Raw genomic sequence first — 144179 nt, forward strand, 5'->3', positions numbered from 1 at the left:
CCTTGCTGCAACTTAATTTTTCCCGGATGCGTTTCGCCTTTTTCTTACTCAAAGGCACATTCAGCGGGATCTACAACGATACAGTTTTGTTATTTTTAGATTATCAAACAGTTGTCTTGTTTTTTTAAAATTAATAAGTAATTACTTGCAGTTAGTTACCATTTATGTTCAAAGCCTCACCTCAGCCGTTAAAGTCATGCCGACGGTCTTCTGAAGGGGCTGTTCTGTCTGATGTCATCCCTCATGGTGCAACGTACAACTCTGAACTGTATTGTGTTGCCCTCGTGAAATTGAAGAAACGACTTCAGCGTGTTCGTCAGCACAAAAATGCAAAACCATTTTCTCTGTGTACATGCCAACGCAAGGCTTCACACAAGTCTGCCCACCTGAGTGGCACTCTTAAAACTTCATAGCACTTTTCTTTCACTTCCAGCCCAACCCGAATCTCCTACCTTCCGACTTCCATCGGTTTGGCCCAATGAAGGAGGCACTCCACGGGAAGCAGTACGTGGATGATGCGGACGTTATTCATGCAGCGGGACGTCTGCTCCGACGTTGACCAGCAGAGTGCTACCATGCTGGCATACAGGCCCAACGAGCCAAGACAACCGTTAGGTTTCAATTGGAGTATTACCGGTTAACATTCAGAGACGCTAACAACAGTAAAATCCTATGATCTGGAGTGACTTAAAGTGAAATCAGCACATGAAACAACCTATAGGGAAAGCAGATCCCAAGCTGAGATCCAATGGAAGAATCTTAATGATTTTATTAGCAAAATAAACGGCATAGAAAGCATTCCTTTGAGTGATTGAGTATCACTCAATAGTCTGCGTCGCCTATTCAACTGGGTTAGTAGGAGAATAACATAATATCAAAATTTATCGATTAATGGGCGTGGTAGCGTAATGCAGACGATCAACAAGCTACATTGGCAGACGCTACGAGAGAGGCGTTACGCCTTACTGAGATGTTAACACTGAGGTGAAAAAACTCATAGGATACCTATTGATATCATGGAGGACCTCCTTTTGTCAGATGCAGTGCAGAAACTCGACTAGGCATTGACACATCAGTTCGTCGGAAGGCCCCTGAGAAAATATTGAGCCATGCTGGCTTTAAAGACGTCCATAATTGCGAAAATGTTTTCGATGCAGGATTTTGTGCACGAACTGATCTCTCGAGTACGTACAATATTTGTTCGATGAAATTCATGTCGAATAATCTCGAATCGCTAGCAACTGTGGCCCAGTGACATGGTGCATTATAATACATAAAAATTCCATCTTTGTTTGGGAACATGAAGCACGTGAATGGATACAAATTGTCTGCAAATAGAGGATCATAACCATTTCCGGTAGTGATTGGTTTACTTGCACCAAAAGTCCCAGCCCATCCAATCTAAACACAGCTCACAACACTAAGGAGCCATCACCAGTGTACACAGTGCCTTCTGGACAATTTGGGTCCACGGCTTCGTGGGGTCTCCGCCACAATTGAGCCCTACCATCAGCTATTATCAACTGAAGACAGGACTCATCTGAGCAGCGCACATTGTTTCAGTCCTCTAGGATCAAACCAATATCGTCACGAACCCAGCAGAGGCTCTGCAGGCAATGTCGCCCTGTTAGCAAAGGCACTAACGTCGATCGTCTGCTGCTGTAGCCTGTTAACGCCAAATATCTATTATCCTAATGGATATGTCCGCCGTACGTCCCACCTTGATTTCTGCGCTTATTTCAGGAGTGTTGTTTGTCTGATAGCTCTGACAACTCTGCGCAAACGCTGCTGCTCTCGGTCGTTAAGGGAAGGCAGTCGGCCATTACATTGTCCGTGAGGAGAAGTAATGCCCGACATTTCATATTCTCGATTCACTCTTGACGCTGTAGATCTCGAGACATTGGATTCCCTAAGGATTTCCGAAATGCAATATCCCATGCGTCCAGCTCCAAACAACATTCCGCACCCAAAGACTGTTAATCACCATCGTGTGGCCGTAATCACGTCGGAAACCTTTTCACATGAATCACCTGATTAAAAATGACAAATTCGCCAATACACTGCCCTTTTATACCTAGTCTATGCGATACTACCGCCATCTGTAAATGTGCATGTTGCTATCCTATAACCTCTCAGTGTATCGTAGAAATTCCAAGAACTTACGTTCCAAGAATAGTCGGTCAGCATATTACATCATCTCAAACGCTTCTCGCGATATGGCCAAGACGAGAAAACGGAGAAATTATGTTTCACACGGAGGACTACAGCCTCTTGCTCCTCCTGCTCACCATTCACTAATTTGTTACGCAGGGGTTGAAAACGGTAATGGTATCAGAATTACCCTCTGTCACATACCAAAGTGTAGATTTTTGTTTATGGATGTTAACGTAGATCAAGATGCCTTGGACTACAGAATAGTAATACTGGGAGTATGCGTGCGGAACGATTTGAAGTGGAATGATCATATAAAATTAATTATTGGTAAGGCGGGTACCAGGTTGAGATTCATTGGGAGAGTCCTTAGAAAATGTAGTCCATCAACTAAGGAGGCGGCTTACAAAACACTCGTTCGACCTATACTTGAGTATTGCTCATCAGTGTGGGATCCGTACCAGATCGGTTTGACGGAGGAGATAGAGAAGATCCAAAGAAGAGCGGCGCGTTTCGTCACAGGGTTATTTGGTAACCGTGATAGCGTTACGGAGATGTTTAATAAACTGAAGTGGCAGACTCTGCAAGAGAGGCGCTCTGCACCGCGGTGTAGCTTGCTCGCCAGGTTTCGAGAGGGTGCGTTTCTGGATGAGGTATCGAATATATTGCTTCCCCCTACTTATACCTCCCGAGGAGATCACGAATGTGAAATTAGAGAGATTCGAGCGAGCACGGAGGCTTTCAGACAGTCGTTCTTCCCGCGAACCATACGCGACAGGAACAGAAAAGGGAGGTAATGACAGTGGCACGTAAAGTGCCCTCCGCCACCGTTGGGTGGCTTGCGGAGTATAAATGTAGATGTAGATATGTAAATAACGTGGGCCCATATAGTTGCTGTTACTGTCATCACATCACGCCTCCCGAGCCAGGCGACCTCTGTTTATAAGGTTGACGTTCCACAACTATTTCAACCTGTTACAGTGACTCCTGCTGCCTCTTCTGTCTTTCATATTTCCAATAACTACGTCACGTCACTCTAGCGCAGTGATCATCAGACTGCGGCCCGCTGTCCGCATGTGGTCCTAGTATTCCTGCAACCCGCAGTTCTCAGCAAATTTTTTGATAATAATAATAATAATAATAATTTTATAAAACTGTACTTGTAGCAAGTAACAGCCGAATCGAAAAAGATCAGCTGTCATTAAGAGCTTTTCCTTCTCAATAACAAAAAAAAAAAAAAAATACTTACAGAGATAGTAATATGATAGGAGGTGTTTTATTTTAATTGACGTTGGTGAAATCATCCGTAAGCTAAGCTAAATTAGCTGCTTACAGCAAGGACAGATTGGAAAGCATCGCGGGGTTAGAGGCTGTGTGAGGAGAAAGATTTTAGTTTTATTTTCGTGTGCTGACAACTAATGGGCGTGACTGTTTCGAAGCGATCAGCAATCCTATGGTATGACTTCCAAACAGAAGGAATATGGACTCTTGAATGCGCATTAAAGAGTAGAAAATCATCAAATCCGGTACACGTTTGTATTAAGGAAATGCTGTTTTAATGCAATGCAAGGAGTAGAGGAAAAATGACACTCAATACACTTACTAAGCATACGTGATCATGTCTCGTACTGCATAATACATTTGAAGGTAAGTACTATTGCTGTTATTGTCCGATTAATCATCTGCTAACACAGAAAGTACAAAAATACTTCGCCGGGCTATTACAGTGTCACAACTTTGGCGTCGCTGAGGGTGCCAGCAATGAGAAACGGAGATCAATCGACGCGAACGGTACTGAACGCTGACGTCTTTTAGCAGTTGGCCAGCGGCCAACCTATCGTCTCCTCATTTCTGGAGACCTCTAACATTTAATTTATGTACGCTATGAGTTATTAATAAGATCGGAGATATGAGGTTCAAGGTGCCACCTTGCTATTGCGCAGACAAGATTGATGACCACCGCTCTGCTGCTTGTATTCCACGTCACACGAATATAATTCACTGTTCTCATGGTCCCTTCCATTAAGTCACTTCCCAAATTCTTTCACTCACTGCGTTTAAACTTTCTTCTCGCTAAAATTAAATCACCACTTGCAACGCCAGGAGCACTTACTTAAGGCGTGAAGTTTCAGCTAAATTCACCATAAGGGACTCCACACCCTTTCGTAAACGGGAAAATAGCTATATTAGGCCAGAGCTTTGTAATTCTTACTGTGGTTGTCATAAGAGAGATAACTGTATATTTGGAACGACCTAACGCACGTCTTGATTCGTCTTTGTAACTTCCTCTCGGAGTTTTATGAGTAAATTGCTGCGCCTCTTCGCTACGGTGTAAAGCACTGAATAGGAGCACTTCAGTGACGCTGATTGAACAGACCGGTTCCTGTCAGCAAAATTCTTCTAGATATGAGACCAAATTTTCAGTGCGTAAAATTCTCAGACTTTACGGCCTTTAAAATTGGCTTTCCTCAGGGTGTTTTTCCTAACTGACAATTGTAAAAGTGCCCGGACGAGCACCATTTGCAACAGTGGGCGAAACGTTGGAGAATTTTAGCCGCTGACAATGCGGTCACATACGCACAAGAATTTTATTGACTATGACAACGGACACAGAAACCTGCTCTTTCATCAAACCTATGGCTGTTCGCGCAACTCTCCTCTCATTATTTTATTGATATTATCAGTGTACTATCTTCATTTTTAGTAATTAAAAGAAACACGTAAACATTCTTTCAGACTAACATTTTGAAACTAATTGCACATTTTTATGGATGTTCTCAGCAGAGATGGACAAAATGGTTCAAATGGCTCTGAGCACTATGGGACTCAACTGCTGTGGTCATAAGTCCCCTAGAACTTAGAACTAATTAAACCTAACTAATCTAAGGACCTAAGGACAGCACACAACACCCAGCCATGACGAGGCAGAGAAAATCCCTGACCCCGCCGGGAATCGAACCCGGGAACCCGGGCGTGGGAAGCGAGAACGCTACCGCACGACCACGAGATGCGGGCAGAGATGGACACTGCACCGCTGCCATCTCAACCTACCCCTGACAGACAACAGCAACACTTAACGATAAAACAAATTTTAAAATTTGCGTATTTTTGTGCTTGAGATGCATCATCAAAGGAAAGAGACCGAGGTACTAGCCTTCTTTAAAGCGCATTTCATGTATTTGCGTTATGAGGTTGTGGAGAAACAGAAAATATTAATCTGGGTAGCAGCTGGGAAATAGGTGGCTGCCCCTACAGAACATATAACTCACAAGCGGTTACATTATTTTGTGAGCTATAATGGAGGTTACCGTGTACTTGTCTCATCCCGGCGGATTTGTCTCTTAGTTGCTGTTGAATCTTCGGACTGTATGGATGGAGACTTTGAAACATGAGAGGCGAACGACTTCGACACATGCCAGTTCGTTTCTTAAGGTTTACATTTGACAAAGATTATCTTTGAATATCACGCCTTCTTTTCACGCTGTCATTCGCAACGTTCGACCTGTCGGCAGGACTCCGTGTAACCAGGGTCACATACAAAGACGACCAACGTATCTCTGGACTTAACATTATCAGAGAAAACGTTCCATAGGCCAAGACGATACATCTGAACAGATTCAGCAGTGACTAACACAAGCGGGAGAGATATCCTTCACTTCATGTCTTTCATCATAATCGTACTTCAGTATCTTACGTACCTGAGGATTCATTGTTGACTTTCTATGCACCACAGGACATCTTTGCACATTTTCTAGTCATTTTTGAGCCCGACAGATTTCTCCACGGCCGATTACCTCTTGATTTTCAGATTCGCCATGAGCATCTCGAGCTGTGAGTAGAACCGCTGAGGCCAACAGCTGGCAGTCGAGGATAACGTTGTCCTACCCCGACAGAAGACCCTACAGCACTGGTGGGCGTTGGACATTTCGCAGCAGCGGTCGCTGCCGTTGGCATATCAGTCGTGCTGGACCAAGGGCAGGCATCGGCAGCCAGAGTCACACCTCCACCAGCAACAGGAGGAAGCCGGTCAGCGAGAAGCGCGCTGCGTATGTGAATAAGGACTCTCTCCGTTGGAAGGTCCTTACCGCAGTGCTAGCCCTGAGAGGACACCAGCGCGTCCAGACGAAGGGCGCAGTAGAGCTCGCGGCAACGTACGGAGAGGCAGATGTTTATGACGCCGCTGTCGATTGTGAATGTGTTGGTCAAGACAAGAGTCGTGTCCTCCATCCACCGTCGCGCGAAACACACCGCCAGTGCGCCCTCCACACAGGTCGCCAGGCCCATCGAGAAGACCAGGACGCCATCGTCTCGGAAGAGCCATGAGCCGTTGAAGGTCCACACCCCTCCCAGGAACAGCAACCGAATGCTCATCTACAGAACCGATCACCCACTGTCTTGCCAGGAAAGCTGCTGCTCCCAGGCGTTCCCGTTCGTTCTTCGGTCATTTCACTTACCGCCGAACACGAATGACACCAACACACCTGCTGCTGTCTTTTTGAATGGAGTTGCGAAAGTGACTGCACGGGAAGGCAAAGGTATTGGCGAGAGAGACGGTGAAAGGCCACCGAATTCACTTAAGAAATCAATGTAGAACATGGCGTGAATATAAATATGAAAACCGCGGTTTAAATTTTCATTTGAAATTGCAGCTGTCGTCGCGAGATGTGAATTATGCAGTGGCACTGCAGGTGACGAACTCACATATTTACTTCTTCATTACATAGTATAAACAATCTTAAGACATAAACAAAACTAAATGTTCGAGACTGTATAGTAGGTCAATGGTACATTCAACTCTGTTGCTGCATGCGATATTTAAAAATGATGACACTTCAGTTTACGTAACTGCGTAGTTTTCCACTAGAGTATCCCTTCTCAAGATGCCCGGAAGTTGCAAAACTGAGTGCCGGAACAGGACTCGAATCCATGCCTGGGCAATTCAGTCCATAGACCACTTCGCATGCGATTCTTCTCCAGGAGAAAAGAAATCCATAATCCCAGAAAACGTATTCAGCAACTTTTAAATTGTGTGTTGAGTGAAATATCGTTGCGAGTAGCGAAATAAAATATTTTTATTTAATACCAGTAGGGGCACACATTTATATAGATAAAGTGTAATTTAACATCCTTCATCTCTTCAATGGAGGGTCTACAATAGTTGCCAAACAACTGTTCGGTCAGTAAGTCAATCACTTAACAGCGTGTGTGGTGCCGTGTTCACGACCCTGGAGGCGCATTCAGGAGAAAGATTATTTTAATCGCGATTTGGGTTTACTATTATTTACCTAAATCGCATAGGCTAATTATCTGCCGGTTTCTTCGTAAGAGAACACAGCCGATTTCGTCACGCGCTCTTCCCCGACGAGAACTTTCTCTCAGATTTCAACGACCGCATCATCAATGATATGTTAATTATTAATATTTCTTTCTACATTCCCGTCATTTACGCAAAAATTCGTATCAGTGACTTTTAAAAGATAAACGGACGAAGATGTTAACAAGCTTACAAAGAGTTTTAGATGTTGCAAAATCGAACGTGACTACTTCTTTTTATCACTGTGAACTGCCAAGTACAGAAGAGTACACGCTTTCTATTTTCGTCATATTTCTCACCCACCATTCGGTATCCTCTCTGTCTCTATCTCTCTCTCCCACTCCCTCCTTCCCTCCCACCCTCCCCCCCCTTCTCTCTCTCTCTCTCTCTCTCTCTCTCTCTCTTCCTCTTTCTCACTTAAACATTCACACACACATACACGCAAAAATGGACACACACACAAGCGTGCAATCATTCACGCACTCACGTTCCCCCGCCGTTAAACTCGTTAGGCTTCTATTTGCCTACTCTTCTGTTTCCTCCACAACGTTACCTTCTTTACGTGCTCCGGGTACAGACTCGCTCCGCGTACAGACTCTAGCGTGCACCTATTCGTCATGTAAAATTGTTTTAAAAATCATAAAATAATATTTCAATAGGACATTACCCATACCTGAACTTATATCCCGAAGTATATTTTCTTAACGTTCCCGCGACACCTCCCGGATGACCGGTAACACAATGTGAAGCATAACGAATTGAAAGCGTAGTGTTCGAGATAAACCGTCCATAGGCTATGCACCCTCACTGTTTTGAAACATAATGTATTCTAGAACATTCGAGAAATCTGATACTATTCTCCATTTGAATATGCCCGAGGCAGCATCGGCGAATTCTAATTCTACCTCTTTCTGTGAGGCAGACTCGCTTTTCGGAAAAATTCAAATGGCTCTAAGCACTATGGGACTTAACATCTGAGGTAATCTGTACCCTAGACTTAGAACCACTTAAACCTAACTAACCTAAGGACATCACACACATCCATGCCTGAGGCAGGATTCGAAGCTGCGATCATAGCAGCAAACGCGGTTCCAGACTGGAGCTCCTAGAACTGCTCTTCCACAGTGGCCGGCGCTTGTTTTTCGTTTTTAATTACATTTTATTATGCATACATGTTACTTTATCTACTTGAATCGTGGAACGATCATACAAACATCCCACTTCTCGCGACAGATCTTGCCAAACACATTTCTAGAAATCTAGAAGTCTGCTAGTAATTTAATCTTATCATGCACCGTTTAGGAAAGGATGAGACGTTAAGTTTGCTTCTGTAAACCCCTGTATTATACAGTGTTTCTCACCAAATTACATCTTGATTATTGTGAAGGGAAAGTACTGCAAAGTTTAGACCGATTGCTTCACAGTTTTATTGATCACCAGTCAGTGATATTTCTTCCAGCGTATGACGCAAGTTATGTTTCACCGCCGCTCGCGGTAGCCGCGTGGTCTCCGTGCGCCTTGTCACGGTCTCTGCGGCTCCACACGTCGGAGGTTCGAGTCCTCCCTCGGGTATGGGTGTGTGTGTTGTCCATAGCGTAAGTTAGTTTAAGTTAGATTAAGTAGTGTGTAGGATTAAGGACCGATGGCCTCAGCACCCTGGTCCCATAAGACCTTACCACAAATTTCAAAACAAAAAAAAAAAAAACGTCTTTCATCACGGCTGTTCTCAATACAAAATCAAAGCAAGTGAAGTTTCATTAACTCTGAGCCGTGTCACTCACTGAAGAAGGCTAAGATATAAATTTTCAGCCGCACTCCCCTTCAGGATCCATATTTTTCGCCAACCATCAGTACAGTAGAAAAAATCGAGACCGACTTTCGAATACAAAAGTATCACAAACTATGGCGACGAAAGTACAATTAGGATTTAGTTCTTAACGATCACAGTTCTAGTACACACACGTTCGATTTCTTTTTAACAAGCGAGGATGAGTATTAAATATATGTAATGGCATTGTAATTAATACTAGCGATTATCGAGGATAGAATTCCAATCACTATGTCATTCTGAATTCATAATAATGAATTGTTGCCATCTAAATTTTATGTCTATACTCTATCGGATCCCTGTACACAAAAAATTTTCTAATATAATCCGGCTAATTTTCTTTGTCGTAAATCCGTTCACAGTCATCAGTCCCTCGATTGGTCCAGTAGCATAACCTTAGTAAATTATTTTGTTCGTGGTCCCTATGCAGTTAACTATTCCACCTTCTCTACTGTACACTCTATATCGGATCTTAAAGATACCAAACTCTGGCATTCGAGTGTTTCTGATACTGTTTCTCAGATCAGATCGCTTTGTTATGAAATCAATGAGTAGTTCATACATGGACACTAACACGTCTTTCCTTCTGCTAAGATTCTTCGGTGCTTTGCCCACGCGCCACTAGCATTGGCGTCCTGGATTTAAAACTCCACTTACCATTCGTCCTTTGTCTACAATGATTCACCTCTCATTATTATGTCGAATTTCGTGATGGTTGTGTTTTAGTATCTAGAAAGTTTCTATCGAATCTGTATATGCTAAAAAAAGTGAGTTAAAATGACACTTTTGTTTAGAGACAGTGAAAAGTTTGTGTCTAAAAATTTGACTGCGCAGATTGTTTTATGAGACTTACAGAAGTTTTATTCTTATGTCTTTCACGATTGGATCGGACGCCCTCGTGGTCTCGCGGTAGCGTTCTCGCTTCCCGAGCACGGGGTCCCGGTTCGATTCCCGGCGCGGTCAGGGATTTTTCCTGCCTCGAGATGACTGGGTGTGGTCTTTCGTCTTCATCATCATCATTCATCCCCATTACGGTCGGAGGAAGGCAACGGCAAACCACCTCCATTAGGACCTTGCCTAGTAAGGCGGTGCGGGTCTCCCGCATCGTTCCCCTACGCTCTGTAAAGAAGCATGGGACTTCATTTCCATATTTTCAATGATTGGATCATACACACATATAGACAGTGCACAAACTTACATGTGTAGTGTCATTACGCGCTGTACGAAGAGCTGCCGATACAGTTTATCTTGTTTATAGCTGATGTCAGGCTCTCTCATTAACAGTTGAATGGCTTATTACACTGTTATAATATGTGTAGCCCTACAAATTATCTTTCTTATACTACGTTCTCAGTGAACCGTTGTTCGATCGATTGCTCGCGTTCCTGGAACACAATCAAAACTGTTCCAATGTGTGTGAGTTCTTAAGGGACCAAACTGCAGAGGTCATCGGTCCCTAAGCTTACACACTACTTAAACTAACTTAAACTAACCTGTGTTAAGAACAACAAACACACCCATGTCCGAGGGAGGACTCGAACCTCCGGCGGGAGGGGCCGCGCAGTCAGTGACATGGCGCCTCTAACTGGGCGGCCACTACGCGTTGCGGAACAAAATCATTTACGTGAAAGGGGCGTGGCACGTTTGCCGCGAAGGGAGTGGACACATTATTAATTTGGACGACCAGGTCTGGAGGTGAGCGGTGGGTCGTCGCCATCCATACTTCTTTTGGGGGATCCAAATTTTTCACTGTTCGTCATCGCACAGCGTTTTTTTATGCCCACTGAGCTACGTTTAGCTCGTTGCTTCGGGGTCGAGACCATGCTGCATTCGTAAAGACTGACCTTGCTCTGCGATGTGAGAGTTATAATTGTGGCTCGTTCGCTTCCTGCGCGTGTTTGTGTCCTGCTGCTTTTACATCGGATTCCGTTCAGCGTTCTGTTGTTGTTGTTCTCTGTTCCTGCGTCTGGCCAGGTAATTTGAAGAGCGTGTCCCTCGTATCAAAACATTTGGTAATTGTTATAGTAATCCCTTTTCTTTTTTTTCCTCCTCCCCCCCCCCCCCCCAAACTCCTCCAACTTACATGCAATGCCATACATTAGTGATTTGACGGTGATCTGTGAATGACGTCGGTGTTTAATGCGTCATTATTTACGATATTAAAAATATATTTCTAGTCTGGTATACGTTGTGCACTAAATCGCCAAGTCGCTTTCTTTAGTAATTTCAAGCCCGCAAGCTTATCCGCCTTGCCGGGACAAAGCTGGTTGCATGTCCTTTGGTGGGTATTCTTGCAAGCCATGCTTATCTTGGTGAGGTTCATCAGCCAACCGTTCGCGTCTTTCTGCCACCTATGTTTTCCTTCCGCGGGGCGGTTAAGTTTTAACCGTTTCCACCCCGTGGCGTGATTTGAAGCTGAAGATCGGTTGGCCGCTGAACTTCTTCACTGTCACGGGCAACTACGGGAGTCATTGCCTTCGCCAGTTACCTTACTACCTTTGTAGTAATTTTTGACAACTCTTTTGTCCGCAATGTCCCCGTGTAATCTGAAGGTTTACGTTTTTACTTGTTTTACTTAGCAATGTTTTCTCTGTTCACTAGGCTACCTTTCTATGTTTGTGCCTTGGGGCTTGTTCCCACAGGTTGCTTACAAAAGGAATGTAGTGAGCAACGTATCGTGCCTCTCTTAAGTAATTTCGCGTCTGTTCGTCCCCATAATATTGCCCGACGTATGGTGGTTTCATATCAAGGAGCTTTCTTTTTTATTCCCTTTTAATGAACATCTTTTTAGGTTTTGTTGTATTTTTGTCAAATGCATTAAATAAATGTCTGTGGACCACCTATTTGAACACTGTTCACTCAGAACCTTTCAAGTAACTTTAAGTGTTGAAGTGTTATCTTTCTTCTCTTATTAAAATTTGCTGTAAATATTTCAACAATAGTAACCAGTGGCTCACAAGATTTTTGGGAAGACAATAACATTTATTGTAAATTTAAATTTTCATATTTAATGTTCACATGAATGACTTTCGGAGAGTTGGGAGAAAGCTTTAATTAACACTATAACTTATTATATGGTCTCACTGAAAATTCCATAAATTGTTGACCGGTTGTCAGTAACTGTTTTAAAGTAATTTTATTTAAATTGACAGTTTTGTCTTAATATGTGAAAGTACTGTTAGGCTAATTAATAAAATTATTTGGCTGTCATATGTTAGTAAAAATCTTCATACGAATGATGTTCAACCCTTATTTTGCCCTTCCTTCCACTCCCAGGTAACCATATTGCAGTATGGTGTACCACTCTCGTAGCTTGATCGTGGTTATTTCTGGCAGCTGAAGGATTGTTGTTATATTGAACATCCACATTTAATTGTTTAATTACCTCATAATACCTGTATTCCGTCTTAGACAGAATCGACTGTTTTTTTGCATTGGGTTTCAGGTGCATTCGTCTATTACGCAGCCTCGAGTCGTGATGACAGTTGGCTGCCTTCGCGTGAACCAGTTGAGATACGAGAATAAAATTCGAGGATTGGCAGAGAATGGGGGCTTGGAAGAGCTATCGGCCCATCTTCACGGAGCTGGCCCGCAGATCGTGGTCTAGTGGCTAGCGTTGCTGCCTCTGATCATTGGGTCCCGGGTTCGATTCCTGACCGAGTTGGGGATCTTCTCTGCCGGGGGACTGGGTGTTTGTGTTGTCTTCATCAGGTCATCTTCCTCATCATTCGTGACAGTACCTAGATTGGATTGTGTAAAAATTTGGACTTTATATTGGCGCTGATGACCGCGCAGTTGAGCACCCCACAAACGAAACATCATCATCATCATCATCATCATCTACACAGTTGTGGGGGCTCGGTTGCTGGGGATTGCGGAGCGTATTGGTCAGGTGAGCGTGGTCATCGACCACTGTGCCGCTTCCCAGTCAGACATAGAGCAGACCTTCAAGTTTCTTCGGTTCAGTGCCCCATAGCGCGTTCATCTGTACTGCATGCAGGTGCAAATTATTCACTGGTTGCGTAGAGCTAAAGACCTGACGTCAGTAGTCACGGATTCCCAGTTCAAATCCGCGGTTCATCCACTACGTAACAGAGTGATAAATTCGCAAACTAGTTTGAGTGACTTGGAGAGTGATAAGGGGTTTACTTAACCACAGAATCCGGTGGTTACCGGAAATTAAGCCGTTCCTCTGGGGCACAGAAGTGGCGTTATAGAAAACCCATAGTCCAGTTTCACTTGTTACCTAATCCCTTTTTGAACACTGTGGGCGGGATAGAATGCCTTGCTGTCGGTACTCAGCAGGGATTGGTTAAATTTTTGTCGGTTACTGTTTTCTTAGAGGAACAAGTTAACGTTATTAAAGTGAAGTGGGAAACTGTTTTCCAGTTGATGTATCCTTTGTGTCAATGGTGCTTGGGTGAAACGATCAGTGAGGTTTTAGCGAGGAAAGGGAGTTTAAGGGAAGTGCACACCCTCGTGCTGTGGGAACGCCTGTCAGGTAGGGTTAGGAGCTACTTTGTTAATCAATATTTTTTCGTGTTGAACATGATTACCAGAACCTAGTTGAGTATATTCGTGGGACAGCCTTGGCCATTGATCTAGAGTGGGCTGAGCATGAGACTGTAGCCACCATTTTGCAAGCGATTGATCCGGAGGATCGTTCCATGCTCATGTTTGCCGAGAGGCAGACTACCTGTCGTAACTTCGATAACTTAGTCACTCTTGTGGAAGGGGTTAACCATGGCAATCAAAGGAGAGACTGGGAAAAGGCGCTCTCAATCTTATGCCAAACCCACCTCGGGTGCCGTTCCTGCTAGTAAGATGAGGTTCTCCCAAGGTAGCTGTTATCACTTGGGGTCGGCAGTGGCACTTTGCTCGCCAGTTCGAGGTCAGCCGAAAAAGGCGCTTCGACAGCTGGCGCCATAGGCAGGAACGGCGTGACATCTTTTCCACGTTTCCGAGTGCACGTAATAAAGCAAAAGGGGTGAACCATAATGCTCTTCCATTTTTGTGGGCGTATGTCAATCATGAGCCGCTATTAGATTCCGGCAGCAGCCTTCCTTGATAAGTCGTGAGTGGTACTTCCGATACCGGATCACTTGTAAGTTTCCTAATTTAAAGCCCGTTTATAAAATTTGTAGAACGGTTAATGGTCAAGCTCTTCCTTTGATCTGTGCTCATTACTTGTCGCATCGGTGAATTTTCTTGACCGAAAGAGGGTTGGTGGCGCAGGATTTAGGGACCGATCTTCTCTTAGTGTGTGATTTTGTAAATAAAACGGGGTTAGTTTTGGATTATGCCCTTGATAAATTCTATTTCGGCTTACGGTCTGAGATGAAGACTCGCTTGTGCCGCAATCCTAGCAGGGCAGGTCTCTGTATTACTGACGTCAGTGGAGCGGAGTTCAGTACTGCTAACTTACCTCTTGATCAGGCTGAGGCTCTCCTTCAGATACTGCGTGGTTTCTCGAAAGCGTTGACAGATAAATTAGGTGTGAGTAATAGTGATGAATACCGGATTTACTTTCCGACCATCTTCCTGTCAAGCGATCCCTCTACCTGATATCTTCACCTAGGATGAGCGTATTGCGTGAGCTGTAGATAAAAGGCTCGCTGAGAGGGTCATAAGAACGTTCACCTCGCCGTACGCATCTCCGATATTTCGGGTGTCCAAGAATAATGGGAGGGAGGGGCTTCACACCCATTGTGAACTAAGGCTGACATCTGGTTTCGCAGGACAGAGCGAATCAGGTTGTGGAAAGGGGTGAAGGTCAATTAGTTATACAAGAACAGACACAACTTTATTCCTCAAAGCAATGCACAATTTTCTCTTTAAAACAACAAAGATCAATACACGGTTGAGGCCCCAAGTAACTTCTCCAGAATAAGTTTAAATGATTGCTTTTAAAACACCAGGATTTAAAGTAAAGGCTGAAAGCCTTACCTAAACAAAATTACAATATGAGATTTTCACTCTGCAGAGGAGTGTGCGCTGATATGAAACTTCCTGGCAGATTAAAACTGTGTGCCGGACCAAGACTCGATCTCGGGACCTTTGCCTTTTGCGGGCAAGTGCTCTACCAACTGAGCTACCCAAGCACGACTCACGCCCCCTCCTCGCAGTTTTAAGCTGCCAGGAAGTTTCAAAATTACAATATCTTCTCGGCTAAAGGCCGAAATAATATTTCAGATCAACTAAGGAATTCTTTAAAAGTCAAGCATTTACAATTTCTGTCTAAAGGCCATATTAAGGAAAATTCCAGATAATTTTTCGGCTGAAGGCCCAGTAAAAAAGAATTTTTTTTACGTAATAAAAGAGAGGCTTTAAAGATAAGCTTTTACACAGTACAATAGAAAAACATCCTAAAAAAAGATCAAAAATGGCTCTGAGCACTATGGAACTTAACCGATGTGATCATCGTTCCCCTAGAACTTAAAACTACTTAAACCTAACTAACTTAAGGACATCACACACATCCATGCCCGAGGCAGGATTCGTACCTGCGACCGTAGTGGTCGCGCGGTTCCAGACTGTAGCGCCTAGAACCGCTCGGCCACTCCGGCCGGCTCCGAAAAAAACTTGAAGTATCTTGTCGGCTGAAGGCTCCATATACTAAACATAAAACAGACAATATTAACACTACCTGCTATCAAATAAAATGACAATCACAAACAGACAACATCAGTGCTGCTCAGAAGTGTTCCAATGGTCGGCCTGAGAAGGTCCCTCACGGGTGTAGTGATGTGGGACAGGCAGCCAAGGTTGAAGGTCAGATAAGAGAAGGTAGCACAACCTAGGGACGTTCACGACCGACCGACAATCTTACTGATTTCCAACCGTCAGATCCAACTTCAAAAATAATAGAAAATATCGGCCGATGACGAGTAAACCAAAATACCTATACTTCAGACACGGCCTCTCCAAGATCAAAGCATCACACACCACTCGCGATAAGTTTAAAAGAATGCAGAAAGCACAAGTCACAACTGTCAAATTACTACGGAAGAAGGCTATTGGTTCTGGGCAGCAACACACACCAATTGCTGTCACACGTGTCAACGGCTGAGGAAAGAACGATCCACCAAAACGAAGAAATCGTAACGGTCGAGTATTAAGAACAGGCAACTAATCACTCATCTCGAGGATCCTGCCTCGGTGGAAAGCGAAAAGTTGCTCACATAGTCGGTGATGAACGTGTGGGTGCTATTCTGCCATTCTGCGCAATGGATTAATCTGAGATGTACCCTTTACCCTGTGTCTCCTGCAAGATGCAGTTTCCACCCCCACACTACTACAGAATTCAGACAGACGCTCTTAACGTTCTAAAGAGAAATGCCTGAAAAATTTTCAGCAGTAGATATCTTCTGGAGTCGTCCGCTGTAAGGAAATGACACAAAAATTCACAATATTTATTACGTAACTAGTGGGATACTTGGGTGCTGGAGTAGTGCTAGTTAGTGTAAGAAAAACATGAAACTAACGAAAATTATTATTTTTTTTATGCAAAAATTCCGAGAAAATCACAATGGCACTTTTAATTATGAACCGAACACGTTATTTCCGGGTTCTTTTCGGAATGTGAAGTTACCTCTTAAGGACAGGATTCGCTAATGAAATTTCTATACAAAGTTTAAGATTGTTATTGACTTGGCAGGATGGCTGAGAGCCGCGCCTACTCAACTTGAATAATTATCCGTTAGAGTGTTGCTAGGTACGGTGAAGGCTGTTGCGTGTGAAATGCAGTGAAGTGTACTGTTGTGGAAGGAAATACGGGGTTCGCAAAAACTGTAGCGCACAATACCATAAGCTACGATGACTACTGCCTGCGCCGCTCGCTGCTGACAAATAAGATAACCCTCGTTCTATCTGGATTGACCTTCGCCAATCAAACTCTCCCTATGCCTTGATGAAGCCAAGGACTCCTATTCGCCCCTAGTCTAACTATTGGCGTAGTACACCGGTCAGATAACCAGTCCACTGTGATGCCACTCAAAAATTCGCTCGCAGGCATTTAACTATAACTCTGTCTGTGCACACTGCACAATAAGTGTAGTGGCCAACACAGTGAACAACGTTTAATCGCTAGGACTCAATATACAGTCGCACTCGACAGAGGTGCTCTCCCAGTGAAGTACTGAGGAGAGACTTGTTCCTCACTCTTTGAGTACACGTAAGAGCACACACGCTCTTGTTACGTGTTCTCGCTCCAAGAGCGACAACGGAACGGCCCCTCTCCACGCCAGACTTGAAGGGGTATGTCTTTTGGCCTCTTCCATTACTCCTTCAGCTCAAGGCATCAGAAATATCGTCTGCCAATCAGCATTGCTCTTCTAAAACGGGAGAATGACGTTTTGTTTAAGGTGACCAATCAAGAAATCTGTAGCATCGGCATTTGGCGTTTGCTGTCTCCCTGTGAAAACCTCTGAAACTGCGTGCTATGTTTGTAAAGAATGTGTAGGCTGGGCGCTCCCCCACAATGTATCGGAATTTGTTTTTAAGCCGAACACGGGGTCGTTCCCCCTTTCACTCAGGCAAATGCTGTCTGCTCTACGGGTGGTCACCGGCCGACGTAGATAGGTTGACTCGTCCTCTGAAGGGACCGGCCTCCTGGCGTGTGGTTTGCCTCTCCCGAACTAAAAGCTTTTCTGACTGTCGTGTCTTGAATGTGTGTGTGTACACCAGCCTCAAGTATTTCAACCCTGGTTCGCATTTGCAATTTACTTGTTATTTGCATATTGTTTACATGAATTCATACAACATTGACTTTATCTCGTCGAGTTTGGGTTCGAATGAAGCGTCTCGATGTGCAGAATATGATTGTGAGGACGGAATATGTAAGCAATGAAGGTCAGAAGATCACAACATCTTACATACCTCCCTCCTTCTGACAAAATTTTTGTCTGCGGTTTGTCAATGCCTAGAAAAACACTGACAAAGTCAGGCAAAAATTGTTCTTCTAGATTTTCTAATAAACTTTTCTCAGCCATCCTTAACAATTTTTTCTAATGATTTCTTTATAGCTATTGTTTCTATTTTTTAATTCTACGATTTATGTTTTGTTGTTAGGCAAATATATACTTTACAAACGTTGTTATTCTTTGTTGTTGCAGTACATGTCACTGTTTTTCTTTTTCATTTCCAAAAATTGTTTTTACAATATCAATTTTTCTAAACTCGTTAGTGTACAGTGTATCATGTTTTAGTGTGGTTATATCTTTTCTTTAGTTAAGCTTCACGTGAACGTTCGCAAAAGCTCTGTTGTGTGACTTTGTTTTATTTATTTAGGCATTATTTTTGCGTCACTGTTTTAAGATTGAAGAAGTGTTCTTTCTTTATTCTATCCTCTTTCAACCTATGATTAACCAAAACCTTTTTTATATAAAAAACTAACTTGGCTTTACAGGGATTTTTGAGATTATCTATTTATACTAATTAATTTTCTTTACATAATATTTTAAGGTCTCTACCACATTATGGGCTTTACATATATGATAAAATAATTACTTTTACAAAAAAGGAAAAGAAATATTTTTACAAATATATCATTTTCTTAACTCTACATTTGTATTTTATCAGTTTCTGTGCTTGACGATCCCCACTGAAATACTGGAAGGCGTCGACTCATTTGTATTGGTGTCAAAAATTATGAGAGAAACACTCTAGCATGTGATGCCGGGTCTTACTTGTTGACATTGTCATCATGGAGAGGTACTTTTAACCCATGATGACGACTGTGGTTTACTGCATTAATGGTCTTGGTACTGCTTTGCTGTCACACCTGGGGCGGTATGGCAGTTCGATGATTGTAGTTGACTACCAACAACCGTCACCCAATATTGTGCTGTGACGCCTTGGTACTTCACACCTGGTTCGGAATGGCAATTTGATGATGTGGTAGGGAGAATACTGTTCATTTTGCTGAATCTATTTCTAGATAATGTTGGTTGGTACTTCCTAATATTCCGTTTGCCGTTCGCTTGTATTTGTTTGACGATTCAAGGTTTATTTTTGGAGAGGTTGTTGTAGTAGTTGCCATGCCTCAAAGTTCATGGAAAGACGTTTGTAGCAATTTGTTTTGTAGGATAGGACAGAAAGGTATCTTGCTGTCTCTGCCCTTCTTCATCTTGCTTCTTCTGTTCTTCTCTTCTTTCTTGCATTCTTCTTTTCTTCTTGGGCTAGGAATTTGTGAATTTTAGTGTAGGAGTGATATAGGATTTGTGGGATCTGACTACCTTTACAAATGTTACTTGATGAGTTTGTAGATCTTAGTAATTTTTTGTACCTTCATTGTCGTCTCGTCATATTATGATTCTCCTCACGCTCTTCTGTTTTGTAGCAGTGTCGTGACATATGAAATGTCCATGCAACGCGTTGTCCTTCTGAAGTCCAACCTGGTTGCAACCTGCATTCCCAGTGTGGCGTTGGTCTTCATGTTGTTGTTATTGCCCTAAGTGCTTCCTCAACATGCCTTACCCTCCCCATCGCTATCTCGAAGCATCTGGTGTTAAGGGAACTGGCGATTGGTGTTGGTGGCGATGTCCCTTTTTTCGCGTAGAGAAATTTTTTACAATGTTTTGTTTTATACAAACAACAAGAGATTTTGACTGTATACAATACAATGTTTATAAAAATGAAGAAAATTAATATTTATATCTCATATGATAATTTAATTAAAGCATACATCTATCATATTTATAGCCTACCACTTCTTCATTCTTTTGATTGTTGTGGACCATTTATTGTTTGTGGGCATGTTGTAGTGTACTTGATACTACAACAGATTGTTAGTGTGTATTGTGTCTCTTTTCTTTTAATAAATGTCTTGTTCTGTTGATCTATTAATTTAACTTTTATTTAGTGGTTAGTATAAGATAGGGAGGACGTTAGTTTGCCTAACCTCTTCCGCATTTTTCAATTCAATATTTACGTTTTACAGTATTCGGTGGCCTAACTTCTACATCTGGTTTCTATTTGCTGTGTTGTTCTGGTCTCTGTGGACCATAATTTCCTCGGTAATTATTCGCGCCCTGGTCTCGCCCGTTGCTGTTTCTGACATCGTGACCTCTTTCAAAGTACCCTTGACCGTTGGCATTTTGATTCCTAAACCCATATCCACCACTGTATGAGTGTCCATTACCGTTCCTATTTCGGTACCAATTATTCTGGTTATCGCTTCTATGCCAATTGTCTCCATTGTGCCACTGTCCTTGTCTGTTAAATTGTCTGAAATTATTGGTATTAGGATTACGATTACTATTATTGGAATATTCGTTCCTAGTCCTCTCGATTTGCTGTTCCCTTTCCTTTCTTTTTTCTTTCACCTCGTCTTGGCTCTGAGCACTATGGGACTCAACCGCTGAGGTCATTAGTCCCCTAGAACTTAGAACTAGTTAAACCTAACTAACCTAAGGACATCACAAACATCCATGCCCGAGGCAGGATTCGAACCTGCGACCGTAGCGGTCTTGCGGTTCCAGACTGCAGCGCCTTTAACCGCACGGCCACTTCGGCCGGCGCCTCGTCTTCTTTAAACATAAATTCAAGTTCCCTTAAAACCTCTTTGAATTCTTCGGTATTTTCATTTTTTCCTACTGTCGCCTGTTGATACTTTACCGGTATTTTCATTCTGAATAGACGTATCAGCTCTCCGTTACCGTATGGTTTGTCTAGGCATTGATTCTTTTTGCCCATTGAATCAAAGAATTTTATCACGCTTTTCTCTCCTGAGTTTTCATATGGTGTCATCTGAAGTAAGTCGTATTTAATTTTGTTTTGCTCCTCCTTAGACCAATACCTTTCGAGAAGTGCTGTTCTGAACTGTAGGTAACACGTACAGGTAGCCGCGATCTTTTGTATCTGCTACTGTCCCTGACATGTGTACACAAATGAAGTCACGTTTGTAGGCTACGCTCCAGTGGTTTGGTAAGCCTACTTGAAACTGATCGATGAATGTGCGTGCATGCAAGCTACCGCCTTCTTTCTTCAAATGTTGAAATTTTCTAACTGTAAGGAAGTGGTCTGTATCATACCTACTCATAAATCCGGTTTGTGGCTGATTCACGGACTCAAATAATCTGTCACTTCTTGTGTCATCGTGTTTATTCTCTGTTAATCTACTGCCTGACTGCCTATTCTCAATTTCCTGACTCATATCAGCGTCATGTCGTATCATTGGTGAACAAGAGTGTTGTTCGTGAGTTTCTACTCTCGTCGTTCGCGGTATAGTACCTGTGCTGCTATTACGTTGTGTCATTCAATTTACTGATTTAGTTGCCTGTCTTTTGATTGATATCGGCTGAATGTATGTGTTTCGTTTTTCTAGATATTGTGCCTGGTCCTGTGGCATGTCACGTATTACTTTAATCGTGGTTTTCTGTTTCGATTTCTGAGCGAGATTTACGTCTAGCCTTGGTTCTACTTGAACTTTCTTAGACGGTGCGTGTTCGTGTACTGAATTAATGCTTGACGTGTCAGTTATTTCGCTATAGGTGTAATCGGTCTCGATCTTTTCTTCGATAGTTTGTATGAACTCTGTTCGAAGCTTTTCGAACTGATTTTTGTTTTTTAGTTCTATTTTATTGATCCGCTGATCATAGTTTTTCGCTGCAACCTTTGCGACCTTGCCTCTCTTTGTATTGCTGTTCAAGTGGCTTTTTTCGTAAAACGTTCCACCTTTTTGTCAACGTTTGAGATGTCCAATTGGACCTTGTCCATTTCAGTGCGTAATTGCTGCTGACCTTGTGTTAGTACCTGAATTCTTTCTCTAGAGTCTTTCGCGTCTTTGTTTATCTGAGTGATCTGACTATCAATTCTGGCGATCCCTTCTTCCATCTGGATTTTAACCTGTTGGATCTGTGTCTTAGTAGCCTGATTATCCTGTTTCAATTCCTGATTATCCTGTTTCAATTCCTGATACTGTTTTGTCAACTGTGTATTCTGTTTCGTTATCTGTGTATTAATATCCTGATTCTGTTTCATCATACTAGCCCTCATTTTTTGTAACATCTCCATGATCGCGTCCTGTCCTGTAACACTACCTTCTGCTGAACTATGTATTCTCGATCTATTGTTTTCTACTCGCTCAGTTACGTCGTTTGCTGCCCTATGCTGTGGCGATTCTAAGTTTGATAACTGCAGTAACCCGTGCTGTCTGTGTTGAGGACCAGTTGTCTTTGTCATTGAACCATTACGTGGCGCAAACAACTCCGCATTCTGCTCTCTCTGTTGTGTATGCCTCGTGTTTGCAAGTACAGTTGCGTCTGTTACCGAACCTTTTCTTGGCGATCGTAACCCCCCAAAATTCTGTGTCTGTTGTTGGGGCATATTTAGAATCTGTACGATAGGTTCGACGTATTCTAAATGTTCCCCCTCTTCCTCACTGTCTACTTCTCTTTGAACGTTAGCTAACAGCCGGTTCATTGACTGTATTGACATCTATTCTGTCCCTGAATATGCGGCAAACAAACGCGTTTCCTGTGCTCGTTTCGCTTCTAATCTTTGCCATTTCCTACGTGGGCTGTCTATTTCTGGCTCAGAATGTGCCCTACCTGGAATTTCATATTCTGGAAATTCGATGTTCTCGTCCCTTCGATTCCCATCTGTCTGATCTGTCTCAATTTTATCCCAGTATAACTGAGCCTGCTGATTCTGCAGCTCCCCGACTGTCCTATTCTCTGATTCACAGTCTGTCCTATTCTCAGGTTCACCTTCTTTCCTATTCTCAATAAGCTCGTTTACTTGCTGTCTATCTGGTTGATTCTCCCCCATCTTGTCTACCTGCTGTCTCTCACGTAACCTTGTGGCTTGTGCTCTCGTTAACATGGAAATTCTTTCAACACACCACAACCCTATCTACAAAACTGTAAAAACACTTACCAGTTGGTTGAACCAACAACAACAACAAAGTCGTGACTTCTCGGCTAATGTTCTGTCTGCTCTGCTACAGTCTCCAATCTCCACCTGTGCGCTTGCAAAGGGAGAAAAATATTGTTTCTTAATTCTAACTTATATGGTGCTGAGTCACGCTGCGTCTCTGCGTCAGTCTGCGTCTGTGGCTTAGACCTGAAAATCCTATGCCCTAACAGCTACACAAAAATCGTAAAAAAATGCAAAATTTTCCAACACAATAACACACGCCCTTTTCCCTACAGTTCTGCTTTCTTCACTACCTGTATCTATCCTGATCCCAATCTTTGCAAATAGCTATTTAATACATGAAAGGAAGTTCTTCAAAGGGCTACTGCTGCCACCTGCCGTACCTAACTATCCTGACACTTTCCTATCCTGGTAGCTTACCTATTTTACCTATCCTGACAGGGTCGCCATTTTGTGTGATGTACGTTAGGGTTAGGATTAATCTGAGATGTACCCTTTACCATGTGGCTCCTGCAAGATGCAATTTCCACCCCCACACTAATACAGAAGTCAGACAGACGCTCCTAACGTTCTAAAGAGAAATGCCTGAAAAACTTTCAGCAATAAATATCTTCTGGAGTTGTCCGCTGTAAGAAAATGACACAAAAATTCACAAAATTTCTTATGTAACTAGTGGGATACTTGGGTACTGGAGTAGTGCTAGTTAGTGTAAGAAAACCAGAAACTAACTAAAATTAGTATTTATTTTGCAGAAATTCTGAGAAATCACAATGGCACTTTTAGTTATGTGGACTCAGCAACAGCACTTTTAGTTATGCGGAATCAGCAACAGCATCGTCAAATACATATAAATCACATCTCATGCACGAGCCATGTTGTCAGTAAAACTACGGACATGACTAGTGCATGTGATGTGATTTATATGTATTTGACGATTCTGGTGCTGATTCCGCATTTAGCACTTGACGATGCCACTATGGCTGCAGTACATTAGGACTTTGTTTTTATGAAACATATCTGATGATGGTCATTAAAGACCGAAATCGGTAATCTGTTAAACAAAGAAGATTATGAACATAGACGTAAATTAAAGGAAACTTATTACACATACTGGTCACTGTGTTTTTTCGCGACGATTTCGCTGGGCTTTCGATAGAATTTACGATAGAATGAAGAGGAACGATATTCTTATGTCGCTATGGTTGAGCTCTAAGTCTTGGAGCCTTGGGATTCATAACGATATATTCTCTGCTCTCTTTATCAGACAGTATGAAGTTGCATCGTTTTTAGTGGGATCACAAGTCAGTTAAGCGATGCTAAGAATTCCTCTACTTTCTTATTATAATTCTCTTTGACTTGTGATTTGAATTAATCAACAAATGTTTCGCTGGAGAGAAAACCAGCGAACACTGATATTGAGGGGGCTATCAATAAGTATTAGTCATTACTAAGGCAAATTGATGTTTCGCCTGCTGTCATGTGTTAGATGACATGGAAAGCGAAATAGCTTTATTTCAGCAACAAATCAAGTGCGATGTTCTACAATCGCTGTAAGGGAGTAATGACAAATCTAATTTTTCCCGAAAGTCTCGTTTACTTAGTTGAGTGACATTTCTTGAAGTATTCAGTTGATCCATGATTTTCACATAGCCACAATTTTCATACAAAAACATCACACTGATGTGAGTTAGAACTTAACTTTAATCGTAATAAACATTAAGCACCAAGTGTTTCAATAAATGGAAATGTGTGTAATTATAATCCTGATTCAGAATTATGTACTAATATAAACACCCACAGGGTACATATGGTGATATTTTTATGATACTGTGCTTATACATAGAGAACGCTTCTGTCTGCTTACATTCTTGACATGAGTAAATTCTGTTGCCAATAATTACTTTTCAGACCTCAGTGCAGCAATTGCAGGCTATTAAAAACTTTGACTTGCCATAGAAAATTTGTAGGAGTGTTAATGCATCTTTCTATGTATGTTTTGACTTTATTGCTGAAATATAAAACACCTGTAGTTGCTAGAAGATCTGTGTAACAAAGACTGCATAGATTTTAGTGGGCCCTGCAAAAAATGTGTTCAAATGTGTGTGAAATCCTATGGGACTTAACTGCTAAGGTCATCAGTCCCTAAGCTTACACACTAATTGACCTAAATTATCCTAAGGAGAAACATACACACCCATGCCCAAGGGAGGACTCGGACCTCCGCCAGGACGAGCCGCACAGTCCATGACTGTAGCACCTTAGACCGCTCGACTACATGGGCACTGCTCAGGATAATGTAACTGGTGTATTGGGCTGATGAAAAACAAGGCTACCAACTACAAGGTGGTTGCAGAAGCAGCTAGAGCTACGATTACGAGAAAAGAGAAGAAAAAATAATTTCCCCTCTAGGTAACAGTGTATAAGACACAATAGAGGCATAAAAATTCAATTTTTCTAGCATACATTTTGCAGCACCACATGAGAAATAAAAGCAACTCACCTCCCCCCCCCCCCCTGGTCCATTCCTTCTACCACATACGCAGATACTCATATGTTTATACATCCTAATCTCACCACTGGTCATTCATTGTTACAATATCCTAATTGATAAAGACATATTTCACTGTTTCAATCAAGAATTTGTGTACTTGCTACAAACAACAAAAAATAATCATCTTGGCAACACATTTCCAAGGTTAGTTTATCGTGACAGTACCACAATTAATCTCAAGATGTAATCAAATTTCTAAATTATTTTATTGTGCAAATCACGTAATCTGAAACATATTAGATGACAGCTCTGTTAATAAGAATGAGCTAGTAGCATAGGCATAATAAAAGATTGTAGTTTTCTTATTAATACACATATTTTCCAAAAATTATGGAAGTGAATACTTGAATATCAGTTGGATTAGTGCTTTCACTACACAGCATTAACAAATAACATGGATCGATAGAATAGCGGAATGTTTCATTGTGCCTTTTAACTAATACACTCCTGGAAATTGAAATAAGAACACCGTGAATTCATTGTCCCAGGAAGGGGAAACTTTATTGACACATTCCTGGGGTCAGATACATCACATGATCACATTGACAGAACCACAGGCACATAGACACAGGCAACAGAGCATGCACAATGTCGGCACTAGTACAGTGTATATCCACCTTTCGCAGCAATGCAGGCTGCTATTCTCCCATGGAGACGATCGTAGAGATGCTGGATGTAGTCCTGTGGAACGGCTTGCCATGCCATTTCCACCTGGCGCCTCAGTTGGACCAGCGTTCGTGCTGGACGTGCAGACCGCGTGAGACGACGCTTCATCCAGTCCCAAACATGCTCAATGGGGGACAGATCCGGAGATCTTGCTGGCCAGGGTAGTTGACTTACACCTTCTAGAGCACGTTGGGTGGCACGGGATACATGCGGACGTGCATTGTCCTGTTGGAACAGCAAGTTCCCTTGCCGGTCTAGGAATGGTAGAACGATGGGTTCGCTGACGGTTTGGATGTACCGTGCACTATTCAGTGTCCCCTCGACGATCACCAGTGGTGTACGGCCAGTGTAGGAGATCGCTCCCCACACCATGATGCCGGGTGTTGGCCCTGTGTGCCTCGGTCGTATGCAGTCCTGATTGTGGCGCTCACCTGCACGGCGCCAAACACGCATACGACCATCATTGGCACCAAGGCAGAAGCGACTCTCATCGCTGAAGACGACACGTCTCCATTCGTCCCTCCATTCACGCCTGTCGCGACACCACTGGAGGCGGGCTGCACGATGTTGGGGCGTGAGCGGAAGACGGCCTAACGGTGTGCGGGACCGTAGCCCAGCTTCATGGAGACGGTTGCGAATGGTCCTCGCCGATACCCCAGGAGCAACAGTGTCCCTAATTTGCTGGGAAGTGGCGGTGCGGTCCCCTACGGCACTGCGTAGGATCCTACGGTCTTGGCGTGCATCCGTGCGTCGCTGCGGTCCGGTCCCAGGTCGACGGGCACGTGCACCTTCCGCCGACCACTGGCGACAACATCGATGTACTGTGGAGACCTCACGCCCCACGTGTTGAGCAATTCGGCGGTACGTCCACCCGGCCTCCCGCATGCCCACTATACGCCCTCGCTCAAAGTCCGTCAACTGCACATACGGTTCACGTCCACGCTGTCGCGGCATGCTACCAGTGTTAAAGACTGCGATGGAGCTCCGTATGCCACGGCAAACTGGCTGACACTGACGGCGGTGGTGCACAAATGCTGCGCAGCTAGCGCCATTCGACGGCCAACACCGCGGTTCCTGGTGTGTCCGCTGCGCCGTGCATGTGATCATTGCTTGTACAGCCCTCTCGCAGTGTCCGGAGCAAGTATGGTGGGTCTGACACACCGGTGTCAATGTGTTCTTTTTTCCATTTCCAGGAGTGTAAGTTAATCTATATAAGCTTTCTAAGTAAATTATTTTAAATTTCTTAGACCTATATCTTCTTTTATGCAGCCTGCCACCAATTCCTCTCCTGTGCTACTCTCTGAGTAGCCTGATGTCCTCAATTATTTATTGGATGTGTTTAGTCACTGTCTTCTTCTACGGATTCTACCCTCTCTAGGTCTCTCTAGTACCATTGAAGTCATTCCCTGATGTATTAAAAATTGTCCTTTCGTCCTGTCCCTTCTTCTTTGGCAGTTTTTTCCACCTCCTTCCTTATCATGTCAGTTCACCTAATTTTAGACATTCTTCTGTAGCACCCCATCTCAAATGTCTCGATTCTCTCCTTTTCCGACTGTCCCACTGTCTGCGTTTCACTACCATACAATGCTGTGCTCCAAACGTACAGTCTCAAATTTCTACCTCAAATTAATGCTTATGTTTGACACTAGCAGACTTCTCTTGGCCAGGAATACCCTCTTTGTCAGTGTTAGTCTGCTTTTTTTGTCCTCCTTGCTCCTTCCATCATAGGTTATTTTCCTGACTAAGTAGAAGAAATCCTTAACTTTGTTTCCTTTCTTGATCACCAATCCTGATGTTAACTTTCTCGCTGTTCTCATTTGTGCTGCTTCCCATTAATTACGCCTTTCTTCGATTTACTCTCAATTTGCAGTCTGCACTTATTAGACTGTTTATCCCGTTCAACATATCCTACAATACCACTACACTTTTACTAAGGACGGCAATGTTATTAGCGAATCTTATTACTGCTATCCTTTCATCCTGAATTTTAATTTCACTCTGAAACCTTTGTTATATTTCTGTCATTGCTTCTTCGATTACAGCTTAAACAGTATGGGTGAAAGAATACATTCCTGTCTTACACCTTTCCTTAACCCTAGTACTACATTCTGTATGTTCCACTATTACTATACCCTCTTGCTTCTTGAACATATTGTATACAGAAATGTAGAATATTGTAAGTATTGTCATGTTCTATAGGTGCTCTTTGATATTATGATTTGTCTGTAAAAGATAACTTGATATCGCAATCATATACCTTCTGTTATGGTTAGATAGTATTATAAATTTGCTCCAAAGTGCCTGTTCAAAAACAATAATTTTGTGAGTGAAAGTAATGTGATTCCATAAATGCTATACTTCAGCGTAAAGTGCAAATTAATTCATATGAATATGACACAAAGGATTTACAGCTGCGAGCGGGTGATGATTGAAATCAATGGTGAAAGTTGAAAATTTGATCTTGACTGGGATTCATACCCAGTGTCTGTGCAACTCCGAAGACTACCCCAGCATGTCTCTAATCAGACTCAGACCACACACTAAAAATGTAGTGCCACTCGCTCATTACCCTCGTTATTCGCGGCATTTCACCGACTATCGTAAGAGTTAGAGCCTGGAGTATATATATATATACCTGTTACTGTAAATATTCTACTTAATTTATAGGTGCTGTAGAGGTTGATCCACGAAGATACACAAATATTTTAATATGTTATTCTACAAGTAAAACTAAAGAAAAGAAGTTGACATAAACATAGGTCCGTAAATGTTTAGTTTCAGAGTTACGCCTAAGAAGAGATTTTGTCTAAAATTTAGTAACTTCGCTAATATGAAACCATCACAGAACTGTACGAGGTTAAAGTAAAGCACGATATCCATTTATCCTGTTGTTATTGATCTGGTAAATCTGGCAAAACATGTCCCAGATGTGTATCTGCAGAGGTTTTCCAGAACATTCAGAGAAACAAAGAAGTAATTTCGTAAAATTTTTAGTTTATTAGCTACACATATCAAAAAAAGTTTTGTATCACCCAGGTTCCCAGAACTCCTGAAGATAGACATTGACTGTGGATATTGTAACACAGACACAGTCCCTTTTTCTATTCAGAGATGTCACTAAACCCGCATAAAGATGTAAACAACCATGCATGAGCAGTGCCTGTTAGAAGGAGGGGGTCCGACAGCCGATCAGTTCCAGTCATTCCACCAGGAAGGAGGTACACCGCTCGTGTTGTCTGTAGTTCAACCTTGGCTAGACGGCCAATACCGCGGTTCGATCGCGTCCGCATTGTTACTTTGTGCCAGGAAGGGATCATAACAAGGGTAGTGTCCAGGCGTCTCGGAGTCATCAAAAGCGTTGTTGTTCGGACATGAAGGTGATACAGAGAGACAGGAACTGTCGATGGCATGCCTCGCCCACGCCACCCAAGGGCTACTACTGCAGAGGATTATCATTACCTACGGATTATGGGTTGGAGAAACCCTGACAGCAATTCCACCATGTTGAATAATGCTTTTCGTGCAGCCACAGGATGTTGTATTACGACTCAGACAGTGCGCAATAGGCTACATGATGCGCAACTTCAACAACGACGTCCATGGCAAGGTCCATCTTCGCAACCACGACACCATGTAGCGCGGTAGAGATGGGCCCAACATCATGCCGCATGGACCGCTCAGGATTGCCATGACGTTCTCCTCACAATGAGTGTCGCATATGTCTTCAGCCAGACAATCGTCGGTGTTTGGAGGCAACCCGATTAGGCTGAACGCCTTAGACACATTCTCCAGCAGGTGCAGCAAGGTGGAGGTTCCGTGCTAATTAGGGGTGGCTTTATGTGGGGCCGACGTACGCCGTTGGTGTTCATGGAAGGCGCCGTAACGACTGTACGATACGTGAATGCCATCCTCCGACCGATAGTGCAACCATATCGGCCGCTTATAGCCGACGCATTCATGGACGACAATTCGTGCCCCCATCGTGCACATCTTATGAATGACTTCCATCAGGATAACGACATCGCTCGACTAGAGTGGCTAGCATATTCTCCAGATATGAACCCTGCCGAACATGCCTGGGATAGACTGAAAAGGTCCTTTTATGGACGACATGATCGACGAAACACTTTGAGGGATCTAGGCCGAATCGCAGTCGAGAAGTGGGACATACTGGACCAACAGTGCCTTGATGAATTTGTGGATAGTATGCCACTGACGAATACAGGCATGCATCAAGAGGAAGTGATACTGGATATTAGAGGTACCGGTGTGTACAGGAATCTGGACCACCACCTCTGAAGGTCTCGCTGTATGCTGGTACAACATGCAATGTGTGGTTTTCATGAGCAGTAAAAAGGTTGTAAATGATATTTACGTTGATCTCTATTCAAATTTCCTGTACAGATTCCGGAACTCACCGAACCGATCTGATGCAAAACTTTTTTTAATGTGTGTACTTATCCCAATTTGTTTCTTAAATTCCAGACAGCTCCACAAAGTTTTCCACAGAAGTTGTAGAGAATTTTATTTAGGAAAAATTATGGTAATAACGTTAACTGGAGCTGTATGAATGTGTCAGATAACCTGCTTTTATTGACACTTAAGCACACGTGAAAACGTTTTAAACCGGAAAAAACAAAACTCAGTGTTAAGGAAGTTGTACATAGTACATAAAACGTAACAATAAAAGTTCAGAAATGTCTCTACCAAGTTCAGCGCGTTTAGCTGCGCGTGTGTGAACAGATTTCGTTGCTCGTTTCAGTTTCGCGGGCTTGTTCTTAATTTCGTCTATTCCATTCATAATGCGAGCAAATAATGCCTCACGTGTATTGACTTTGTTCCTATGTTTTATTGGATTCACCAGACCAGTAACAACAAAATAATTGGAAATCGTGCTTTACTTTAACTTCGTACAGTTTTGCAATGGCTTCGTGTTAGCGGAGTTGGTTAATTTCAGGCAAAATCTTTTGTTAGCCGTAACTTCGCAACTAAACATTTGTCGACCTATGTTTATATGAACATTTTTCTTTAGTTTTACTTGCACAATGACATACTAAAGTATTTGCATATATTCGTGAATCACCCTGTATAGTTGCAATATAACTGTAATTGTTGAATGAACTATGCATTATTTACTGTGTCATTTGTTTGTTGGATCTACATCTACATACAGATTCGGCAAACCACCATATGGTGTATGACGGAAGGTAGCTTGCACCATTGCTACTTATTCTCTTTCTTGTTCCGCTTGCAAATGGGGCGACGGAAAGTGGTCTGTGATGTACCTCTTTAAGAGCCCAAGCTTGTCTTATTCTACGATATCGTTATCCTAAAACTAGTGATAAACAAACTGTACATGGTTCATAAGTGTAGCCCTAACAATATAATATTTTTATTCAATCATCATTCTTAATTATTTCCATATCTTTGTATTAATTCTGTGAGCTTGTATGTGTTTCACAGCAAATGAAACAGGTCTCACTCTGAAACAATTTCTGGTGAACAGATTGTCAATTTGCGTAATATTATGGTTATGAAAGGCCAATTTTCTTGGGACAAAAATGGCTCTGAGCCCTATGGGACTCAACATCTGTGGTCATAAGTCCCCTAGAACTTAGAACTACTTAAACCTAACTAACCTAAGGACATCACACACATCCATGCCCGAGGCAGGATTCGAACCTGCGACCGTAGCGGTCGCGCGGTTCCGGACTGAGCGCCTAGAACCGCTAGACCACCGCGGCCGGCTTACTTGGGACACAAAGTAGCTTAAAATGTGAATGTCACAAAAACGATTAGCTCGAATTACACCATGTCCTATGTAGCCTGTAGATTCAGTTTACTCTGTAGCGGTTCTTCCTCCAATATTTTCACTGTACCTTGATAAACATAGAGCCAGCTCCAGTTTTGTAGGGCAGTTTTGTGGATGTGGCTGGACTATTGGTGCTCATGTACCGGTCAACTTGGCCTTCATATCTAATGATCATCATCAAGTGGCCACAGGCGCTTAGAGGAGCAGCACCATACACAGTGTCTGTACTGAGGTTGGTGAGCCCCACCTACCACCTAGAGGCAACCCTTATAGTGCATCAGGAGTATATATTCCTCACAGCTCCTTCTTCCCAAGCATACCATTGCTCGTCTAGCTATGGAACGCCTTTCTACCATTTGACCATGGGCATGAAGTGTGTGCTGGAGTCCTTTGGTGTGGTGCACATAGAGATACAAATCCGGGGCTCTAACAGACTGCCATAGCAGCTGCTGCAACGTCCGATGTACTTTTACACTTAGTTCAGTACTGGAGTGATTACACCTCTGTTTATATTTTGACATGATATTATCTTAAATTTTAAACTGTCATCACAGCCATTTAGCTGGATTCACAGATGGTTATAAACAGGGGAATTCCTTGGCTGCTCTGTTGTTTTCCTCAAGATTTGGTAGCCTCCAGACTTCAGTCTTAGATACCTAATTATCCGCGAACTTGAGGACACTGTAACAGATAAGACTTCCAGTCCCTGCTATGTTCCATGTCTTTTGTGACTCCCTGCCTGCTCTTTAGCCTTTGTAACTCTTGTATCCGACCGATAAAATGTTCCAAGACATGCTGAATGTCTTTCTCCACTTGCAATGGCTGGGGAAGAGGGTGTCTTTCTGTTGAGCGCCAGGGCACATGGGTATTGCGGGGAAAGTAAGTGAAGATGTGGCAGCGAAGGAGGCGTGTCGTGATCCTCAGTTAGTTCAGGGTGTCTTCCCCTACACGCATTCACTTCACTGTTGAGGTGCAGAGTCATGCGTCGATGGGAAGAATAGTGGCTGGATGTAACAGACAGTAAGCTGCCTCTAGTAAAGTCCATAACGCGGCCGAGGCGCACCTCCTTCTAGCCATGCAGTTGTGATAAGTTCCTCCTTACACAGCGCTACGACGAATGGCTTCTTGCTCCAGCGGGAGGATCTTCCAATGTGTGGTGGTTGTGGTGTGTGGCGCACACCTTTCAGCCTTTCTCCATTGCCATATGAATGTAAGATGGAGAGATTGCGTGGGGTAGAGCGATTGACATGGGAGTGAGTGAATGTCATTTTGTGGGTGTACTCATCAGAGTGTTGCAATATTTTCAATCTTTTTATCCACATTCGTTTCTTTTAATGTTTGTAAGTGCTTGATAACGTCGCCATTTGAGGCCCCTAACCTCTAGATAACACACATACACAGTGATCATCAGAGGCTGCATGTATTTTATTATAACCTATTTGAATTATAATAATACAATCGCAAAACTCAATCAGTGTTTAAATAAACAGGTAACTCATATTACTGTCAGTAGGTAAGACGAATTTGAGAGTAAAGTAGGAAAATACCAATAATTTTTCATACCTGATGAAATTAAAGGCTTTTTTATTCACACAGATGTCAGTATGGCGTAATTAGGATCACAGTGTGAAGATGTAATTTGACGTAATCCTTTTAGTGAAATACAACATACTTTATATACGAACAGACACAGCATATGACATAAAAATCTGACAATATAATGTAGATAACCAAAGTTAATTTCATATTTCAGTGACTTGTACTTGCTACTCTAAGTACATCTCTTAGTATAAGATAATTACAAGAGATGACATATCAGAGAACTTATCAAAATAGTGCATGTTAGTCTCAATTGATATTGAAATGTACCTAAACTACTTATGGTATAATTTCCCAGCTCCTAAATTACATATGATATAATTTCCCAGCTATTTAAATTCAGGATAATAAAATGTGAGTATATAACTAAATCAAATGAAATCATTACATCTACTAGCCACAAAAACAAATAAATGCATTATAGTGGCAATTAAATTTATGTTCAATTTCAGCAAGAGCTATCAACTCAAGAAACTTGTGATTACATGTGTTCAGGTTACAAACTGTTGCAGACACATTTAACACATTGGTGAGAACACCATCTTGTGCAGTACTGGAAAGGCACCTGTAGTTCAATACTACTGTCTTTGATAAGCAACTAATGTTTTCTCTTAAATTAAATAAATGTTTAATTTTTTCTTAATTAGAGGAGAAATTATGAGAAGAGCTAACAGTGTGATGTCATCTATCAACAAGGAGAAAGCAGTAAAGGTGATTAAAATTTCAGCTTGAGAGTCTTCAGTACATTTGTTACACCAGCAAGCGTTTATTACAAAACCTCGTACAGTGTAGCATTCATAGCAGCTTCCAGAGAAAATCAATTTGAAATTCATATTTGGATAGATGAAAGTTAAGCACAAATTTTGTGAGATACTTTCCATGTAAATAATTATTCTGTGTATACATTCAGTAAAGAAACATTGCTCATTAACTGAAATTACTATAAATTTCTACATATACTTTTTCCTTATTTTAATTTACGTCTATCCTTTGATAGGTTTCACTATTACCCATACATTTAGTTGATGTCTTTTCAATTGTTATTTAATATGAACATGTCTGATATTTTGTAGCTTTTTGTTACATCATATAATGTCATGACGGAATGCCATCAGTGAAAGAAGTTTTGAAATATACAGGTACATCTATTAAAACCATAATATCATAAACCACTGGAGACCTTGGTTCCAAATTAGGGATTGACTCTATCATTTAGTCATTTGACCCAGCAATGCGTAGTATGAATATGATGCATTCACCAGCTGTAAAAAGAAAATAGAAATGTGTAAGTTCCAAAAACAAGTATTCCAGAGTTAAATACCTATGTGTGAGGAGGTTCCATTGACTTTTGTATTTTAATGCAAGAAATGACAAAGTACCTAAAATAGAGCTCTTCAAGACATGAAAATGGATGTCTCCAGAACAGTTAAATACAATACTCTCTCGACCAAACACCAAAAGTTAGATGTTTCTAAAGAGAAGCTATCTGAACTCAAAGACATGTTCAGCTATCGATGGGAACATGCTCAAGAGAAGATCATTGAAGCCCATAATACATGGAAAGATTGCCATATGATCATTTGTTAACACACCAACGGCCAGAACACAGATCCTTCGATAATGACAGTTATGATAATATACAAATTAAGTATTTTTGCCTGTTTTCAGAACATAACTCTCCTTAAAGAAGTTTGAGTATAATATCTCTCTTTAATTTATGCCCCTTTAGTTGTTACTTTTATGTGTAAATGCCTGAAATTGGCATGAAATTTATAGCATTTCTACTACAGAAGATGACCCCAAGAAGGAGGGACATTAGTGAAACAGGTTTTGGAAAAATAGATTGTAACAATTTCACCAACAAATTTCACTCGTCGCCCTTTCAAGTGTTTCAAAGAGCAGTATGTTGTTCCTCCTAAGTATCTAGAGAGAATGCATGCCATTGTTAACCTATGTGAGTGATCACATTTTGTATCTGTATTTGTGTACACAAAATAAGGTCGCTCTTCTAAACAGTGACCTGGGTAATTCTTGTATGTTGTTCCTCTTCCTCTTTTACAGCACTGAGCATGAGATACACATTTCCAACTAATTTTCTCCCACATCCAGTTTCTTTTTGTCAGATCCAGTGATTAGCTGTCACATTTTGACTTACGAAATTTGGGGCACGATGTGTGCACGCGAGTTCAGAGAAGCAGTGACACAGTGCGTTTGGTTCAAGCTGTCCTTTTTGGAATTCTAATAACTGAATGAATGTGAGTTGTTGATATGAGGCTTCCATAGTATTTTCAACACTTATAGCATAAGTTTCAAATCCGTAAGCAATAGGAAAGAAAAGTGAATGTGTGGGTTTCTTCAGAGCCTGGACTTACTTTCTTTCCTTTCCAAAAAATCTACTTGAGGGCCACTATACTGCGTTTGAGCAATGCTGAGCTGGAAAATACTGCAAGTGATACTGATGTTCTCAAAACGGGATTTGACATTCGGGCCTACCATCGTGTGAGAGTCCATCCTCTAGGAAAAAATAAAGGACATTTCATTTCTTTCTTAATTTAGTATTGCTTACAATTTTGACACCTGCCACCTAAAATTCAGTGCGAATTGGATTTTCTCACAGCTAATGACAGTTATATACAACTGTTATTAACATTGTCTTCGGCATTTGTAATTTAAGGATTTGTAACAAATGTTGAAATTGTTTTTAAGGGAAGCAGAAAATACACAAAATTTTAAATGAAAAGTAAAACCACCCAAGACCATTTAACCAAGGTACTAAATTAATTAATAATTTACGCTACCATTCTAGCAGATGGCTTATTGCCATTTCCTAATCTTAACCACTGGGAAACATCAGGGTTAATCCTACCAACACTAATGAAATTTTCATAATGTGCAGTACCAATAGGCAGTTTATTATGGTCACCACAAAATATGGGGAACGATTGTTTTTAACTTTTATTAACAACATATTTTTAAACAGGCACTGATATTTATGTAGGGCCTAGAGCCCCAAAGTGTATCTTAGGACAGTCTTGAAAATACTAAAGCATTTTCTGCAAAGTGTATGCAGTCAGGAGGCGACTCAAAGAACACTACAGTTTATTTAAAACGCAAATTTCGTTAGTTGTCTTTGACTTTTAACTTTTATTCACAAAGGGCCTTAAAACTGAAAATAAATGACATACGTAGCGAAATGTCGCATTCAGTATTAACCATTACATTTTTGGGTTAATATGTGCTGAAAAATTTAGAAGACTTACGGAGTCTTAAATAATTAATCGTTAAAAACAATCGATATTTTATTCAAAATTTTAAAATGTAGTGTACATAACAAGATTACGATATTTTCGAAAGGTGGGCGTAAAATGCCCCCAATTTGAAGGTTTAAGTTGGATATATGCTTCAGGAAGCCCCAGTTGCGGAAGTCTACATCCAAGACCCGTTATGTCATTAATTACTTCTGTGTGAGGGAGTTCCCAGTTGCGCTGGAGAATCCTTGCTGACACTGATTCACTCATTCACAGTACTCAGTTCAGCATTATCGCCTGCAAGTGGGTTTGTCTTAAATTCTAACCATTTTCAACTTCCCACCCAGATATTTAATTTAGTAATTTGTTCACCAGGTGTCAATTGTATTTATGTAAAGGTTAGTGATCCATGGGATAGTAGTGTGTGAGCAGTGAGAAAGGCATCATATTTACATTTCTATCAGCTCTGTCCCAAAGTTTCAGAAAGCCCAGCAGGGTCACCTTAGTAACAACTGGTAAGCAAATTGAACATACGGACACATACATCACCTGTATTTTTCCTCATGAAATAGTAGACGACTGACAGGAAATTTATTGATCTACTGAAATACGGTAAGTCAGTTCTGTTGAGGGTTAAGAAGCTTGAAAAGTAATGTAGAGTATCGTCTGACCTTTTTCATACCTGATCCCCTGCCACCCACACACAACCCACCATAACTAAATTGACCCTGTCAATCGATTCTTAGCCAACTTGTGGCACAAATTTCTTGTCTCCAAAATTCTATTCACGACCTTCTTATTGATTTCGTGATCTGCCATTGTAACCTTCAGCACTCTTCTCTAGCAGCACATTCCAAAGCTTCTATTCTCTTATTGTCTTAACTGGTTACTGTTCGTGTTTCACTACCATACATGGCTACACTTCTGACAAATATCTTCAGAAAAGACTTCCTGGCACTTAAGTCTGTAAGCGACGTTAGCAAATTTCTCTTCTTCAAAAACGCTTGTCTTGCCGTTGTCAGTCTACATTTCATATCCCCTTTACTTCAACCATCATCAGTTATTTTTCTTCCCAAACAGAAAACTCGTCTACTATTTTAAGTGTCTCGTTTCCCAATATAATTCCCTCAGCATTATTTGGTTTCATTCATCTAAATTCCATTATGCTTGACTTGCTCTTGTCGATATCCATCTTATATCCTCCTTTCAATACACTGTCTATTCCATTCAGTTGTTCTTCCAAGTATTTTGTTATGTCTGACAGAATTACCATGTCATCGGCCAACCTCAAGGTTTTTTGTTTCTTCTCCCTGTACTTCAACTCCCAAATTTTTCTTCGATTGCCTTCACTGAAGATTCGGAGTACCGATTGAATAACATTAGAGAAAGGCTGCTACCTAGTCTCAAACCCTTATCAATCACTGCTTCTCTTTCATGCCTCTCTGCTCTTATGACTACCATCTGGTTTCTATATAAGTTGTAAACAGCCTTTCGCTCCCTACATTTTACGCCTGACACCTTCAGAATTCCAAAGAGAGTATTCCAGTCAACATTGTCATAAGCTTTCTCTAAATTTATAAACGCTGCAAACGCATGTTCTACATTCATTAACCTATATTCTAAGTCATAGCATCAGTATTGCCTCAAGTGATCTGACGTTTCTCTGAAGTCCAAACTCACCTTCTGTGAGGTCAGCTTCTACCATTTTTTACATTATTCTGTGAGAAATTTGTGTTAGTATTTTGCAACCATGACTTACTAAACTGATAATTCGGTTATTTTCACACCAGTCAGCAACTGCTTTATTTGGAATTGGAATTACTACATTGTTCTTGAGGTCTGCCTCATACATCTTGATCACCAGATGGAAGAGTTTTGAACTGGCTGGCTCTCCCAAGGCTATCAGTGGCTCTCACTGAATGCCATCTACTCCAGTGGTCTTATTTCAACTTAGGTCTTTCAGTGCTCTGTGAAATTGTTCTCTCAGTATTACATCTCACATCTCATCTTCATTTAAGTCCTCTTCCATTTTTATAATATTTCCTTCATCTTATTGTATACACCCACTATATGCCACTTATTCCTACCAGCTTTCCCTTCTTTGCTTAGTACTGGTTTTCCATCTGAGCTCTTGTTATTCATATAGTTGCTCCTCTTTTCTCCCAATTTCTCTTTAATTTTCCTGTAGGCGGTGTCTACTCTTCCCCTACACTTGTGTGGAAGTATTTCTGCTTAGCCATTTTGCATTTCTTGTCAGTCTCAGTTTTTAGACGTTTGTATTCCCTTTAGCTTGCTTCATTTGCTGCACTTTCGTATTTTCTCCATTCATCAGTTACATTCAATATCGCTTGTGTTATCCAGGGATTTCTCCTAAGCCTTGTTTTTTTACCTATTTGATCTTCTTCTGCCTTCACTATATTGTCACTTCCACCATGTTTATTTCCGCTTTTCTAGGCAACTGTTGCCTAACGTTCCCTCTGAAATTCTGAACAACCTCTTGTTCTTTTAGTTCATTCGGGTCCCATCGCCTTAAATTCCAACTTTTTTTTGCAGTTTCTTCACTTTTAATCAATAGTCATAACCAATAAATTGTGGTTTGGATCCGCATCTGTCCCTGGAAATATGTTACCATTTAAAATCTGGTTCCGAAATCTGTGTCTTAGCATCATATAATCAATCTCAAACCTTCCGGTGTTTCCAGGTCTCTTCTACTAATACAAGCTTCTACACCATTCTTAAACCAAGTGTTAGCAATGTTTAAATTATGCTCTGTGCAAAATTCTACTAGGTGGCTTCATCTTTCATTCGTTTTCCCAAGTCTACATTCTTCTACAATTCTTCCTTCTCTTGCTTTTCCTACTATCGAATTCCAGTTCATCACAACAATTAAATTTTCGTCTCTCTCAGTTATATGAATAATTTCTTTCATCTCATCATACATTTCTTCAATATTTTCGTTAGATATTTATATTATTTTTTATTGTTGTGGAAAAGAGGAAGGAAAAGAGATTAGCGTTTGACGTCGAATAGATGATGAAATAGTTATAGACGAAAGGCAGTCTTGCCTTGGGTAGCGATGTTGATTCGTTGGGACCATCCCAGCATTAGCCTGAGCCAAATTATGGGATGCATAGAAACCTAAACCTGAATGTCCCTGTAAGTCCCTCTTTATGAAGATGGTTGCTGAACGTCGAGAATTCAGTATAAAATTCCGGATAAAGACACCTTCAGCCGTCTAAATTTACAGTTGTTATTTTACATCCGCAACCAGTTTCAGCGTTACATTACGCTATCTTTGGACCCCTGACCGACGTGTAGGTAGGATCCCTCCTATTGACACGTAAAAATATGGGCCACCATTCAGTGAGTTGTATCCGCAGATTTCTTCTTAACACAGCTATCCTTTCGATACTCACTTGCTGACTTGTGTCGACAAGTAATGACCGAAGGGATCGCTGTGATAAGAATAAACCTAAGCAAACCATTCCCTGAATGTTGGCCCCTATTTCAACTGGACAAGAGGTGGGATTTCTTCGTACACGTCGGTCTGGGGCCTGAATATGGCGTAATGCAGCGCTGAAACTGGTCGCACAAATAAAACAAGAACTGTAAATTTGGACGGTTGAAGGTGTTTTGATTCGACATTTTATAAATCTAGGAAATCGGATGGCCATTTCAACCGGATTCCCGATGAATACGAGGCCAGTATCTTAAGTAATGTGTCACTTCCCTCGGTTACTATGCTGGTAGGCAGCAAGCTCAAGTTTAATCATTTGGTGTTATACAAAATACATGCACGAGTTCTTTTGTGCAGTTCTACAAGTGGCATTTTTTGTCGGACCAATGAAATGTGATATTTCTTTAAGCACTCACCGAAACGAACGCTTCTCTGTTCATGGGGTAGAGGTGTGCAGCGGTGAGAACGAGCGGTTTCTGGGCGCGGCTCATGAGGATCCTCAAAGCGCGCTTGAATCGATGGCTCGCCTTCAACCAGGAACAGCTGTACGCCGCCAGCGTTACTGCCTCCGCCTGCGGACAATGAAACACCTGCTGAAGTTTCGTTCGTCATGTGGGGCTGTAATTAACGTCGTTAGTGAAGTAGAAAAAAGTCCTTCGTTTCATGAGCTGAACGAAACTTAAGGCAGGAGACTAAAGTTTTATAGAATTATGGCTCAATTGTCTCAGTGACCTGTAACAAGGGATGAAATGGGACCCGAATTCAGGAATAGTGTGGGTCGCTGTTGCCTGCAGACGTAGGGTAAGTGAGGGTAAAACACCGCGTTGGGTAAAAAACCCCACCGAGTTCTTGAATTAACTGCCTTGGATTCAGGAGATGACCACTAGGTGGCAAGTTAGGCTTATTGTAACTTACTGCTGCATGGAAGTTTATCCCGGCAGCTCGCTCGAGAGGTGAGATAATGTTTTTTTATTATGTACAAGTAGCTTTTCCGATGTTTTACCTCAACTATGTATAATATGCGGTTTGAGAGGGGGAATCAGCAAATTACTTGTTGACATTACTGCGTTTTAGTCGCACTTTCACGTGGAAAAAATGGTTCTAGTTGGACCCCGAAATTCAGCAATGTCGCATTTTTATGAAAATGGCACGGTGGGGTATATCCCTGTAGGTGTTCTGGGGTAAATTGCCGCAGTTACAAAAAAGTGACAATTCTTCATTGATATTCCCCGGCGGAAGGTGATATTCAACACACACTGCGTGAGAATATCTCACCTGAATATTTCTCGGTCTTTAGTGACAACTTTCCAGCAAAGCTTTGAAAACTGAGCTTCTAATTATGACACCCAATAAATAACGAGTGGAAGCAGAAGGCATGGGAAAATAAAAGCTCGCTACTGAGAAAGAAAAATATGCCAGAGAAAGAAGAGAGCGCTATAGATATAAAATGACGTAAGCTGGATTTCATTATATCAATGCCAAAAAAAAGGAAAGTAAACAAATCAAAATGATTGTTAATTCAGTCAGATTCAGACTTCTCACATCATGACAGTAGCTCCTATATAGATATGGTCTTACTATTTATCTACGAAGTATTCAAGGAAGCAGAAAAGAGGAAGAGCAAGAATTTGTGACTGCAAGGAAGAGTCTGAGGGCGTTACCTAGATAGCTTAGTCTCGGTAAATGGTTTCTTTTAGGTTACCCTAATGATACTCCTTTTGTGCTGGAAAAAATGTAGTTTTTAAACATTATCTTCCACTTTGCAAGATATTTCAGTTCAACATTGCTTTGAATAATTTGGCTGCAATACAACAATATTACAGAGGATTATTTCAAGTATTTAAATTAAGCAGTCATCCATTTTTATCCATGTTTATCTCAAATAAGGCAAAGACCCACACACATCGCTTTTGTGTGGTAAAAACCCAGAAACTTTTTATTTAACTAAATTATCTATACCTCTGTTATTAATGATGAAACCGAGCTGGAATTTTGATGTCTTATAGATAATAGTCCAAGCTGTGACTTCTATTTGAAATCGCTGTACAATACATCCCTTATTGGTTACATTATTAGAAAAACTGAGAATTGCGAGGCTGTACTGCCACGTGCCCCATGTATGGGTAACCAAAGTGCATGAAAGCGAATAAATATTTACTAAAGGAAAGCCGGAAAGCGTGGAGAGTTTGAGAGTTGGCATGAGGCCCCTCACATATTTCTATCTTACTCTGAGTAATTCGATTTTTCTTCTTTAATTGCATGCAGTGAAAAGTTGCCATTCCTCCACATGCAGACTTCCCACACAGCGTCTCTCGTCACCCGGGTGGTCCAGTGACAGGCGGGATCTGCTGATCTTTAAAGGGTTAAGCCGACGGGTGTGAGGGAGTCGGGTGGATGGTTTCCAGACGCCGACGTTGTCATCAGAGCGGGGGCGACACGCCCACAGGGGCCTGACGGAGCGGCTGGGCTAGAGATTCCGTTACTTCGCAGAAACATAGCGTAAACACTTTCTGGATGGCTACCAGCGAGACGTGGGAATGACTTGTGTCCCCAGGCAGTCTTGGTAGGTAAATTCCCGCGTTTTCTGCAAAATCATAACTGTCATTGGCTTGCTCAGGGGATAGCTCCGTGTCGTAGCCAAATCGGCGCAGAAATTGGCGCCATGTATCTCCATTGGTGGAATAGTAGTGCGTCGGCAATAGAGTGGAATTTTCCGCCGGTTTTCGAGTTGCTGATTGGAACGTTTAACCACGGCCACTGTCGTGGGGGCGGGAATGTTCTGTGTTCGGCTTGTATGGGTGCTCTTGAGGGAGTCGGTTCTCACCTTTCGGTTGGAGTAGGTTACAAGACTGAGCTCTCGCTGCTCTGGACAGCCTGCCTTCCGTTGGCTGTCTAATATACTTTCATTTAATTGTAACTGTTTGACGAAGTTGCTGAAGTATCGACTTCAACGTAACTTTCCGAGTACAGCCGGCAATTGAGCGTTCTACGTACAGGTGGCCTATGTTGTCCGTCTTGAGCAGTTTTGGCTAAAGTTGACTGTATCGTAGTTACTGTGTGACTTTGCTTGTTAAAATCACTCATTGTATCATCAGTAATTGTGTAGCGAGCCTTCTTCGTCTCCCTCAGAGGCGTATTTGTGTTGCTTGGAAGTCTTTAGTCTGGAACAACCAGACCAGGAGAATTTGTTTCGGGCTATACTCGTGACATTATCATCACCACGACGGGACGTCGAAGCAACCAGCCATCGCTTGTGGTATGCCAGATTGTGTCCTTGCAGTTAAGAAGACAGCTTGGTGATGTAAATCCACAGCACCGGCAAATCAGGGAATTTTGCTATGTGACAATCAGAGCTCAGCAGAGCGCGCCTGTTCCCGTCTTTTCTAACGTGGTTCTCTCTTGGGTGTTCATTGTCTTAGTTCTCACTACTGTAGCAGCAATTAATGTTGGGTTGGCTGGGTGTTTCTCTTATGATTTGAGTTGCAAGGAATTGGCTCCAAATACCAGTTGGTCATAAATGTCGCAATCTAGTTTATGGACAGCTTCACCTTCACAGCATTTATTTTAGTATCCAATTTGACGTATTTTAAATGTTTCATGTGTTTTGTTTATTATTTTGAGTTTAGTCATAATAAATCAAATTGTTATTTTGGACAGAACTTTCATTTGGTGGATCGGTAAAGCAACCCTTTCATTTCTCACTACGTTAATGAAACTTTCCTTTATCAAATTAATTTCTATAAAATTAAATTATTGCAGGTGCCAAACTCTTTTCTACTCCACTTGCAGGGTCGATTACAGTCAGTTCGTGATTCTTCTTAATGCATGTGCAACAGCAAAAGTTGGAGTTAGAAAAGGGGGGGCTTAAGAGCATCATTTCCATATGAAGATTCTAGAAGAATTTAGTGTTAAATACACCGCTAGCCCTGGCACCTCGCAAGTTCATGATGAATCTTCTTTTGGGATGGCGAATAATTACAATAGGAGTTCCATAATTCAATTCCGAAATCACTCCCGTTCTCACTCGCTCATTTCTTCTCTCTCTCTCTCTCTGTGCCCTGAACACACATAAACTTCCTCCACAGACTGATAAAGCAGAAATAGAGTTCAATGTTGCTGATGCAATCATCGTAAACAATCCCAAAAGAGCTGCAACAACAAAAGGAGTGACAAATGAAAAATTCAAAGTGATAATATGTGAGACAGTCACATAGAATGAAACACATTTCATTTTATTCTGCACAAGGCTAATTATATCATCATCAACAACAACAGCAGAAAAGAAAAGAAACATGCATAACTATTAAAATTTCTTCAGAATGTATACGACAGGCGATAGGCACTGGGATTGTATATATATATATATTAACGGAGAAAATCGTAACACCAGAAAATATTTAATGTGCAGTAAAGAAATTTCGGGAATGCATTTCTCTAGGCAGCTTATTTAAGCGATTAACATTGCAAGATTACAGATTAATGGAAGCGCGAGATGCACTAGTGCAAATGTGAAATCCTGGTACATTAATAACCAATGTAGTCGTCAGAATGTTGAATGCAAACGTGCATGCACTGCGTTGTTCAGATACCGGATGTCAGTTTGTAGGATATAGTTCCTCGTCTGTTGAATATAGTCGGTCAGTACAGTGACGATTAACACTGTTTGTATATGATGCCGAAGTTGTTATCCAATGATGTCTCACATGTACTCGACTGGAGACAGATTTGGTGATCGAGCAGACCAAAGCAATATGTCGACACACTGTAGTGCATGTTGGTTTACAACAGCAGTATGTGGCCGAGCGCTATCTTGTTGGCATAAACCCCTGGAATTTTGTTCATGAATTGCGGCGAAACAGGTCGAATCACCAGACTGCGGCACAAATTTGCAGTCAGGGTCCGCGGGGTAGCCGCGAGAGTGCTCCTACTCTCATAGGAAGCACGCCCCAGATCATAAATGCAGGTGTAGGTCCAGAGTGTCTACCACGCTGGCAAATTGTTGGAGGCCCTCAACTGCCCTTCTTCTAACCACACAGGGGCGTCACTGGCACCGAGGAGGAACCAGCTTTTATTAGAAAACGCAACAGACGTCCACCCTGCCCTCCAATGACCTCTCGCTTGACACCACTGAAGTCGCAAACGGCGGTCTTTTAGGGTGAGTCGAATGCAGACTAAAGCCGTCGGCACAAGGACCATGCATCCGTACGTTGAGCGTTGATCGTGCCGAGTTTCTGACGTCATAACGTGGAATGGCACGTTCGGGAGTCTTTCCGAATGTGCAGAGTAATGTCTAGCATGTCAGATATTCTGAGCATGCGTCTGAGCGTTGACCAATCAGATGGCACAACGCCACCTATGTCACTTGCACGCCCATCTCCCTTCAGTACGGAGTTGTGAGGCGCCATATTGGCATTCATTTCAAGCCTATACGTATATATGCCGTTTCTGAACACCATAAAACTGAGAGTCTCTCGCAAACCCGTTGTTAACTGTGTGATTCGTTGCAATAAAATGAGAAACATCATATTCGTTGCAAAAGAATTATTGTAACTTGCGTATTATGCGAGTATGCCATTTGAAGGCAACGACACACTGAGGATCCACCAAAAACGCATTGTTCTTGCTACAATTCGTTATAATTAAATTTCAATTAGTAACATAGTTGCGATTAATGCTTTCAGGAAGTGGCAAGATGTTAGCAGTGGCTGATATTCCGGGTGATCAAAAAGTCAGTATAAATTAGAAAACTGAATAAATCATGGAATAATATAGATAGAGAGGTACAAATTGACACATGTGCTTGGTATGACATGGGGTTTTATTAGAACCAAAAAAAAATACAAAAGTTCAAAAAATGTCTGACAGATGGCACTTCATCTGATCAGAATACCAATAATTAGCATAACAAAGTAAGGCAAAGCTAAGTTGATGTTCTTTACAGTAAATTCTCAATATCTCCACCATCATTCCTCAACAATAGCTGTAGTCGAGGAATAATGTTGTGAACAGCACTGTAAAGCATGTCCGGAGTTATGGTGAAGCATTGGCGTCGGGTGTTGTCTTTCTGCATCCCTAGAGATGCTGGTCCTTCACGATACACTTGCGACTTCAGGCAACCCCATAGCCAATAATCGCACGGACTGAGGTCTTTATCTGCCAGGCTGGGGATGATGCGATTCTGTAACATATCGGCGTACCTCTCACCCGTCACGGTAGCAGTACTGACGTTTTGCTGTCCAGCGCCATCTGTCGGACATTTTGTGAACTTTGTTGTTTTTTGGTTCTCATAAAACCTCATGTCATTTCAAGCATGTATGTCAATTTTTATCTCTCTATCTACATTATTCCGTGGTTTATTAAGTTTTCAAATTTGTACTGACTTTTTGATCACCCGGTATAATTGTCGCTGAATTGCCGACACGGTAGCCTAGCGTGTTCGGTCAGAGGGTTAGATGCCCTCTGTAATAAAAAAAACGGAGTCAACGGCTCAACACTGAACTTGACGGGTGTCCTGGGACATCCGCACTGAACAAATGCAACGAACAACATCGAACAAAATGAGAAAAAAATAGCGTATTGGGTAGCGTTATTGCTGCTGCGTATTACGGCGGTGGTTCACGTCTCCCCATATCCAATTTTTTTTCCCCTAACATTCGCGTTTTTAATAGGTTCTGATGCTTTATTATTAGTTTAATATAAATATATACTATAATATTTGATGTTATGTAAATATAAGTTCACCTTTTTTCGAGGAGTGAGTTTGTTCGATTGGCTTAACTACATGAGACCTTTCGCTATTTGTAAATGAAAAAGGAGCGAGATATCTTTATACGTTTGTAATTCATGTGCTGCAAATATTTTGCTACTCGGTGAGAACAGTGATCAAATAAGAATGGCCTTGGGGTTTTACTAAAATGTGGGAATGATGAAATAATGTTTATCTTATGTGGAGAACTATCGCAAAATTTGTATCGGACTGTTTGTAATCGAACTTTTTATAAGTTTACGTCCTTACTGATTGGACATGATACTTTCCTTTTCGTCTTAAAACATGTACATGGATAGTGAAGTTTTTATTTGTGTATATAACATATAGAACAATGTGACTAGCATATGGGCAATGGAGGAAATGTGCGTTTTAATAGAGCTAACTTGGGAATTTTACGCGCGCCCGTTTAGTAAACAGTGTGATTTACGAAATAGAAACATCCCGCAACTGCCGTTGGAGTGCGTTGCGATCGCGTATACCACGTTGGCGCCCCCGTACCGTATGCACAGTCGCATCGTTCCTCAGCGTTCAGCAGCACGTCCAACTTAGTGCGCTCAACGTTGACATTCGACAGCACGGTCCATGTGCCGACGGCTTAAGGGCCGTGTGGCTCTGACCTGTCCTTGAAGTAACCAATTTGTAACATAAAACTTTGAACATAGATGCCAAGGTTCAGTGACGGTGTCAGAATTATATTAGAACAAAAAGCCCTCGGTCACAAATATTAAGTCAAAATTGACCAGGTTTCGACGCTACTATGAGCGTCGTCTTCAGAATTAGACTAACTGTTCTCAAACATATTAGGTATATACGCTCCTGGAAATTGAAATAAGAACACCGTGAATTCATTGTCCCAGGAAGGGGAAACTTTATTGACACATTCCTGGTGTCAGATACATCACATGATCACACTGACAGAACCACAGGCACATAGACACAGGCAACAGAGCATGCACAATGTCGGCACTAGTACAGTGTATATCCACCTTTCGCAGCAATGCAGGCTGCTATTCTCCCATGGAGACGATCGTAGAGATGCTGGATGTAGTCCTGTGGAACGGCTTGCCATGCCATTTCCACGTGGCGCCTCAGTTGGACCAGCGTTCGTGCTGGACGTGCAGACCGCGTGAGACGACGCTTCATCCAGTCCCAAACATGCTCAATGGGGGACAGATCCGGAGATCTTGCTGGCCAGGGTAGCTGACTTACACCTTCTAGAGCACGTTGGGTGGCACGGGATACATGCGGACGTGCATTGTCCTGTTGGAACAGCAAGTTCCCTTGCCGGTCTAGGAATGGTAGAACGATGGGTTCGATGACGGTTTGGATGTACCGTGCACTATTCAGTGTCCCCTCGACGATCACCAGTGGTGTACGGCCAGTGTAGGAGATCGCTCCCCACACCATGATGCCGGGTGTTGGCCCTGTGTCCCTCGGTCGTATGCAGACCTGATTGTGGGGCTCACCTGCACTGCGCCAAACACGCATACGACCATCATTGGCACCAAGGCAGAAGCGACTCTCATCGCTGAAGACGACACGTCTCCATTCGTCCCTCCATTCACGCCTGTCGCGACACCACTGGAGGCGGGCTGCACGATGTTGGGGCGTGAGCGGAAGACGGCCTAACGGTGTGCGGGACCGTAACCCAGCTTCATGGAGACGGAAGCGAATGGTCCTCGCCGATACCCCAGGAGCAACAGTGTCCCTAATTTGCTGGGAAGTGGCGGTGCGGTCCCCTACGGCACTGCGTAGGATCCTACGGTCTTGGCGTGCATCCGTGCGTTGCTGCGGTCCGGTCCCAGGTCGACGGGCACGTGCACCTTCCGCCGACCACTGGCGACAACATCGATGTACTGTGGAGACCTCACGCCCCACGTGTTGAGCAATTCGGCGGTTCGTCCACCCGGCCTCCCGCATGCCCACTATACGCCCTCGCTCAAAGTCCGTCAACTGCACATACGGTTCACGTCCACGCTGTCGCGGCATGCTACCAGTGTTAAAGACTGCGATGGAGCTCTGTATGCCACGGCAAACTGGCTGACAATGACGGCGGCGGTGCACAAATGCTGCGCAGCTGGCGCCATTCGACGGCCAACACCGCGGTTCCTGGTGTGTCCGCTGTGCCGTGCGCGTGATCATTGCTTGTACAGCCCTCTCGCAGTGTCCGGAGCAAGTATGGTGGGTCTGACACACCGGTGTCAATGTGTTCTTTTTTCCATTTCCAGGAGTGTAATACATTAATGAAATTAAAGTTTGTACTGACTGGAAAAAGCCTTTAGCGGCTCCCCATCTCACTTACAACTATTCATGACGTCACCATTCCAGCTTCGATCTTTTTTAATATGTGACTTGTAAGTACTGCATCTTTTTCCAGTCAGTAAAAACTTTAATTTTATTAATCTATTATATACCTAATACGTTTTAGAACAGTTAGACTAATTCTGAAGACGACGCTCATAGTAGCGTCGAAACCTGGTCAATTTTGACTCAATATTTGTGACTGAGGGCTTATCTGTTCTAATACGATTTGTAACAGTTCGTTGTGTCACTGTGCTGCCAACTGCAGCTCAGATTGCTGCTTCAGATGCTGTACGACGTTGCAGAGCCATACGCCAAACACGATGGTCTTCCCTCTCGATAGTATCAAGTGGCCGTCTGGAGCCAGGTCTTGACCTCGTTCAAATTGAGTGAGGTGTTGATAACGGCTCCTTTGTCGCCTTAAAGTCATTTCTAACTGCATCAACTCCCGCCGTCAAATGTAATGTAACTAATGCTCACTACCTTTATAAACTCTTTTTAAAGCAAACCTCGTTCAAATTGAGTGAGGTGTTGATAACGGCTCCTTTGTCGCCTTAAAGTCATTTCTAACTGCATCAACTCCCGCCGTCAAATGTAATGTAACTAATGCTCACTACCTTTATAAACTCTTTTTAAAGCAAACCTGAATCGCATCCCTTAGTGGCGCTATTAGCGCCACTCCTATGCAGGTGGCAGTAAATTGCTGTAGAGGTCATCTTTCAGATGTAGAAACACGCCTGTTAACTTTCGTTTATATCACACAGCTCCTCCTTCGTATAGTCATTTTTTTCCGTCGGTGTATTATAAACCGCGCGACCGCTACGGTCGCAGGTTCGAATCCTGCCTCGGGCATGGATGTGTGTGATGTCCTTAGGTTAGTTAGGTTTAAGTACTCCTAAGTTATAGGGGACTGTTGACCTCAGAAGTTATGTCCCATAGTGCTCAGAACCATTTGAGCCATTTGTACACTCCTGGAAATTGAAATAAGAACACCGTGAATTCATTGTCCCAGGAAGGGGAAACTTTATTGACACATTCCTGGTGTCAGATATATCACATGATCACACTGACAGAACCACAGGTACATAGACACAGGCAACAGAGCATGCACAATGTCGGCACTAGTACAGTGTATATCCACCTTTCGCAGCAATGCAGGCTGCTATTCTTAAAGTCATTTCTAACTGCATCAACTCCCGCCGTCAAATGTAATGTAACTAATGCTCACTACCTTTATAAACTCTTTTTAAAGCAAACCTGAATTGCATCCCTTAGTGGCGCTATTAGCGCCACTCCTATGCAGGTGGCAGTAAATTGCTGTAGAGGTCATCTTTCAGATGTAGAAACACGCCTGTTAACTTTCGTTTATATCACACAGCTCCTCCTTCGTATAGTCATTTTTTTCCGTCGGTGTATTATAAACCGCGCGACCGCTACGGTCGCAGGTTCGAATCCTGCCTCGGGCATGGATGTGTGTGATGTCCTTAGGTTAGTTAGGTTTAAGTACTCCTAAGTTATAGGGGACTGTTGACCTCAGAAGTTATGTCCCACAGTGCTCAGAACCATTTGAGCCATTTGTACACTCCTGGAAATTGAAATAAGAACACCGTGAATTCATTGTCCCAGGAAGGGGAAACTTTATTGACACATTCCTGGTGTCAGATATATCACATGATCACACTGACAGAACCACAGGTACATAGACACATGCAACAGAGCATGCACAATGTCGGCACTAGTACAGTGTATATCCACCTTTCGCAGCAATGCAGGCTGCTATTCTCCCATGGAGACGATCGTAGAGATGCTGGATGTAGTCCTGTAGAACGGCTTGCCATGCTATTTCCACCTGGCGCCTCAGTTGGACCAGCGTTCGTGCTGGACGTGCAGACCGCGTGAGACGACGCTTCATCCAGTCCCAAACATGCTCAATGGGGGTCAGATCCGGAGATCTTGCTGGCCAGGGTAGTTGACTTACACCTTCTAGAGCACGTTGGGTGGCACGGGATACATGCGGACGTGCATTGTCCTGTTGGAACAGCAAGTTCCCTTGCCGGTCTAGGAATGGTAGAACGATGGGTTCGATGACGGTTTGGATGTACCGTGCACTATTCAGTGTCCCCTCGATGATCACCAGTGGTGTACGGCCGGTGTAGGAGATCGCTCCCCACACCATGATGCCGGGTGTTGGCCCTGTGTGCCTCGGTCGTATGCAGTCCTGATTGTGGCGCTCACCTGCACGGCGCCAAACACGCATACGACCATCATTGGCACCAAGGCAGAAGCGACTCTCATCGCTGAAGACGACACGTCTCCATTCGTCCCTCCATTCACGCCTGTCGCGACATCACTGGAGGCGGGCTGCACGATGTTGGGGCGTGAGCGGAAGACGGCCTAACGGTGTGCGGGACCGTAACCCAGCTTCATGGAGACAGTTGCGAATGGTCCTCGCCGATACCCCAGGAGCAACAGTGTCCCTAATTTGCTGGGAAGTGGCGGTGCGGTCCCCTACGGCACTGCGTAGGATCCTACGGTCTTGGGGTGCATCCGTGCGTCGCTGCGGTCCGGTCCCAGGTCGACGGGCACGTGCACCTTCCGCCGACCACTGGCGACAACATCGATGTACTGTGGAGACCTCACGCCCCACGTGTTGAGCAATTCGGCGGTACGTCCACCCGGCCTCCCGCATGCCCACTATACGCCCTCGCTCAAAGTCCATCAACTGCACATACGGTTCACGTCCACGCTGTCGCGGCATGCTACCAGTGTTAAAGACTGCGATGGAGCTCCGTATGCCACGGCAAACTGGCTGACACTGACGGCGGCGGTGCACAAATGCTGCGCAGCTAGCGCCATTCGACGGCCAACACCGCGGTTCCTGGTGTGTCCGCTGTGCCGTGCGTGTGATCATTGCTTGTACAGCCCTCTCGCAGTGTCCGAAGCAAGTATGGTGGGTCTGACACACCGGTGTCAATGTGTTCTTTTTTCCATTTCCAGGAGTGTATTATAAAGCTTTTAAAATGACTGATTTCAGTAACATTTTGTACTTCCAGCTGCTTGTTTGGTGCTAAAAGCCTTGGAATATTTGCGTATTTCACATACTTACCTTCTGCGATGTCGCACAGAATGAATTTTCTGGAGCAGTTACACAGACACAACGTATTCATTGCTTAGAAACGTTCTGCGCTGTGCATGAGGGCAACTGTTTAAAAAGTATTCCTGTTAACGACAGTCTGACTGTGTGCTAAATCGTCCATTCCCATCAGTGTGAACACCTGTTAAAATCCTGAATAACGCCTCTTGCAGCACGAGATGTTAGGAAGATAATTAGTGAGTGAACACATAGTGCTTAGTTGGGCGATCACTCTGTTGTAGAAATGATTCAAAGGCCAAGATCGCTTAAATACTGTTTACTGGATGACCGGTTTCAATACACTAAAACTGCCATCATCGGATCTGAATGTAGCTTAACGTTTACAAACAATTTGGATATAACGATGCATGAGGCAGACCAGCTCATGCATCGTTATATCCAAATGGTTTATAAACGTTAATCTACATTCAGATCCGATGATCTGTGTGTGTTGAAACCGGTCATCCAGTAAACAGTATTTAAGCCATCTTTGTTTCTGAATTATTTCTATAATCAGGGAGGTTTATGATGTTTCCGTAAGACAGAGAATGGCGAAAAAACTATTCTTTCAGTAACGTTTGATTCTGTATTTAAGATATTGATTGGATGGTTCATTTTGGGGAGCGGACCGGATAGCGAGGTCATCGGCACATTCGGATTAGGGAAGGATGGGGAGGGAAATCGGCTGTGCCATTTTGCAGCATTCCCTGTTACACCGTTATATGTTAATTTACTTAAAATAATATGCCAATTTACACAGTCAGATGCTTTTGACAGTTCACGAAAATACCAGTAGCCTGTAATTTATTGTCTAATGAATTAAGTACATTCTCATTGTATGTTTATATAGCCTTCTTAATATCAGAACCCTTCAGAAATCCGAAGTGTGACTTGGATGATATTTTCTAGTTCTAACACTGAAGGAAATCTATTTATCTTTTGGAAACTTGGTACTGAAAATAGAAATACTCTGAGGCGACATTTTCTTCTTTGTAAGAATATTTGAAATTTACTTTTGGAATGCTGATCATTATTAAAGTAGTCATTTCTACACTTATTTTATTCATTTGCACAACTATTATAAGATTCTGTACTTACAGCCGTTGTTCTAAGTGCTTCTGTCTCAGGAAGGAATCATTGTACAAGTCCTGCTGTAATCACACAAACGTCGACAAAGTGTCTTGCCAGATTATCACCTTTGTTCTCGAGAGACGTCTCTAAGACGGAAGTCTTCCCTCATAACATCATAAGATTAAATTTCGGTCAGATCATGTGAACGAATAAATGTATTAATGGAACTGCGCTCTGCAACAAACTCTCAGAGAAATCTGACCCTGACGCTAGCAAGGAAGACGTAAAATGTCAATTGGGATCCGAACACGCTGGATCTAGTTGCGTCCATTCTGATAGAATGGAAATTCTTTACGCAAATTTAAGATTTTAATATTCTGATCCTCTTGAACTAAGTATATATATATCTATGCAGCTGAGTGACTGGGAAGGATATAAGCCAATGAACCATGGACCTTGACGAAGAGATGAGTTTATTTTCATGCCTCAACGATACGTACCATTCTTGCAATCACACTGGAGGGGTATCTGTGGAGTGGCAACACTAGCCCATGGTTCCTAAGGAGGAGTAGTACCATTTTCTATAGTTAGCCAGAAGTTCAGTTCAGTTTGGTTTGAAGCCGAAGTTGGTCCATGTTGTCTTTCCACTGCTCAGCTGCGTGCAAGGAGAAACTACAGCCGTTATTTCTTCTGAGGGCATGCTCCTCTGCTGTAGTGGTGATTGATGTCGGAAAACTCGTCGGCAAAATACTCAAGAGGTAAAATAGTATCTGCCTTGTATCTCCAGGTGTGGAATACTATGGAGGACCTCATCATCAGGATTAACAAAATACACTCCTGGAAATGGAAAAAAGAACACATTGACACCGGTGTGTCAGACCCACCATACTTGCTCCGGACACTGCGAGAGGGCTGTACAAGCAATGATCACACGCACGGCACAGCGGACACACCAGGAACCGCGGTGTTGGCCGTCGAATGGCGCTAGCTGCGCAGCATTTGTGCACCGCCGCCGTCAGTGTCAGCCAGTTTGCCGTGGCATACGAAGCTCCATCGCAGTCTTTAACACTGGTAGCATGCCGCGACAGCGTGGACGTGAACCATATGTGCAGTTGACGGACTTTGAGCGAGGGCGTATACTGGGCATGCGGGAGGCCGGGTGGACGTACCGCCGAATTACTCAACACGTGGGGCGTGAGGTCTCCACAGTACATCGATGTTGTCGCCAGTGGTCGGCGGAAGGTGCACGTGCCCGTCGACCTGGGACCGGACCGCAGCGACGCACGGATGCACGCCAAGACCGTAGGATCCTACGCAGTGCCGTAGGGGACCGCACCGCCACTTCCCAGCAAATTAGGGACACTGTTGCTCCTGGGGCATCGGCGAGGACCATTCGCAACCGTCTCCATGAAGCTGGGCTACGGTCCCGCACACCGTTAGGCCGTCTTCCGCTCACGCCCCAACATCGTGCAGCCCGCCTCCAGTGGTGTCGCGACAGGCGTGAATGGAGGGACGAATGGAGACGTGTCGTCTTCAGCGATGAGAGTCGCTTCTGCCTTGGTGCCAATGATGGTCGTATGCGTGTTTGGCGCCGTGCAGGTGAGCGCCACAATCAGGACTGCATACGACCGAGGCACACAGGGCCAACACCCGGCATCATGGTGTGGGGAGCGATCTTCTACACTGGCCGTACACCACTGGTGATCGTCGAGGGGACACTGAATAGTGCACGGTTCATCCAAACCGTCATCGAACCCATCGTTCTACCATTCCTAGACCGGCAAGGGAACTCGCTGTTCCAACAGGACAATGCACGTCCGCATGTATCCCGTGCCACCCAACGTGCTCTAGAAAGTGTAAGTCAACTACCCTGGCCAGCAAGATCTCCGGATCTGTCCCCCATTGAGCATGTTTGGGACTGGATGAAGCGTCGCCTCACGCGGTCTGCACGTCCAGCACGAACGCTGGTCCAACTGAGGCGCCAGGTGGAAATGGCATGGCAAGCCGTTCCACAGGACTACATCCAGCATCTCTACGATCGTCTCCATGGGAGAATAGCAGCCTGCATTGCTGCGAAAGGTGGATATACACTGTACTAGTGCCGACATTGTGCATGCTCTGTTGCCTGTGTCTATGTGCCTGTGGTTCTGTCAGTGTGATCATGCGATGAATCTGACCCCAGGAATGTGTCAATAAAGTTTCCCCTTCCTGGGACAATGAATTCACCGTGTTCTTATTTCAATTTCCAGGAGTGTACATTCTACGGGTCAGAGCATGGAACGTTAGTTTCCATAATCAGGTAGATACATTAGATAATTTTGAATTGGAAACGGTTAGTTTGATGTTAAATATGGTGAGAATGTGGGAATTAGTGAAGAGTGACAGCAGAAAGAACAGCACTTCAGGACAGGTCAGGTATGGTAGGCGTAGGGCTGATAATACTAAGAAAATAGGAATGCAGCTAAAATACCACAAACATCGCAGTAAATTCATTATTACAGCTAAGACAGACTTCAAGCCAACATATTCCACAGTGGTACAAATTCACAAGACAAATAGCTCCGCAGATGACAAGGAGATTAAAAGAATGTATGGTGAGATATAAGAAGTATTTCAGTTAGTTAAAACAGCGAAAATTTGTGATGGGTGGCTGGATTACTGCATCAGGATAAGCATGATTTGGAAAAACTGTAGGAGATCATAGATTAGGAGAAAGGAACACAAGGTGAAACTGCCTGGGAGAATTTTTCATAGACCTTAATTTAATCAGCACTAACAGTTGCTTTAAAAATTTTTAAAGGTTTATACATGGAACAGACCTAGGGACATTGGAGACAGCAAGACGCTGACTTGAGGTAGTATGCTATTTGGTCACTTTCGTGATCTCTGTCGGCTAGGCCAACCGAGAGATAGATCGCTCTCCATGATTTCAGAAACGTAGTTGAAACTGACATCTAATGGACTCCGTAATAAGGAAAGAAAAGGCCCCATAAATAATTTGTGGTTGTGGCTCTTACTACATCATTTATGATTAACAACTCATGGGTTACGTATCTACGTAATAGACAATACTGATTCAAATTAACCAAAATTATATTTACTCTTAGCGAGCGACCACACACACAAATAGGAAGTACACATTATTGATATTAATAAGATGCAAACAGAAAAGGAAATACAAGTCGTGAACATCAGCACGATTGAACTGTGACTCATATCTGCTTGACAGGCCCAAAACAATCTCCATTGCCTTGAGCTGTATTCTGATCATCATTGTTATGTTGTAAAATGCCAGCTTCACACCACTGGCACGACCCATTGAGGCAAACCGCCTCTGCTGTGTGTTCTGTACCGTGACGACATTGTTACGCTTTCTATGTGCTTTGTATCAACCGGCAACTAGAGATAAGTCAAATTAGAGTTAATTTTGGAATGAACAGATTTTCAATAGAAAATAGGAAAAGAAAAATATATAATCTCAGTATCGTTCTGTTTCTTGCCTTCTACGCTTTTATATACGTGTGGACATTTATCAGAATCTCATCTTGTCCTCTGATTCATCCGAGCTTCCCACTGTTCTTCGTTCTACACCCTACTCAAAGTGAGCTGAAATAGCATTTCAGTATTCTCGTCCGGATTCAATTTCTTCAATATTTATCAACACAAACAAATTCTCATCCGAGGGAGTTGTTCACAGACCCTGTTGATTCTACTTACACATATTTTTGTTTTGTTAAAGACGCCCCACTTACAGTTCCGTAGCTGCACTGTAGAAGTAGACTACAAGAAGACCAACAACAATTCATATGTGGGTAAGTCAATTATTATGCGCAAAGTAGTTATAAAAATTTTATTGTAATCAAATAGGAAACATACAAGAACATCATTTTTCGACATAGTCTCGTTCAGTTTCAACGTACTTGGTCCATCGTTGTACAAGCTTCCTGATGCCCTCATAAAAGAAGCTTCGTCCGAGGCATATCGACAGCCCTTTAATGCCTGTCTGAGTCGACCAAACAAGTGAGTGTCAGAAGGGGCAAGATAGGGACTATATGGAGGATGATCCAGTACTTCAAATTTGATTTTCTGGAGCGTTTTAGCAGTGTGGGCAGCAGTATGCGGACGGCCATTGTCGTGCAACAACACAACACCTTTTGACAGCATTTCTCGGCGTTTGCTTCGAACTGCAGGCTTTAGCCTGGCAGTAAGCGTCTCACTGTAACGTACGCTGTTTATTGTTATGTCCCTTTCTCCATAACGTTCCAGCACTGGACATTGTGCGTCCCACAAAGCCGTAAGCATAAGTCTTCTTGCGGACGGTTGGGTCTTGAACTTTTTCTTGCACGAAGAATTTGGATGTTTCCATTCCATAGTCTGCCGTTTACTCTCCGGCTAGTAATGATGGATTAATGTTTCGTCACCAGTAATGATCCTGTCTAAGAAGTTGTCCCCTTCGTTACCATAGCGGTCCAAATCTTTTTTGCACATGTCCAAGCGCATTTGTTTATGCACCTGTGCGAGTTGTTTTGGGACACACCTTGCACCAACTTATGCAACCCAAGTCTGTTCTGGATGATTTCGTAGGCAGAACCATGACTAATTTGCAGACGATGTGCAACTTCGTCAACAATTAATCATCTGTCTAAGAGAATCATTTCACGTGAACGCTCAATGGTTTCTTCATTTGTGGCGGTAAACAGTCGTCCGGCTCCTTCATCGTGCGTAACACTAGTGCGACCATATCGAAATTTTTCAATCCATTCCTTGACACTCCATTGTGGCAAAACACTGTTCCCGTACTGTACCGAAAGTCGTCGATGACTTTCGGTCCCGATACGCCTTCCGACCACAAAAAATGGATCACTGAACTTTGCTCTTTTTCGGTGCAAATAGACGGCGGAGCAGCCATGATTGACAGCAGGACAGCGATAACGGAACTAACGCAGCAGCTTGAAAATTGCAAAGATATAACAAGAAAGAAACAAAGTATGCGTCATCAACGTGAAACGACAGTACCACCAAAATAAACAAAAATATTACTAAATTGCGGATAGTACAGGGTGTACATAAAGTCTGGGAACAGTTTCAATTATTTATTGCACAGGAACAAAACATTGAAAAGATATCATACATATGTCATTTTGAACAAAAACCCTGATTTTTTTCATGTATACCGCCACAGCGTAATTTGGTAATTTGCCGATTGTCAGCGCTTGTTGCAACTGCGAACAAAACGCTTTTCTTTGTCGTCATCATTGTGCTTCTGCACTAGCTCCAACTTGAACGATTTCATTGACAGTTTCTGTGGCAGGACTTTCCATACTGTCATTGGCGATAATTCGAGTTCACGGGATGCGCGACGCACCGATTTCTTTGGACTCCTTACGAATGTCTCTCGTACGCGCTCCACATTCACTTCACTCACACTGGGACGTCCACTTCTCTTTACCGGGCACAAACAACCCGTCGTGTCAGTAGTAAATGGCCTTCCTTTTTGGTGGCTTGTGACCGTACTAGGTTCTAAACAACCGTTAACAGCCGTAGCTTAATTGTTTTTGTTGAACTCCAACACACAGAAAGCTCGCTCCACACCTGAACTCGCTATGCGCTGACTATCGGCAAATTAGCAAACTACGCTGTGGTGGTATACACGAAAAAAAAAATCTTTCAAAGTTTCGCTTAAAAATGACATATATATGATATCTATACAGTGTTTCGCTCTTGTGCAATAAATAATTGCAAGTTCTCCCAGATTTTATGTGCTCCCTGTAATTTACTTACCCTTGTAGCAACGGTATAGCTGAGCATGTGTTGCTCCGAGGCAATGTACCTTCGGACATGAATGCACATCTGAAGTAACAAGCATTGCGATGACGGCAGTCGGTATGAAATGCATGAAATTTATTCGCAGCTGCGATTATGCACAACAGTCTGCTGTATAATGGAATGTCGACAATGAATATTAATGCCAGACTGGGACTCAACCCGGGTTTTCGGGCTTATCACTAGCGGTCACCTTACCATTAGGCTACCGGAGCACGACTCATCTCCAGACCCAAATTTCCATATGTCCTCAACTATGTGTCTACAACCTACACTCGTACCATACATTACGTATTTTACAGCACAGGGGAGACAATATATTATAAAGTCGCTTGCCCGCTGTCGGCGGATAAATATGATAGTGCAGTGCTAGTGTTGTTCTCAATTATGATCTGTTCAATCGGACAACACATCGGGCAAGCAACTCTGAATTAAAACGTCTGCCTTATAGAGGAATATAGACAGTGGATACTCCAGTACAAGTTGTAGACGCTTCGTTGTCGACATGTGGATGTTTGTGTCTGGCGGTGACTCGTGCTGTGATAGCCATATGGTCTGGCACAAATTTTCATTTTCTTCATTCCATTATGCAGCTGATGGTTGTTCATATTCGCAACTGCGAATATATTCGATATAATTTCTAGGTCTCAGTGGCACTGAGTTTATTCAGTGGGACAAAATGTCATGTCGTCGGTTTTAGGTGTTTATTTACTCTTCTCACAAATTAAGCAATTGACAGGGTGGACTTTTATTTGAAAATAAACTTGACTAGAAATATTAAAGTTCATGTGCCCTCATACATCTTCTAAAACCATAAGAAAAGAAAGAGTAGTTACAATTTTGCTATGGAACAAAAATGTCGTGTCAGTGGTTCTAGTGTTAAGGTAAATTAGGGTGTTATTTCTCGGAAAACGACGCATCCGACTTTCTTCCACATCCTTCCATAAGCCGAGCATATACTCTGCTGACTACGTTGCGATGGGACGTTATAATGTAATTTTCCTTACTGTTTTTCTTCTGCTAGAATGATTTGCAGTAACACATACAGTTAACGCTCAACCACTAGCCTTCGATAAATTATGGTGGTTTTATGTTTGAAACACTCAGCCGTGAGTGTTTCATGTGTGCCCGATTGGACTTCAGCGTAGGGAACGAGCTGACCACCGTAGACATGTAGGAGTCGCACTCATCCAGCAGTATGCCCTTGTGTTACCACACATCAAATGGAGATCTGGCTCATTTGCAAGACGAACTATGGACTCTGCACTCATGGAGCCAACTTTCTCTATTAGAAAAGGAAGTCTGAGCCGTACAACTGAGATTCAAGGGTTTTGGTAATGGAGAACGATATTTCATGCACTTTCGTACATTCGACGTTGTTTTAGTTTATATTATACTACTGCCTTCATTACTTAGCCCTCGAGAGATTACAATGTTTGTGTGCACAAACTCCTAGAGCGGTACCATTCTCAAAAAATTTACGACTTTTAGCATTTGAAACTTTTCTGAGTTTATTGTGACTTTCACAAGCGACAAATGTTTTGCAACTGTTGTTGCCGTTATGGTGCTAAGTCCAAAGACTAATTTGATGTAGCTCTCCATTATAGATCTCGTCCAAGCTTCCTCATCTCTGCATAACTACCACAAGTTACGTCTATATGAATTTCTTTGCTATAGTCAAGCCACGATCCCTCCATTTTTATCCCACTGCAGTTCCTTTCATTACCATACTGGCTGTTTCTTAATGCGTGACGGAGTGTCCTATGAACCTATCTCTACTTTTAGTCAAGTCGTATCATAAATTTCTTTCTTCCAGTTATACCCAGTACTCATCATTTGTTATTCGATGTACTTGCCTAATCTTGAACAATTTCCCAAAACCGGATTCCAAAAGCTATTATGCTCTTCTTGTTTGAACTGCTCTTTCAAACAAATGATAGAAAAAGGGAGCGAAAAACGAGTGAGACAGGGTTGTACCTCACAGTTCATGTAGTTTATGTTATGTAGTCTCTAAGTTGGCAAGCTATGAGGGATATCACATAGAGATCTGAAAAGTCCAAAAAAAGTCCAGGAATTCTTCATTAAATCTACAGATGTTACAAATATAGGTTTGCCTATCCTCAACCTGTATTCTAAGATAAGTCATAGGATGAGCATCGTCTCGCGTGTTCCTACATCTCTTCGAAATCCAAAATGAATTTTCCCGAAGTTGGCTTCCACCATTTCTTCCATTATTCCGTAAACACTTCATGTCATTATTTTGCTACCATGAGTTAATAAACTGATAGTTCTGTAATATACAGGCCTGTCACACCACCATTTCTTAGATTTGGAATCACTGAATTTTTCTCGAAACATGAGGTTATTTCGCTTTTCTCGCACATATTATCTTGCACATCATGAATAATTGCACCAGGTGGAATAATTTTATCATCGCTGTCCCTCCCAAGCACGACAATTATACCTAGGAAATATCGTACACTCCAAGATACTTATTTCCACTTAGGTCTTCCAGATCTGTCAAATTCTTCATACAATTGCTACAGTATTCTCCTCGAGTTTGTTTCGCTTATATCTGTATATTTCTTCATCCTTTCAGCATTTCCTTCCCTGCTTAGTACTAGCTTGTCGTTTAAGCCCTTAATGTTCATGCAGTGGGTGGTACCTACATTTCCCCTAGTCATACATGCTCTTTCAACCTTGCATATGTCCCCAACTCAGTCTTTCTTTGCCATTTTGCTTTTCCCGTCAGTCCCGCTAACTATAATTAAAAAAGTGAATGTGTTTTGGGTTTTTGAAATAGAGACTGAGATCATTCGTAGAAAATCAGTCAAAGATATATTTAAGAACATCGTTTACCACTTCTTCTATTGGTGTAAGTATGCTTTAATTACAATACTAGTGTCACTTGCAAAAGGAATTAAACCCACTTGTTGTCTATCACAAGAAATAATCGGTTACAGAAACAAGAAATAACTGTGCACCTAAGACTGAGCCTTGGGAAACACCATATTTGATTTTTCTTTCCTGAGTCGAAAGATTCTTCCGTGATTAGATTGGCTGAATTTCAAAGTATAACTTTCTGCTTTCTTCTGGTTAGATGTGATGTTATCCATTGGTGGACTTAACTGTCAATTCCGTAAAATTCCACTTTATCTTGGAAAATGTGTTTCATACAGTCGCGTGACCGCAGAAAATAACAACAGGTGCTATTTTGTTATTTAATGCTTGTAAAACTTGGTGAGTGAACTTGTAAGTGGCATTTTTATTTTAGTAGCTAATCTCAAATCCAAACTGGGATTTACTGAGATTATTGTTCAAGTGGAATCCTGTTCTAGATTACATAACTTGAATCAGTTGTCATAATATTGTCAAGCCATCTTTCAGAACACACACTATGTCCGTGTCCCATGTTGTTTCGCTGACCTCGAAGCTCAAGAAGTTACTGTTCAAGGAGACACATGCAAAGAAGCTCATTTCTTGACAGAGGAGGTCAGTAATCAGCTGATCGTATCATGTTTACAGTGTTTAATTCAGATATTAAAAACCACGTAAATGGCGTACTGTGACAATGCTACCTGCGCAATATGTATTTCTGTAAGTGAACGCCACCTCTTACGTGCACATTAGCGAACCAGTGACAGCATCAAACTGCAAGACCGATATATTACACAGAATTAATTGTGCGTAAGTTAGGTTACATGATGTAATAAGAGAGTCATATAAGTAATTCATAATTTGTAGAATAATATCCGTTGCCAGTCATAACGGAAGCGGTTCTTATTCTACACCCTATCAAGGAACGGTCAAGGAGTTCAACTGCATCCACTATGAATAATATAAATTTAATGAATTGTCAGTTGGAACCAAAATATTAGTCAGATGTTAGTTAGATGAAGAATTCTGTAATCTACCTAAAAACTCAGAAATTTGGAAACACCAAGTTCCACAAGTTCCAAAAGCGGATCACTTTGTATATGGTCCAATGAAACGGGCGTTATACCGGCAAAGAACAGCTGATACTCATCTGAACATTTGCTGTTGAGGGTTACAGGTTCCAATTTCCTGATCGTAATATGTACCCACCTGTTCGGTAATGTTGTGTGCTGACCAGCAGTATAAGTAGATCTGGCCAGCGGGTACAGGAAGGAAACAGATGCACTTGAGCACTGATCCGAGTTCCGTGCTCTGTAACAAATAAAAGAAGGAGCCACAATTATAAAGGTTACAAAGCAAAAGAGGGAATTTCTGAATCATGCAGCGACTGTGAGAGACACACGTATCTAAGATCTATAAAAGTTTTCTGAAACTGCTAATTCTTAATGTCCATGTGCACACTTTGATTGAACCGCTCCATCAAATACAAATACCCAGCAATGTTGATCGATGGCGTCATTCCGTTGCAGGATAGTGTCCGCCCACATGCTGCCAAGGTTGTTGCGAGTACGCTGTAGAAATTTTGGTGAAAAGCCCTTACACATCCTCCACACAGACCAGAATTCTCGCCATGCGGTTTCCCTTGTTTTGGAGCCATGAAGAAAAACATTCGAGGACGTTGATTAGCCTAGGAGGAAGAAGAGCACGTCTGGGTACAAACGTGGCTCCGTAAGCAACCGAAAATTTTTTTAATGAAGGCATTGATAGTCTTGCGATCAAGTCCGATAAATTTATGAACAGTTGTGGCGATTACTTTTGAAACAATAAACACGGAAGTTACATCTTTTCCATCTGTTTTGTTTTCATTTGGCTGCCACTTCTTTAACAGCAGGGCAAGTGGTTGCCCAAAGACCCCAACTCCTAACAAGCTTCAGAGAGTTAGAGCTGACATACCCAGTAACTTCACCTTCAAACGACTGAGCCATCTCTCCATTTGGCTAGTGGTGCCTTTTCGCCTACCTTGGAAGTGCACATTGTGGAGCTACCTGTGTTAGCAAAAGACTCCCAGCCTCAGTGGGATGCAATTGTTTACAACCATCAGGTCAAATTTCCCATCACATTGGGAGCAGTCCCGTGTAACATCGAGTACCATGACCGCAAGCTACCAGTAATCACGTTGGTTACCCACGCTCCATTACGTGAGATTCCACGCACATGTCCATTACCTTCAGTCCATCAGCAGTAATGTAAGTTACAATGCGCCGCTCTTGTTTCAGCTTGTATTGTATTGAACTGGGAACCTAGAAACGACGGGGAGGCTTCATCCCCCCCGCCACCCCGCACCAAACCCAGGGTTATTGTGCGGTTCGGCCAGTAGTGGAACCTCCCCCCCCCTCCCCCACCCCCACCCCCTCCCCCGCCGGGAACGTCTCACCCCAGACGAATGTAACCCCAATGTTTCCGTAGTAGAGTAAGTATGGTGTACGAGTACGTGGATAAAGTGTTTGCGCAGCATTTGACGACATAGTGTAACTCAGGCGGAATGACGGGAACCAGCCCGCATTCGCCGAGGCGGATGGAAAACCGCTTTAAAAACCATCCACACACTGGTCAGCACACTGCACTGCGACACAGTTCCTCTGGGCACAGCTAACCGGGCGTGCTGTTACAGTTTTCGCACTCAACTTCCCGTGTTTTGCTTTCACGATATTCGATGTAGAATTTTTGTAATCAGTCTCTCTCTCTCTCTCTCTCTCTCTCTCTCTCTCTCTCTCTCTCTCTATCACTGTGGATTAGTTCTCGATTATTGCTTCATTGAACTTTGTTTGTTTTTGTCCTGTATATAATATGGTCCACCAGTGTTAGCAAAAATTATAGAAAAGGCTGTGTATGTAAGGATAATTGATCATTTTGTATCACATGATTTACTATGAAAGGTGCAGTTCGGCTTTGGAAGTCGTTTAACAACTAAAAATTCTATATTCTCTTTTCTGTGTGAGGTACTGAATGGGCTAAACAAAAGGTTTCGAACGCTTGGCATATTTTTTGATTTAACTAAGGCATTTGATTGTGTTGATCACAAGATATTGTTCCATAAGTTGGACCATTATGGAACATGAGGAGTAGCTCACAATTGGTTCACCTCTTAGTTTAGCAACAGGCAGCAAAAGGTCATTATTCACAATGTGATGTGTGGTCTGAGTTGGGTACTGTCAAGTGGGGGGTGCCCCAGGGCTCAGTGTTGGGGCCACTACTGTTCCTTATTTATATAAATGCTATGCCCTCCAGTATTATAGATAACTCTAAAATATTTCTGTTTGCTGATGACACTAACTTGGTATTAAAGGACGTTGTGTGTAACATTGGCTCGGTTTCAAATAGTGCAGTACATGACCTAAGTCCATGGCTTATGAAAAATAAACTAACGCTAAATCACAGTAAGAATCAGTTTTTACAGTTTCTAACAAACAATTCAACAAAACCTGAGTGTTTAATTACACAGAACGGGAATATGGTCACTGAAACTGAACAGTTCAAATTTCTAGGTTTCAGATAGATAGTAAGCTGTCGTGAAAGCCCACGTTGAGGATCTTGTTCAAAGCCTTAATACTGCCATTTTTACTTTTCGAACGGTATCAGAAGTGGGTGATCGTTCGACGTGAAAATCAGTCTACTTTGCTTATTTTCATTCGCTTATGTCATATGGTATTGTATTTTTGGGTAACTCTTCCCATTCTAAAAGGATATTTTTGGCTCACGAAAGGGCGATTTGGGCAATAAGTGGTGTAAGTTCACGAACCCATTTGTCGAACCCTGTTCACTACACTGGGTATTTTAACATTAGCCTCTCAATATATATATATATATATATATATATATATATATATATATATATATATTCCTTACTGTAATTTTTTGTTAACAATATTAGCTTATTCCCAAGAATAAGCAGTTTTCACTCGGTTAATGCTCGGCAGAAATCAACCTGCATTTGGATCGGACTTCCTTAACTCTTGCGCAGAAAGGTGTGCAGTATACCGCTGCTTTCATTTTCAATAATCTACCACTCGAATTCAAAAATCTTAACAGTAATCCACGCGCTTTCTAATCGAAACTGAAGAGTTTCCTCGTGGGTCACTCCTTCTATTCCGTCGAGGAGTTCCTTGAAAAATTAAGCTGATTCTTATTGTATTGTTGATTGCGTTTACTTAAACTCATGTACTGACTTTTTTAGGGTTCACGAACATTTATTTTTATCTGTTATTACTTTTATCTTGTAATTTCATGTACTGACATGTTCCATGACCATGGAGATTTGCTCCTCAATTCGGTCCTGCGGAACTTGACGTGTAAATAAAAATAAGAAGATTTATGGCAGCCCGCATCTCGTGGTCGTGTGGTAGCGTTCTCGCTTCCCACGCCCGGGTTCCCGGGTTCGATTCCCGGCGGGGTCAGGGATTTTCTCTGCCTCGTGATGGCTGGGTGTTGTGTGCTGTCCTTAGGTTAGTTAGGTTTCAGTAGTTCTAAGTTCTAGGGGACTGATGACCATAGATGTTAAGTCCTATAGTGCTCAGAGCCATTTGAACCATTTATGGCAATACTTGTGGAAGGACCATAGTAACTTTCCTAACAGAGCTACCTCAATTTGTGTTGTCTGTTGTTTACGAAATATAACTAAATTTACGCCTCAAAAGTCCTCTGAGTGATAGCATCTTTTCCCTGTCTTCTTTTTATAATGATAACGAAGTCCAGATATCTGAATCGTTATCCGAAGGACAGGAATCCGGCAGCGTACCTGGTGCAAAGAACAGGTGATCAGTAGGAGGCTGACTGTCTCTCTGTCTGATAGAGACAACGTGTGAGGCAGTTTATCATGATTTAATCTCAATCGCTGCAGATGCCTCGATTGCCTTGACCGCAGTAAGAGTCTGTCACGTCCAAGCGAATAACTATTCTTCAGTCTCTACAACACCAGTTACAAAGAAGATTTTGCATCACAGAGCTCGTGTCTGCATTTTGAGGTGAGAATTCTGGTTCCAACGTTACAAAGCTAAATGTAACTGTAAGAAACTTGTACGAGAATAATTCGTTAGTTCAATAACGAGATGTGAAAAGAAACCGTAGTCAATAAACAATATCATGTCAGCATCCTCTTATTCTAAAGTCTAAGCCTAAGAGAGCAGGAATTCCTTCGATCTCCTTCACCGGTTGTCACTTGATAGTGTTCTGCCTGTGCCTCTTTCACCCAACAGTTTGCCTTCGAAACAGTTTGTCATCCGTTTATTAGTCCTCTGCATATGTCTCAAATGTTTCAATTTCCCTTTCCTCATTCATATTTTAGGGCTTCCTTATTTGTTTCTTTCTCAATATCCAGATCGTTATGGTGATCCTCCTGTATTTAAATACTGCAAATGCTTAAACGTCAGTTTCCAGTTTTAGGTTGGAAATATTTCTGTTATCTGTAAGAGCAACAAAACTCGTCAGAGTAACTCCAGGATAACCGACAGTACTAAAATTACTTCGATAGTTTCTCTGCATAAAGAAAGTAACATCGAACTATCTTGCTTTAGATCGACGCCACTGAATTGGATAGTGCAGTGGTAAGATATTGGGCCCATATTTGAGCTGACAGAAACGCAAATTCCCTTCAGTCATCCAGGGTTAGGTTTGCCGAGAATTCCCTAAATCACTTAAAGCAAATGTCGGCCGGTTCAGCTCGAAAAGGCAGAGTTGATTTCCTTACCGTCTTGCTACAATTCTATGTTTTGCTCCATCGCCAACGGCACTAATCCCCTATATTGCGTAATTCCTTTTCTTTCTTGTAGCTGTCAATCTAATTTTTTCATTCTGTACAAATGCCACATACGCCTGAAACTTTCTTATTTGCAGGTACCGAGTGTACGAATTTTTTGAAGGGCATCGTGTAGATGATTGTGAAAACTTTGAAAGCATTTTATCGGACACGAAACCCATGGGTATAACGTAACAGTTCTTAAAAATTACGAATGAAAATACACTGAAGCGCCAAAGAAACTGGTACAGCCAAGCGTATTCAGACAGAGATATGTAAACAGGCACAATACGACGCTGCGGTCGACAGCGTCTTTCTGGCGCAGTTGTTAGATCGGTTACTGCTTCTACAATAGCAGGTTATCAAGATTTAAGTGAGGTTGGACGTGGTGTTATTGACAGATGCATACGTACATACATTTGCACAGATAATAAGGTGATAGTCAATCACTGCTGATTATTTCCCAAGTAATAGGAGAATAATTCACAGTAAAACGTACTGTGTTGCGTTATACATGATGACGTGTGCAGCCGCGAAGACGGTGATATAAACGTCAGCGAAAACAAAAATCTGACATTACTTAGTAAAGACCTTGAAAAACTCCATAAAAGATTTGTATCACAAACGATTTACGTCATGATTGTATTCCTCCCTGTACATGTGTGAAGAATTGATGGTGAAATATGAATTATAAGCAGAGCTTAGAAACCAGAAGCAAACAAAAGGAAAATATGGAATCACAAAATACAGGAAGCCATGGAAATAAATAACCACGCCTATAAACAAACAATGAAAAAGAAAACACAAGAAGATATCGAGAACTATTAAGAACTGTCAGCTAACTCAGAAAGTAAGCTCACAGAATCACCAACAACAGAGTTGGGACAAGCATGCAGAGAAGTTTGATGTTTTTGATGGGCGACAAAATGGATTAAAAGTCCTAAACCATTTTCAGTAATAAAATAAAGATCATTTGGATATAAAGGATAAACATAAAAAGCAACATTCCAGAGGAGTGGGATGTGTACCAGCTATAGGTTTCATCCTCTCACTCCTTTGATCAACGTTCAACGCGAACATGACATTGCGCTATACACACACCATGCCAGTCATCTAGACATGACAGATACGCTTATCCACACAGCTCTCATATTTCCCAACGGAAAGGCGACTGTAGGCGTGGAGGTCATGAGAAACCTTTCTAATTACTCGGCTGAACCTGGCCTTGGAGGTCTCCCGACCAATCATGCCGTACGACTTTACAAAGAAAAATGGCTCAAGTAGGACAAAAAATACGAATTTCAGAATAGGAAATTACACAAAGTGGACAGGAAATAAGAAACGACAGCAGATATAAGATAAAATGAAGAAATAATGAGCTGTCTGGAACAAATGGAAAACATAAGAGATCGAGGAAGCGATGATAAAATCAATTTTGGAAGGAAGAAGACGAGGTACTAATGGAAGTGAAGCTGTGAGGAGGGGTCGTGAGTCGTGCTTGGTTACCTCGGTAGAGCACTTGCCGGCGAAAGGCAAAGGTCCCGATTTCGAGCCTCGATCCGGCACAAAGTTTTAAACTAGCACGAAGTTTCATGTGAATAACTGTTGAAATATTCATGAAAATACGCTGATAATGAAACACTGTGGCATTTGATGGAAGAGCACAAGAGAACTCAAACGCAAGAGATACGTTTGTGAAGTCTGGTAACCAAATTGCCCATTAAGAGCTCTTTGTAAGAAACACACAAAGATAGTAACCTGATAACCTGATACGATAGCAGAAACAATCATAAAAAGCCTACGTCCTTTTAGGAAAGGAAGGGTTCCACAGGTGGTATAAAAGAGCTGACGTAATAAGAGAGAAACACTTTGAATAGAGACTATACAGTATCATTTAAGCGAGTAAAGGGAGAAAGACTTTCAACTTACTTGAAAACAGAGGCCTCCCACTATGTATGATAAAGACATGATTTAATTAAGATATCATTCTTCCTTTAAATCAGTAACTGGCAACGTTCCCATTGAAATGGAAATTACTAATTCCATTGATCATCAGTACCATTGAGGATGTTGCTGTGGTACTCAGGGCGAATATTAGTTTCAGTCATCTGTGCGATAGTTTATCCTGTGGAAATATCTTCATTTTTGAATAACTACTGCAACCAAAATCCTTTGTAACCTGTTATGTGTAAAGAAGTATTAGTCCCTCCCTACAATTTTTATCCCTCACGGTACCTCTCACAAAACCCTCCCTCACACACACACACACACACACACACACACACACACACACAAGCACGCTTCAGCGGCACAAGAACATAACAAATATTCCTTGATGTTTCAGGGTGTGCCGTATCAATAAATCTCTCATTTTAGTCAAATTGAGCAACAAAGTTCATTTCTTCATAACTAGATGCATTAACATATAACGTTACATCATTCCAGACAAATGGTTTCACAAATGACATTTTAACAGTCGATATTAAGAAATACCGCGTTTTGATATCATTGTTCTTGTTATTCCCAGCATGAATTTCCAATATTTTTTTCCTTTTTCTTTTTTTTAAACAATTTGTCGTAGTTAGTTAATTGTCTGCTCAAATAGTGAAGTTATGGCGAGGTAATTAAATTAGGAAACGAGACGCTAAAAATAATAGAAATTATTTTTAGCGTCTCGTTTCCTAATTTAATTACCTCGCCATAACCTTGTTTAGTTCGACTACATTCCATCACCCTTGTTGTGCTATTGTTGACATTCACCTTATGTATACTTTTCAAGGTAATATCAATTCCCTTTAACTGTTTTTCCAAGTCTGTTACCAGCTCCGTCAGAACTGCATCGTAAACGGAAAACCTTAAACTGTTTAATGTTTCTCACTGTATCTTTGTCAAGTGTTTGCCTCCATTTCCTTTACTGCTTCCTGTGCTTGCAGACTGAATAACATGGAGGATGACTCACAACTCCTTTAATTCAGTTTTCTACTGCTGTATCCCTTTCGTGTCCTTTGACGGCAGGGTGGTATCTGTACAAATCGTACACAGCTTTTCATTCCATGTAGTTTAGCGCTGATAATTTCTGAATTTCTAAAAAGCTTTAAAGTCAGAAATATCAAAAGAGCTTTCTAAATTTATAATCTTATAAACGTTGTTTGGCATTTTTCGATCTACCTTTTAAGATAAGTGATACGGGCAGCATTACTTCGCGTCTTCCTACATTTCTCCACAACGTGCACTGATTTTGCTCCATATTGGTTTCTACCAGTTGTTCCATTTTACTGTAGATAATGCGTGTCAGTATTTTGTGTCCATGACTTACTATGCTAGTGGTTCACCAATGTTCACACCTGCTATGTTTGAAGTTGGTATTATTACATTTTCTTGGAGTCAGATGGTGTTCCGGCAGTATCATAAATCCTGCATAACAGATGGAGCAGTTTCATTATGATTGTTTCTCCTAAAGATCTTGATTGCTATGATAAGACGTTATTTGCTCGAGGTGCCTCGTTTCTCCTTGGGCCTGTCAGTATTCTGTCAAATTCGTCTCCCAGTGTCACGCTTCCACTTCATCTCCATTTACTTCCTCTTCTCTTTCATAATATTGCCATTAAATTTCGCTCCTTTATACAGTTCATGTACGTATTCCTTCCACCTCTCAGCTTTTCCTTCTGCGCTTATATTGCACTGCCATCAGAGCGCTTGATGTTCATACAGCTACCCTTGTTTTCTACAAATATTTCTTTAATGTACTTACATGTCATGCAAGTTTGTATAACTTTATATTCATCGTGTAGTCATTTCTGTTTTGCTATTGTGCATTTTCTGACGGTCAGGTTTTTTTAGAGATCTTTTATGTGCTTCATATTCAGTCTTTACGTTTTTTTCCTTCTTAAATTAAATTTAATACCTCTTATGTTATCCAAATACCTCTGCTACGCTGCGTCCTATCCGTTAGTTATTTTCCTGCTTCTTTCACTGTTCATTCCTAAAAGCTACCTTTGTCTTCTGCTGTATTTCTGTTATGTCTACCACTGCTTAATATTTCCTTTCCAATTTTAATTATCTACGCTTTTTCATTTCATGCTTGATATTAAATGCAGTTTGTCTGAAATTTTTTCAACTTCAGTCTGCTTTTCAAAACTTATAAATTGTCGACAGAGACCACATCTATCCCTGGAAACGTTTCACAGTTTGAAATCTAGTTTAGATATTTCTGACTTACTACTGTCTACATATACATGACTACCCTGCAGTTCACACTTCAGTGTCTGGAGGAGGGTTCAGCGAATCATCTTCAGACTTTTTCACTAGCTTTCCACTCCCGATAACGCGCAGGAAAAACCATCTCTTAAATCACTTATGTTGTTACGATGATCATTTCTCCCTTTGTAGCTGGGCGTCAACAAAATATTTTCGAATTCGGAGAAGGAGATTGTTGATTGAAATTTCGTGGCAAGACCGCGCTGCAATGAAAAACTACTTTGTTTTAATGATTACCATTTTAATTATTGCCGCACCAGCTCGCATATTAGGTCGGAAATACTCTGTTCATATATCACGATAAACAGAACTACCTGACCTTCCTTGAAATTTCTCGATGCCGTTCGTTAGTTTTATGTTGTTCTTATGCGCCCTCCAACTTCCATGTACCTATTTTATTTGTCTGACAAACCCTGTTCTCAGGGCTATATTTTATAACTAATGAAACTATGCAGATGTTTGTCTAAACGATAAGGACATATCACTTCATGTTATTATAATACTGCCGTCTTCTGAAGAAGATAGATTTATATCTATTGAAACCTAGGTAAAGATTACTTTATCCTTTGCAACTGGTCGGCTGCTCTTAATCTGATTACGTGGAACCGTTGCTGTAGCGCAGCTATGTTTAAAGTATTGTTCTTAATTGTAATCCCTAGGTGTTTAGTTCTACAGGTAGCCTTTAAATTTTTGTAATTTATCCTGTGTCCGAAATTTAATGGCTTTAGAAGACCTCACACCTCCCATTATTTACAGTCAACTGCCACTTTTTCCACCTTACAGGTACCTTGCCTAAATCGATTGGCAATTGGTTTTGATCTTCTGGTGGCTGTACCATAAAAGCGATCAGTTTTTGTTCCACAGACATTCCTACACTTACTCACCCTGATTTCCTTTCAAATCTGGTTTATTATTTTTCGGAATGCACCCTTTGCCACATGCCATGGATTTTGGGAAGCTACTGTGCTTCCTGTTAAGAGCAGATGTTCCTCTCTGTATCCCAATTCCACCGTGTACAATGTTGCGTGGAGTCGTTAAAAGAATTTACTTATGTTTGAAATAATAATTTTTTCCAAAACGGCAGCGAAATCTAATTTGAAGCTTCAGCACGACGGCGCAGGGAATGGGCTTCATCAAAATCTTGACATTCATTTAGCAAGCAGTGGTCTTTCGTTCAGTGATTGGATAGAATACAGGGAAAAACGAAAGTTAACGGTATACCATGAAAGACACGCTTAGTACTGTGGAATCTTTCTCGATTGACTTATTGTTTACCAAAAAGAAGAAGTTAACAGTATAAACTTACAGAAATGTTTCCTTGCAGGGGCGGGGCAGGGGGAGGTTTAACATCTTCTCATTCTTAACTTCGTTTCGTTAGCAAGGAATCAGTATCCAGAGACGATTGGACACGGATGCTCTAGAGAATGCAATAACCTCTGACACTCGCAACATCCAAGTATTTGTACTAGCTAACAGGAAGCTACAGGAGGATGGTACATGAGGTTGGCACACCAGCAAACAGTGTTTCTACAGCTGGCTCAGAAGAAAACTAGAAACCAAATACACCACTTTGGTAAAAGTTCTAATAATTACAACAAATTCCAACTGACCCACACTTTACCTAGCTTGCAACTATTCATTCTGCAGGAAATTGATTAGGGTCAAGATGTTGGACCACCTCCGTAACGGAGGACCATGGTTCGATTCCCGGTACTGTAAGAGAGTTTCCCTTTGTAGGAGGACTGGTGTGGTGTGCACTCAGCCTCGTGAGGCCAATTTAGGAGCTGCTCGACGGATTACTAGCGGTTCAAAAGCGAAGAAACCCGACTACGGCCGGGAGAGCGGTGTGCGGTTAGCACGTGCCCCTCCATTCCGATGACGCCATTCTCAGGCACTGGGTGGCTGGTCGGGATCGAGTGACCCATGACATACTTTTGAAAAGAGAAAGAACTTTGCAGCCCCCCGCCCCGTCAGCAGACAAGCCAGATTTGAAAACAAGAGTTGAAGAAAATTTAACAACATGGAGGAATAAAAACAACTGCCTCGATAATTACTGTTTCATGTGCGCATCCTAATAATCCAAATACTGCAGAGCTTATTCACTATGTGGTTTATGAAAAGATGGATTAGACAAGCTGCTGATAAGCAACAGAAAAATAAAAATCAGTTGTGAGATGGTTCCTTACCCAGTCCTCCTACCAGCTATGAAATATGTAAAACAACTATCATAAAAGGAATCTTATGGATTAATTGAAAGAATGTTAAGTACTATAGCTAAAAATTATATGATAGGGAGCTGAAACAGGCTCCTTTCAGTTACACGGCAAACGACTGTATCATCTGCAAACGATATGTGACTACCGCTCAGAGCGTCTCCTTTATCGTTTATACAGATTAGTAAAAGCAGAGGGTCTGTAACACTTCCTTGAGGAACGCCAAGTATCACTCCCTTTTCACTCGATGACCTTCTGTCAGTGATTACGAACAGTGACCTTCCTGACAGGAAATTACAAACCCAGTCGCACAACTGAGACCATCCTCCATAGGCATGCAGCTGGTTAGAAGTCCATTGTGAGAAATGGTATAGGAAGACTTCTGCAAATCTGAGATATGGAATCAGTCTGAGATGCCCTGTCAACAGCACTCAATAATAATAAAGAGCTGGTGTTGTTTCACTATAAAATGTATGTCAAATTTTCTGACATCCCAGGTCCCTTCCTAGAATACAACAATTTTTCATATGCCTGAAACTTAGTGCTATCAATGAATAAATGGTGCTTAGTGCATAATTTACCTGATGACTTCTCTTTTCCTACCAGTCTCACAATCTTTGTTCCTCTGTTTCTCCTTTTCTTCTTTATCTTGTCACTTAACATATCCTAATATAATGGAAATATGTCTTCACATTGCATTCTCTATGCGACATGCTTATAATATGCAGCGATGAAGAGAGTATTCCAGAGTGTATCAATAAAATGAAACCTGCCGCGCGGGATTATCCGAGCGGTCTAGGGCCCTGCAGGGTGTAAGCTTAGGGACTGATGACCTTAGCAGTGAAGTCCCATAAGATTTCACACACATTTGAACATTTTAAAAATGAAACCTCAAAATGTTTAATTCAACACAAACATAAGCTTTGACATCATTGGTGTAGTGAGCGTATAATATTTCATGGAACTCCAGACACAGAACTCATATTGGTAAGACATGTTTGCCGTACTTAACAGGGTACTTTCAAACAACAGTAGATCATGTTGATCGTATGTTCAGGACTGTGTAAATTGGACAGTTCATAAATTAAGCCACGACGACAGAACCTGTCGCAGACCTTCTCAACGTTGGGAATGTTCTGCTATGCTGAATTTCCTATCACCAACCTGTATGGATGTGGATTAAGGAAAGGCTTTGGTTTTGGAAGATGGCTAGATATGAGACAATGGAAGGAGATCAGTACTTAAGCTCAGGGATTCAAATTAGGATCTTAACAGGACCTGAAGACTTATTGTTCAGTAAGTGAATGATACAGGCACATACAAGATGATAGGAAACTGGACAAAACTTTTTTCTAATCTAATGTTGCTCAGTTGAGTCACTTGTCCGACATCTATCGCCTCTTGCAGTTCATCATCGAAAAAGCGAGTTCGAAATTGCTGCTCAGAGGAACCAACCGAAGCTAATGGCTTTTCTTTGTCTTCATACACTAATCTCTTTCCTGCTATCTACTCTGGGAGAAGCCTTCTGCGTTTTCACGATGTTCTGCACGTGGTTCGTCTTCTGATCTCATTCTCTGAGTTTCTCTGCCAGGTGAGGCTTATTATCTCTTGCAGTTTTTGCCTTCTGGTCGCCTATGGAAAAGCCAGTCGGCAGGATAACCTTACCGTTGGCAACCCTCCTCACACGCCACGCCGCACAATTGTTGTCATCTTTCAGGTTTCTGGGACAAATACCTAGCACCAGCAGCAGTATCATCCAGGAGCATATCTCACGAACAGAGGTCGTCAGTCATGTATTCGGTTGCAGAGCCCACCTCCCTTTTATTTCACCATCATCATGTTTGGTTCTTCGGCATTGGCACGTTACAACCCAGCTGGGCCGTTATATGGGTGCAGCTCAAAGTAAACAGTGTCTTTAGTCCTCCAAGGTAGACTCCTCAGGGTCGATTACCAACAAGGGAGAATCTCCATCGACAATCTGCCACAACCTCTACTTACTGACATTCACGAGGTTAAAACCGAGATCAGTTTCCGTGTTCACGTTCCCTGCCAACAACACCTGTTCTCTGATGCCCGTCAGTTCCTGTACATCATCTACATGTACATCTACACATACGTACTCCACAAGACACCATACGGTGCATAGTGGAGGGTACCTCATAACGTTACTAGTCATTCCGCCTCGTGTTCCACTCGAATGTGAAGCATTGGAAAAATGGCTGCCTCTCCACCTCCCTATGAGTCCTATTATGTCTTACCTTATTTCGCGGTACTTGGGAGAAATGTACTTTGGCGCCAGTGGAATCGTCTTGTAGTCAGCCGCCAATTCTGGTTCTCTGACTTTTCTCTGCAGTCTTTCGTGGAAAGGAGGTCTTCCCTCCAGTGTCGATATTTGAATCTAAGAAGCATCTCTTCCAAAATTAAGTGTTGGCCGAACCCATCAATAAAAGTCTAGCAGCATGTCTTTGAACTGCTTTGACGTCTTCCTTTAATCCAATCTGCAGGCGATTCCATTCTAAACAAGTTGAAACTAATAAGCTTAGATTTTAAACTGATGGTGGGTACTCTGGACAGGTTTATACAAAAGTGAATGAAAAGAGATTATTCGATAACAGCTTACTGTGACAGTTATTATTAAATGTGCACATAGACCACTTACTTCATGCGCAATACACATTACTGCCGAATTACGTCTTTCTAGAGCCATTCACGCACCTCCACTAAACAGGGCGAGAATGCAATCCACTGGAAAGGTAATTTTTTTCTTGTATCTAGGAATCTTTGCACAGAATGTTTACCGAATACATTCTGTTTGTTTGTAATATTATATTTACGGCAAACAACTTTCTTGATCTACTCTAAAATGATAGGACTATAGGCTATGACAGCATCACTTCACCCAGCGCGCGTACGGTGGAGGAAACAGTTCCCAGTGTCTGTAAAACCTTGTGGCGACTCTAGGAGAGCCCTGGTTAGACCGTAATGTAGCCCAGCAAGAGTCTCTATCCCCCGTTTTTTTTTATCGAAGGCCATAACTGCTTCTTCACAACATGTCAGAACTGGTTACATGTGAATAAATCAACGCAAATGAAATTCAAATATAAATTTATTATACTTCAGTCTACAACTGCTGTGATAGTGAAATGAGAAGTGCAGAAGGACACACGTTAACTTTGCTATTCCTTAGAAAGAAGTCAATCATCATTTACTATTTCATCTGGCCCCACGAACACACAACATTCATGTCTGAATTAGCAACCAGTCCATGTATAGGCATACTGACATATACCTCCACACAATAACATTAAATTGTGTTTTCATCATTGCAAAACGAAGATCTTACGTATGTTGCTTGAAACAATGACACACACGTGACGAGGACGCTGAAGCTGAATTGTGTCATTACTATGGAACTCATTGTCTTCTCCAAATGCTTGACGAACCTGCAACAGCAAATAAAAAAGTTCAGTGAACGATACACCGTTTAACAAATTTTGAAAATTTAGTAATCCAATAAAATGGTGCCTTTCGGAAAGTAAAATAACAAACAATTCCATAACCTTGAGAATATAAGTCAGTATTACGGAGCTTTGAATTGAATGTCTGTTATTCCTCAAAAAATTTTCCAAATTAAATTTTTTTGTCTGACAGAAATTAGTAACTCGCAGTGAAAGAAGATTTGGAAGTTTCTTGGCGTGGCAACTGTGACATTCCGAATTGCCAGTAATCATTTTTTAGTTGAGTCTTGAGAATTGTTGAGTAAGGACACTACGTCATTTGTGGTGTAAATAATGCTAGTGTTTGTTGTTACAGATTTTAATGTTTGAAGTATATAATCGTCTAATTTACAAGAAATGCTTCTCTGTCTTATATGGTATACAGTAAAATGTCTGTAAGATGAAAGTAAATGAAGAAAAGATAATTAAATATTCCTACTGCTATTCTGACACCATTTGTATGATCATTGTAATTTGTAAACCGTTAGCTAATTATAAAATGAAGCAAACCTTTGCTTCCTCATGCATACATTTAATATGTAAGTGCTAAAATAGCTATAACGTATGTTTTTGGACTCGTAATATGCAATAGTACCTTGTGAATATTGCAGTGTTATGAAAGAAGCGTATGAATGTAAACGCGTAGAAAATTCAAGACAGATTATAAAATTTAAATTACAGTGCAGTTTGCGTGATTTTGCTAACGGACATTTGTGTAAAGTTGTCCTACACTTGTATGTCAATATTTGGGAGCTTTTCAACTTCATATACCGTTGTCAGCCAAAAATCACAAACGCATAAGTAATCATTGTGTGTCTTCAACGCCAAAGAGCAACTATGAGGCCGGCCGGTGTGGCCGAAAGGTTCTAGGCGCTTCAATCTGGAACCGCGCGACCGTTACGGTCGTAGGTTCGAATCCTGCTTATGGCATGGATGTGTGTGATGTCCTTAGGTGAGTTAGGTTCAAGTTGTTCTAAGTTCTAGGGGACTGATGACCTCCGATGTTAAGTCCCATAGTGCTCAGAGCCGTTTGAACCAGCAACTATGAGACTGATTCAAAGTGTAGAACTTTTGTTAATGATTGTTTTAAATCTAGACTCAAGCTGGAAGCGTTGATACAAAAATCACTAACTTAATATATACTGTATATTTTCATTCATTGACGTCTTATGGGATACTTTTCTGGGGTAACTCATCGCTTAGGCAAAACGTATTTATTCCACAAAAGACAGTAATTATCGTTATTTGTGGAGTTCACACATGACGAGCTTGCAAATATCTCTTTAGCTAGTTGAGAATATTAACCATAATCACAGTTAATCACTTATTAAATCTGTTATCAACAGTCCGTCTAAGTTCGAGAGTAACAGATATAGTCACCAGCACAGCAATGGACAGAAAAGTGGTCTGTACTACACTGTAACGAATCTAGGTTTGGCACGCAGCTATTAAATCCTTTGGCGATCTACCCATGGAAATAAACTGCCCAACAACAGCAGATTTTTTCAAATGTAGATTAAAGAGCTTTCTCCTTAACAACTCCTTCTATACTATAGAAGAGTTCTTGAGTAGAGATAATAAGTCATTTTAAAAAAAGCTGTAAATATTCATCATGAAGCCATATAAATATTACTTTTTTTAGTTAGTTGTTTGTAAGTGTTGTATATTTGTACTGTTGACACGTTCCACATCAGAGCGTTTATCGTGAATTAGACAGTTGGAACAAATAACTAAACAACCAATTAAAAGATTTTGAACGGTCGTTAACGATCACTCTCGCTAAGGTGATTTACTGTGTAGCACCTACTGGTCGTAACACCGCCGCAGCACAGCCTGTCTTTAAAATATTTTGAGGTCCATTCATCAGTGTTATATGTACAAGCGAATACAAGAAAACTGTATCAGTACTGTTATTCTGATCAAATTTTGAATCCAAGTCGAAGAGCTATTGCCAGTTAACTGGACAAGGAGGCGTGAAGCAATGTTATTGAAAGAGGAGAGGTTGGAGGAGGAAGTAGAGGTTGGAGGAGTAGAGGTTGTGGGAGTAGAAGCATTGTTAACGTCTTTCGGAGCTTACAGATGAGAAAAATGTTAATTACAATTAGAGAAAGATGATTTAATCATTTTTACGTACTCGCACGTCGAAGGAGTTAAAGTCTAGGCTGTGAATGAAAGAATTTAATTTCATATCGTGAGAACTAGTAAAGAAATACAAGATTACGGGACAAGACTGTAATACTCATAAAAGGACAATGGAAACCAACTGATGTATTTCAGTGTCAAAAGGAATATCGTGGCCTACAATAAATTTACAGAACGGTTTTCTTGTGTTCCCTTAGGTTAAAGCCTTGCTTTATGTTTTAACTATGCAACCTATTCCTGTTTCAACACATTTCTCATCCTTTTTTTCGTATACGAGTATTTCAACTGACTTGCTGCCTATGGAGGATAATCTTATTAGAGGGACGAACAGCAAAGCACTGTGAGCCTAATTCCGCCGTTTTGTCATAGAAAGGAGAGAACCTACGCCAAAGAGAGGCCATGCATGTGCTAAGCTTTCTGCTTCATCGGAAGTGGACTGAGAAAAAATATGTTTAATACTAACAACGGACATTACATTTCCCCTATGGTAATTACAAAACGAAGTTACACCTAACGATATGACATTGATAATATCCATGTGTGAAATTAACAGTTAAATTCAAGCTACTGAGGCAGATGCAATTCATTTTGAGCTCATAGGGAGATGTCCACCACATGAACCACGAACGTTTCCTGACTCTGGTGCCTTAAATGCCTCAACAGTACAGACAACCTTAACGTAGTTACGGAGGAGTGTCTATAGGGAGGCCTAAATAACTTAAAAGAAGATCAGGAGACTTTTCAGAAGTTGTAGGCTCAACAGTCCAGATCAGGGCGTCCAAACTGCAGCTAGCGTACCGCATGCAGCCCGAAGCAAGTATCAATGTCCTCCTGAAGTGAGTACCTCTCACACGATTGGTAGAAAAAGTTACATATACTAGTGGTTGAAAATACCGCTTCAGTTGTGAATTTCTTTTATTATTACGACCGGTCTCGGGCTCTCTACGCCTCTACTTACGGTAGCAAACCGGGCCTAGTACACGTCCACCGCGGTGCTCGGGGGCCACATCACAGTTGCGACACCGGAGGATGGGATCATGACGGCCCGAAACCGTTCGTGATAATAAAAGAAATTTACGACTGAAGCGGTATTTTCCACCTATAGTATAATGCTCAGTTGCGGATGTTCGTCCAAGAGGATTGTTTAGAGCTATATATAGATTTATGAATGAAATTTCGTATATCAATTGTCAAATTCATTTCATCCTGCATTTTTAGAATAAACAATCATGAATTAATAAATACTGAATTATTAAAAGTGTTAACTATATGTCTCTGACCATCTCTCTTTTTTTCTCTCTCTCCCTCTCTCTCTCTCTCTCTCTCTCTCTCTCTCTCTCTCTCTCTCTCTCTGTGTGTGTGTGTGTGTGTGTGTTTGTGTTTGTTAAGTGTATTATACTTTGTCAAAAAATGCTTGTCTTCTTCCAGTGTGGCCAAGGAAAGCTAAAATTTTGAACACCCCTGCTCTAGTGATTAACTTATTTGTTCTTATTACTTTAACATGCATGACCTTATTATGTGGGTACTGATAACGGTCAAAGGGAAGTAAAAACGATATTATTTATATTTTCCAAGGTCATGAAACTCTACTGTAAGTCTTAAGAAGGATGGTATCCTCACGGGTAAAATATCCTGGAACTAAACTAGTCTCTTAATCAGGCAGGGAAAACAGAAATTTTAAACAAGCCGCCACATAGTCAGCAGTCAACAGCAGTGGGTGGTATCCACCGTTCCCGCTGTATGCCATCGCCTACACACGTTATTACTAAATATAGCAACGAGTAATTTAGTAACTTAATGTTTTATATTACATGTTTCCCTGTATTATGTTTTACTCTAAAAAGACGATCCACATCAGATAAAAACAAGTCACCACTCATGAATAAAAGTGTTTTTACTCTATCAAGACCGTTCTATATAAAATTTTATTACTGTTCATTGTATTCGATGCTGTGCCCAATACGTTTACAATCGTAAGTATAAATTAGAAGAAAATTCCAAAACCCAAAATGGGTTTTCCCGGGATGTCACTGTGGAAGTACGCTTGTTGTCCAGTAAATTGGTGGGAAATCTAAGGCAGCACATTGTAATGTTAGTCAAAGTAGGTCACTTTTACTAATCATCGAATCCAGTATGGCCACTGGGTTTTCCCCTGGCATCACTGTGGAAGTAGGGCTGTTGTTTTAAGTACAGAATTCAAGTTGGTGCAGAGTCATGTCGGTGCAATTAGGCTCTTATGCTACATACAGAATTCAAGATGGTTTTTCGATGATGTCACTCCCTTGAGACAAAGGGAAACTGGAAAGGCTATTTATAGCTGTGAAGAATTTCTGGATTTTCCACGCCAATGTCACTCTTTAACGAACTGTCATCCTAAGTTTAAGTTCTTCAGGAAATTCAATATAAACTAAACCATACTCCGTCCGAACAGGCCTTGGAAGGCCTAACGGTACCGACCGGCCGCCGTGTTATCCTCAGACCACAGGCATCACAGGATGCGGATATGGAGGGGCATGTGGTCAGCACACCGCTCTCCGGGCCGTATTGTTTACCTCACACGGCTGAGTGCACCCCGCTTGCCAACAGCGCTCGGCAGACGGGATGGTCACCCATCCAAGTGTTAGCCCAGCCTGACAGCGCTTAACTTTGGTGATCTGACGGGAACAGTTGGTACCATTGATGCTAGGCCGTTGTTAAATTCAAAATATCCAACACATAAATAATACATCATCCTGTTACTGTAATTCAGATTCGCTGGTGTCACACACATCACTTCTTATACGCTGAGCCCTAGTGCTATGTTTAAACCATTCCTCTCTGATATCACAGTTTAAGCAATGGCACGCTTAATTTGCATCTAACTTGCCGTAAGTCTACTCAGGCTATGTTTCAACGATCTCTTTCTGGTGTTAAAGTTAAGTCAGTTCCTTCTTCTCACTAGAGTTACACCAGAGTTTAAACAATTTAGCCGAGGTACCTTACATTTCAAACCCAACAGCTAATTTTTCCTAATTTTAAAATTGCAGGAAATTTCAGAAAATTGCGAGAAATTCGACATCTACTCACCGTCAGTTTAAATGATTGGAAGGCCGCTGGTTGTCAGAAATATAGAGCAGCATTTGATAGGAAGCCAGATGGTTATGAGAACTAGAGCACTTGGCTTCACTTCGAAACTGAATAGCCCGCTGATGCAGCCTGCATGGTTGTCACTGTCAACGTTTAGTAAAAATAGGGTTGGAACAATGTCATCTTCATTAGAACACAGACAACCAACGGGAGAGTCTCACCCGCACGCGTCGTGGAGCTTAGAGTCGTCCAAAACCAGTATTACATGGCTGCCAGGCAGCTGGTGTGCCAGACAGCGAAATGCCGCCACCGCCGCCACAACCACTGCCAGAGACCATGCTGTTTCCTGTGACTCTCCACAGATATCAGCAAATTGCTGACAAAATCCTGGCGCCCAAGTGTCAAAGAGCACATGATGCACTGTTACACAGAGGACGTTTTCAACTACGAGTCTGGAGGAACCAGTGGCACATCATACATTTAGGAACGGTACCTGATTCGACGAAAATGTACATCAATCAGAATAGAAGGCTGTAGTATTCAGTATCAACACTTTTTATCGTATGTGGACAGCAAGGATAGCACACGTGTTGATATGATTCCTATACAGTTTACATCGAATATAGCGATGATACTGAGTGAAACAAAATATTGGTATGTTTGCTGAGATGAACATCATTAATTGATTCACAAAACTCACTTAAACGGAACGCACAGAGCGGTATCCCAATGAAAAGAGCAGTAACCTCGCAGAAATGGGGCAATGCTCATCAGCCAGTTGCAGTTTTGGGAACAAAGTGGAACCGTTTATAAGAATTCAGACTACACCATTTTACACGTAAATATTAATTCTATAACTACCTGCTTTCTGGCCTCTTGGTCGTCTGGAATACGACGCTATTATCATTCGAATGTAGGAAATTTTTTTCCAGCTCCTGACCTATATTCACCTAACTAGGTTAACTTATATGGAGTTCCACACGTTACAGTAGCTTATGAGAATGAAATTACTACCTTGTTCACCAAACACAACATCAGTTCTATGTGACACAAACTCTTTATATGTTTCTGAGGGTGTGTGACGAAATTTACATCCAATTTCGGTTCGGAAATTGTAGTACATTCATATCACTGCAATAAAATGATAGCAAACTTTTAAACCTATACTCAGACGTCTGGGTTTCACAAATGCGTGAGAAACGAGGCATGCAATTTCAACTACTTTCAACGTACACCAGTAACCCAATTTTTACTACCTTTTCATTTGTTGGGGAACAATATTTGTAGCAGAGTAGGTGGAAATTATAAGGTGTAATTCTAACATGTGATAGTACTATCTTTTGAATTAAGATGTTCTCGTTTCTGTAAAAGGATCAAAATCACAGCAACTAGGAAACTGAGAATTCCTCACACGTGATTTAATGAATACTGGTGTTTATATAGACATCGGATGTTTCCGCAGAATTTCTGAATAATAATCCGACGAATGCAGGGGTGTTTCCCTCAACAAAGTCCCTTATGTAGAATATACACTTGCCATAACCCCGATAAAATTTGAAATGAGCGCAGTTATTTAATTTTACAATTCAGATGAAAACGCTTCCTACTTTTTCCGGCGTAAGTACACAAGGTGAGAGTGCAGATGTCACAATGCAAACATGCTGGTGACGCTTTAACGCTATTTAACAGTCCTTAGATTCGCGTCTGAAAGTGAAGTCAATACAGCGTAACTCAGTTGGTCTGCAGGACACACAAAACTCCAGTGGTACCGCCCATAAGTGGAAGTAAACTGGTATTTAGGTGATTTTAAGCCATTCTTCACATATAATATAAGTATTTTACGAAGTACATAGCACATTCAACATCTCCAACGTCTTTGTTATCCTATAGTCATCAGGGGTTTAACATCAAGTGAACCTGTGGTATAATGAGCTCAATATTATAGCAAGGAAGATAAATATAGGTACCTTATGGATAGACCTAAAGAGAATAGTTGCATGATATTGTGTTTCTTACAACCATGGAAGTATTGCGATAGAGATGAGCTATTTGTGATTTCGTTTATTCAACATATTTTCTAAGATCAAAGTGTGATGACAAGTGTCACAGATTTGTGGTGGAACATACAGGGGATGGACAAAATAAAATGTGAGCACACCTGTACTTACTTGGGATTGGTTTATTAATAAGGGGTTGGACCAATATTTGCCCGTAAAACAGCTGCGATTCTTGTTGGAATACGGGCATATAACGATTGTATTGTCTCCAGTGGAATGTTACGCCACTCTTCGATCAGAAACTCTTCAAAATTCTATAGTGACTAGGGAGCCGGAAATCTGCACTGTAAAGTGCGTTCCAATACCGCCCACAAGGTTTCGGTAACGTTGAAGGCCGAGAGCTGTGACGGCCAGGAAAGACGCTGCAGTTCAGTTGCATGCTCCTCTTACCACGATTGTCCTGTCCTGGCTGTGTCAATAGGCGCATTATCGTCATTAAATATGGCGTCATTGTTGAGGAACAATATTTCATGGGGTGCACCTGATCACCTAAAATGTTCACATAATCATCGGCTGTAACACGGCCTTTGAGAGTAATGATGGGACCATCAGAATACTACGATAAGACTGCCCACACCATCCCATTTCCACCTCCATGCTTAACCGTTGGAATCAAGCAGTCAGGATTGTAGGCTTCTTTTGGGATTCTCCAGACGTAAACCCGACCCGTTGTTGGAATTAAGGGAAACGTTGACTCGTCGGACCATATGACGTGTTTTCACTGATCAGCCGTCCAGGATTTACGCTCCTGACACAATGCTTTACGCTTCTTTGCGCTGGTTGTCGTCACTAATGGTTTCGGTATAGCAGCTCGTCCATGAATATTCGCTTTATGGAGTTCTCGGTGGACAGTGTCGGTAGACATGGGGTCCCGAAGATGGCTATGCAGTCATTTTAGCGGCCGTAGTTTTGTGTTGGTTTGACACAATTCGTGTTAGCGTACGATGATATCTGTAATTTAGTTTTGATTTGCGCCAACTATTACGTCCACACGATGATGTCTTTCCTTTTGTGTAGGCTGTGACGACCATTGAAACAGTTGAAAGATATGTTGGCTGTCTTGGTTAATTATACCCCAGCTAATCGGGCCCCCACAATTTGTGCTCGTTGGAACTCTGTTAGGTCTTCCACTGCACGTCGACGTCGGCCTCTGAATGAAAATACGAAGTGTGCACTACTCGTAAACAACCTGACCTGATGCCTAGTCCGTACTGAACACGCACATTCCAGCGCGACACGAGTCTTACGTACGTTGTTGACCGTTAAACAGAATCATACCATTACTACCACTGTTCACATTATTTTGCCTATCTCCTGTAGATGGTTACACAGCTCAGACATTCAGAAGCGTCACAGAAAAGAGCGTTGAGTTAGTTGTCGCACATATACATTGCTTGTTTCCACAGGTTTCTAAATCATTTATGATGAGTGCATGTGTAATTTCTTCAAAAACATGCTTGCATTGAAATTATTTTGCTGGCCAAGGTTGCGAAGTATACCAGATGATATGGAGAAGATTTTTTTAGAAGTGTAAAAAAGTATTTCACAGTAGAACCTTCCCTTCGTTTAGAGACAACTGCATCACCCTATGGCAAATAACGCACGGTTAACGTAGCTCAAGTACCATGCCTGTATGTATTAGACTCCCATCACAGTGAAGGATATACACCCTCAAACCAAGGTACCACAATTTAACTTTTCTACCACACCAACTCATCCTGTTGGAAGACAGCACAGTTCGTTACACTAGACTGCGAATGTCCATCATTTCAACATACATCAACGACGGACGTAGAGATCACATAGTGTCAAAGGATTTGTAAATCATTTGTGCTGAACTTGAACTTGCATTGGCCTGCAGTTGCACGACTGAGTCTTATATCACAGTCAGTTATAAAGTTAGTGCTTAAAATAGCTTAGTCCTTAAAAGATGTGTGGTCATTGTGACTGAGCTAGCGGAGTAATAGTGCTGCTACATTCATTCCATAGATTCAAGCAGAAGGTCCACTGTGGTACAGATGAATACTCTTTTGGAGGGTGATAGTATTATTTTTAACTAACAGTGAATTTCGCGGTAGGTGTGCCTTAGTGCAGTTGAGATTTCAGATGGATGATCACGAAACGTAAACTCCTACTATCCTTCCCACAAAAACGAATGTATTCTAATGCGCAGTCTAGCAATGCGTTTTCAAACGATTCCTCACATAACGAACATTTTATCTTAGACGTAAGACGTGAAACGTCTCCAGTGGATTTTCAAATGCAACATCCCCAGTGGATTTTCAAATGCAACATCCCCAGTGGATTTTCAACCACTACTCGACCCCAAGAGTCCAGCCTTCCTTCGCTTCAAGGACGTAATGGAGCAACATCCAGGACTTTTTCCAGGAAAGCTCTATGGTACATTGGAGTAGAATACACTGAATTTCTGGCATATTATTTACGTGTAACATTGCAACACAATAAAACCTCTGCAGATGCTGAATGTCCTATGTACAACATAAAACACTTACAATTTATGTGAGGAATCACTTAACATCCCCTGAATACTAGCTCACTTTGTTTTTATAGGTGCGATGACTGGAATTTTGTGGGCGCTGTAGACAAACTGACTAATTATCTGATGATTTTACTTTAAAATATCGACCTAAGGACTGCTGGATGGCGTTAAAGCTTCATCAGCATCTTTGCATTGGGTCTTCTGCTGTCTCACCTTGTCTGCATACGTCGGATGGGCCAGGAAGCGTTTTCATCTGAATTGCAAAAATATTGAAAGTCCTTATATAACCGCACTCTTTTCAAATTTTACTGGGGCTCTAGCTACCATACTTTCCACGCAAGCCCTTTTCTTGTGGTAGGAACCCCTGCCTTCGTCTGATTATTATTTGGAATATTGTGGAAACATCTGATTCCTACACAGGGTGAACAATAATAAAATTGAAAAACTGTAGTGACGGATTCCTGACAGGAAATGGAGAAGAAGAGGTCCTATAAACGCGTAGACGGCGCGTGTACAAAGACAATAAATCTTCCCGGAACACAGTGCAGACCTCCAGCTTATCCACGTCACAACAAATGTTCAAAATGGCTTCCACTGGATTACAGGTGATAGGCATAGTAGCGGTTGCCATGCAGGATACACATAACTGACCTTATGCTTACACCATATTGACGGGTCACATGAGTGGCAGATTGTAAGATGGTTCTTCACAATATCCTGTGGAACCCAGTCCACCAAATCTTGTGTACGCACAATTCACCATCTTCCTGCATTATCGTCTGTCTGAAAGGACCCACGATCACATAAACCCCCAAACATAAACTGCGGATCGCTCTACTGCTTGCAGCACGCTACGTCAGGCACATACCCTGCAACACACGAGGGACACACGGTACTTGGTCAGAGAACTGTCATTCGTCAGCACCATCAAGCATGGCAACGATGCATTTCTGGACAAATGTTCATAGAACCTTTTTTCCTGCATTTCCAGAGAGGAATCAGTCCCAGCAGTTTGTCGGTTTTGTTGATGTTCATCCCGTACAAACAGCAGTATTCGTCAAAAAACATGTGAGGGTCTCTGTTTCCTAATTGTTGCTGTTTTGTGTCTGTAGCAGATATGGGATCACTTTAACATCATAACTGAATGGATAGTACTTTCAAACGTTAAAACTACACTTACTAATTACTGCATGTTCTGCTAGTATGCTGTTCACCATTAAATACAAAAGTAGCTGAAACCGGGTAACTGGGATGCTCTGAAACTAGTTGAAACTGATGCCCCGTTTCTTACTTACATGTGAGGCCCAGATGTCTGAGCATAGGTTGAAAGGTTGACTGAGTGATGTGAATGTCCTACAATCTCCGAACTGGTTATACGAGGGCTGTCCAGAAAGTAAGTTCCGATCTGTCGCGAAATGGAAACCACAGTGAAAACGAGAAACGTTTTACCTGCAACAGTGAGGTACACCTTCCACCTCCTTCTCTACATAGTTGCCGCTCCCACTTCAAACGTTGCCGTAATGTTGTATCAACTTTCCTAGTCACAGAAAGCAGCCGCCCGTGCTTTCGGCCAGTGATCTGCACTGGTCTGCAGCTCATTGTCTGTGAAAAAATTTTGTCTTCATAGCCAGCGGTTCTTGTGAGCAGACATGAGACTCAGGGGGAGCCAATTACGGACTGTACTGTGGGTGTTCAAACACTTCTCATCAGAAACGCTGCAGCAGCGTCTTCATTGCCCCTGCAGTGTGCGGCCGAGAATTGGCACGAAGGAGGAACTGCTCAACAATTGTGTTATGTGGGCTGCATGACACAGCGAAATCTGACCACGCCCTCGTACGTGGCGGGAGACGCTATTCCGTACCCATCTTTACGTGTTCACTGGTCACTCAAAACTGAAAAGAGCGACGCGACACGATCGACGGACATACCAGAGACACTGCCGGTTTTTCCCAGTTGTTTCCATTTCCCGACAGATCAGATCTTCCTTTCTGGACAACCCTCGTATACCTCCGGAAACCTATAACGGGCTCGTGTCACGTAGAACTAATGTTGTATTTGGTGTACAAAGCAGTAGTTTCATTCTCTTAAGCGACCATACTGTGTAGTACTCTGTATAAGAGAACCTTGGTTAGGTAAATATAGGAAATAGATTTCTTACATTCGCATGTTAACAGCGTCGCATTCTTGACGACTAAGAGGTCAGAAACCTGGCAGTCATAAAATCAATGTTTAAGTGCAAAATCATGTATTCTTAGGCATACATCCGAATGTTGTGTCAGCTTATAAAGCGCAACGGCTGTGTAGAGCGCAAACACATTGATGCTAAATTTCGTTGTATGTTTGCTTCTTTTACCGTCATCTATCCTATAGCTATTTGACCTACAAGGGTAGTTATTATAACTAATTTTAATATATTAGTTTTACATGTATAAATAGAACTGTTTATATGTATTTATATTTTGTAACTAATAGTTTGAGGTCCGCAGCTCGTGGTCGTGCGGTAGCGTTCTCGCTTGCCGCGCCCGAGCTCCCGGGTTTGATTCCCGGTGGGGTCAGGGATTTTCTCTGCCTCGTGATGACTGGGTGTTGTGTGATGTCCTTAGGTTAGTTAGGTTTAAGTAGTTCTAAGTTCTATGGGACTGACGACCATAGATGCTAAGTCGCATAGTGCTCAGAGCCATTTGAACCATTTTTTGAACTAATAGTTCATTATTTTGAGAAATAAAATGATATTAAAAGAAAGATTGATAACAGAATGAGTAGAACAACAGCTTACATGAATAGAACTTCAGTCTGAGTTGATTGTAGCATGGATGACTGTCATTTCAGCACTCGACACTGATTTGTAGTTATCGTGGAGAAAGGGCAACAAAATACGTTTTCGTCCACTTTATTTGCATACTACCATGCATTCTAAGAGTATTAGTATAATTCTATTGCGATTTCCGGCTCGCATGCAAGGAGAAAAAGCGTAATTTTAGTGTCGTTTTTGGTTTGCATTAAAAAAGGAATGGTAAAACTTTAGTACAGTATTTTCAGTATGATGTAGCACACTAGCACATAATAACCAGCCATTACTGCACGGTAGCGACAACCCTACAGGCTGCACTAGTCGGCTAATCAGATTTGAACTTGGGCCAAGAGCTGTAGTTCTGACAACCAACTGTCCCCCCATCAAGTGTTACTCTTAGTTATGACTCCCAGTGAGCTTGCCACTATTTAAACTTAGGGTAAGTACATCAGAATTTCTCGCCAGTTTGAACTCAGGGCAAGTAATATCGTGAATTTTCCTGTAATTTTCAACATAGGAAAATTTAACTCTTGAGTTAGAAATTTAAGGTAGCTGGGTCAAATTGTTTAAACTGTGATGTGAAACTGGTGAGAGTGGGGAGGAGGGGGATATTGTCTAAACCTTAACGTCAGAGAGAGATTATTTAAACAAACCACTAGTAGACCTAAGATAAGTTACAACCAAATTTTAGGTGAAATTGTTTAAACTGTGATCTCACAGGGGAACTGTTTACATGTAGCACTAGGCGTTAATTAGGGAAGTGATATGTGTGACATCAGGAAATTTGAACTGAAATAACACAATGCCATGTGATATATATGTTGGCCATTTTCAATTTTCTGCCAAACTTAAACTTAGGATGATGTCTGTTTCAGTGGTGACATCAGAGGGGAAAAATTAGGAATTGTATAAGTGTCTTGCATGCTATAAATACCCTCTACAGGATTGAGCACTCTTTGGCAAATATGTTAAAGACACATTAAGTTCGTCACCAGATTGATTACTTCCCTTTGTCCCTACCAGACCTTCAGCTTTTGTCAACTGTCAAGCTGGACCTTCAGGAGAAACAAACATCCTTTATCTCTTGTGAGTGACGTCAGGGGAGAATTTTTTACGCCAAGATTCCGACGACAAAACCACAGGAAAATGACGGCTGCATTCCTCCTATGAGTTGGTGCGGCTGACCGTCATTTCAGCATTCGACACTGGTACGTAGTTATCGTGGAGAATACCCTAAAAACGTTTCTCCGTTTTATTTACATACCAGCACGCATTCACAAGAAAGCAGTGGACTGCCTTATAGATAGAGAAACGGAGACTGCTTGTAGAGACAACTGTCATCTGACACAGTGTGGTCGAGCGGTTCTAGGCGCTTCAGTCTGGAACCGCGCGATCGCTACGGTCGCAGGTTCGAATCCTGCCTCGGGCATGGATGTGTGTGATGTCCTTAGGTTAGTTAGGTTTAAGTAGTTCTAAGTTCTAGGGGACTGATGACCTCAGATGTTAAGTCCCATTGTGCTCAGAGCCATTTGAACCATTTTTTTGTCATCTGACAGTGACTTTCTTCGGTGCAGCACATAATGCACGCAACTTGAGAAACCAACTACCGCTACACATATCCGTTTTCTTCCAAAATTTGAATGGGTATGATGCTCATTTCATAGTTGCACTTGCCTGACTTCGTCTTGAAAAATGACTAAGTCAGTGCCCTGATTGAAAGAATTGAAAAACACACATCTCATTCAACTGAATCACCAACAACATTACATTCCGCTTCCTGGATTTAAATGGTTCAAATGGCTCTGAGCACTATGGGACTTAATTTCTGAGGTCATCAGCCCTCTATAACTTGGAACTACTTAAACCTAACTAACCTAAGGACATCACACACATCCATGCCCGAGGCAGGATTCGAACCTGCGACCGTAGCGGTCGCGCGGTTCCAGACTGTAGCGTCTAGAACCGCTTGGCCACTCCGGCCGGCTTCCTGGATTCACTGCGGTTCACCGGCTCACCATTTCAGAAATTTTCGATGGAGGGACGCAACGAAACCACACTGCCCAACATATCGGCGTTCACAGGCAATGGCATAATGGATGCAGAATATAGGCATGCACTGAATGTTTTAGAATAAATCAACATCCCTAATTTAGGGTAGTAAGCAAGACTTACATGGACATGGACTTGGTATTATTTTCAAATATTTTGGAGAAATTCCAGAATGAATGCATGACCACATACATGTTGGACCCTTCCTCCTATTACAATGCGCCAGAGCTTTCGTGGGACACCATGGCGAAAAAGACACATGTCATTATCGACCTACTGACCAATGTCGACATGCTGCTCTTTTTCGAACGCGGAACTTGATAACAATTTTGGCAATGTTTACATGCAAACGCCAATATAAGAACACGCGAATGACTGAGGAACTCAACACATCCGACAATTCGAATTACACCCTGCACACGGATGGAAACAACGTATGCACCATGTAACAGTACTTGCCAGTTGGCCGCGAGGGGTAGCCACCAGGTCTTAGGCGCCTTGTCACGGTTCGCGGGGCTCTCCTCGCCGGAGGTTCGAGTCCTCCCTCGAGCAAGGATGTGAATGTTGTACTTAGCGTAAGTTAGTTTAAGTTATATTAAGAAGTGTGTAAGCTTCGGGACCGATGACCTCAGCAGTTTGGTCCCATAGTACTTACCACAAATGTCCAATTTTCATTGCCTGTTGAAAGGTTTCGATTGTTGTCTGTTGAATAGTTCACCGAATTAGGTGAAATCAAGAATGTGGCAGTGGACTGTGATGTAGGATACGTCATTGAGGCAGAACCATCATATCCCGAAAGCTCACATGATGCACACCGGGGTTTGTCGCTGGGTCCAGAGCGACTAGTTCGAGCAGTAGTTCTGTGCCCGAGATGATTACAACGCAGGGGGATAAACAGAGAAACGTCCAGCAATGCGTCAGTTTGGGTGTGAATCTGATTACAGTCACCCACGCTATATCCTTCAAGCAGTCACACTGGTTGAAGGACTGTAATGATGTTAACACTGACATGATGGCTCACAAGATGTGTAACTTTAAAAAAAAACGTTTCTTATCTCAAGAACACAGCAATTTTTGGCAGACAATGGCTAATCTAATTAAGCACTGTGAAAATCAAATATTTTATTGCTGGAAGAGGAATAATGGCTCAAGGGATTGTATCACCAGTCCAAATTTTGGAGATGACTGAGATAATGACATGATTTACAAAATCTGTTCATGTTGCTATATGTGTATTTGACCTACCGGCTCTCCCAATGTGCCGCTTTTAGTACTAAATGTGAAAACTCATTTTGGCGACCCGTAGTTACCTTACATAGGTACAGGGACGCTCATTTATTGTGTGAATGGTTGTAATCCATTGGAAGTAATAAGGTGTCACGATTACAGATTTGATATGTCTGGGTATATGGCCGGTAATCGTTATGGCAGAATATTACTATATATTATAATATAATCTTACTGTTTGCAAGCATTATGCCATTAGAATTACCAGCCTAATGAAAGATGTGACAGGCACACGTATCGTGGAATTTGTGGGCTTTGGGTCTCAAATCAATGTGTACCATATAGATAGATCCCTCCCTAAGGCAGGCAATGGGTCTGCATCGTGAGGCCTCAATGGCTCTAAGAACTGATGAATAAAAGTGCCTGCTCTGTGTAATTGGGTGTACTCCACCTCAGTCTTCACAATGGTGAACCAAACTGGTATTTGATCACAGGACCATATGGTCACACACTGTACCGCAAATGAAGATCGTTCTCTCATGCCACGACAACAAACGATTCATTTGTGAGGATGGAATCGGGTACCTCATGTACTCACACTATTCACGTAGGAGTTAGTGAGAGAGTGGATGTACTTATTTGTAAAAATTATATATGTATGTGAGTGAAGAGGAAATGGTGTGGACTGTTTCACATATTGTAAATAAATGTGTGACTGAGTTGACCGCACACTATTTGTATATACATCGAATATGTGTACTATGTGCACATCTGAGTTGAATGCACACTTTATGGGAGTGCATATACAACGCGCGCCGGCACACGCGCGCGCTCGCTCGCGTCCGTGCGTGTGTGTGTGTGTGTGTGTGTGTGTGTGTGTGTGTGTGTGTGTGTTTGTGTGTTTAGTATGGTTTCTTCATCTTCCGTTAGTCATATCTGCCAGTATTACTATTATATCTCATTCTCCATGGGAAAAAACCTTTATTATCAAATGGTATCAAAGAAGGATGTTGTAACATGACAACAGCTCCATTAAAGAATGATAACTGTGTTAAAAAAAGTGTCTCCTGAAAAACAAGGACGCAAAAAGCGAATCTGCGTATATACGTAAGCTTCTAGTCATTATTATTCAAGTGTCTCTGGACATATTGCTACGAAATTCTGATAGTAAAAGATGTTCAAAAACTTCATATATATACACTGTACCTCTTACATTGTATCCAAGAACATTTTGTACGAAAATATTGCTACCGAAGAAAATATTGTGAAAAGACAGAGACAAAATTTCACCCTTTTTCCTTGTTATAACTTACAAACCATACCTTCAAACCTAAAACTCAATCACATTGGCACGTAAATGTAAAAAGCCGTTCTACTGAATAAAAAGTATATAAATTGAAGCCACATATCATTTGTTTGTGCAGGGTAGAAGTGATGATAAGATGAGGTACAGAATACAAGTGACGAAACTCACACAATAAATAGGAGAGTAGGGGGAAGGATGAGGAAGGGGGAGGGAAGGAGGAGACCTGTGGAACACTTAACCTGGATTGGAGGATAAATATGGCAACCCTATGGGCTGCGCTAATTCCTACAGCCAATAAAAACTCTCATTTGTGGATTTTCTGTCACCTTTCTGGCACCCAATTGTCTGAGTAGGAGAAAGGCAATAATTCAGACTGCACTGCAACTGATACTGTTCCACTACTAACAACTATGAATAACACAGTGAACACATTATCATAGTAAAAACAGATACAAAATTAAAACCTGGAATAGTAGTACAACTTTATATACGTACTACATCTGTAAATATGAGGAGTTCGAAAAAAATGTACCAGATTTCTTAGATGTCTAAGCGAGACCAAAATGTACCAGTTGTGGGGTACTGGATTTCAATAGTAGGAAAGGAAGAGAAGGAAAACTATAAGGAGAACATAGACTGGGAGAAATAAATGAAAGAGGGAGCCGGCTAGCAGAATTTTCCATACAGCATAGCCAAGAAAGAAGGCTGTAAATGTGGAAGAGACCTGGTGACAACGGAGGGCTTTGGGCAGATTACGTACCGCAAAGTAGTGCGACGCTGATATTAAATTGCAAAATATTTCGACGGGCAGCTGTGGACTCCAAATTATTGGTTACGGACTGCAGGTTAAAACCGAAGAAAACATACAGAGGAAGGAAATTAAAGGTAACTTACAAGAGTCGAAGATTACCGCGAATTTCTAAGATTGAAAGAGGAGAAAGGAGTACTACAACAGCTGAATGGGTAGTTTCGAGAAATGAAACAATGAAAGCATCAGAGTATCGAATGGGCAAAAAGACAAGACTCAGTAGAAATAGTGACTTTAAATAGCGAAAGAAGACGTGCATGCTCACGACGTTATTACAAAATGCGTGCAAACAGGACCAACGTGCTGTTAATCTTTTCTGGACTGCGGAGGTACAAATATCGGTAGACGGCTATCGGAGAACGAGAATGTGTATGGGGCAGCTTGACCAGCTAGACCGTCGAAAACCACTTCTGAGGAAAGATGCGCCAACGGATGCTGCTGCTTTATGATGACGCACATCTCGATATCGCAAATGTCGTACTGCGTAAATTGTTAAAATTCAAGTTGGAGACACTCGAACATCCATTCTATAATCCTGATCCCTCGCTATACGATTATCACAGTTTTAGTCCCTTGAAAAAGACCTTGAAGGGTCTAAGATTCCTGTCGACGAGGATGCACAGCACGCAGCTACGGACTATTTCATGCAGCAGGAAACGATGTTTTACCAAACGTTTATCTCCATCCTTTTATGTTGGTGGGATGATTGCCTCAATGCTCGCGGTGATTTTGCGTGATTGGAAAATCGATTCTCGACTGCACAGCCTTCGAACGGAAACCTTTTGAACGCCCCTTGTAGTGGGTACTTTCTGCACGGAAAACTGATGAAAAGATTATGGCGCTTAGCTGGAATTTCGCAGGAAACGAAGGAATGAATCCACGTCTGGCAATGCTAATTTAGATTTACCTAATCAAATTAAGACTGACATCAGAGTTGTGTCTTTGAAAATGTTGCAGTGAATTTCCTGCCCCACGGTTCCGCAGTCCACACTTTTACTCCCATCTCTGATGACATTTTCCTCAACAGTAAGTTCCATTCTGCCTTACTTCCGTAAGGACTACCACACTATTACGTTGATTGTTTACGAGATACCGTGCAAGCGTTTCGTAAGCGTGTTATTTTCAGATATACATCTGTTTCCCAGTATCCAAATACCTTGTCATCATTTGCCTCACCTGCAGCAGAGTCATAGACCCAAGTGCATTTACACGGAGGTTGAAGTGCATTACTCTACAGTCACCGTAATTGTGTTTTAGCTTCCGCTCGTGACAAGAGCTCATTGGATTTCGCGATAACACTCTTCCGATAATACTTCATCACGTTTGGTCATTAGAAGCCAGCAATGCCAAATTTTGTTGTAATACAATCACTTTGGCTTTAGAAATTGTAAAGGAACCAGAGACTCAGTTCTCATGTTGTAGTTGATAATGGAAGCAAGACTAAAAATAAAAGTTGAGACACGTTCGTAGGACTTGTAGACCTGGTAAAAGCGTCCGTTAGTGTTGAATGGTGTAAGTTGATGGAACTTCTGAGAATAATAGAGGTAATCTTTAGGGAAATACAGGTAATACACAATATCTACAAGAGTCAAGAGAGAACAATACCAGTGGAATACCGAGAACAAAGTTCTCAGGTAAAAAGTGTGTAAGATAGGGATTTAATCTTTCGCTCCTGTTGTTCAATCCATACATCGAAGAAGAAATAACGTAAATAAAGAAAGGTTCAAGACTGGAATTAAAATGCAAGATGAAAGAATTCAATAATAATGTTTGCTGATGACATTGTTATCCTCAGCGAAAGTGAGGAAGAACTACTGGATTTAATGAATGGAATGAACAGTCCAAAGAGTACAGAATATACATTGAGAGTAAAATGAAGAAAGACGAAGGTAATGAGAGGTAACAGAAATGAGAGCAGCTATAAGCTTAACATCTTAACATCAGGACTGGTGATCACGAAGTAGATGAATTTCAGGTATTCTGTTACCCGAGCTGCAAATAGTCCATGACGGACTGAGCAATGAGGATATAAAAAGCATACTAGCACTGGCAAAAAGGGCATTCCTGGGCAGGAGAAGTCTTCTAGTATGAAATGTAAAGCATAATTTGGCGAAAAAATTTCTGATAATGTACATTTGGGTCACAGCGTCGTATGGTAGTGAATCATGGTCAGTGGGAAAACCGGAAAAGATGAGAATCGAAGCATTTGAAATGTGGTGCCACAGAAGAACGTTGAAAGTTAGGTGGACTGATAAGGTATGGAATGAGGAAGTTCTGCACAGAATCCCAGAGGAAAGGAATATTTGGAAAACACTGTCAAGCACAAGGGACAGGTGGTAGGACATCTTTTAATACATCACGGAATATCCTCCATGTTACTAGACTGAACTATAGTGGGTAAAAACTGTAGGGGAAAATAGAGATTGGAATACATACGGCAAATAATTGAAGACGTAGGTTGCAAGTGCTACTTTGAGATGAAGAGGTTGGCACAGTAGAGTAATTCAGAGACGGCTGCATCAAACGAAGCTGAAGATTGATGAGTCAAAAATCTTAAGACAATAAAAATAAAAATAGACTATACTGTTTCCCAGGGAATCAAGCATTGTCGTGTATGGTTAGGACTAACATCATTGTGCTCATCCAGTTTTGTGCGAAAGATATTACTCGAATTATTTAACGTACCTGAGTATATTCTGGTGACTCTCAATGCACTGACACAATTTTTCATACATTTTATCACTGCAACTATTCTCCGTCTGATCTGCCACGCAACTGATTCCTTTCTCTAGCTTTACTTCTATGTCCTCACGTTTGAGACTGGCTATGCGCATTGTGAGAATCTGCAGCTGCGCAGCTGTGAGGATCATGATGCAAACGAACAGTAAGTCCACACTGTTGCTGATTTGGGTGGTCCACGCCCCTATCACGCACTGTACGACGTACGATAGCTCGTAGAAGTTTGTGTTGTTGTCCCAGCCGTGTTGAGCGAATGGCAGGCGCCGTTCGTCTGGACGCGCAATTAAAGGCATCGGGAACCATACAGGGTACTGCGACAACATTAAGAGCAGCAGTCCTATGGTGAGACGGGAGGCACGCCTTTGCGAGCCCTGCCTAATGTCAGCCAAGGCAGGGTCTGCCGAACAGAATTCACTTTGCAGAGACACCAGCATCTCCACGCTTCGAGCCAGCGCGTAGTACTGTCTCCGATTGCACATGAAGAAGGCCATCTTGACAGTGCCGCAGCCGATGCTGAAGGTGCTGATGAATACCATCGTCGACTCATCCATGTCTCCCCAACAGAAGTAGAGGGCCAGTGTACTCTCTACAGCGTTCCAGACACCAAGCACGAGCCCCAAAGCTCCGTACACCTCAAATATCCAGGAACCAGGTAGTGGCCACACACCACACAACCAAAGATGGCGAATGTTGAGCTTGAGGACTGACTGCCCGCTATCCGCCCAGGACAGAGGCAGTTCCATGCTCTCTGGTATTTCTCTCGCCATCTAGTTTGTCTAGTCCTGCTGATTAATATTGTTTCGATCCTAGCACGTTTAAATTAGGCGAACATCTGAGAGCTACTCGGGCCTGCTCATCCTTTTTACAGCCACTGACACTGCAGTGACAATGTATATACATAAATGCCATCGCATCAAGTAAACGCCTTGTTAATGAGTTTCAAGTTATAGAATAGTGCTGAACATGGTAGTTCATTATGTAGCGTTTGGTACATTTAGTCAAGACTGACTTACATAATGTAATCAATGTAGCACGACATTAGATGGAAAATGAAAGTGGTCTCATCGTCTGACTCAACATAACAGAAACTGATCGATCATCACAATTAAAAGTAACGAGTCTCTCTCCCTCTCCCTCTTTCTGTGTCGCCGGACATACTGTCCGAGTATGAAAGGAACATAGAAGCACTTGTATGAAATATGTACCTGAAATTCACTTTTCAAATATTCGTCTTATACATTTTTGAAACACTAGTAGTGCCGAATAGAGACGTCGGTATCAAATTGTAATTAAGTATCTACGACTCAACAGGAATTTGTATCTGACTTAGACACTGCCGGTCGGAGTGGCCGAGCGGATCTCGGCGCTACAGTCTGGAACCTGCTACAGTCGCAGGTTCGAATCCTGCCTCGGGCTTTGATGTGTGTGATGTCCTTAGGTTAGTTAGGTTTAAGTAGTTCTAAGTTCCAGGGGACTGATGACCTCAGAAGTTAAGTCCCATAGTGCTCAGAGCCATTTCAACCATTTGAACTTCGACACTGGGTGTATTTCGCTTTTGCAACGCCTGAATGGAAAAAAATCGACCCACATTACTCCACACAATTAGGCGATTCTAGATAAGGCAAAAGCTAGTCTTCTGTTATCTGGCTTTGTGCTAGGAAAGTGGAACTTAACAGGAAAAGAAGTTGCTTACAGACTACTAGTATGGATGGTACCGGTATTTAAAAAGCTATGCCCTCCAAGCACAGGAAGAGGATCTGAAGAAATAGTAAACTATTTAAAATATGGCATGATAGCAGACATTTGGTACAAAGGGTAAGCAAAGATAGAAAACAACATCGTTTTACAGACAAAACATACGTTTTGCCGCCCTTTGATTGGAACGCAGAGGAGCAAAACATAGGTACAGGCAAACCGAGTAGAAATGGTATAACACGCTTTTGTCGATGGTTTATGTCACTAGTATATTCGTACCCCACCCTGGGAGTACTTGCGGAGACCATTATGGCGATATAGTGTCGTTTGGGTAGCAGTCTGAAGAGAAATAGGATGGATGGTATCACTAACTACGTGGTAAAGATAGGCACTGAGAATAGAGACACATATTTTGTCGATTTGTATCAACGTCTATACCAGGAGATCCTCCATTGCTATGATGCGAAATAATGCACTGATGAATACAGCACGCATTGAGCCACCACTTGCACTGATGTTGGTAGGTGAGTTTTGTGACCTGTCACTAAGTACACTATGTGATCAAAAGTATTCTGTCACCTACTGGCAGGTACTCCATATCAGCTACCTCAGTAGTCACTGGATATCGTGATAGAGCTGACTTCGAACGTCGTCAGGTGATTGGGTGTCACTTGTGACATACGTCTGTACGCGAGATTTCCACGCTCCGAAACATCCCTAGGACCACTTTTTCCGATATGATAGTGAAGTGAAACGTGAAGGGCACGTGCAGCACAAAAGCGTACAGGCCGACTTCGTCTATTGTCTGACGGAGAGCGCCGACAGTTGAAGATGGTCGAAATGTGCAATAGGCAGACCAGGTATTCCCAACTGCATCAGGATCCACTGCAAGTACTATAACAGTTAGGCAGGAGGTGAGAAAACTTGGATTTCATGATCGAGCGGCTGTACATAAGCCACACATCATGCCGGTAATTGCCAAACGACGCCTCACTTAGTGTAAGGAGCTTAAACATTGGACGATTGAACAGTGGAAAAACGTTTTGTGGAGTGACGAATCACGGTACGTAATGTAACGATCAGTTGGTAGAGTGTGGGTATGGCGAATGCCAGGTGAACGGCATCTGCCAGCGTGTGTAGTGCCAACAGTAAAATTCGGAGGCGGTGGCGTTTTTCACGGAAGGGGCTTGCATCCCTTTTTGTTTTGCGTGGCACTTTCACAGCACAGGCCTCAAGCAACTTCTTGCTTCCCACTGTTGAAGAGCAATTCGGGGATGCATCTTTCAACACGATCGAGCGCCTGTTTATAATACATGGCCTGTGGTGGAGTGCTTACACGACAATAACATCTCTGTAATGGACTGGTCTGCACACAGTCCTGACCTAAATTCTATAGAATATCTTTGGGATGTTTTCGAGCGCCGACTTCGTGACAGACCTCACCGACCGTCATGGGCTGTCATTCCCCAAGAAACCTTCCAGCGAACGTGTGCCTGTGATAGTGGAAGCGGTCATCAAGGCTAAGGGTTGGACAACACCATATTGAATTCCAGCATTACCGATGGAGGGCGCCACGAACTTGTAAGTCATTTTCAGTCAGGTGTCCGGGTACTTTTTATCACATAGTGTGCTTATATGAAGGGGAGACTGATCGCAGTTGTCAGTTGTTATTTAACAACTAAACTGAGGCCTATTTATCTTTTGGATTTGCAGCTCTTCTATTTTTTCCGTGTTTACAGTTACAATTATTGGGTGTAGGTTCCGCCTTTTATGCAAAATCACTTTTTTTTTCTCTTGTTACCCAAACCTGTTTCGGCACCTCTGTGCCCTCATCAGTGGCTTTTGTTTGTTCGAAACTGTAAAAAGTGAACGTGTTTTAGGTTGCGGCTGATCTAACAAAGTAAGACCTAAAGACGGTTTTTGTTTGTCTTTTATTCTTCCCGTGCTATTACAGTAGCCTATATGGTTTTGCAGGACCATCTGTATGGTCTCCTGCACTGATAGCTTGTCATCTGCAAACTAAATGATGTAAATGTGAAGTCTTTCAGTGAGCTAACACACCCCTTGATTTTTTAACTCAAAAAAATCACTTTTACGTCATTTGGTTTGCAAATGACAAGTTATCAGTGCAGGTCACTATACTGATGGTCCTGCAACACAATATAACGTAAAATCACGATAAGAACGAAAATGAACAAAAACTGTCTTTAGGACTCACTTTGTTAGATCAGTTACATCCTAAAATATGCTTACTTTTTACAATTTCGATAAACAAAATCCATTGATGATGGCACACAGGTGACGAAACATGTTTGTCTACGAAGAGAAAAAACAGTCTTTTTGCATAAAAGGCGAAACCTATATCCAATAACTAGAGATGGGGTCATAAATAGATCACATTATGATTATTTTAATTTGAATTTCACTCACAGGATGATTCTGAAATTTAAGAAGGCCCTTCAGCAGTTACGTTAAAAGCAACTGGTAGAACATCGTGTGATATCACACAATTCCAATGTTGTGGCACTGCGTAATTAGTTCAATTTCGAGCTTTGAGGTGGATTTATATATTTGTTACGTTTTCGTTCCGAAGGTTTGTGGCGAATTAATGGTTCACTTGAACAAAATATATAAAGGACGATGAAATAATTTCCATTCAATGGTCGTATAGTTCAGGCTCAATTTGCCAGTCAGGCAAAATCATCGTGAGCACTGCGGCAATCAACTCAACGTTGCACCAGGGTGAAGATTCCCGCTTGGTGATAACGGTGTCCTACTGCTTGAAGAAGTCAGTAACTGCCTGCTGTACATCATCGTCCACCATGCAACATCGCTCCTTCATTTTTTAAGAGACCGAGCCGTGATAATCACATGGGGAGAGCTCGGGACTATAGTGTGGATGCCCGAGAGTCTCCCTCTTGAGCTGGCTAAATGCTACGTTACAACATTTGCAATACAGCGACGTGCACGGAACTTGGCACATCATTCCAAGACGGTGGTTTTCGACAGACTTGCTGCCCCATACACATTCTTCATACTCCGATGGATGTCTGCCGGGGTTTGTCCTTAGGCAACGCTTTGATCGTGTTTGGGCGCATTTGATAATAAGTTTGCCATAATTCACGTTTCTGGGTTTACCGCATGCGCGTCGTAAAGGCACGAATCCAACACTCATCCCTCATCTACATGTCGATGCTTATACACCCTATTTTGCACATCAGCTGCAGCAACGCCTTCAAACCGAATCTTTTTGATTGCTCCTTATATCCTTATATACCTTTCACCTGTCACTGACAGATAATGAAAATGTTTTCACTTGCTCGGTACAATTTTGTAGAGCACGCGTAAACATCTCCAAGGCGCTCCTTTCTGTATCTGACTGTAACACCAAACTATTAATAGTCTTTATAACATGCTTCGTCTACATCACTAAGCATCCAAGTCATATATAAATATAATTTTAAAGTAAAGTAGTAGGACCAAGAAGTATGGGAACAGATGTACTATAATTAGAAGCATTTCGTCAAAAGTTTTGTTGTAGACAAGCAACAGAATCAAAAACCGTGGAAGAAGGTACGATTGAATTGGAAGTTTTTATTGGTAAATTCGTAGTCCCTAATGAAGGCTGTAATGCGTACCACGGAACAGTTATTAACCACTGAAGAGGAATGATGCACCAATCTCAATCTGGACATCCAGATTTAAGTTCTTTGCGAATTCCCTAAATCGGTGGAGGTTAAAAGCTTTCCCCTCCCAACGTATGAATCGCCCCTAATGATCTCGTTGTCGACAGCTTTCCATCTTACCTTTCTAATGCATAACACCATGTTGAAGCTGAAGCGCCAGTGAGTCTCAATCTGTAGGTGTACATTTCAGAGAATTTCATCTGTAGGTAGTCTTTGCCGACTAGGGAGGGGATTGCCATTTATTCTATTCAGATATGCTAACGTTTCAGAGGTATCAGTGAAAAAGTGTCAGTGTACGCTTCAGTAACGTTAGAATTTACTGAAAGCCAAAATTTAAGGATGGTGAGTAAAATAATAGTCTTAAGGCATGTTATTGTAAAGACCAATAGCATGAAATTATCAAATAGAATTAAAATCTTTAGGATAAAAGTAAAATATTGTCTGACATATTTAATGTAGTATCAGAGCAGAAACTATGAAATTTTTGAAGTAAAGGTATAAATATACAGGGTGAAGCACTTCAAACTTGAACCGCAAATATTGCGGAAATGGAAAGTGCTATTGGTGCGCGGTTTTCAAAGAGTGGATTGGCAGTCAGGGGCTGGTGGTCTTACTTCAAAAAAAAAAAAAAAAAAGAAATGGTTCAAATGGCTCTGAGCACTATGGGACTTAACTTCTGAGGTCATCAGTCCCCTAGAACTTGAAACTACTTAAACCTAACTAACCCAAGGACATCACACACATCCATGCCCGAGGCAGGTTTCGAACCTGCGACCGTAGCGGTCGCGCGGTTCCAGACTGTACCGCCTAGAACCGCACGGCCACTCCGTCCGGCGGCCTTACTTCACTAACACATCTTTTCAAGTAGGTGTCTTAGCCAATCAGATTTAAATATTCGGTGATAACGTCTTTTGTGGAGATAGAAGAATACCTGTGTACCCAAAAATATTTGAAGGAGCAGTGTACTACTTATTGGTAGATAATAATGTTTTGTTAAACCTCGGATTCGAAGGGAAAGGGGACGGGTACATTATGCCCACCTTTTGAAAATATTTTAATCTAGTCAGTTAATTTATATTTCAAAGTTTAGAAAAAAATATTTATTGTTTTTAACGTATCCTTCTACCAGATTTAATATATGTCTCAAATTTTTCAGGTAAACTTACCTCAAAAACGTTAGTCTTAATTGTAGATGTCACTTTGCCCAATGAATCTTGCATTCACTTTGTCGAGGTTCAATGTCTTACTTACACATTAATATCTCTTAAAGAGTATGTTGAGAGTAAAAGTCAACAACAATTGAAAGAATTTGGATTTTTATATTTTTATTGTAGTCTTTAAGTGGGTAGTATACTTTATTTGAAAATGCATTGATATCGTTAAGGGTGTGCTAAAAGGTATTTTCAGGTTGTTCACACTACTTACACCCTAGTATATTCTTAAAGAGTATGTTGTTAATGTAATTCAACAACAATTAACGACTTCTGTTTTTTTAAGGTGGGAACAAAGTTCCCCTTTTCCTTTTACCAATGGACGTTATGGAAACTGCCTTGATATTTCCAGAGTGCTGAGAAACAACTGCTGACAGAATCCCAACACAATCAGGTAGTTTTCCTTTTTACTTAAAGAAGTGTTTCAAGCTGTGTAAATGTAGTGCTAAACAAGTTACAGAATTATGCAATTAAAGCTTTCGTGCATTACGTTGTTTCACTCTTATATTTAACACACCTCTTCCACCCCCCTCGCCGGCCGGAGTGGCCATGCGGTTCTAGGCGCTACATTCTGGAGCCGAGCGACCGCTACCGTCGCAGGTTCGAATCCTGCCTCGGGCATGGATGTGTGTGATGTCCTTAGGTTAGTTAGGTTTAATTAGTTCTAAGTTCTAGGCGACTGATGACCTCAGAAGTTAAGTCACATAGTGCTCAGAGCCATTTGAACCACCCCCCTCTCAGCTTCCACCTTATCATGCCGACTCTATGTGTCTCCTATTCCCCATACTCTCTGTCTCTTCATCTACTCCTCTCCCACCCTTTGTCCATTTCCTCCACCCTCTTTCTCTGATCGCATCTTCTCGCCCCCTTCCTGTGATCATATACTCCTTCCCATCTCTTTTTCCATCTCTGCCTCCAACACTTCCTTTTCCACCCTTCCACTATAGACCTTTCACCTGCCTCATGTATTTCCCCCTCCTCCCCTCTGTCCATTCCTTCCTGTCATGTACTCTGTTCATCACCTCATCTGTCCATCTAAACTTGTCCCCAAACATGTTCATAGGAATGCGTAGCCCCTGCAGTGCAGTTCAACAAAGCATGCCGTGATACTGCTCCCACAACACACTGGTCACGCCGGGCAGGCTATACATGTGGGGCTTGAAAATCAGATATTTGCTCCTGATCTGCAGGCCGCCATGCAAAGCAGATCAATAAAGCAGGCTGATACCATGCGAACACACTTGTGCTGGGAACCTTACATTTCGGGCTCCAGCAAAGTGCTACTTGTGTGGACGTATAGGCTGACCTGTGAAGAAAGTTGATTTGGCAGGCCAACACTGTCCCCGCATACAAGATTTTCGTGCAGGGTAGGCTGGGAAAAATAACGATTTTGCCCAAATCTACCATATTGTTGGAACTAGGAAGTCGTAAATGCCAAACTGCTGATACTCGTGAGGCCTGCAAATTCTCCTTTGGTTGAAATTGATCCAGATGTTCAAGAGGAAATCCCAGACATACACATTCACACATGCACTCTGCTTTATGTACATAACAGATCAGGAAACAGAAAGTTGCTTATAAGCACTGCTGCATAACAGGTAATGCTATTGAAGTTCCGGAACGAGAAATGTGCCCACATCTCGTGGTCGTGCGGTAGCGTTCTCCCTTCCCACGCCCAGGTTCCCGGGTTCGATTCCCGGCGGGGTCAGGGATTTTCTCTGCCTCGTGATGGCTGGGTGTTGTGTGCTGTCCTTAGGTTAGTTAGGTTTAAGTATTTCTAAGTTCTAGGGGACTGATGACCATAGATGTTAAGTCCCATAGTGCTCAGAGCCATTTGAACCATTTGAACAAGAAATGTTCTTTCAGATCAGATAACAGGTTTGCTTCTTTTCCTAGTAAACCTCAATGAATTTCTTTTAAGTACAAAAAACAGTTCTAAGTTACCTTCGTTTATAAAAAGAAGCACTACCTTCACCAGTTCAGATCATGAACTAAATAACATAAGAATATCTGCTCTAGACAGAATTAGCTCCTGATTCTTGGTAACGGTCAAGTCTCAATTGCAATAAATACATTGTATTCAGTTTCTAACACACAATATAATTAACATTCAAATTTATATCTATGTTGGAACTGATGACAACAAACTTATGGAGCTGAAGACAGATGGGATGGTCTCGTTGATATCACACTATCATGACCTCATTTAGAAGTTAGTTTCAGCTAATTTTAAGGTATGAATATTGACTACAGGTAGTAACCACAATACATCTGTTTTTATTTACCATACTTACTTGTAATTGCAATTGTGATATTTAGTGATATTTTGGGGCAATTTGTTCCAGGTGTAAACTGGATATATGCTTTAAAACTGAGCCATATGTGCATTTAACTCACTCACAACTTGGGGATTCTTACTCTACCATCTAATGTCTCAGCTTTCTTGTGAGATTTGCTATTAATAACAGAAACTGATTTAAAAGAAACAACAGCATATACGTAGTGGGCGCAGACTGAGGAGCGGTTTCGCTTTCTTGCCTGCCTGTTCGGCACAAATTATTGTAATTGATTTTAAACTAACAGCCTGATGAGCTAAAGACTTGAAATTTTAAACATAATTCAGAACTGGATAACAGTGCAATAGTGTGGGAGTAAGGGTCACCTACCTGCAGGCGGGTAGGGAGGCGGTAGAGACGGGGGTTATGAAGAAGCATAATGCAGGGCACTGCATCTTCAACTGAATTCCTGCATGATGGCTGTACTTAGCAGATAGAGTTAGATTGCCTACAGTTGCGAAGCACATAAATAGCTTGTGGCAGAAAGAGTCTGCGACAACATTAGATTAACAAGTACATTTCTTTAATGCCTGAAGCAGTTTCCACCAAACTGGGTACACGCATCACTTGCAACCTGAGAAAAAATTACTATGACATTAAGACACACAAGCACCACAGCATACCTACTTCTGAGATTGGGTGTGGCAGGGACGATATAAAAGCGTAATTCTGAGTTGCAATTCCCACCTATTTTTGTATGTATTTGACTCATTTTACCACGTTTCCATCAACTCCCTCTCTTTTCTGGTTGTATGTTAAGCATAAATTTTTAAACTCACCTAAAACTATCTTGCTGATGAGGTAGAGATTGAAACGTACAATACAGGTCAGAACTGGGTGAATTTTTATATTTACGGGGTAAAGACGTAGTAAGAAATATTACATCGGTTGAATTAATGAGAAGATAAATTGAAATAAAACAGAAATGTATTCCATGTCTCTGTTGGAATTTCATCAAGATGTCTGAAATCGATTGAAAAAGTAACACACAAGAGTAAGAAGCGGAAAATAATTATTTTCAAAAAAATGGTTCAAATGGCTCTGAGCACTATGGGACTTAACATCTATGGTCATCAGTCCCCTAGAACTTAGAACTAGTTAAACCTAACTAACCTAAGGACATCATACAACACCCAGTCATCACGAGGCAGAGAAAATCCCTGACCCCGCCGGGAATCGAACCCGGGCGTGGGAAGCGGGATCGCTACCGCACGACCACGAGCTGCGGACAATAATTATTTTAATGAAAATAAATTTTTAGTATAAGACACGTTTAAATCAGCGTAAAAAGTATAAAATAACACAGGTTCCTAACCCCATGCAGATAGATCTGAAGATTTATGAATGTGAATTTTTAACCGCTATTAAAAAGTTAGATTTATATCGAGAAATATGAGATACATGCAATACGTTATTGATGTACGAATAATTCACCTCCTTACATCTGCATGCACCTCAAGTCTTTTGTTATAAATCTCACAAGTATTTCCATAGTTGCTGAAACATAATGACAAATTTTCGTAACTGTTGATATGGGTTTAAGAATCTGTAGATGGCTAAGGCAGATTATTATCTACTTCTTAATACAGTTAAAAACTTATTATTTCAAAAATTTATTTGTATTTTAATAATCATTCTAGCTACAGTCACGTTCTTAAGACTGATCAAAAAGATCGCACCATATCGTGGCACAATTGACTTAAACAGAGCTGACGGCTATTTCTGGCATACATGGCAGTTTTACGCAAAAATGGATAGCATTTCTCTTGAGAAACTTCACAGCTTTTTAATCTTTGCAAGTGATGTTTTCTTGACATGAGTGTCGGAGTGAAACAAATATACATGTAACAATAATCTTAATGACCATGTTGTTCTTTTTGATATGTCTCAGACTCACTTGCCATCATATTGTGCAAAGTAAAACGTTTTGTTCTTTTGAATGATTAAAACTGTGTTCTCGACATTGCTCTGAAAGTTAGACTGCGTCTAATCCACCTCAGTAATCTTATAGCTCAGCTAAATATGAATGAGGCCTTACTGTAGGGATTAAGTAGTAGTACAGAAATGTGGACATGTTTAGAGGCCATCTGAAAAGAGACAGCTGCATCCTCAGGTAGCCCTGTTGAAATGAGTCACACCAGCATAGGCATAGGTCTGATTTCATCTGCGACCTCGGCACACTGTTTTGCAAAGTTAGAGTTCCTTCTTTGCCGTCTTCGTTGGAAAATAGAAAACGCCACTGCCTCGATAAGCGTTGAGTATTTTTAATTAGGTATATTTATATTTCGCACTTTTCTGGGAACTGGATTACCATTTACATTTATATACGCTGAAGAGCCAAGAATCTGGTACACCTGACAAACATCGTGTAGAACCCCCGCGAACACGCAGAAGTACCACAGCACTACACGGCATGGACTCGACTAATGTCTGAAGTAGTACTGTAGGTAATTGAAACCATGAATTTTGCAGGCTATCCATAAATACGAGATCTCTCCTGAACAGCACGTTGCAGGGCATCACAGATATGCTCAATAATGTTCACCTCTGGGGAGTCTGGTGGCTAGTGGATGTGTTTAAACTCAGAAGAGTGCTCGTGGAGCCCCCTTTAGCACTTCTGGACGTGTGACGTGTCGCATTGACCTGCTGGAATTCCCCAAGTCCGTCGGAATGCATAATGGATATGAATGGATGCAGGTGGTCACACAGGATGCTTACAAACGTTTCACCTGGCAGAGTTGTATCTAGACATACCAGGGGTCCCATATCACTCCAACTGCACATGCCTCACACCATTACAGAGCCTCCACCAGCTTGAACAGTCCCCTGTTGACATGCAGTATCCATGGTTTCATGAGGTTGTCTCCATACCCGTACACGTCCATCCACTCGATACAATTTGCAAGTAGACTCGTCCGAGCAGGCAACCTGTTTCCAGTCATCAATAGTCCAATGTCGGTGTCGATGGGCCCAGGTCAGGCGTGAAGTTATGTGTCTCACAGTCATCGAGGGTACACGAGTGGGCCTTCGGCTTCGAGAGCCCATATCGATGATGTTTCCTTGAATGGTTCCCATGTTTGCACTTGTTGATGGCCCAGCATTAAAATTTGCAGCAATTTGCGGAAGGGTTACACTTTTGTCACGTTGAATGGTTCTCTTCAGTCGTCGTTGATCCCCTTCTTGCAGGATCTCTTTCCAGCCGCATTGATGTCGTAGATTCAATGTTTTATCGGATTCCTGATATTCATGGTACACTTGTGAAATTGTCAAAAATTCCCACTTCATCGCTACCTCGGGGACACTGTGTCCCATCGCTTGTGCGCGTTTATAACATCATGTCCAGATTCACTTAGATCTTGATAACCTGCCATTATAGCAGCAGTAGCCGATCTAACAGCTGTGTCAGACACTTTTAGTCTTACATAGTCGTTGCGATCGCAGAACCGTGTTCTGCCTGTTTACATATCTTTGTAACTGAATAGGTATGCCTATACTACTTTCTTTGGCGTTTCAATGTATTTCCATTCAAAACATGAACACAGCTGGAGAAGTTCTCGCAGTTTTCATTGGCTGTTACATTTTTAATATTTAACTATAATTTATCGGAAAGTGGGGACGAGAGATAAGAAGAGAGAGGATGATGATACCATTGATAACAGAGAATAGATCTCTGATAAGAATAATGACATCACTTATAAGCGCGATGACATCACTAGGTCAATAACCTTACTTTCACAACGGCACAAATGTAAAGTGAGCGAGAACATACGTAACATCCGTACTGAAATTCAATAAATTTCACAGTTGTGACCGCTTCCTGTCATTGATATGGATGTGTAATAGAACACTATGCGGTACATTTGCCTATTAACGAAATGAATCGATACGTGAACTGTTAGCTTCTCCTACTCGCATCCTTTACCAAATAATCTGATTTTTCTTCTCACGTTATGGAGATAGAACCCCTCTGTATAACCTGTAAAACACTAAAACGTGACTTCCAACAACAGTGCAGTCTCATCTCTCCGCCTATCAATCCTAACGTCCTGCCGAGCCGGTACCAACACATACAACCACCCGTACTCTTACAAAGTGCGTCTCCCAATGTACCTTCGAAAGCTTGTCCTCCCAGACAAGGATATCTACCCTAACAATCATCATTTCCATCAGACTGAACTGAATCTCTCGTTTTCCTTTTCTCGCTTCAGGATCAATCTTATTATGTGAATGCAATCAGTTTTTTCTCTTTTTTTTATTTCAAAAGACAACATAAAGTTTGAACATCTCCAGTCTAAAACATTTCTTTCTAATAATTTAAAACTGCAAATATTTTATAATATTAATATTTTAAAACTGTACTTGCACATTTTTCTAAATTTTCTTTACTGTAAAGCGAAACTTTGCAATCCAGCCTCCCCCTGGAACGTAGCGGGAACAAGTAACACCAAAGAAAAAATTAACTTTTTTTACTTTTCCTGCTAATATGTAGGGTTGATGTCAGCGGAAAAGATATAAAACAGACCATCAAGAGACTAACTTTATTAAAAGTGCAGTACCGATATTCGCGTAAAGCGAATTTTGAGAAACATTAATCTTGAAGGCAGGTGGTAAATCTTCCATTGCACTTACAGTATAAGTAATTCACATTCGGGAACATCATTTTGTGAGATACGCTCGTCAGTCTGAACATTATAACCACCTGCCTAATAGCCGATACGCCCACCTTTGGCACGGATAACAACGGCGATACGTCTTGACATGGAAGCAGTGAGGCCTTGGTAGGTCGCTGGAGGGAGTTGGCACCACACCTGTAAACACAAGTTACGTAATTCCCGTAACTCAAAAAGGGGGTGGGGGAGGCGGGGTGCGGTGAGCTCTGACGTCAAGTTCAATCACATCCTAGACGTGTTCGATAGGATTCACATCTGGCGAGATGCAGGGCAGCACACCAATTGGAACTCCCCACTGTGCTCCTCGTCCCACTCCGTCACTCCTGGGCTTATGACATGGCGCGTCATCTTGCTGAAAAATTGAAACATGATCGTCACGAAGGGATGTACGTGGTCTGCAACCAGTGTACGATATTCCTTGATCGTCATGGTGACTTGCACGAGCTCCGCTGGGCCCACGAATGTTCACCTGAGTGTTTCCCAGAGCATAATGGGGTCGCCGCCAGCTGTCTCCATAACACAGTACAGGGTGAAGGAGCTGTTCCCCTGGAAGCCGACAGATTCGCGCACTCCCATCGGCATGATTCATCAGACCATGAAACGCTCTGTCACTACGATAACGTCCAGCGCCGCTGGTCATCTATGCATTTCAGTCATAGTTGCCGATGTGGTGTTAACATTGGCACGTACATGAGTCGTCATCTGCGGAGACCTGTCGTAAGAAGAGCTCGGTGCACTGTGTTTTCAGACATACTTGTACTCTGGGTAGCATAAAAGTCTAATGTTAGTTCCTCCACAGGTCGCCGCCTGTCCCGTTTTATCATTCTGCCCTGCCTACGATGTCTGGACGTGGTTTCACTTCGGTTTCGCCACGTGCTGAAGACACTCACCACAGCACTTCTCGAACAAGTGATGCAGTTTTCGGAATACTCGTGCCGAGCCTACGGGCCATAACAATCTGCTCTTGGCCAAACTCACAAGGGGGGGGGGGGGGCGGGTGCAGGTGATGTTGGGATCATGGATTTAGTTGAAACTTTGTACACTTTTAATAGGCCGTTGAAACAACGTAATGTGGAAGTAGTAAGATGCACAGCTCTGAGAATTCCACAAGATGCGTTTTACAGGTCTACTATGTAACTGATGTATTTGTGAGAAGATGCCAGCCGTAAGAAGTCAGTCTGGTCAAGTGGTTGGTGTTCACACTCTGCAAGAGAGTCGTGGCCGAGGCGATGGTTGGAATCCTCATGACGTTCGTTATCTGCAGTAGTCAAAGGACAGGAGTGACCTTCATTTTTGTAGTACAGGTGTAAAGTCTGTAATAGTCAAAAAATTTGCGCCTTCACCATTCGCTCTTGCTACATTAGCAATGTTTCACCGCTACGCGGGTTAACTGCCAAATGAGGCCTGCCTTTGTATTTGTAGCTCGAAGCGTCGAGATACAAAGTAGTTACGGGTACCTTACCAGACTTCATGTATAAGGCGTTTCTCAAACCACGACAGGCATACATTTTCTGGAAAACTCTACGCGTTTCTTCTTTTCCTTGTTGACAGTTATTAATATGTTTGTTCTAATTATTAGATTTAATTAAAAACGGTAAGTTGTCAAATAACAAGAAATTCACTGAAACTTCGTGCAAATACACGTAGTCTTTTTAAAATTATATAATATCTCAAACGTCATATAAATAAAATAATATGAGCAGTGATGAAAAACGAATAGATTAGAAATTATGTTTTACCGGCAATCGAACCGTCGCCTTCTTCACGTTAGGCTTATCTGGCCCGAACGCTCGTCATTTGGCCACCACCAACTCTAACGTGCAGCACCTACGCGCAGATATACAAGGCACACGATCGACGCGTATACTTCTCTTACGATTTCCTCGGTATTGCCAGAGCAGTTCATCTTACTGCTTGCACATTATGGAGTTTTAATGGCATGTTAAAGGTGTACAAATTTCGAAGTAAATCTGTGGTCCCAGGGTCGTGGCCTCCCGCTGTCATAGATCACGCGTCTTCCCCATTCTACACACGGACAGCACGCTCTCTTAAACTACATGCACCATGCGTGCGTCTGACTACCAGCCATTCTTCGCCAGGCGACACTGCTGTCGTCTGGACGGGTTTATATCGATAGTAGGTCGATGGTTACAATGTTCTGACTGACCACTGTATAATGGAGGTTACTGCACACTTGTTGCAACCTGGCGGAATTAAAAATTTCGTGTCTCTTAGTGGCTGGCAACTCTTTCGGCTTGTATAGTTGTAGTTCGTGATACAGACGATAAACTTTGTCAGACTACAGTTCCATAGTTAGTTATCTTTTACGTTTGACGAACATTATGTCTGACGACCATATCCCATTTTCGCGGCATGTATGCCTGTCGTCCGACAGACTCAGCGGAACCAGAGGTACCTCTTACGATGCTGACGGCAGCTCTGGACGAAACGTTAGAACCTATAAGCTTCGTGGGCCACTACCACAGAATCCGTAAGACACACAAGCAACTAAGACAATCGGTCCTGAGAAGCCTTCGTGTGATCTCTTATAGTAGTAACCGTCCTGACTGTATACCTATTAGATTACTTTCTGAGTATGCTGACGGAATGGCTCGATACGTAACAATCGTATTACACCGCACGCTCGAAGAAACATCCAAACCTAAACACTGAAAAGTTGCACAGGTCACTACATTTTCTAGAAAGTAATTTGGAGTAATTATATGAATTACAAACCCACATCGCTGACGGCAATTTGTAGTAGGATTTGGAATTCACACTGTGTTCTACCATATGAATTACCTCTAAGAAAATGGTCTATTGACACATAGTCAACATGGATGCAGAAAATGTTCTTGTGAAACTAAACTAGCACTTTATGCGCGCGAAGTAATGAGTGCTATCAACAGGGGATCTCATACTGAGTGCACATTTATAAATCTCCAGAGGGGTTTTGGCAGCGTTCCTTAAAAAAGGCATCTAATCAAATTGATTTCCTATGGAGTGAGTACTGTCCTAGTTGTGGGACAGGATTCGTGATTTCTTATCAGAAACGTACCAGTATATAGCAATCAAACGGAACTCATCGAATAAATCAGAAGTGATATCTACGTTCCCCAAGGAGAAGTTATAGACCCTCTGCTGTTCCCGATCCACATTAACGAATTACTAGATAATCTATGCAGTTCTCTTTGTTTGCAGAAGATGGCGTCGTTTACCGTCCAGCATCTGAAAAAGGAAGAACGCGACGACATCCACACGAATACTAAAAAAATCCCGTAAAATTTCGGTTACACGACAAAAAACACAAATGAATGATGGGCTCCATGTGGTTCCCAACCTACTGGCTGTCAGCTCAAATAAATACATAGGAAATTACAAGTACGAACAACTTCAATTGGAACGGTCACGTTGATAATGTTGTGCTTGAGGCAAACAAAAGACTGCGTTTAATTATTGATCTTGCCCAGTCAGAAGACCGAGCACCTCTGGAGGGTGTAGGGTATATGACTCTATCGACCTCTCTCGTTTCCCAACCAGCTGTGCTGGACACAGGGCGGGTAGTGTTGGCCAGGGCAGGCAACGACCGGCGTCACCATCCAGGGACACGCCTCCACCAGCATGAAGTGGAAACCACACAGCAGGAAGCGCGAGGCGTATCACTTAGAGTCTTCGAGGGATATCTCCAGTTGTGGGACATCCAGTCGTCGCATCAGGGCGCTGTAGAGCTGACAGTCTCGCGCGAAATGCCGATCTTCATGACGGCGCTGCCGATCGTGAACGCGTTGGTCGAGACGAGCGTTGTCTTCTCCAACCGGCGCCAGCTGAAACACACCGCCAGTGCACCGTCCACAAAGGTCGCCAGACCTATAGAGAAGATGATGGTGCCGTAGGCTTCGAAGAACCACCAGCAGTCGAGAGGCCTCACCTCTCCCAGAAACAGCAATCGGTTGCTCATACTGAGCACCGACCTTCCACCATCTTGCGACGATAGCCGGATTTCTGCGCCGTTTCCAGCCGTCTCTACGGACCACTCAACACTAATGGCGCCAGCAGACTCATACCGGTTTTTTTAAAACTGGAGCTCCGAATGTTCCGAGACAAATGGGACCAGAATTTGGCGAGGTAGGCGATACGATATCACCAAATTCCCGTAAGAAATCCGTGTCGAACGTAGCGTGGAAATAAATATGAGAACTGCAGTTTAAACATTCACTTGAAACCGAAGCTGTTGTCGCGGAATGTGAATTATACAGTAGCACTGCAGCTGTCTTACTCACATATTTATCTCTTCGTTACGTAGTATAAACAAACGTAACATGTAAATAATCGAGATTGTACAGTATGTCAATTCCTCATTTAACACTGTCGCTACAAACCATCTTCAAAAATTATAACTTCTCAGGTAACGTAATTGCGTGACAGGCAATAGCGAAATTTTCGGCCAGTGTATCTTATCTCAAGAAATACGCATATATTCTTGCAGTTTCCTGCTAATACGAAAAGTATAATGCAACAGTCGAAAAATATACCAATTTTTCATCTTGCAGCGGAGTGTTTGCTGATTCGAAACATCACGGAAGATTAAAATTCAGTCCCGGAACGAGTTTTGATCCCATGTCCAGGTAGTTCAAATGGGAAAACATTTGCCCGAAAAATTCAAATGTTCGTAGTTTTAGTCCCAGTCCCTTGCACAGTTTTTATCTGCTAGAAAGTTTCATAAAATAAGCCATCGGCTTCGTTAAAGGCAGAGGACACTCTTGTGTTGCACACAGATAGCGTAATATCTTCGCCACGGCCTCTTAAACGGCACTGTTCCGACATTCACCAAAATCGGAAAAAGAGAACGAAGAAAAACCTGAACCATGTTAGGACGACGGAGTTTGAACACGTATATTCTCTAGTCAAGGTGACAGTCATTCCTTAGAGATGTTCCTCCGCGAGCAAAGTAATCCATGTCCTTAGAAAACGTATTCTGCAACTTTGAATTTCCAGCCAAGTGTGACCTACGTTCACTCGTGATGTTCCTCGAGGAGGAAAGTGATTCATATCTTCATGAAACGTATTCTGCGGCTCTCAGCCAGTTTACTTAGCTGAATATTGTTGTGAGCAAGCTACATAAAATGTTAATCTTCATTTACTCCAGATATTTGCACGTATTTCCGTTCATGAAAACATATTGTAATGTTCATCTTGACTTCAATGGAGGTTCTACAATAGCTGGTAAGTAGCTGTTCGGCCATTAAGTCGGTCACTCATTGGGACAGTGGCTTTCAAAAGGTTAAGCCAACGATGACGTTAACAGGGAGCATTCAAAGATTTTGAGAGGTTGCTGTATTTAACTTGACGATTTGTTTCTATGACTGCTAATTGATATGACTGTTAACAGTACAAGTACAGACGAGTATATGGTTTCTAGAAGTTCTCATATGCGCTATCTGCTTCCTGCCTCCTCCCTCCCTCCCTCCCTCTCTCTCTCTCTCTTTCTCTCTCTCGGCTCTCTCCCTCACACCCACACACCCCCCCCCCCCCCTCACCCACACACACACACTCTTCGACATGGATGCGCTCACATACTCACGCACATACACATACATACACACACGCGCGTCCCCACACACACGCACACACACACACACACACACACACACACACACACACACACACACATACGCAGACGTACACACAAAACCGTCCACTCACGTATATTAAATTTTTAAAAACACATAAAATATTATTTCAGGACAACGTTTCGCAGATCTGAAATTTTTCCCTGAAATACCCTTTCTAAACGTTTCTGCGACACCCAGATCAACGGCGACACCATTTGTAAAGCACTAATTAAAAGCGTGGCGTCCAACGCAAACCATCCGTAGGCCCTCTATCGCCATGGGATTCGCAAACCTCAATCCTGTTTTGAAACATATTAAAAGATTCTAGAACATTCGAAAAATCTGATTATGTTCCATGCCTGACTGTACAATTGGTAGATTCTATCAAATACTACCATTCTTCTAAGGTTACGCTTTTCGTTGATTAGTGATAGATTATTAGGCACACAACTTACTTTATTTAATTCAATCGCAAACCAAGTACACATCCTGCCCCGTCCCCCCCCCCCCCCCCCCCCTCTCGTGCGACATCTTATCAAATCTGTTTCTGGCTTAACTTAGTAATTTAATTCCTCCGCGTAAGGAATGGAAGAGACTTTAAGTTTCCTACCGTAAACACCCAATCGTAGAAGAATTTGACTGTCATGAAATTACGTCTTTGTTGTACTGTAATAAATGAACTACTAAGTTCAGATCGACTGTTTCATAACTTCATTGTTACCAGTTTCTTCCATATCCATCAATTGGTCCATATGCCTACCTTCCAGCTCGTGATACAAGAATGTGTCATCACTGCACTTCTTCATACAAAATCAATACAAGCCGTCTCACTCAGCGCAGAGAGGTAAAATAAAAAATTTCAGCTTCATTCTCCGTGTGTCACTCCTCGAACATCAGCATTATTCGACGGTCATCAGTAATCATAATCGATACTGCACTCGAACACATATATAGCACAAACTACGCTGTTGAATCTGCAACTAGGATTTATTTCCTAACAGTCATAATTCTCTCTTTTTTTCCTTCGTGCAATGTGTCTCTATTACATACGCTTTCGGTTTCATTTAACAAGCAAATACAAGCCCTCAAACAGTAAATCGCAGAATACTACTGAAAGCGACTACCACGATTGGAAATACATTCACTGAATTTTTATGAATACAGAATGCTAAACTGTATGTTTGAATACTTATCGGTTCCGTGAACTCGTAAATACTCTTAAATATAATCCCACTAATTCGATTTGTCGTAAATCTTTTCATATTAGTTTGTTGATTGGCCTAGTAGAATACTCTTCATAAATAATTTCGTCCGTGGTACCAATATAGTTGTCTTTCCTCCCCACTGGATCTTACAGCCTGTTTCGAAACTTACAGGAATTATTCTCTATCATTGGAGTGTTTCTGACGTCAGATTACTTTATTGTAAAATGAATCAGTCATCAATCATTCATACCGGGACTGTAGCACCATGTGGTTTTTTCTGCTAAGATTTTGCCCTTCCCATACTCTCCATTAGACATGGTGATTCGACTTCAAAATTCCATATCCCACTCATCATTTGTCTGCAGTGACCTACCTCATTCTTCATGTTGTGGCGGGCTTCATATCGGTGGTGTGTTAGTATCTTGATAGTTTCTGTCAACATTTTAGAACTTTGTACATTCTGAAAAAAGTGAATTTCAACGGCGTTTTTGTTTATAGACAATAAAAAGTGTGTGTCTATAAACAGCACTGTCCAATTTCCTATCTGAGACTGACAAATTTTTTATTTCAGTGTGTTTCATTTCTGTGCCATAGACACAAATAGACGGTGCACCCACATATTTGTGCAGGCCTGAACTTTGAAACCACCATCAGAAGTCATGTGACTTCTTAATAAGGCCGAGTCAGTGTCATAAGGAGCTGTGTCATGAGCAGCTGATAGTTACAGTTTACTTCATTTAAACCAGAAATCAAAGTCTTGATTCAATAATTACATTTTATTACATTATTATTCTGTATTTAGCACTTGAACTAAGTTTTTTTATACTGAGTTCTCATTATTAAAGAGACAGTTATCTCTTAAAAAGTAAAGCATTTAAAAATATAACAAAGAACTTGGAAAACTTTGGTTATGCTGTTATTTCGGTATATATTTATTACAAGGGCCGGAAGTACGTTTTCGACCTAGCTTTTCTTCAGCCATAACTTTAAGCTAAGATGTGCATTATTTCACTCACCGTTCTCACGGGACTGATATCGGAATCTTTGATATTACGAAACCTTTTTTAATCAGTACAATAATATCAGCACTTTGTATCATCATAATCTTTTGTCATTCTTAGAGATTTGGAACTGCAAATCAAAATAAATCCAAGTATCCCGCACTAATTATGAAGGTAAACGTATGAAACCTCTATAATAAAATCTAAAGGTGTGTGGACCACTTTCAGGTACTGAAATTGTTCTCTTAACTTCGTGGCTATTAAATTGTACTTCGTAGCACTCTTTCGATAAAGAAAACTTTCTTTACCCTCATTCAGCAACACTAGTCCTGTAGCCTCTCACAGGTTTTTAGGCAAACTAAATCAAACTTCTTGTCGATTTCTCTGAGATGATGATATTCTATTTTCTCGGTTTAATTCTAATATCGAGAAAAATAAAGAATTCATGGTCCATTTTCTTGCTTTTGTGTTCTTCCAACAGCAGAGGCCTCAGTATTAAAACATTCAGGTGAACAATATTTGCATTACTTTGCATGGTCTTTTACTTTAAAGATATGTCCTTTTAAAGGCAAATTTCGAAACATTTCTTCGTAATTACGTCGTGTGCTATTTAACCCATGTGTGGTGCAAGTGTTCTTATATATCTACCATGTTGGGTGACGGAGATACGTATGGAAAAACTGAATAGTTTACATCAGAAGAACGACTATAATCTGTTAAATAGTTGCCTAATTGGTGGGTATATGTGTTTTAAAGAACAGTACACTAATTTCCAAGTGACCTCAAGAGATTAGCATTCAGAAAGTAACTCACCAAACAAGAAAAAGAAGTGCATATTGAGCCGAAGGTATATGACTTAAATGGTGAAGAATTGTTCGTTGGCAGTTACTTATCTTTAAAGCAAAAACTGTGTAATATAACATCTGTGCTTTCTTGTTGCAGTAGAACTCGCACACGCGTCTCCACTAGTGAATCAAATGGTTTAATTTCCTACGACATATTATCTCTGACACTGTTTCGAGTCTTTCAATATTGTTATATCGAGCAACAAGTTCATGAAACTCTAGGGAAAATTTTTTTGGAAATAATTTACATGAATCGGTGAGATCATTCCACGCCATCTTGTGTTCCGAGCTACGTACATTGGAGCGCATTTTCAAAGCAATCACAATGTATTAACTGCACATCAACGCAAGGCAGGACTAAAAAATATTTGCGATCCATCACGGTTTGCTACAAGATGTCAGTGCCAGGCTATGTGTTCATGAACTGACAGCTCACGTTCCCACCTAATTGGAGGAACTATTGGTAACAAAAATTAAATCAATACGAACCATATTTATGCGGCTGCTTATACAAACTGAATTATTAGTAATAGATTCTCTTAGCTTTTGGAATAAAGAAATCAATGTTTAAGTATAAGATGTCTCTAAAACAGCGCTGTCTAGTCCTTGGCATGTATTAGACAACATTGCCCCAGTAATAAACTAAACATAGTTCCAATCTCCTGTTTTCTACCAAAGATCCTGGTTGGTTATTAAGTGAATGACGGAATTGCTAAACGTCTTCCCGTAAAGAACTATGGAATTCCTGCATAGGTCAGTGGGCTTTAAAATAGTTATCCGCAACCGTTTATTCAGACATTAGCCTTGCACATCAACATGGTCACCGACACTTAATGCATTCTTGATGGAGACCGCAAATTAATCTGTTGTTGCAATCGCAATTTTAGTCTAGTGCTCTAGAAACATTTTAATGACTGAACAATATTCAGCACATCTTAATGGGATCCATTCATTTTGCAAACATAAACTTGCCTGTAGTTCAGTTAAATCATAGGTGGCTAACAGGACAATAACACTGCAACGCGAGAGATGTGCAGCCATTCCCCAGACACATACGAAACCAGCTTAAAACATTCGTCACGCACTTTTACAGTAAAAAGTGGGTAAGTAAAGAGTTAGTATATTGCAGAGCACAGATAACAAAATTTCGTTAAAAGTTAAAGTAATTTGTAGCCTGTCAGTCTAGGATTGGGCTGACACACATTTCATTCTTTGTTGCATATGTACAGGGTGGTCCATTGATCGTGACCGGGCCAAATATCTCACGAAATAAGCGTCAAACGAAAAAACTACAAAGAACGAAACTTGTCTAGATTGAAGGGGGAAACCTGATGGCGCTATGGTTGGCCCGCTAGATAACGCTGCCATAGGTCAAACGGATATCAAGTGCCTTTCTTTAAATAGGAACCCGCATTTTTTAATACATATTCGGTTAGTACGTAATGAACTATGAATGTTTTAGTTGGAAAACTTTTCTCGCTCAGTCATAGATGGCGCTGTAATAGTCACAAACATATGGTCAACAATTTCAGACGAACACTTGGTAACAGGTAAGTTTTTTAAATTAAAATACAGAACGTAGGTGCGTTTGAACATTTTATTTCGGTTGTTCCAATGTGATACATGTACCTTTCTGAACTTATCATTTCTGAAAACACATGCTCTTACAGCGTGATTACCTACAAACACCACATTAATGCAATAAATTCTCAAAATGATGCCCGTCAACCTCAATGCATTTGGCAATACGCGTAACGACATGCCTCTCAACAGCTAGTAGTCCGCCTTCCGTAATGTTCGCACATGCATTGACAATGCGCTGACACGTGTTGTCAGGTGTTGTCGGTGGATCACGATAGCAAATATCCTTCAACTTTCCCCACAGAAAGGAATCCGGGGACGTCAGATCCGGTGTACGTGCGGGCCATGGTATGGTGCTCCGACGACCAATCCAGCTGTCATGAAATATGCTATCCAATATCGCTTCAACCGCACCTGAGCTATGTGCCGGACATCCATCATGTTGGAAGTACTCCGCCATTCTGTCATGCAGTGAAACATCTTGTAGTAACATCGGTAGAACATTACGTAGGAAATCAGCATACATTGCACCATTTAGATTGCCATCGATAAAATGGGGGCCAATTATCCTTCCTCCCATAATGCCGCACCATACATTACCCGCCAAGGTCACTGATGTTCCACTTGTCGCAGCCATCGTGGATTTTCCGTTGCCCAATAGTGCATATTATGCCGGTTTACGTTACCGCTGTTGATGAATGACGCTTCGTCGCTAAACAGAACGCGTGCAAAAAATCTGTCATCGTCCCGTAATTTTTCTGGTGCCCAGTCGCTGAACTCTACACGACGTTGAAAGTCGTCGCCATGTAATTACTGGTGCATAGAAATATGGTATGGCTGCAATCGATGTTGATGTAGCATTCTCAACACCGATGTTTTTGAGATTCCCGATTCTCGCGCAATTTGTCTGCTACTGATGCGCGGATTAGACGCGACAGCAGCTAAAACACCTGCTTGGGCATCATCATTTGTTGCAGGTCGTGGCTGACGTCTCACATGTGGCTGAACACTTCCTGTTTCCTTAAATAACGTAACTATTCGGCGAACGGTCCGGACACTTGGATGATGTCGTCCAGGATACCGAGCAGCATACATAGCACACTCCCGTTGGGCATTTTGATCACAATAGCCATATATCAAGACGGTATCGGCCTTTTCCGCAGTTGGTAAACGGTCCATTTTAACACGGGTAATGTATCACGAAGGAAACACCGTCCGCACTGGCGGAATGTTACGTGATACCACGTACTTATACGTTTGTGACAATTACAGCGCCATCTATAACAAAGTGAAAAAAGTGGTCCAACCAAAACATTCATATTTCTTTACGTACTACACGAATATGTAGTAAAAAATGGGGGTTCCCATTTAAAAGAAAACGCAGTTGATATCCGTTTGACCTATGACAGCGCCGTCTAGCTGGCCAACCATAGTTCCATCTGGTTTCCCCCTTCAAGCTAGACGAGTGTCGTTCTTTGTAGTTTTTTCGTTTGGTTCTTATTTCGTGAGATTTTTGGCCCGATCGCTATCAATGGACCATCCTGTATGTGCTAATTCCTGTGTTGACTGAGCCGATTTCTTGAAAGATGTTGATATGTTATCATAGTATGATAATGATTGCGAGCATCGAATGGTTCATAACTATCTAATTTCACTTTTTTGTCCAACTATCTAGGTGCATGTTTTCTTAATTAACGGACTACATTTACCATTGGTAGTGTCATCAATGACAGAGCCAGTAACGCAGAGTTATTACATACAATTGTCCGAAATTCGTTCACGAAAGAAGACGAACTAACCACTACAGAATTTGAACCATGAACAGCTGCGAACATGAATAGAAGTAGATATCCTCGGTGTTGCGAAGCAGCTGAAATCACTTGATACACGTAAGTCTTCCGCTCGATATAGTATACCAAGTGACGTCGACAACAGTGGAAGTTTGAGGAAAATGTAAGTGCATATCGAAATGACAGGCTAATGGGAAATGGAGGTTGTGTATTTGTGACGTTAAACAAGATACTCAAATCGAACGAGATAGAAATTGAAGCTGCATAAAAAATTGTTTGGCGAAAGAGTTGTTATAAAAGTGCGACTGGATTCTTCTACCGATCACCAGACTCAGATCCTGATACAACCGAGAACTTCTCAGAAAACCACATTTCGCTTGTACTTGAGCTTCCAAATCATACTGTAATCATCAGTGAAGAATTTAATCACCCAACAATCAAAAGGGAATGTTTTGTTAGTGATGGTCATTACAAGACAATCTGTGAAACACTAAAAATGCGTTTTCTGAAAACTATGTAGAACAGATGGTTCGAAATACCACTCATGATGGAAATATATTATTTAATGTCAACAACTATGCCTGATATCTTTGAGGATCACCACATGAAAATTTGTAACAGTGACAATGACGTGGTTATAGGAACAATGATTACCAAAGCGTAAAGAGCAACTAACATTAGTGGAGAGACATACATTTTGAGTACACTAGATAAAAAAGCAGTAGTGTTACTGTTCAATCCTGCCTTTGACGTCAAACATGTGGGGTCTGGGAAGCCTACCTTCTCCGATCGCTAGACAACATTCAAACAAATCGTATTAATGAGTGTTAATACGAAATGAACAATGACAAAACTTTGACAATAACACAGAACTGTCGCAAACTAAAGGAGACACGCAAATAGGAGATCTCTTCAGTATATATAATTCCTAAGTCGCTGGCCTTGAAGTGCCTAATCTTGATGCTGCTGTAGAAGTCGGCAGCGACCAGTCGGCGCGGTTCCTTTGTCCTCTTCGCACAGAGGTCGCGTTGTCGTCCTGGAGAGTGGTCGGTCAGCGTGCAATTGGCTTACGTCTTATTCACAGCCCTCTAAGCTCTCTGGTTTCCGACAAGGGTTCCGGCGCTTGACTTTACGCCGTAACAGTAATGCCTCAAGAACTTGAAACTTTTAACACAGGACAGAAGTATGTAGAAGAGTTATTGCTCAAGTTCAAAGAAATGGTTGACTATGCAGTTGACATACGTGTGCTCAGTTGAACAGCTCATATTGTGGGGGACCCTCTACGGTATACAGTCACCGTAAAGAAACTGCTAAAGAGATTAATATTACCCCCTAGTAGCTGTAAAAGCAAGCATAGGGCTATAGATACACAGATTCTAAATGAAATGCGTGAAGCCTTCAATGATAGCCGTAGCAAAACTTTGTCGAATGGTGTGCCAAGAAACCCGTAGAAATCCTGGTCATATTTACGGCTGTTAGCGGCACCAAACTTAATGTCCAGTCACTCACCGATGAGACAGGAACTTGAATTGAGGGTATCAATACAAAAACAAAGTTTTTTTTAAGAGGTATAAACACTCAAGCTCTCGAACTTTTTCGTGAGTGTCACACACACATACATACGGTAAACGTACTATGTAGCGTCGGTGCACATCTTCACTTCCCTCGGTCGGGTAGAGAGAGTGGTATAGTGCAGAGAGAGGGAGAGATATTTCTGCAGGTCTCAGACATCCTGATGAAATGCAGCCCACCTGTGAGACAGTCACACTCGCTAGCATTGATGGAAACAAACACAAACAATACGCTACATATAAAATTTGTTATAGAAAAAGTTGTTCTTTTATACAATGTTTTTCACTTACAATGTTTTTTCATTTATTTACTTTATTCACATTTTTATAATATTAACATTAATCTTCCTCAATTATTTATGTTTTTTCTTTTTCTTTACAATAAGAACCAATTGGATATTTAGACTATAGATAATCATTCCTTTGAAGGGTTTGCATCTCTTAAATATTTTATTTTTTACATTAAAAACCTATCTAGTATTTACATTATATGCAGTCGTCATTTCTGATGTGATAATGTCTCCAGCTCAGTGTATTTACTTTACTAGGAAGTATATGCTATTCCTCACCTTGTGCAGATAAAGAGACGTTAATTTCTTTAACAGTCAAAGCAACATGCTGCTTCGATAGGATAAGTTTCTGCTCAGTGGTTTTCACATCCGGATCCAGCACATACTGCTCATAATCCTCAATGATCAGCCTATTTGCGCATTATGTGCCTATACTTTGTCTCAAGAGCATGTATTTTTGAGGAAAGACGTACAAATTCTGTGATAAGGTCACCATTTAGTTCATCCTTCATTAATCTAAACACTGTTTAGTCTCCAGCGGAATATCGTATTTGTTATTAGCTTGGTATCCCTAAGTATCAAACATATATGCACATAGCTCCTGATATTTTTTTCCAGTTATTTGGAGTTTTGATGTGGTAGACGAGGCTGTCAGTGGCTATGTAGCATTGCACTACACAGTTTGATGGGAATTAGTCCAACATACGTCTATAATGGAATTCGAATAGGAGCGTTCTCGAAATACCTAAAATAACTATTCGAGGTGCGATGGGTTTATCGAAGACTATGTTTAGTCTACCTAATTCGATGACGACTAGATTCTCTTTGAAAATAATTCTCCTCTGAAAATTAGTTTCTGAAATTAATGCATCTGCCGCGAATCAACTTTCTTATGATATTGCTAGTCTAATGCCCCACTTCTTTCACTCAATTTGCTTCATTTTGCGTGATTTTTCCGAGTTGTAAGGAATTCTTCGCAGAATCATTGTATGCACTCATCCGGCTTTACGTATTAATTTCTCTCTATTGCTTCATTCTAGAAGCTTCCATAAACGATAAGTTTTGATGTATCTTCTCTTGACTAATTTGTTTTGCAAACATGATTTTAGATTTCTGTAGTGAACGGCCCGGTTTTTCTTCTCATTCAATGCTTAAAAAAATTTATTTGGTTTTTTACTGTATAATAGTAGTGTCATTTACTCCAAACATAACGGAAAATATGAATACAAATCGCAAATACTTTGGGGTATTCAAGAACTATACCCATTACGCACCCAAAGTTCGAATCGCCTTGTGCTTCCTCTACTATAAAACTTTCGACTTTCTCAGAAAGCCATTCAGAATCAGCTACGGGAAGATGTTGCAACATCGCACAGCTGTACAGGATATTCACATCAAGATGAATAAAGTAAAATTCATCAATTTTTTCATTGTAATCAATCATGAATCTGTTACTTGCAACTGTATGTCTGCAAGAACAACTCTGATTCCTTGTACAACAAACTGAAGTAGTTCATTATGGGTTATAAGCTGCAGTTCTGCTTTACGTATTTCCAGCAGTGCATCTCTGACCAAGTAATATGAGGTAATATAACGTGCAGGATCTAATTCGTATGTCCTAAATTTTTTGGACATGTCAGCAAGGAGCAGCACTTGAATACAAATCTTAATACTTTCTTAGTGTCTTACATTTGAATACATTCCACACAATTCAAGTTCTTTGATACTCGGCTTCTGATATCGTTTCACTTGTTAACAACTTTTACATTTTTCGATTTGGTATAAGTGATATTGCAACAGAATCGATTAATTCCTAATATGTCCATGCGGAGAAACGCAATTCTGACTATCATAAACTTCTAATCATCAGTAAAATATGATACCCTTACCTTGAGTTCATCATATTTTAGGTAAGCTGCACACTTTTCAAGGGAACATGTCCCACAATTTAGCAGTTCAAGAAATCGGAAATATATGTTGCAGTGTCTCCTTTGGTACATTACTGGAATATTTTTCATGAATTAATCATATTTTTTTGGTTGACAGCAGAATCGAAAAATGACCTGGATTAAATTCAGTTTCTTGATCGACATGTCATACTGTATTTTCGCAAATGTTTGTGATTAAGAAATGCCCGCAGTAATTTCTCAGAGTGTGGGCTATGACAGGCACAGTATAGTGATGTCTGTAATTCACACTGAAACTGGGATACGCTGCACCTTGGTATGCAACTACGAAATGACAATGTTCTCGGTGCTTTACATCATCGTCCTCAAACGGGTTTTCACAAATGTGACAAAACTCTGCAGAGCAAATGCTGATCCTTCTTCGGAACTTAATATCGTTTTATATTATAACACAAAGGTACTCACAATCTGAGTTACTTCATAGAGCGGTTGAGTAAGCCATTTCCTGCAGTCCATTTATCTACACAATTTAAACTGGAAATACTCCTCATTATAGCTGATTGCATGCAGTAGTTTATGATAAAGCGTACGTGATCGGAACATGAAACAGAGTCTGCCCTATGACTGCTTCCAGCCACTGTCTCCTCGACGCATTCCATAAAAGCTTGTCACAAAAGGCAATTACAGTTTTTTACTGATGTTTGTAAATTTTACGGACTAGTTCCTTCCACCAAGTATGATATTGGTGACTAGTTTTAACTGCAGGCAGTCAACTGAGTATGCCCCTAATTTTTCCTGGAACAAGAATGACCCAGGCAGCGTTCACACATTACAGCTGAACGGTGATGATCACTAATACTATTCCATGACAGCATTTATAAGTTTTTTATTTAACAGAAATGACATACACCTGTATTATGAACAACCTGAAACATCAACAGACTTACACGTCTCCTGCGGTGGTATTTTGTAATATGTAGTGATACAACTCAGAATTCATTGTCTTTTCTCTTATCTTCCGCAGTCATCCACTTACAATCTGAATACTGAATGCCTGTAGACGTTTGCAGACACACCTTCATTCCGTTTTACGGAAATGTGAAGATGAGTGAGCTCTGCGCGGAAGAGAAAGTGGGCAGCGTTTAATTTCTTTATATGTGTCCGGTATTTAGCCTCACATTGGGAATTCTTATTTACAGGATATAAACCTGCTATCAATAGCCGCTTAAAACGTGCAATATCCTTTATATTGACGTTTATTACCTACTATTTGTTTATCAGCTCCTACCACTGGCAGTTTTACGCGTATTGCTGCATAAAGGTCAATATTTTTCTCATCCATATTTTCATTAACGTTAAAGCGTTACTGAATTATTTCCTGCAACGCTCAGTCAAATTCGCGAACTTTTAAAGTTTTCAGTTTTTTTTTTCGAAAGTCATTATGTGTCACTGGGTGAGTACCATTCTCAGATATCGGCAGACAGCGATAGAGGTATCTTCTTCGCATTGAGGAACATCTGACTTTAGCAAGAGAAAGTTGCAGACCAGCAAACTGTTGTTAATCATAACGTAGTATCTCATTTGACGAACTTTTATGTCATTAATGAGAAACCAGGCATCCACAAATTCCAAGTTTTTTGGCTACAGCACCAGTGCATATTCATCTCCAAAATGAAGACTTGACAGCAACCCACTCAAGATTATCTAATTTTCTGAGTTTTTCTGCCAGTTCACCCATTACACTATTACTAGCTTAGCATCCTCTGCTTCGCTTTCGCAGATTGTATGGTCTGCACAAATTTTTTGTTTCCCTTTAATTGGATTTTAGTATTATTCACAAACTGTAATATCTTCCCTTTTCACGCTATTTGAGACCATAGAAACACGATCTTTTCAATACGTGCCTCTGATCAAGAAGCGATTCCAACAGCTAGAGTCGAAGGTCTTTGTCAACCCCGTCTTTTGAGTTCATGTGATTATATTTCCGTATACCCTTTCATCCCCTAATACATATTTCTTTCAACACAGAATTATACAGCCAAACGGTTGCAATCTGTTGGTTGTATAATGCTATGCTGAAAGTAATAAACGGTTGCTGAGAAACAGCCGTGTTTAAAACTTACATATTTATTTAGAAAAAAATACAAATTTTAGAAGAATTTACATTTAGGATGTTTTAATATAACGAAATATTTTCATGAAAGTTTTCATACCCTATTGCATCCCTCAAGGGTTGAGTTTCAAGAATAATGGAACACGTATTTCTTTACATCTAACCAAGGAGTCAAACAAATTTTCATAGATACAGCTTAGAAAATGCTTTATTGGTACTTTAACACTGATTTTACTACTTTACCCCCTCGTGGTTGAATGTCCAAAAATGCTGAAGCATGTATTTTTCTATAGAAGCCAAATAACAGTTTTCGTAATTCTAGCATCAAAATTGCCCTAATAGCGATATATTTTTAAAAATCGCCTCATCTCCTACTTCATCCCCTTAGAGGTAGATTACCGAAAAATCCCTTACTAAATTATTCCTGTAGTATATGGTCAACGTCCTCTCCCAGTTTCAAGTTTCTATCTTTAGTAGTTTGGGTTGGGCTTTGACTACTAACTGAATCATGCAACCCCCTAGGTGTTAAAATAGCAGAAACACAGAACCATTTCTGTTTATTTACAGCTTGAAAGACATACCCCAAATTTCCATAGATTTCGAGTCCAAAATGCTCTCATAATGAAATATTTTCGTAAAAACTTTAATCTCCAATTTCAATACGCTTATGAGTTGAATTTCCAAAAACACAGAAACCTGTATTTTTTATTTCTAGACAATTTTCATGGATGTAGCTTTAAAACTGCTTTAGTTGTTTCTTAGTAATGATTTACTTTAAAAAAAAAATACCATCTGTTTCATCCCCACAGGAGTTTAATTTTCAAAAATGACGAAACATGGATTTCCCTATTTCTGATCAACAAACTAAATACCGATTTTCGTAGTTCTAGCTTGAAAATTATTTAAATTGTGACATATTTTCAAAACACCTTTCATCCCCTATATCTCCATCTTAGGGGTGGAATTTCCAAAAGTCTCTTTTTAAATGATGCCTACAGTTTAAGATGAACACCATCTTTAAATTTCAAGTTTCTGTCTTTAGAGGTCTGGGCTGGACAATGCTGAGTCAGTCAGTGACGCCATTTCCTTTTATGAACAGAGATTAAGTTAATCGATGTTACCCTACGGATGTGATCTTCTACATTTTCCAAGCTGTTGCTGATCCTACTTGTTTTACAATTTTTCCAGCCGTTCTTGCTGACTGCAGATTTTCCATTGCTTATTCAGGAGGACTGGTGGTTCTGTAACATTAAATCAGAAAAAAATGTCGTCATAGATTTGATAAAAAATGCTTGAAGGACACCCAGAACTGCATAAGAAAAAGTGAATCGTCAAATTTTTTTGTCAAGTTTCCGACTCTCTCTCTCTCTCTCTCTCTCTCTCTCTCTCTCTTTCTCAGCTTCCACCCCTGATCTCGAGGTTAACAGCTGGGATAGCAAAACATTAACAACCTCAGCAAGCATGAAGGTCTCTTTTTATACCCTCACCTCCCTGTTCAGACAGCAGAGATTTCCTGCCTCGTATTCTGAATCAGATATCGTGCAACCACACGTCTGGAAATGCCAGTTTCGTACAAGCATGAGGAAACGGATATACCTTAGCAAGCAGAGACTTCTTTTCCAACAAGAAAAAGCGAGCTGAGACTTGTTCCTGTAGGTTTGCTTGGGCTTATTGCAGCCAGAATCTTCCGACTGCCAGCCTATAGAGGTGATCTGGGTTTAAAAAAAGTCTTGCTGAACGAGATTTAAGACAACGTTTATATGTATTATCGAGAGAGGATTCTCCTCACTAAAATTCCTGGCTGCACATGCACATCCACATTTTGTAACATAAAGGAAGAAAAATAAGCTACTAGTATATTTTGGAAAATTATGTTGTCCTACCTGCCATTTCCGATGGTGAGCTGTATTTAAGAAACCTAATATGAGCTATCTTGTCCGTTGTTGGTTGGACACCCCGCGTGTAACAGTGTTACAACAGATTGCAATTATCTGTCTCACGCCAGTAATTAGAGCATCTAGTAATCTCTTCTTTGTATTATATAATTGTTGTTGAATGAAACCACTCATTGCCCATTTTATTTATGTTTAAGATTGGTAGCAAATGGACAGCAGAAGATTTGCTAAAGGGAAAACAGGCTGTTGCTGCAGGTTTATAGATTACAAAGGTTGCTGAGTAATTTAAAATAGCTCTAAACACAATGCGATACAGGTTAAAGAGTTGAAAACAATAGGATAAAAGTCTTACTTAGTCGAATAAATTTACGTGGCGGTGCTCATCTTGTAGAAACAGATCTTCTCCATTTTTTTATCTTTTCAAATGTATAGAAAACGGGCTGTGGAAGATTTGGGAAAGGAAAAACAGTTTGTTCTAGAGGTGGAGCCCCTCCGCGCTCACACCGGCATGATGGCCAACTCAAAAAGTCAACTGCCATCTCTGCATAAGGGTCAGTTTTCTCTGAAGTGAGCTGTCGCAGGGTGTGGGTAATGCGATACTTACGTACGTCTGGTTAAGTTTAATCATTAATACGCGCTCATCTGGAGATAGGCTGGGTCGAAAGTCGAACGAAGGGTAGAAGTTTGAAGGGCAGAGGGAAAAAAGTGCCAAGGCAAGGACCAAGGGAAAAAAACCTCTGCGATAGTTAGGTCGGGTAGAAAGAGCAGCAGCTGATGTGTTGCTGACTGCGACAGGTCATGCAAGCGTAGGTTATACACTACTGGCCATTAAAATTGCTACACCACGTAGGTGACGTGCTACAGACGCGAAATTAAACAGACAGGAATAAGACGCTGTGATATGCAAATTATTAGCTTTTCAGAGCATTCACACAAGGTTGGCGCCGGTGGCGACACCTACAACGTGCTGACACGAGGAAAGTTTCCAACCGATTTCTCTTATACAAACAGCAGTTGATCTGCGTTGCCTGGTGAAACGTTGTTGTGATGCCTCGTGTAAGGAGGAGAAATGCGTACCATCACGTTTCCGACTTTGATAAAGGTTGAATCGCAGACTATCGAGGTTGCAATTTGTCGTATCGCGACATTGCTGCTCGCGTTGGTCGAGATCCAATGACTGTTAGCAGAATATGGCATCGGTGGGTTCAGGAGGGTAATACGGAACGCCGTGCTGGATCCCAACGGCCGCGTATTACTAGCAGTCGAGATGACAGGCATCTTATCCGCATCCGGATCGTGCAACCACGTCTCGATCCTTGAGTCAACAGATGGGGACGTTTGCAAGACAATACCCAAGATCAGTTCGACGACGTTTGCAGCAGCATGGACTATCAGCTCGGAGACCATGGCTGTGGTTACCCTTGACGCTGCGTCACAGACAGGAGCACCTGCGATGGTGTACTCAACGACGAACCTGGGTGCACGAATGGCAAAACGTCATTTTTTCGGGTGAATCCAGGTTCTGTTTACAGCATCTTGATGGTCACATCCGTGTTTGGCGAGATCGCGGTGAACGCACATTGGAAGTGTGTATTCGTCATCGTCATACGGGCGTATCACCTGGCGTGATGGTATGGGGTGCCATTGCTTACACGTCTCGGTCACCTCTTGTTCTCATTGACGGCACTTTGAACAGTGGGCATTACATTTCAGATGTGTTACGACCTGTGGCTCTACCCTTCATTCGATCCCTGCGAAACCCTACATTTCAGCAGGATAATACACGACCGCGTGTTGCATATCCTGTACGGACCTTTCTGAATACAGAAAATGTTCGACTGCTGCCCTGGCCAGCACATTCTCCAGATGTCTCACCAACTGAAAACAGGTGGTCAATGGTGGCCGAGCAACTGGCTCGTCACATTACGCCATTCACTACTCTTGACGAACTGTTGTATCATGTTGAAGCTGCATGGGCAGCTGTACCTGTACACGCCATCCAAGCTCTGTTTGACTCAATGCCCAGGCGTATCAAGGCCGTTATTACGGCCAGAGGTGGTTGTTCTGGGTACTGGTTTCTCAGGATCTATGGAACCAAAATGTAATCACATGTCAGTTCTAGCGTAATATATTTTTGCAATGAATACCCGTTTATCATCTGCATTTCTTCTTGGTGTAGCAAATTTAATGGCCAGTAGTTTATTAATTGCTAGTATCGTGCAGAAGGATACCGTGTCCATGCCATTGGTCGTCATAATAAAAGGAGTCCGGTGCGGCTGCGCAGTGCGTTGCCTCGAGCACTCTGATGTGCCCTATCGTGAATGACCTGGCACAAATGATCAGGCTGGTGTTGAACGGCGGCAGCTCGCTGTTGGTCGGCGTCCCCTGTTACTGCGTCGCGCAGTTCTGCCACAGCTGCTCTTCGAGCAGGTCTGCTCGGCGTACTGCACCACAGCTTCGTCGGAGACCTGCAGGCCGTTCTCTCGTTCATGCGCGATGTAAGTAGCCATTTTGTCTGCTCTTTCCCTTGCGGGGGTGCCCCCACGGCGGTCGACGTTGCTGCCGTTACCATTGGGGCGGCGGCTGTCTTATTGGCACCGTTTGCCTGCGGCGCTGCTGGGGCGGCCGTTGGGGCAGCCACCCAAACGCCCCTCCATTAAGTTGCAGGAACGTTCGCAGGGGTTCGAAGCCGTTCTGCTGGACGTAGGCCTGGACTGCACGCAGTTGCCCCAAGGCCTCTTCCTTGTCTGCAGCCACGGCGGCTGCGATGGCATGACGGCTGTGATGGTTCTGCGGCTTCCTCCACGGCTGTGCTGCAGTCGACGCCGCTATCTTGTCGGGGCATCCTCTCCGTCCGCCTCTTGGCGGTCGTCCCCGCTCCTAGCGAGGGGAGCTGCCGCCGCTCTGTCCCTCTGCTGGGCCGGGCTGGTCTGCGCCCGCCGTCGACGCCGAAGTCGTCGTCTCTTCCAGTGCGTCGTTGCGACCGCGGCCACCTCGCCGTCTTCGGCACGACTGTGGCTTGAAAAAGCCGGGCAGCCGCGCCAGCTGGTGACGTGCGGCCTACCTTACCGGGGGCAAGTCGCAAATACTTCTCTGCCGCGGTCGCAGGCGCGGCTGTCGTGCTCGCCGCCTGCAATACTTGGCGACATGGCCTTGGCACTTGAAGCACTGTTGCTGGGGGTCCCTGGCTGTCGGGAGAGCCTCCGTCGTAACCGCGAAGCCCAGCAGCTTCCGCAAGCCGAAGGTGTCGCCCTAGCCGTCGGCCGTGTGCACGGTCACGGGGGACAGCGGCGCCCTCTTCTCGTTGTCGGGTTCTGCACCCTTGCCGTTGCGTTACTGAACCCCGCTCGCTACCGCCCCCCTCCCCCCGCCCCCGGCCGCTGCCTCATCATAGCACCAAAGCAGGATCCTTTGGGGTGCCTTGGCTGTCTTCTTCTTTCCGGAGGAAAGCGGCGCGTCCACGATGTGCGCTTTTGATCTTCCTGTGGTCGGCCAAATTTGCTTCCAGAACGCAGATCAGTGTGTCGATAGACTTGAGGACCACCTCGTCCTTGGCCCAGGTCGTCATCACGTCCAACAGCGCTGTCCACCCTCCTCTGCATTTGACGTACAAACGGGGGATAGGCTGTGACTCGTCTTCTCGGGTCTTCTTTGCTTGGTCAGTAGACTGAGTGAGTCGCTGCGTGTTCTTCTTTCCCATGCTGAGGGGCGCAGAACACGACAATATACTGCCCTTGTTAAAACAATACACGACAATTTATTTCTCGCAACCGCCCACATCACGTAACTTCTTCGAGAGCTCTCGTTGGCCAATGAATACAATATATATATATATATATATATATATATATATATATATATATATATATATATGTGTGTGTGTGTGTGTGTGTGTGTGATGTGTGTACAAAGAGAGAGAGAGAGAGTCGTTAGTTTTTATGAGAGCTGTTCAAGGAGGATATTATTTGATGTATGAAAGGGGGAAGGGTCGTGACTTTATATGTACAGTGCAAATATTTTAGACTCATATGTCGTTTCAATACTGTGACTGCCTGGTGATTGGGTGGAGGGGAAGAGGGAGGGACAGGGTGACAGGGCTTTCAATTTTCACTATTTTGAAATTTCGCCATTTTGATTTTTTATTAGTTCTCTCGGTTTTAATCATTCATTCTTGGTTGGAGGTATGGAGGTGGTGATAAGGGCAGGGGAGATGAGGTGTGACTTTCCAGCACTGAGGATAACCATCACTAGATAAATTAGTCAGCCACATGAGATCACAAATGCAGATAATGTGCGCCACCTTGCCCATGGTATTACTGTTAACTCGCTTATTACATACATCCAACGTCTCTCCCTTTACGTTATAATACAAAATAAACTGCCCTTTCTTGATCTTTTGCAGTATCAAGTATCAATCAGACCCATTACGGATCTCATACTGCACAGTAATACATCAGAAAGAAAAGCAAAAGTGTACTGTAAAAGTCTCTTAGGGTATGTATTCAACTGTCGAAGTGTTGAAGTGTTCTGACAGTATGAAATTGTCTTTGGTTCCCCTTCTCTATAGCATATTATATCATCTCTTTCTGATATGTTGTTAACTGCAGACTCTAGAGAATTGGTATAATTTACAACCTCTAATTTTGTATCGTTTATCATCTACGAGAAATTCGTCGAATTTCTCTAAATAGAAACGTGGCGGACTTGAAAATTTTTATTGTAATTCTTTGTTATTTGCTGTTGAATTCACTAGGCGCTAACTGAACGAATCAGCTAAACTTAGAGGACGGCTCGCAATGCATCATTTCTGACCGTGGCATGCGCATTAACGCCAATGAGGGCATGAATCAAAAGTAAGGAAGAGTAAGGGTTTGAATAGTTAAACCTTTTAAATGTGGTCGCCACAAATTAATTAATGTTCCACTGGATAAAAAGCCAGCTTTAGCTGCTTCTTACTGAGACCTTCAGTAAGTGTCACTATTTCCAGACAGAAGCAGTTACTGGTGTTGGTGTTGGCTTGTGTGCTACAATCTTTTGGCCGTGATACTGATCATATTTAACCTTCGATTTGGTCGCCATTTCAGTAAGGTATGCTAGGTGTTCTGCAAGTGATTTCGCACGATAATTAATGAAAAAATTACTTCTAGAATGAAATTTTCACTCTGCAGCTGAATGTGTGCTGATATGAAACTTCGTGGCAGATTAAAACCGTGAACCATCTCAGTCCAGCACACAGTATTAATCCGTCGGGAAGTTTTAAAATTAAATCCGCTCCAAAAGTACTGTTTACATGAGTACAGTCACAGTAGTTCAAGTATTCACTTAAATCAGTGCCTATAAGAAAAGTTCAGTTAACGACAAAATTTATGAATAGACATTGTAGTGAAAACAATTAAAGCTTAGCTTCATTCGTGATCCACATCAAGCAACAAGTGTTTTAATAAATTTAAATGTACATAATAATATTCCTGTTTCCCTGTTTGATGAATGCTTTAGTGCATATATGTACTGGGTATGTTCAAGTGGTGGCATTCATGACTTGGTCCTCCTATTTAGAATTTTTTATGTATGTTTGTGTTCTTGATTTGACTGCTACATTTCAACAAAACTGTGTTTCAGACCATAGTGCAGTAATTCCGGGCTACTAAAAATGTTGAATTTCAGTAGACAATTTGCAAGAGAGTAGACATTTTTAATGTAATATCTAACAACAGTAGGTAGTGGGAGACTTAAGCAGTTTAGGTCTCTACAAAACCTATAAATGTCTTTACATACTAAGAATAATACAGCTGAGGGTGCCCAACATACTGGACAGATCTCGAACATGACAAACAACTAGAAAGGCAACGGCTCTTGGTGTCAGCAACGTGGTTGCAGCATCACATTGAACTTCAAAAGGAAAAAAGCAGCATTTGAATCTCCAGCTGATACAAGGTCGCACACAGTATAGGAATAAGAATACAGTTTTTCCAGCGAATAGTGTACAGTGAAACATGAGCGATATAACCCCCCCCCCCCACACACACACACACACACACACACTCACATACAAACACATACAAATATGCAAACACACACACGCACACTTTCCCAGTCTCTCCCCTCACTATTGATCGCTGTATGTCCAGTGCATAGCAAATTCTGTCATTCAATATCCCAATTTCCTAATTGTTGAAGATATCACTTCAAAGTAAAAATCTGTGCACATTTTACAAACAACAAATAATGATTACCTTGAAATCACATTTTAATCCTTCGTTTATTGTGACAGTACAACAGTTAATCTGAAGAACTAAATTAAATTTCTATTGTAAAGTTTTGTGCTAATCACTCAAACTAGTAACATGTTTTGTCAGATGACACTTTGTCAAACAAAATGAGTTAGTAGCAGGATTAAAATAACATCCAAATGTTATGGTTTTCATATCCATAATCTAAAATGTCCCCAACTTGCAATTATATAGAAATATTTGTTGTTGTTGTTGTTGTTGTTGTGGTCTTCAGTCCTGAGACTGGTTTGATGCAGCTCTCCATGCTACTCTATCCTGTGCAAGCTTCTTCATCTCCCAGTACCTACTGCAGCCTACATCCTTCTGAATCTGCTTAGTGCATTCATCTCTTGGTCTCCCTCTATGATTTTTACCCTCCACGCTCCCCTCCAATACTAAATTGGTGATCCCTTGATGCCTCAGAACATGTCCTACCAATCGATCCCTTCTTCTGGTCAAGTTGTGCCACGAACTTCTCTTCTCCCCAATCCTATTCAATACTTTCTCATTAGTTATGTGATCTACCCATCTAATCTTCAGCATTCTTCTGTAGCACCACATTTCGAAAGCTTCTACTCTCTTCTTGTCCAAACTATTTATCGTCCATGTTTCACTTCCATACATGGCTACACTCCATACAAATACTTTCAGAAATGACTTCCTGACACTTAAATCTATACTCGATGTTAACAAATTTCTCTTCTTCAGAAACGCTTTCCTTGCCATTGCCAGTCTACATTTTATATCCTCTCTACTTCGACCATCATCAGTTATTTTGCTCCCCAAATAGCAAAACTCCTTTACTACTTTAAGTGTCTCATTTCCTAATCTAATTCCCTCAGCATCACCCGACTTAATTCGACTACATTCCATTATCCTCGTTTTGCTTTTGTTGATGTTCATCTTATATCCTCCTTTCAAGACCCTATCCATTCCATTCAACTGCTCTTCCAAGTCCTTTGCTGTCTCTGACAGAATTACAATGTCATCGGTGAACCTCAAAGTTTTTATTTCTTCTCCATGGATTTTAATACCTACTCCGAATTTTTCTTTTGTTTCCTTTACTGCTTGCTCAATATACAGATTGAATAACATCGGGGAGAGGCTACAACCCTGTCTTACTCCCTTCCCAACAACTGCTTCCCTTTCACGTCCCTCGACTCTTATAATTGTCATCTGGTTTCTGTACAAATTGTAAATAGCCTTTCGCTCCCTGTATTGTACCCCTACCACCTTTAGAATTTGAAAGAGGGTATTCCAGTCAACATTGTCAAAAGCTTTCTCTAAGTCTACAAATGCTAGAAACGTAGGTTTGCCTTTCCTTAATCTTTCTTCTAAGATAAGTCGTAAGGTCAGTATTGCCTCAAGTGTTCCAGTATTTCTACGGAATCCAAACTGATCTTCTCCGAGATCGGCTTCTACTAGTTTTTCCATTCGTCTGTAAAGAATTCGTGTTAGTATTTTGCAGCTGTGGCTTATTAAACTGATTGTTCGGTAATTTTCACATCTGTCAACACCTGCTTTCTTTGGGATTGGAATTACTATATTCTTCTTGAAGTCTGAGGATATTTCGCCTGTTTCATACATCTTGGTCACCAAATGGTATTGTCAGGACTGGCTCTCCCAAGGCCGTCAGTAGTTCCAATGGAATGTTGTCTGCTCCTGGGGCCTTGTTTCGACTCAGGTCTTTCAGTGCTCTGTCAAACTCTTCACGCAGTATCGTATCTCCCATTTCATCTTCATTTACATCCTCTTCCACTTCCATAATATTGTCCTCAAGTACATCGCCCTTGTATAGACCCTCTATATACTCCTTCCACCTTTCTGCTTTCCCTTCTCTGCTTAGAACTGGGTTTCCATCTGAGCTCTTAATATTGATGCAAGTGGATCTCTTTTCTCCAAAGGTCTCTTTAATTTTTCTGTAGGCAGTATCTATCTTACCCCTAGTGATATGCACCTCTACATCCTTCCATTTGTCCTGTAGCCATCCCTGCTAAGCCATTTTGCACTTCCTGTCTATCTCATTTTAGAGACGTTTGTATTCCTTTTTGCCTGCTTCATTTACTGCATTCTTATATTTTCTCCTTTCTTCAATTAAATTCAATATCTCTTCTGTTACCCAAAGATTTCTATTAGCCCTCGTCTTTTTACCTATTTGATCCTCTGGTACCTTCACTATTTCGTCTCTGAAAGTTACCCATTCTTCTTCTACTGTATTTCTTTCCCCATTTTTGTCAATCGTTCCCTAATGCTCTCCCTGAAGCTCTCTACAACCTCTGCTTCTTTCTCAAAAAATGTTCAATTGATGTTCATACAAGTGGTTCTCCTATCTCCAAAGGTCTCTCTAATTTTCCTGTAGGCAGTATCTATCTTACCCCTAGTGAGATAAGCCTCTACACCCTTACATTTGTCCTCTAGCCATCCCTGCTTAGCCATTTTGCACTTCCTGTCGACCTCATTTTGCCTGCTTCATTTACTGCATCTTTATATTTTCTCCTTTCATCAATTAAATTCTATATTTCTTCTGTTACCCAAGGATTTCTACTATCCTTCGTCTTTTTACCTACTTGATCCTCTGCTGCCTTCACTACTTCATCCCTCAAAGCTACCCATTCTTCTTCTGCTGTATTTCTTTCCCCCATTCCTGTCAATTGTTCCCTTATGCTCTCCCTGAATCTCTGTACAACTGAAACGTCCCCTTTGAACAATTATACATGACTGTGCTTAAACTGACACACAATATTTTGTTAGTGCGACGCAATCTGACTTTTAAAATTCCCTACAAAAGAATGGCCCTGACTAAAATTAAACTATACCTTTCACAAATCACTTACCTCACAAAAATCTTCGCTGCTCAAGCTACTGCAATACAGCGAGCGCCACTACTGCCAGCTAAATAAAAGATTCAAACTATGGAAGGCACTAACTACTGATAGGGATAGTTAGCAATTCAAAGAAATTAATAGAGAACAAACAATGTATTTACCTTTATATCATCATATATAAATATAGCAGTTCATGACAAATTTCAAAACTCCGCCATCTCTCTCCCCACATCCACCACTGCTGGCGGCTCACCTCCAACTGCGCAACGCTACGCGCTGTTCACAGCCAGCTGCCTAACACTACAATGGCGAGTATTACAACAATGCAAAGCAGCCACAGACTGCACACAGCACAGCCAGTGATTTTTCATTTTCATACAGAGAGTGCTACGTGGCGGCGGCGTTACCAATATAAGAACCTAAAGAGCCTGCTTACATAAAGAAAACATAAACAGCCTACTTACATAAAGAAAACATAAACAGCCTACGTACATAGCCCCCATGCTCCCCACAAAAAATTTTTACAAATGGTGTTGGGCACTGGCCAATACAGATTTGACAAAAATTTTTCACAATTACAGTAACAAAGATATAAAATGCACACACTTATTGATACAATGTTGGTCAAAAGCTAAAATTTTCTCACAGTCCATAAAGATAGTCCTGATCATTCATCATAATAGTAATTACAGTTTCTCGTTAGTAAAAGAAATTGCACATAGAAGTAGTGGATTTCCATACAGTCTTGAAGAAGTAGTGTTGTCCTTCCAACGGAAAGACAGTGCTGACTCTTGACATGCTGACAGGTAATGGGCCACAACAGAGCAAACCCACAGCAGAGTCATTCGAAGATGATGAATATAGGTAGGTAGGTCATCACAGAGCAGACCCACTGCAGTCCTGGTAGAGAGTATTGGTGGGCCACCAGAGGTGCAGACCCACTGCAGTCCTTGTAGAAATTGTGGACAGGCCCACTGTAGTCCTGGTAGAGAGTATGGTATTGGTGGGCCACCAGAGGTGCAGACCCACTGTAGTCCTTGTAGAGATGGCCAGCAGCCATCTGTTGTGACTGTGCAGGTGCACAATCACCATCAAAGAGTCTTCTGGATAATAGAGCAAGTCCATAACCACCACTTGTGCACTCACAAAGTTTTTGGAATAGTCCTTAGAACCAGCAATGCCGTTATCCAGTCCCTTGCTGAATTATCAACACATGTGCAAACACTAACAGTCCCTACTTCTCACATATTGTCCATATACTATGACCAACAGAAACGTGTGCAGTGAAATGGAACTGACAAGTTACTTAATTTGATGAACTGGTGTCAATTACAATTTTATAACATAAGAATACAATATAGGTACAAAATACATCATTAAAAACATAACAATATAGATAACATTTGTAGTACAGGCTTTACAAAAGAATAGAAATAAACATATACGTCAGTGTTACAGGAATTATGACATGAGTACATACATAGAAGATCAGAATAACTTGCGAAACATCAACTTCACACATAAGCATTTAAACAGAATGAATAATGTCTAACATCTTTACAAAGTAAATAACATATTATTAATGCCAATTATATTTGAGGATAACAGTATTCCTCATCATAGTGAATGTAGCTTAATATTAAAAGAGAAAAAAATTCTATGAAACTACACAGAGACAGGAAGAAAACAACTACACAAGGGTACACAAACATATAGCGGAATAATACAAGGAAAGGACAGGGTTTGTTTTACTGCAGTATTTTGCAAACAAAACTTTCTTTACTTCTCGGAGATTTCCCTTCGTTCTTCATTATTTTCAAAAGTCCTATCTATACCTGCTTTCTGTACTTTTCTCGTATAGCCTCTCAGTGCATTTCTTCAAATTCATTGCAACTCATTCTCTTATAGGCTACCCCCTCTTAAGCTAACTTAAATCTACTGAGCTCAGATGCTAAACTAAGAAACAAGGCAATACAGCAGCACAAAACAATTAACACAAACAGCAATGACAAAAAAATGCCAATTTGCAAAGCAAGCAGCAGTAAATCTAAATTAACAAAAAAAATGCAAAATTACAACTAATATAAGGCACTGTGCAGGAAACAAGAAAAACTAGCTTAGAAGAGTAACACAAAGTCAAATTCAGTAACACTATGCCTGGCAAACAGCAGCAGCAAATGCTATGATGTATACCTAAGCATGACAAAGCTCAAGCATAAAAAATATTCCAGGAAAAACAACAATAAGGGAAATGTATATTCACATCTTAATGTCTATGTAATTAAAGTGGTGCACCACAACAACTGATTGTAAAAAGAAATATTACCATGTACTTGAAAAGAAAATTATGCGTTACTGTTACTAGTTCCTTCTTATTGTTCTTTCCTTTCCAAGTGCTCCTTTTTTAAAGAATGTGGATCATAAAATAATTATTTAATAGATCTGTTGACAGAAAGTGTTCACATTAGCAAATGCATTTTATTTTATAAAAGCAATGCTGCAGCACAGCTGGAAACCAGATATCAAGTGAAATAAGCAACTACGAAAAGCAAAGCATAAAAATATCATTCAATAGTCATGTGGCATTTCGTAAGTCAGTAGCTCTCAACTCTCATAGAAAGACACTTGTCATAATCAGGTGTGCAGATGTACGAATATTTCCCATCAATTCATAAGCATGGCAGTAATTAGCACAAAGTACGAGTAATCATATGTTTTCAGGTAATGAGCGTGTAATATTTGCGATGCTTTCTACA

The 144179-nt window shown here is 41.6% G+C and overlaps 1 protein-coding gene across 1 annotated transcript; it reads right to left on the reverse strand.

Annotated features, from left to right (window-relative positions):
• Positions 1 to 35007: 35007 nt before the first annotated feature.
• Positions 35008 to 99688, reverse strand: LOC124545834 (odorant receptor 43a-like). The gene is made up of 4 exons (XM_047124791.1): positions 98868 to 99688; positions 78083 to 78182; positions 40921 to 41076; positions 35008 to 35061 (listed from the first exon to the last, which is right to left on the reverse strand). Exons 1-4 carry the CDS (start codon positions 99686 to 99688, stop codon positions 35008 to 35010), a joined length of 1131 nt encoding a protein of 376 aa, XP_046980747.1.
• Positions 99689 to 144179: the final 44491 nt, after the last annotated feature.

This window comes from Schistocerca americana, chromosome 8, assembly GCF_021461395.2.
Source record: "Schistocerca americana isolate TAMUIC-IGC-003095 chromosome 8, iqSchAmer2.1, whole genome shotgun sequence".
Lineage (NCBI taxonomy): Eukaryota > Metazoa > Arthropoda > Insecta > Orthoptera > Acrididae > Schistocerca > Schistocerca americana.

Bases quoted from the DNA above. Each gene is read 5' to 3' on its own strand.
- LOC124545834 (XM_047124791.1), bottom strand. From the start codon at position 99,688: ATGGCGAGAGAAATACCAGAGAGCATGGAACTGCCTCTGTCCTGGGCG. The intron at 41,077-78,082 runs GTAAGATCTTCG...CATTGTCCGCAG, and splicing joins CATTGTTTCAAGCAACATAC to GCGGAGGCAGTAACGCTGGC. The intron at 35,062-40,920 runs GTGAGTGCTTAA...TTCTTTTTACAG, and splicing joins ACAGAGAAGCGTTCGTTTCG to CTGGTGAATGCATCATATTC.